Source organism: Aulostomus chinensis, chromosome 7 (genome assembly GCF_037954235.1).
Source record: "Aulostomus chinensis isolate RoL2024-O1b breed Wild chromosome 7, RoL_Achi_v1.0, whole genome shotgun sequence".
NCBI lineage: Eukaryota > Metazoa > Chordata > Actinopteri > Syngnathiformes > Aulostomidae > Aulostomus > Aulostomus chinensis.
The window spans coordinates 23,755,713-23,899,891 of record NC_141326.1 but is presented as its reverse complement, the minus strand read 5'-3'; the positions used below and the strand labels follow the sequence as shown (position 1 = coordinate 23,899,891).

Here is a 144,179-nt window from a genome sequence, read left to right as displayed (position 1 = left end):
CTCATTTACACGGACACTATGTGCAACTTACAGCACAGTAATGGATGTTTAATATCCTCCAGTAGCAGTGAAAAAAAAACGCACATTAGTAAACTGCTGTTGCATTCACGGTTAAGCAAAATGTATATTTCCGATATTGAGCAACTTCCTTAAACGTAACAGCAGTGGGTTGTCCTAGTGTCACCCTCAAGGAGGAAGTGACTGCAACCGAGAGGCGGCCCGTCCTGAGCGGCCCCTGGGTGTCGGTAAGAGCTCGTTTTCGCCTCAATACTGTTTGAGTAGACTCTTGGTTAGAGAAAGATGTGCCCCAACAGATGAAACTGCTCTGTACTGCCTGTCAGTATTATTAATGCAGTGTTACAGTGACATCCAGTGGACAGAGAATTCGCCAGTTGAGAGCAAAGGAACTTGTACTGATGAGGACAACAAACAAACAAACAAACAAAACAAACAAACGAGCAGATATTTCATTATCAGCTGTCCACAATTTTTGCTAACTACAAAACTGCATTTCAACTGCATTTGTTGCATCACATTGTGATTTTTTTTTATTGTCTTTTTTTGTACAAATGCAAGTATGCATGTTTGCGGCGGTGGAGGAAGTACATCCATGCTTCACTCAAGTAAAAGAAGGAGTAGTACCACCCAAGTAAGAGTAACACATAACTTCTGCACATTGTTCACTACTCCTGCAAATAGACAAATTTATTGACACAATGTTTTTGGACTTTTTTCAGGTTATTCTTGCAAGATAAAAGTAGAGACCATCTTGAAATAGGTTGGTAGACCTACATGGACCAATCAGGTGAGCCTACATGCTGATGTCACTCATTGAGTCAAGCCTCAGTTGGCCTGTGGTCATCTCTTACTCACCTGTCAACTTACAGGCGTGCAGAAGTTTTTACTTTGTGAACCCTGGTAGGAGCAGACATCGCCATTCAAAAAGATACTAAAATTAGAGAAGGATTTGATATTGTGTTTCCTATATTGAAAGTAAAAGACCACGTCGTGATGCCTGTGTATTCCAGAGCTTGAGTGTGTGCAAGAGCAAATCCACCGACCCCTCAATGTCATGTCAAAGTGTTGTACGATCCAGTTCCGATGCTCTGATTATGTAAAAGAACATCATCTTCATCGATTTTGGCCATGCTTTACAAGAACATTGTTGTCTACAGTCTAACTGCTGAGTTCAGATAAATGTAGCAAAGTCTACAAAGTCCTCCAAAGATGATCTATCCACACAAATATCTAATCAAAAACATACTCTGATCTTCTAGCTAAAGGCGAATGTGTGTCCCATATAATTCTTAAACATTAGCCTATAATGCCAAAGCCACAGTCATTACAGGCCTAGTAAAATCAGAGCAGCCTTCACTCCTCTAAGTGACCTCAAGCTTTTGGAATGTGGCAGCCACAAGGACATTCGTGAGATCAGGTGTTGATGGTGGTTAATAAGGAGTTGGCAGGCTGCGTTCCACTTCGGTGACACTCAGCCTCCCAACACAAACCCAGATAATCATTTATGTTGGAGCAATTATGCACAGGTTCACTTTCATATTCAAACATTCCCTTCTCTGCACGCATCTGCAAAGGAGACGACATGGATGTGGAATCTTCAGTTTGATCCAGAGTGGAAGCACTTGTAAATTCTATCGCATATCTTTCCAGCCATTTTCATGTGAGGTACGAGTTCTGCTGTTGAAAGCTGTCTTCTTGATGTCACCTGCCATCAGATCAGCCAATAGTAAAACTCAGTTGCAATAGCACGGTTTTAGCCAGTAGAGGGCAGTCAAAATGCATATTTACAACAAGTTAAATTCAAATACTCTGCACTGAGAAGTCAGGATTTTGACCTGAATCAATCAACGGTGCTACTATACACTTGGATTTTCAGCTGATACCGTGGTAGTTACTATCTAAAGAGATTAAAAACTAATTTAAAAGATGAAAATGAATTAGTTAAAGTCAGTAGAATAAAAGAGCAGTTTCTAGTGTTTGATATTACCTATGATAAATAGCACTGGATCCTCAATGGAGGTGGAGGTCAGCTCTTGCCAAATAAAAAACATATATACTGGCATTAACTGCAGCTAAAACCATCCAAAATATTCTGGAAAACTAAACTCCACTTAAAGAGAAACAGATTTTCAAAATCAGATTATAAAACCATGAAAAGATTTAATATTGTCGGTATGTGGGATTGTTTAATGGTGAGCAGAATTTAATCTGTGGAAACACTGACCCAAAGCATATGGTGATCTTGCAGCCGCAATGGACATCAGCCACAACACACACACATGCGCACGCAAGCTCACACGCACACAGACACACGCATGCTAGCTCACACACACACACACACACACACACACACACACACACACACACACACACATCTCTTTTATGTCTGTTTAGATTTTTGGGGGAAAAATTTTGATGAGTCATGATGGTGGCAAGCAATTTTTGAATGATTTATCGCAGCTGAGAATCATTTTATTTCATGTTCATGCAAACAGGTGACCTGAGGGGAGTCAACTGTCACATGCTCGCCTGTTTATTGTGTGTTTAAGTGAGACTGATGACACTACATATTATAGAACCTATGATGTGTTCGTGAGTCATGCATTAAGACGGACGTGCACTTTTTTCCTCTGATGGATCGTTTACGTCTTCTGATGCACATGGACTGAATTACTGTACATGAAAAGGAGAGATCACCATGTGTAAACAAACTGCAATTTTGTATGAATCAGCATAATTAGAGTCATTACTGCAATTATGGTGGCCTCGTGTGTGTCTCCTCTTTATTCCTGATGTTTGATACAGGCTTCATAAACACACAATCCTGAATTTATGAGCTTAATAACAGCTGGTATAGGTGCATTTGTGGGAGCATCCGTGTGACTTTGTGTGTGTGTGTGTGTGTGTGTGTGTTTGAGTACACGTGCAACATCTGGCGTAAACACTAGGTGATGAGTCGTTAGGTGTTATATTTTTAATGTAAAGATATTTGTCTTGTGACTGAACAATCTTCAAAGGAGCTCCATGCATGATGGCGACCTACAACCACAAGCTGTCTGTGTGCATGCATGCATGTGTGTGTGTGTGTGTGTGTGTGTGGGGGGGGGGGGTCATTACATCTGCTGGTGTGTGGTAGCCATCACACCTGTGCACAAGCAACTCTTTGAAGAACTTTGCCTCCTGCATGCCTTCTCTAACCAAAGTGGCAGGATCCCAACACCACTCACACACACATGCACACACGCACGTGCACTCACACAAAACACTGCGCAGTTCACACGCAGAGAGAGTTGGCAAAGCTGAACTCTGCTCTCCTGTGGTGAGTAGGGAGTTTGAGTGAGCTGATGAAGAGGAGAGGAGAGAGAGAGAGAGACAAAGGAGGGGAGTAAGAGAGAAAGAGACAATGAAGGAGCAAGGCAAACAAGTGGGAAAAAAGACATAAGTGAGGAGGGCACACATGATGTGGAATAAAAAACGTGTGACTGAGAAGGAAAAGTTGCAAGGGAGAGCAGAAAGAAAAGTCCCCCTGCCGTTTGGGAACGAGGGCAGAGGCGGGAGAAGAGCCAGACTGGCTTTAATCAGCAGGAAGAAAGTCCACAGGAGGAGGAAGTGATCACAGGAAATCATGTGAAGTCCAGGAAACCACAAAAGTGAGACAAGTCTAGATGAGAGTTGTTAATAGATGATAGAAAACCACTGAAGATCACTTAAGAGCTTTTCTTTCACTGATGATTGTAGGAGAAAAGAGGAATTACTCGTATTCCTAGAATTTTTAATTCACTGTTACTTGTCCGAATGAAATAAAAGCCAAACAATTAAGACAATTATGAAATTTGAATTATTTACAAATCAAATAACTGTATGATTATCAAATAATTTTAAGTAACTCCCATTATAAATCTCAATAGTAAATAGTTAATCTCAGGAGTAATAATAAACTTAGGCACTTTAACAGTATTATAAAGCGAAAAAATTTTAAAAAACTCACCTAACCGACTATTTTTTTATACAACGTGCAGACACGTTACGTTTAATTTTTCTGAATCCGAGCAAATATAGTAACTGAAAGTGACAACTGAAAATATTCCCTTTTTGATTGTAATGTGCTATCATATGTGATTCATTTCTTATGTGTCAAGAAGTTTCTGTGTGGCAACTGCTAAGTATTGCAGGAGACACATTTTTGGTTTTCTTTTTCATATCTTTAAAGATAAAAAAAACAACCTACTGTTATTCACGTTTATGTAATTATAGATGTATGCCTAAAATAAGTCAACAAAGCAAAAACACCTTCTGATCTATGTTTGCATGCAACGCTTTGGCTCCGGGCAGGAACATCTTAACTCTCCAGAAGAATACTGGCAGATTTATGTTCACATGTCAACACCAAAGCGGCAATGTGTACAGCTGCTGTGATTAATTAGCAGTCGCGTCGTGTCGTGTAACAGTTCACCCAGCTCATTAGAGGTCTTCCATGCTGGAATTCAGATGAGCCAAGTGAATAGGAGGACTGAGAAGAGCAACGGGGGGTATGAGCCCCGTAAATGGCTCGAATAGGGAATCGTCAGTGTTTGTCTGTACAGCCACTGTCTGTCCACACAAGGCTTTTAGCTGATGGACATTAGGAGTTCACCCCAGGGAGTCTTGCCACTTCTTGAGAGGATGACAATGCTGTAGTTGCATGTTGAGCACACAGGGGGCAGTAGTTGCCTGCACCTTCTCATGACTGACCAATATGGTCAACAGTTACACATGACTAAACATGAGGAATACTGGAAATGAAAACATGAAATTACACAAATTACACGGTGACATTTCTAGAAAAGAAATAAAATTGTGTGGAGAGCTTACAAATAACTGGGGTTCAGATAATTTGAGGCAACGCTCCAGCCAACGGAAATCAAGGACAATTTTAGGTTTTTAACGTATGAACAGTTAGTCTTAATTGTCTCCTTATTCTCTGTGGGTTGTAGCATTTCCAGAACAATATATAAAACAGCTGTTTGCTTGTCCACTCTTTTCATGAATCACACGCTCACGCAAACACACATCCACAGCTTGTCAGGAATCTGCATCTGAGGAGTGAGTGGCAGCTCGTCGGCGTGTTGCACTCGAGTGGTCACTGACACTGCCTGATTGCAGGAGGTTGCCCTCTCATATTTCCTCAAAAATCTCTGGCCACAATCCCAAATTATCTGTCCAGCCGAGCGTACCAGTTTGAGAGGGAGAAAAAAAAAAAGCCCTTCAAGGTTACTTGTTACATTCTGGGTTATCTGGCAGAATGCCACAAGCCATGCAATGCAAAGCCACGCACGCAAGCTCCTGGCTTTCACACAGCACGGCACATGGAGAAAGGATAAACACGAACCTTAAGGGTGATTCAATATGAGCATCAACTAAATGAAATCTAGGAGAAGAACCAACCAAACAGCACACAAGAAACATTACAATGAAGAAGAAGCTTTTGCATTCCAACTTGACTTGATGAAACGCGTATTACTTATTTGGAGAAAAAAAATCGAACAGAAACAAACTTGATGGTGCTTTTATCAGCACTTAGCTATAATTCCTGCTGTTTTGCTCAATGACTTCAAGGTCTTCAAAGGTGCAGCCGAGTGTTACAGGCCTCCAGTCAGCTGCCCTTCTGGCTGTGGGGAGAACTGTAAAGATGTGTATGACATCATATAAAAGTGTGATAACTTGCAGGACACCATGTAAGAAGAGTTATAGAGGACGATCTCCCAGTTTTTTTTTTAGTTTTTTTTATTAGGACAGTAAAAGATGGTGGAAACAGAGAGTTTAAAACACATACAGCCATCCAAAGGCTTTAGGGTGGCCCTTTAATCTGCACTGTGTGACGGTCCCACCGCAGAAAACTCCCTCGAAGTTTTATCCGGACGTGATTCATCCACCCAGCCTTACTTCTGCTCTCTCCTTGTTACAGACCCATTTGCTAACTCTCTGCTGTAATTCTGTGTGGAGGACGGTTGTTGGGGAGCGTCAGCGCCATTAAAGAATGCCCTTGATAAGGATGTGATGATGTTAGCAGTTGTCCTCAGCACCATTCGAGTGACTAGCTAGACTTCAGTAGCTGGAGATCTCAGTTGTTAGCACAAGACTCTTGTTTTTTATTTGACAGTCTTTGTAAGTTGATATCCCGGTACATGGGGGCAGAGTAAATCTTAGGTTTTTCTTCTTTCTGCTCCTTTTCATTCAGGATTTCAGTGTGTGGTAACTAAGTTGTGATGACTGATTCTCCATCCATCTCTGCAGAAACAAAAGAAAGGGTACATGATTTCAAGACTGTGTAAAAGATGTGGATGAACAGTGAAGCCAAGGCAGAAGTTGCTTAAATCTCTGTTCTTTCTAATGGCCAACGAGAGGTGAATCCACTGGCTGCAGGAAGAAGTCTGATTGAAAATAAGTGAAATAATTAGCTTGCTTCCTAGCTGGAGGCCCTCAACATTGCTGCCTTGGTCATTACTTGGCTTTTGGGTTTATTTACTACTGCCAAAGGACTTCTTGGTGTAAACAGAGATCTCCTGACTTATTCTCCACCCACACATTTTTCCTTCAGGTCAATAGTGACCCTAAATGGCGAAAAGGCCGTCTGATCTTCTTGAAGCACATCATTGATGGTAGGCAACCCCTGCCACTGACGCTGTGCTCCAGCGAGGGCGGAGGTGAAAAGAGCCAGCTTGGCCCTTTGACATCTCAGCAGGGACCCTGTAATCCAACGCTCATCACTGCTTATCCAGAGCTTTAACGCCACAAAGAGACCAACAACACATGCGTAGCAGTTGCTAACATTCCCGACGCCAGCCAGGGAGATGACGGAGTGTTTGTTCACATATCTTTAGCTTACTGGAGGACATCTGGAAGGTTTCCTCTGTGACACTGGCACACTTTGCCTGCCCATGCCAGCGATGAGTCAAAGGTCAGGTGTCTTCCCCTTTCATTCTTAAGCCATTATGGTTGCATGAGAAACAGCAAAACCCTTGAGATGAACTTTCGCTGAGGTGGGGGTTTTTTTGTGCGAAAACCCCAGGTGGTATTGGACGCCAACCTGCTGGTGCCTCAACATACAAAAGCAGAATTTTAATGGTTTACAAAGTCCTAATTTCTTTGAAGCATTCTGATCTCTCTTTTATAGATGTTTTTCCTCCCCTTATATTGTCGTCTTTTAATACTTTCAAAAATACCAGTCTTTAGTTGGATAAATAACCCGAGGCGGATTGGAGTGGTTGCTCTAATCTCTTACAATGAGCTTCTCTGAAACTTGAAAGCAGGTTTAGACTTCAACTTTGAGGCCTTGAGCATGTGACAAAAGACCGCCACAGGTGCTTTATTCCTCCAAATATAAAACAATGCCCCACCTTATTTGTTCCTCAGTTTGTTTCTGAAAACCTGTTGGGACATGATGATGGATGATGGGTACACAGAGAATAAAGAGTAAAAAAAGAAATAAAAAGGTTGATACACTAACATAGGTTCACTTTCATTGTAAAGTTTCTTGTGTGCTGCTTGGTTGCTTCAATACAAATATGTTTTTTGTGCACGTAGTACAGTGAAGAATTCATTCATGCTTCCCATGTGATGACCCATGAATTAGTTCAATGTAGAGTTCTTTCTATTAGATATGCAAAAATAAAATGCAGCACAAAATCACTGTAACAGGAAATAAACGATTATATTTTAGTGTTTGTCCACAATAAGTTAAGGAATCCCATTTCCAAAAATAAAGGAAAAACAAAGAAGTTATCCCTGATAATAAAAATAAAATATTGTTCCAATGGTAAGTCAAAATTATGACATGAAATAAAGTCAATTTAAAATAAAAAATAAAAATTGAGATTATATTCAATTTTTTGAGATAAGTTACAAATGTATCTAAATTCATAATTTGTAATAAAATTCTAAATATTTTTTTTTAAATTACGCAGCAAAAAAATCTCCTTAATAATTCAAGGAGTTGCGTAATATGTTATTTTTCTGATGCGTATTCTGTCTTATGTAAATGTCCAAAATCCTTTGTCAAAGTTGTGTCAATTACATGTAAACAGTAGCTTTTGAGTTGCAGCTCTAAATTGGGATTGTGTTTCCTCTGCGGCTGAGTCATACATCTCCCAAGCGCACGTCAGACTTACGAACACTGAGGTTCTATTCATTGTAGGGAAGATTATGAGAATTTGTCATGCGATTCACGCCCCCCCCCCCCCCCCATCACTAAAACTAAAGCCCTTTTTTTTTGTCTCGAGCATTGATCATTCATGAGTTTAATTCCGGACAAGCTCTTATAAACTGAACCTAGATGCTGAGTCACCTTAATCGTATGGGTTTATCCTTTCCTCCACGGAGGGGGAGGAAATGTTTAGTGTACTGTTAATAAGAGCACGGGAGGAACGAGGTGGCTGTGGATGTTATGGAGGATTGAACACATCCCAAAAACAGATTCAGTTCATGGATTAATCCGTACATCAGTGGTGGACCTTTAAAGATAGCGAGATGCGTAGTGTAGATGATGGAAGTCCGGATCTCTTAGCTAAAAATGCTCCAGAAAAAGCTACACAGAAATCCACTTCCAAGCTCTACGCGGAATGCGAACACTAAAGCAAGAACCTGACTACATCATTCACTTCCTTTCATCGTGATGAATGCAGCAGAAACGTTCTTGGTGGATTGTAAAACCAAGGCACATGCAGCGAGGGAATGTTGAGCCAAGAAGTCTTTAAATGTCCTCTGTAACTGTCTCAGTTCAGGGACTGGATCCAAAAGACACCACAAAGGTGTGTTTTGACTGAGAGGGAAAGCTGATCCTGACCTTCTGCCTGAGATAGTCCAGGTCCCACAGAGACCAGAACTCATGGTGCATTCGCTGTTAGCACATTAAGGGTGATTTAACACCTTCCTTGTTTGGTCTGAATCTTTTGATTTAACTGTTTGGTACGATTATAGTAAGAATGAAAGGTGCGTATCAGTGTGTTTCTGCTTCAACAAAGGACATCAGCTGATGTGGTGGTCCTTCATGAACCAGGACGCATTTATACATACATTACTCTAAGAATTTGGCCCAGACCACCTCTGAATGTGGTTCCAGTGACTGGTTCTCAAGATTCATTCAGACATACGACACTGTGCACACCTGGTATGAACCAATGACTGCCTGTCTTAACAGCAGGTGTGCACGGGGCTAAGACCACAGTCTAGAGACCTGTAGAGGTGGTCTCGTCCTGGAGCAATTGTTGTACTTCATTTGCAGTTTGAAAAAACTCTTCGTGATGGTTCTGACGTTCAGAGCTATTACAGGAAAGAGAGGCAGATTACCAGTTAAAAGAATCAAAACTACCTGAGGAGAGATTGAAATCAGGCGAATCTGTTCTTAAAGGTTCTGCTGAAAACACACCAACATCAGATCAACCAATCTGAGACGCAGCCGATGTTGGTGACGACGTTTTTAGGGGGGCTCGCAGAAGTGCAGTTTGAAACCAAAACCAATTGGAGTAAATGCAATAACAACAACAGAAGCCGAGGTTTGGATTTTCAAGTGTGTCTAAACATTAAAAATGGTGCCATTCTTATTTGTATGGAAATTCTCTCTACTTATGTGGGTTGAATTAATTACATTCTGCAGATCATTTTCCACTGGGTCTGATCATACTGCCTTTGCTCATGAAACGTCTGGTTCGTATCATGTGGCGAGAATCATTTCCTGACTTTATACATTTGCTGGGATTGCTTGAACGTTCAAACAACTGGACAGACCATGATGGATTACGGGATTGCAAATGATGAATTTGTTGTGGAAAAAGGAGGACAGGGGTCTCGTGAAGGAGCTTTGGCAGCTCTGTCTTGAAATGTGGGCTTCAAAGCATGGGATGAATAATGTTAACAATAATTGATTATCTTTAAAAATTGCCTCTGCTTTTACTTCCAGAAAACTGCCGCTTCGGATGATTTTGTTCTACGTGTGTTCTACCAATGGGACGTACCTGTGAGAACAGGATCTAGCTTTTTCCTTTTTCCTTTAGGGTACAATCACGCATTTCCTAATCCTCATTCAATCCCCACAAATGTGCTAATCCTGTCATTGTTTGCATGTACTGTATGTCTTTATGTTAAACCACCCTAGTGTTCCCCTCAAGAAAACTTCAGATTTTTTTTTTTTTCTTTTCGTATGCTTCAAGTCACTCATGCTTCACCTTTGCACCTTTGGGGAAAAAAAAACAAAACCTGTCACATAAAGGAAGTCTTGTGGATGTTCTGCACAGGGGCCCCTTCATCATGAACTCAAACATGCAGTGTTGTCTGTATAGCTGCTGCAGTGGCGTATAGCCAAGTGAGATTAACCGGAAAAATAAACATCCACAATTACAGATTATATTGAAGGCTGGAAGAAAAAGGTGGGCGACGTTCTTAGAATTGCGCGCTCTGAAATGTAACAGCCGAACGCAGCCGAGTGTGTGTGAAAATTATCAGCGTGAATCCTTTTAACTTCAATCACCATCTTTGGGATGTGCAGATGATTGCTACACAGTGTAATTGAAGAGTAGATCAAAAGCCGAGGCAGAAGTGCTCGCTGCGTGTCAGACCGAGTCCACGAATCGAGCTGCAAGTACAGACCATAGCTGAGTTGGGAGTCCAAGAGATTACAGGTCTGGGATTATCATTACAACAGGGATGACAGGAGCCAATGCAGCCCCAAGAGTGAAAATATTTTAACTTTTTTTTGTTTGTTTTTTTGCAACAATCTGCCTTCTGTTATTATACTTATTGAAGTAAAAAGGAACCTGGTTTGGTGAGCTGTGAAAATAATGCTCATGACTGGGATTATAATTCATGCATAATTTGACAGGGTGGGTTCCTGTGAGAATAAATCTTTCTCACTGCTGTGCTTCTTGTGTAACTTTTAGTTTCTTTAATATTTAATCTGTTATCTATTTGTCAGTTAATATGAATTATGAACAAGTCAGATTTGGAATGATAAAAAAACTACTTATGGCCTGGAGGGGAATTTTTTTTTTTTTTTTTGAGGCCGTGAGATTAAAATTGTCACCTCAATTTAGTTACGTTATATTTTTGAACAACTTTGTCTTGCAGTCATTAATTACTCAAGATATAAGTGTTACATTGTGACTTCAGAATATATTTATATATAGGTATATTTTCCCTCTATTCTCAAAAAAAGACGCAAAAAAACCCCAAAGCAAATATTTCTCAAGGGCTATGTAACACAAATTACAATGAAAATCTTTTTCGTATGGAATTACCCAGTTTGCCAGAAAGCATCACTGGTCCCATTTACAAAAACTCTTAAATATAAGCGGACGAAGGTCACGGTCGGTCGTTTCCATTCCATTCCTGACAGATAACCTTGAGTATTTGTCCAGCAGGTCAACCCTCCAGCCCAGCACCAACCCCACAAACACACACACTCACACAAATGTACACACATACATCCCAAACCTTTGAATCCACCATACCACACCCTGTCTGTCATTGATAGAGTACAGATGCTATCAGGGACACATGCCACCAGGTCTGGGGCAGGCTCAATAAGACTGTTTGCTCTCTGTAGTGCACTGATTACCTACTTTTCTTTGTGTCAATTATGGCCAGAAGAGAAGGAGGGACAGAGTCAGAAAGAGCCTCAAATAATGTAATCTTTCTCTAGCGGGACCACCAGAAGTCCCAAAGTTTTGAGAGAAGCTCCGCCATCTTTGACGGAAACTTCTGGTTTCCTTTTGAAAGTCACAGAGAAATTGATTTTATTGTTTAAATAAATTGAAATCTGGGGACAAAAGCTGCAAGTGTACCAGGTTCTGTTCTTATCTCACCACACGAGAACTTAAGGAGCACTATTAACCAAAAATAATGATGTCTGTCTTTAGAAAACTGGTTTGGCATTTTAAAGATAAAGGCTTAATTTGCCAACTAGAAAAAAAACAGCAATTCACATAAATCTCAGAACCGCACAATAAATATTCCCTCGGTTCTGCTGCGATGTTCAAGACCAATAGTGTCACTCTCACAGCTTCACGTCCCCAGACATCTGCTTCCTCGCATGCAGCTTACACGTCGCTTCATAATCTGCACTATGAAATTATTCTGACACCATCGCAAAAGCAGAAATAGCTGTCCAAGATGGCCAGTGTTCTCTTGCACATGCGGTCTCATGTGTTTGGATTGTGGAGTGACACTCAGTGCCTCTCAGATTTTCAAATATAGTGCTGCACATATCCAGTTCCACCCCACACACACACACACACACACACACACACACACACACAAATTGTTGAAAGTCTCTGATGTCACATAGTTTAAATAAAGCAGGCTTAGCTCATTTTAGTTGTTGACCAGTGATTTTGTAAGCAGCTGCAGGTTTTATCATGCCAATGACCATAAAGAGTAAATTGATACTTGACGTTAAGACAAGCTAAAGTTACACGTCCCTTGAAAATATCAGCATCCTGATGTTGTTTTACAGGATGAGGCGACTGATGTTGGTGTTTGTTCCGGTATGCGATTCTAAAATGATCCCTAAAATTTCTTTTGAGTTATATTACATTTTTGTATTTTTTGTTTTCTTTAAGGCTTTGAGAAGGACTACAAACCAAAGTCAAGTGTAAGGCTATTCTGGGTTACAGTTTGGCTGGAGAAGTTGGAGAGTAAAGTTTCAGCGAATCCAATTAGGAGCAGGACAGAGTTGTTCTAAACTCTGATATCATCCAGGATTGGCTGGTATGAGCAGATTATCCACCCAAATTATCCAGGAGTGTGTGTGAGGTTTACAGACAGTAACCTAAGGGTGCTTTCACACCTTCCGCACAGCTGAAAGGTTCACTGCTACCTAACAGGATTTGTAGTGAAACATTTTAGCTCTTCATTTTTTTTTCCTGTGTAAAAACAACAATTCCAAATACTTATGAACTGACCCAGACCAGGGCAAACCAACTGTAAGTGTGAAAGCACCCTTAATCGTCCAACTGCCTCACCTGCGCAGAGAACAGCTGCAAACAAGACCCTGGAGTTGGGTTGTGTGTTGCCAGATTGTGGTGAAAAATTGCACGTAGTGTGTTGTGTGCATCACTTTTGACAGATGATCTATTTTTGTCATGTCAGTCAAGAATACATAACCTGTAGCTCTGTGATTATTCGTACTTCAACTTGAGAGTCACGAGTTTCCTGGGAGAAACAACAAAATGGGAGAACACCTGGAGATTATCTTGAAATATGGAAGAAGCCCAGGAGTAACAGCCATGTTGGCAGTATCAATTAATAAAAACATGCCGAATGGATTTCCCGCTTTAGGATTTGGATCTTTGTCAGGAACATCCTGACATAAACGTTGTTAAGAGATTGATGTGCAACACTAATCCCTGGGAATGCCGCTGTAAAACTATAGTCTCCATAAACACTAAACCACAACACAGGTCCTCGGGGTTTAAAGAAGACAAATTGGGACGTTTCGGACAGATGCCAAAGTTATCTGATGGAGAGAGCGATACTCACCTGGGTTTTTATGGGTCATATAGTTTAAGTGTGATGGAGGGTTTTAGGGGTAGCTGATGTGTGTTTCTGGAGGTTTGAGTGTGAGGGATGTGTTTGAGGGCTGTTTGGTATGTGAAGGATGATGGCTACAGGTAACACAGCAGTGATTTTTAGTGATGCCTTGAGAGGCATCATTACCTCTACCGCTCCTTCAGACAGTAAGCACTAGGTCAAAGGGCACGGAGCTGTAAATGGCTTCCCTCAATGCCAGCTTGAAGACGATAACAATCTGGGCAGTATAAACAAAAAAAGGACAAAAATTACCTTGTAATGACCAGTAGATCAGGTCCAGGTGGAAGATTCCTGGTGGTGGGACACCAGTAGAAGAGGGTCCAGGTGTTTCATGCGATCTGTGTGACTCCACACAGATGATGGCTTGATGGAGTGTTTTTTTTTTTTTAAAGTCTAAGGTGACAATGCAGTAACAATAAATGTATTCAAAATATTTAGTTCCAACCCATCTCATTTTCATATCCAGGAGCATCCAAACAGCTTTTAAAAAGGGTAGAAATCATATCATAAATAAAATAACAAGAGAGGGGGTAGGTGTGACTGTTCTTTGAGTTTTGATTCTCCCATCAGCCTCAGATCAGTGTTTTTGGTCCATATTTGGATCAACTCACCCTCAAAGCAGATCATGCGCTCCAGCAGCTGTGTTTGTCTCATCACGTCAGCTTTCACCGATGGTTTTGCAAAATCATTCAGTGTTGTGATGATGATTATATAGTTTCTCTCTTTTCAGCTGCACCCAGTGAAATAAATGCAGTGAGTCTCTGAAAACAGCATTTAAAAACCAAGTATCTCCCAGTCTACTGGCCTTACAGTTGTTGGGAATGTTGCTCTGTTTGTGTTGCATCTGTTTGCTTACACTTCATAGGTTGATAGGCTCTTTGTTAGTGTTTGGTTTACAGCTTGTTACCCTGCAAACAAGGCACTAAAAATGAAGTATATCAGATACTGAGGTGGAAAAAGTAGTGTTGGTTAAAAATTTTAATATTTGTTGACATACTAAATCATTCTTTGCCAAATTGCAGAACAATCCTGTTGGTATTTCACAGAAATAATGCCAGTGGTGCAGAATTGTCAAAAATAAAGGTATATTTTAAGTCTAGTCTGAAGCGTGGAGACTCTGCAGACATTTATTGTATTCTACAGCCGTTATTTAGTCATATTTGTTAAAATTTGCATCTGCATGCTAAAACACAGATTTTGCTTTCATAGAATTTGTATTTGTCTCCACCTGCAACTGGAAAAAATAGACCAGCACTTTCCAGACCATGATTACATGTTACATTTCGCTGTAACATTTCTAATTAGAGAACACAGAGACGCAGCGGATGTTGAACAAGTTGAGTCACAGTTGGTTTGGTGTCAGGAGCAGAGAATATCATGGCTGTGCATTTGGTTCAATACCGAAATGTCTCAACTTACTTTTATACATTAGAACCAAATAGTTTCTTTTAGTGTATTGAACATTGTACCTAGTTAAATTTTGTTATATGTTGTGGAGGTGTTGTGCCCTGATGTTGACCCTGCAGGGAGATTGAGGCTCTCCAGCACTGCACCAACATGCATTTTTCCATTGTTCCGTGTGTGACTACCTCCATGATGTAATGTGAGTGTGCTACACCCGCCCGAGGCTACAGTGGGACTTCTGCTGTTGGTGGAATAATTTGCAATCTCCTGTTTTGTTTGTTTTACCTCTCAACGGATGGAATTCCCCTCAAATCTAAATCCAATAATTACTTAAACCTGGATGTCACAACACTTTCCATTATTACCAGAGGTCGCGTCTCCCTGTTGCCTTTTGATGCCTGAGTTTACGCTGCAGGAACACAATCCATGCAGCTTTTCTAGCTCAACTGAGGTGTCAGGATCTATAACCACAAGAGTTAAGTCTGACTGAGGTGACAGGCCGACGGTGTCTCTGATCTCTGTGTATACTTCTGACTTTGTAAACATCATGATACAGTAGTCGATGTAACTTCCATTTACAACCTAAAATCCTAAGCCAAGATAGTTTTACTATGTATTTACAGAAAACATGTCATAGTTGTGTGCAGTATTTGTTTTTTTTTTTTATATCCACCAATCAAGTGATAAATACAAGTTATTTGAGTGTCCTACAAAATACCAAGAGTGAATATCAGAGAAGTATGTGGCAGCGCAGGAAATTAAGCAACTATACAATGCTTTAGATGTTACTTTGTGTGTAAAGAGTATTTACGACACTACATACATGTCATTTAAATGCTGCAACATTTAATTAACATTTTTCTTGCTTCTTTTTATGTCAAATAAAAGCAAATTAGAATGCAGAAGGCTGAAGTACCAGTCTTTATAAACGCAACACTGGAAGGTATTTATTATAGTCGGCTAAAATGTCCCAAAAGTAAATGGATTGCTACCTAATTCAATGGCCCGTTTCACGCTCTGATCCTTTGTTAAATGTTGGAGAGTTTTTGTAGGTTTGATCTGCAGTTGATTAGGTTTCTGCTGTGCTTTCACCAAACACATTTAGTCCATTTGCTGATTACTTCACCTCTGTGCTTGTGCATTCTTGTGTCCCCTCGGTAACCTTGTTGATGGGGGGGGGGGGGGGGGGTAATTAAAAGTGGGTTTAAGCATGGCTAAAAGAAAACTCAAAGCAAAGGTTAAAGGGCATCAGTGGCTTAGCTCCAGTTTAAAAAATGGTCATTTGTAATCATTTATATTTTTGTTAGAATAAGAACAAAACACACATACTTACGTACGTACGTACTGCATCATGTTTGATGTTCTTCGTGGAATAAAAACTATTATATTAGTTCTTATTCACTGTGTTATCTTCAGAGTTTGGCCCTCGTTTCAGTTGGTTATGATAATATTGTACTCAAAATAACCAGATTTGGGAAAGCAAAAACTTGATACAATCAAGTCCACATGGGCAAAGAAAGGCAACACATTAACTAAACCACGTTATGAGAAAGTAAGACTGAGAGAGGGCGATAACCCTGTATGAAGGAGAAAAATATGTGCATGTTGAATATGGAAGGTCACAGTTGCAACTGAGAATTTCTCTCTTCCAAATTAACGCTGTTTGTGTAAAATAACTGCTAAAATATTTTCTAAAACAATAATAAATTGACTCAAGTTTAAGAAACTGATATTTCATATTCCTTCCCATTCAGATGTGGAACTCACGGAGCTGTACAGTACTGCAGAGAATTTTATAACAGCTCCACAGATGGATGTAAAGAAGAGGAGGCTGCTGCCGACTGCATTACCTCCTCCAGGGCTTGCCCTGCATGTCTCCAGCCTTTTGTGCTGCAAATGGCCTCACTAAACTCATTACTTTCTTAATTGGACCAGTCCAACATGTTTTCCCAAAGTTTTAAGTAGTTTATGAATCAAGAGACGCAAACACTAAAGGCTGTCGTTTCCCCCTGGCCTCAGGGTGACAGGCCTGCATACCATATGAGGAAGCAGTAGAACACCTGTGTCACATTTCCCATGGTCTCTGTACACAGGAGACAGCAGTGTGTCTGCGATGATGACGACATGTTGCTCCGCTTATTGTTTCCTAGGGGCCCAATCACAGATGAAAGCATAATGGACAGCCGTGTCCTTTTCGAGCCTCTCCAAAGATACCACAGGGTTAAGAAGGGCGACGGCGATGATAATTACAACGTGCACCATTGGGACACCTTGTTCACTCACAATCAGTGAAAAGAGAGTTAATTCCTCCTCACTGACTCCTAGAGAGCTCATGGGACTTGGAATTGCATGTGAATGAACAAGCTGGGCTGCAAACAGCTGGAAGTCTGTGCTTCCCTGGCATGATATTTGTGGTATATTGTAATGCAATGCGTTTGAACGTTTTTGTTTTTTTTAAAGTCACATTGAAGGAAGTTGCGAGCAAAATACAATTGAATAGAAACAGAGGTCCAGTCCAGAGATATATTTGATTGATTGAGACAAAGAATGCCATGCAATAAGAATGAAAGTCCTCACTCTTATAAATGCAATTTAATACATTGTCTTGGCAAAGATGAATGGTTTGCTGTAGTGGATTTTTAATTAAGGCTTAAATGTATCACAGCACGTGCCCGCAGACTGCTCTGATGAAATTGCATGACTTTTAAGAGTTGAGTAACAATTCTATGATTAATGTGCTGCTTTACAGCGCTGAATCCCATGGCAAAGGCACCATGTCTCCTCTTTGAGGAGTTTCTAAACTAGTCACCATTGTGCTCCTCTGTCCTCTGCGCTGGGTTTGGCTTTGTCACCTGCATTAGGCGATGAAGGAGGCAGGGGACACGTGGACAGTGCAAATGCATGATGCATTGGTGACAGCGGCAGGACCCTTCCGTGTTTCTGAGTCTTTCTTTGGCAGGACCAGGAGCCCCTGCGTGGGGGCCACCCCCTCTGACATCAGCGAGGCCCCGCAGCCCTGGGAAGTTGAGCATGTGAGCTTCCCCAGGTCATTAGGGAGAGGCTTGAAAAGACTGTCACCAGGAAGGAGATAAGCCGCGAGGGGCGCAGTAATAAGGCCCTGAATAATAGCCCCTCTGTAGAGAGCCACTGAGGACACAGACCCAGGGATTAAAGAGAGACTGAAAAGGAGAAAGTCAATGGACCCCCACAAAATATGAACCAGAGTGCTGGTGAATAGTGGGGGAGTTATCAGCATTCTGGGGGCTCCTTCTCTGGGCCCCATCAAGCTCAAGGAGAAGGGAGGTGTACTGTGTTGGGAGTCTCTTCGGGGACGAGACGTGCTATTCTTACAAAAAAAACGGTATTTCTGCTGTGTTGGCATTTAGCATGAAAGACGCCAAACAGAACCTAATTTCACACGAACTTATTGACCTGTGGTTCAGGAAAGTCAAACTCAAATCTGACTCTTGTGTTGTTTTTGCTTGCATTCTTTGCAAGTATTTATAGGTACCTGCTGTCTCCGATGAGAGGTATTACATCTTGTGGTAAATGCCAACGCTGCCTGTTAAACAAACTAATAGAATCATCTTTACCTGCACGCTGACACGAACTCAGATTTGCAAAGCACCTCTCATGAAGTAGAAACCTGCAGAAGTTAGATATTTGAAATAGCAGGACAGGTAGAAGTAAATAATTATTGACTTTCTCCTACCTTAGGACCTGTTCCTGGCAGAAGGAGGTCTTAGCTGGGTGGCCTTAACACAAACCTTCAGGGGGATTCAGATTCATGGAACCTGAAAGGAAACTAAACTAAATCAGGAACTAAAGGAAAAGAAAGCTCACAGCACTCTCCAACCTGTCAAAAGAAAGGATTATTTTTTGTGTGTGCACTTTTTATAAACATACTAATAAGAGTTGTGTGAGCTTTTGGGGACGTTGCTGCAACTGATGAATTGCCAAGTAATTAGGTCATTCCTTTCAATGCACACTATCTGAATCAATTTCCGATCTGACCACAGTGCTGTGCAGATTCTCATAATGTGAGCCACATTGTCAGATTCTGGAAACAGTAATATGAAGCAGACACGTGAGACTGAACTCAGGTGGGCCTGGTCCCATCTGCAGGAGCCACGAGGGCTCGGTCAAGTCTGCCCTTCAGTCCCGCAGCAATGACACACATTCTGTAATAGTTGACTGATATCCAAGCAGGAGACATAGACAATTTGCCTAAAAGCAGACAGGCTATCAGATTGTTGCAGCCAAAGACACACTTTTACTCCCTAAATTTCAACACTTCCCATGGTTGCCCAACTCTACACCGCAACAATCAAACTTACCCCTTTCACGTCCAACAAGTCTAGCAGAGCCCCTTAAATCTCAACCTCTCTCTTCACCCTGGTGTCACCTCCCACACAGCTGCTTGCAGCCACATTGTCCTCCCATCATTGTCAATGTCACTGTCACCACCATGCACAACATGCGCCCACCCTGCTGCTAACCTTCCCTCTGACCAAGCCTGGCCAGGGTTTTAGTATGTGATTGTTCTGGGACATGGCTGTGATGCTGATGGTGAATCAAAGCCCCACTCTCCCGCAGCAGGAGACCCCCTCAACTCTAGCTTGCTCTTGTCTGATCGGCAACCCAAGGCAACCAGACATTCCCCTAGATCTCCACTTTTAGGAGTCCTGCTACTCCCCCAGCTCCAAACCCTGGCTAGGAGTGAACTCAGCGAGCCAGGCTGAGCTGTGAATAGGTGCAGAGATTGAATGGGCATTTCTTCAGACAAGGCTAATGGGTGGTCCCCTGTACCTCCAGATTGGACCGCATGGAAGCAGCCCAGCCAAAAGAGCTCTCATGCAGTGTCACCTCGAACAATAATCTGCAAAAACGCTCCAGAGTTTAGACTTCCTGGAAAGACATTTACTTTGCCCCGTTTCTTTTTGTCAAAGGGATTTTCAAAGACAGCTCTTGCTGAGCAGGAAAGCTGTCTTGAACTCAAGTCCCCCAGCTTTTCCCTCTTTCACCCTTCCTCTCTCTTTTTTTCTCCCTGTCTTTGTTTGCCCAAGAGGTGTTGAGGATAATAGTGTCTTTAACTCACAAAGCTCTTACCTGAGAAATTGTCCATCACTCACACGCCACTTGTCCAGGTAGCTGAAGCCGACTAATGCTTACATTCACCGTCCCTATTATTGCGACATTTCTTTCAAACATCAGAATAAGACTTTTTTTAAACGCTTATTTGAGCTCATATGGTGGCCTCAATCCAGCAGAAGAGATGTTGTGTGAGACTTGGGTGCAGGTGAGCTTTCCATGGCTTGTGTTGTGCAAACAGAGTCTGCAGAAATGCAGCAGGGCCTCTGAAGGAACCACACTAGACAGATCTATGTCTGTCATCTCATTGTGGGACACACACACACACACACACACACACACACACACACATAGAAATGCACAGCGCTGACACCGGTTGCAGGTAAAGTGCCTTTGATCAGAGTTTCTCTCAGATCTTCTGCAGCTTCCCTGCCATTTAGACCTGTTTACACAACTTCAGACTCCAGCAGAGGGACAATACCTGAAACAGCCATTTAAGAAGTCGAAAAAGACGTATAGCGGTGGAGGGGATATTTGGTTAAGTATGACCTGAGTTTGTCCTGTTGTTCAGTTCTTAGTGTATTATTATCATCACTGTCATCATGATTGTAGTCATGTCATAGCCTTTTTCCCTTTTTGATCTCTCCTTTTCCTTTCCTCTTATATTTAAAGCTCCTTTTCAGCTTTATCTCTAAATAACAAGCTTAGAGTAACTGATTGCGTTATCCACCAACAAATGATGCAAGCGTTTGTTTACAAGCCAAGTGACTGTACTTGAAAGCTACAGTGTGTAAAACGAACGTTGGTGCATTGAAGCTTGTGCCAAATGAGTTATCAATGTCATGTAAATCTCTCTGCATTTCACTTTGTGTAGTTTTTAAAATTTGTGTTTGTGGCGACACTCCCTCCCGAGTGCAGCTGGAAGAATGGTGACCATGTCTCAGCCTCACAGTGTTCCGAAGATTTTGGTTTAACTTTACTTATATGATGGACCAGTAACTGTCAAAGTTTTCAGGTTTCTTAACTATTTCTTAACGCGCGCCTGCAGACTTTCCCGTGCGATGAGTGTGTAACATGGGTGAGCTAGTAAGCAAGCTAGTCAGTCAGGTGACAGTTTTACAGCTTAGTTTTGAGAAAATATGAAACTGTGACGACAAAAAAAGCCCTACACCACCGCATCAGCTATAGAAGTAAGTTTAAACTCCCTGGCATGACTTACACTGCACCGTTTCTGACCAGGTGATACTGGATTATAATAGCTACTCTTAATTCCAGGGGAAGAAGACAAAAATTATGCACCATAGCTTTAAATTTCCACCCGTTTTTTTTTTCTTCACCAGTCATTCAAACGTTTCAGTAATAATCCCACACTGCGGCTATGAAACAGGCAGCGTGATGAGAAGTGAAGTCTATCAGTGTCCTTTCAGAACTGAGCCTGGATTTTGCTGAAATTGATTTAATAAATGACCCTCCGAGGTGGATGGATTGGAGATTAGAAGCTGTGACGACCACATTGACAACCACGTACTGAGCTCTCACAGCAACTCCTGATGGGGGTAGGGTGCTAAATGAAGACCACCTGGACAGAGTCTAATCCCCCAAACACTATCCTCCTCTCCAGGGCCGTCTCATGGACTCATGCCACAGGATTTACACAGTTTGGGATTTGAAACAGGCCCCTGAGTTTTTTTTTTTGTTTTTTGTTTTGGAGAATAGATGGAGTTGGTGGAAGGGAAGGAGGTACTGAACCTTTTTTTTTCTGATGTCATGAAACTTCCAAAGATAATAGCTCATGCAGTTCAAGTGCCGAACATTGCGTCATCGCGGATGTTGTCATGAGTGATGGATTTGTCAGCATAAAATGTTTTCATATTCAAAAAAGGCACCTGCTTTGGATTAGATATTTGTGATTGGGAAAATTTGTTCAATAACAAGGACAAATGTCTCTTATTACCAAAATCTGCTCAAGTTTCATATTTGTATCATGGGACTACTTGGTGTTTACAAGGTGGTATTTAAAGAAGATAAGATTGTTGAATGCAGGATCTATGGAAGTTGAGATAGTAACCTCAAGCAATAATCAAGTGTCAAATTTGACTTTGTTCCACCAAATATGAATTTCAAACTTTTGTGCCCCCCCCCCCCCCACACACACACACATAAACACAGATAACATAATTAAATAAGCCAGAGAGACTGGCTGTCTACAAATGTCTCAAGATATCTTGCTGATTATTATGCATTTCCTCTTGGCTGCATGCTCTGTAGAAAGGCCCTGCAACAGCCTCTGATTCAAACTAGATTTTACAGATTCACTTTTTTTAATGACCTAAACAATAGCAAGTGAGGCGAAGGTTCTGGTGATATTGTAGCACTATGAGAAATGTCAACCATTACAGGAAAAGCCTATTATAAATCTATGCCAAGCGAGAACCTCTGGACAAAGCTTTGTCAAAGACTTGGCGCAGTTAAACACGGACCTCTTCAAAAACTTCTATAAAACTTGGACCATTTCTTGCAAATGGTAGAATCTTGATGAGCAGGCTTCTGTCGCTCCATGTCACCAAAACTAAGGAAGGTAGCAGAATCTAACTGACTAAAGCATACTTAGCAACTGAAGGATTTGCAAACCAGATTTTGAGTTTAAGCAATTTAATTTCTGAAATCCCAGTGACGTTTTTAAAAAATGTGTGTGTGGGGGGGGGGTGGTTAAAAAAAATATCATGTTCCGCTTACCTTTCATTATTTGCACAGCAACATCTGAGTCTGGAACCATGTTCTTTGCTGCCTCACTAATGTCATCATTGGAGGTGCAGGGGATGTAATTTGTGACTGGTCCAAGTGCCATGTAATCATTGTCCTGATTTTTAATCAGGCTCTCTGTGTGTTGACACGTTGGTGTAACCCCACCCCCCCCCTCGCTCAATGGAGAAAAAAAAAAAAAAACAATCCTGCAACATGCCCCTTTCCTTAATGCTATTCTTCAAAAGCTGTATTAATCCTTCTAGAACCTCTTTTTCTTGGCACTCCCCATTGTTTTCTTGTCTATCTTGTAAAACCATTGGGTAGCTGTATTATTGTCCAGGCAGGAAACCATGGAGTACCTATTTTTTGAGTGGGTTGAAACAGCCCCAGAAGGAAACTGGGAGCTGGCAAAGAAAACCTGAACTCTCCAGGAAAAAATCACGAGGGTTGGCAAGTAAAGAAAAAAAACACTACTAATAAAGCTGGAATGTTTGACTCTATGGAAAAAGATGCGCACACAAAGGGAAGACACTGGCTAAGTAAACTGGAGAGGAAAGGAAAACAAGACACAGGTGAAACAACAGGGTGGGGCAGGCAGACAGAAACACCTGAGCAGGGAAGAGTAAGACAGGAGGTGGAGTGAAAGATATATTTTAGTTACAGAATATGAAGACGACATGATGCTTTATTCTATCAAATCTTTCTAGCAAATTTAATCACGAAACATCCATTAATTTTTGGGCTATTCAGCTAACAACAATCATGATTTAGGAATCTGGCTAGGATGTGCAGCCAGATCAAGATAGCACATCCTGTAAAGTCCAAATTGAATTTTACTTGCAAGATTTTTGAGAGCGAAATGTTCTTTCATGCATGCTTGTTCTCGAGTGTATGTCTTGTTGACCATCTTTTTGTCCGTGCAATTCTGATTGTCTGAAAGAAAGATCCTCGATCTTTGCTCGCTCCCAGAAACACACACACTGTTCTCAAAGAGCTCGGTGGGACTTGAACAAAGTGGCGACCAGTGTGCAGTGTGAAATCTCAAGCTGTCTTATCCTGGAGCATTCTGACAACACTAATTTTAGAAGTCTAGTATCTTGCAGGCCAGGTTATCTCTGGCTGAAAGGTCCTTCAGCTCTGTGAGAGCTGCCATCTTTCACTCAGGGAGATGCAGGTCTTCTTCAAGAGACACCTCGGCACTCTGAAATCCTCCTTTGACAGCAGAGCTTTAACAGAGAGGCTTAGCGTATCTCTGTAAAGACCAAATTTACTCACATCAAAAGATAGTTTTCAGACCTGGTGAGATTTTTGTTGCCCTTAATTATATTTAGTCATTTGTCAGAGAAGTTGATTCGGAATTCAGCTTGCATGATGTACCAGAACTACAGGTCCCTTCACATTTATATCTAGTTGATGTTTTATGCTTGTGCCCCGCCCTTTAGGGTGTTTTTAAAAGCTTCTTAGTAATACTTACACCTGAAAAGGTATTTATTTATCCCCTGAAAAGAGCTTCTACTGGGGCAGAGGTGGGGACCTTGAAAACTGTCCCATGTTTATCTATTTGGCCAGCTTTTTTCCCCTACCATGTAAAAGCTGTGATAAGCGAAATCCCTCACATGGAACTTAGACTTCCATGCAGTAACATCAGCTAAAAACAGTGAAATAGAATCTGTAGAGGTTTCCTGAACGGATGTAATTATTAAAAACAAAGTATTGGGATTGTTCACAACGCTTATGCATTGTCATTTTTGCATTAATACGTTTTAGAAAGACGTGACTCCCAGACAGCCGTGCATCCAGCATCGTCTTTAGTATCTCACACACACAGATGAGCTCTGAAATGCGTGTTTTCAGAAAATGTACCAACTGAAAGGGTTTTGGGAAATCGAGGTTTGTAGTTCATTAGACCAGCTTTGAGGATTCAGTACAGATGCAGTTTGAATCTCACAAATCTCAAAAAGTCCAAAATTGGCGATGGCAAGTTGGTTGGGAGTTCAAAAACATTCATATGAGGAGATGAATGGATAAAACCTAAAGCTTCGTATCGAGCCAGGTGGTGAGCTCTTTCATGATATTGATGGTGAAGCAGGTAAAGCGAGACACAGACCTCAGGACAACAGTTTTGCTATCTTCATGTATCCAACGGATTTTTTCCTTGTGTTCTTTTGTGATAAACCACTAATCATGTTTAGAGCCTCATGCTTAGCAGCACTGCGTCTTGTCAACTGAATAAAACACAGAAAGGTAACTGACAAAGTCCAGTTTGGTGAACACATGTATCATTAATTTAAAGGGTCAGATTTGCATTGGTGCTTGAAATTCAGTGTTCACAATAAAGCAGCGAGGTTAAAAGTGCTCCAGGCTTCAAGCTCAATATACTTTTATCATGCAATGAAATGAGTCAGCGTGGAAAATGCAGATGACTCTCGAGACACTGAGATCCTGTCCCTCTTTGGAAAAATGTATGTCTGATTGCTAACAGCCACATTCCAACATGAAGCCATACTCTCCACGTGTTAGGCCATTTATTCTGAGCGTTTTTTGACTCGGGTCCAATAATCTGGAAGATGCTAATATCTACATGGATCTGAGGATCTTGTATAAACCAGAGCTTTTTTATATGGGAGTGCAACGATGTTTGTTGGAAAGGTGAATTCAAATGGGATCCAGATGCAGTCCCCAGACTCTACTGTAATAAGTCTGGCCATGTCGAGTGAAACGGCTTTGTCCTCAAGACCGTTTTCAGGGGGAAAAGCGGGAAAATACGGCATTTCACAAAATTCTATGAAATGTTCTATATTTACATTACTGTCAAGTGTAGATTATATTATATCTGACCTTTGACGTAGAAGTTGGCAGCTGTTGACCTTCATAAAGAGGCAGCTAATCAGTATGAAACACAAACCCCTCACACTTAGAGTATCCTCTTTTCTGATTGACCCAACAGACAGCATGAACAGGAAACACTGAAAACACTGCATCATTATCGTGGTATCTCTTTCACATAATCATGGAGAGGAAGAAAACGCCTTCAAACTGTTCGAGAGCATCTGAGGTGAAAAGAGCTCTCACATGTCAACAATCTTTATTAACTCTTCAAAGGAATCTTGAATTTGGAGCTTTTGTTCTTTGCTTTCTTTAATGTGAAATTTTAAGTTACACACCGTATTCCATCGTCTTACAGGTCAAACCCATTTTTTTTCCCCACCCGTTCAGTTTCATCTGTAGTATCTTATGTATCTTGCTCTTTCAGTTTGTTGCATATTTAATTCATGGACTCCTGTATTTTAGCATTTACTTTTTGTTTGTGTATAACTTCAAATTCGATGATTCAGTCCTCGCTGCTGTCAAATCTTTGGATTCGGGTCCTCCTCTCCTGTCGCTCTGACAGTTTCGCATTTGAAACTGTTGAGCCAAAGCTTTAGTACTAAGAGTGCCTTTGAAATGATTTGGAGGCTCATACATAAACAGCAGAGAGGGATTTGAAAGAAGTCTTGATTGATTTTCAAATAATCCTTAACCGTCTTAGATGAATGTTTCTTGCATATTTCTTCTTCTGCATGTTCAGTTACACCTCAGCTAACTGCTTGCTACTTGTTGTGGATAGGAACATTGTATGAGGGATGAGGTTGCGTCAGACTGAATGATGAGGAGAATTATTTGGTTTTGTAACAAAAGAGGTGAGTAGAGTGAACTCTCTCTCCAGAGATTCAACATTACATTTGCAGCGTGCTTCAGAAGTAAAACTCAATCTGTCCTGAAAACGTTGCTGCAGGTATTTCTTTGCACCCCAGTCTTTGAGTGGAGCGTTAGGATCGATTTACCCGTTGAACCCCGATCTCCATCTTCTTGTGGTTCATTTGTGATGGAAGCACAGAGCTCTCCCTCCTGACTCATTGGCTGGTGTTATCTATTTCCACCTCATGTGACCTCACCGTTATTTTGGTTACTGGTCACAAATAGTGCAACAGTTGTCCAGCCTGTTGCCTCTGGGGATGTATTACTATTTGCTATCTTAATTCTCATCTTTATTTATAATGAATGCAAATCACAGTTTGGTTTTAAATGGATTGGATGTATCTCAACACTTATATATTAAGTCTGGTAAACTGTTTATGATGAGCATTTACCTGAACTTAATTTGGTTCTAAAATACTGATGTGAGAAGTGACCCTCGCCACGGGAATACTAATGTGGCAGAGGAGATTGGAAATTTAAGTGTGTGTGTGTGTGTGTGTGTGTGTGTGTGTATGTGTGCGTGTGTATGTGTGTGTATAAACAGAATGGACAAAAAGCTATGAAGCCAGTAAAGTAAATTCCTCCAGAGCTCAGGGAAATCTAAATGTCACCTGTTGACCTAGAACTGTGAAAACCCATTGAGGCTGGTGGGATGGAATATGGAACCGAGATGTTTGTGTGTGTGTGTGTGTGCGTGTTACATACTATACTGAATGTTTGTTTGAAACAGGAAGAGAGGAAAAGGCAATCACAAGGGTAAGCTTTAGTTTGAGGAATAGTCTGTGTGTGGAGCTTTAGCAGGGAAATGATCTGATAGCTTAGCATAAATATAAGGTGGAACAGATAGGATTTTGTTTCCAAAATAAGAGTCAAAATCAAAATTGAAGGTTCCAGCTCACTCACTTTTTAAATTATTAGTAGTTATTATTCAAAGAATAGAACACATCTTCAATACTATCTACATTAATGTTCCCAAACTTCCCGCTGTTTATCCTCCCTCCCGCTACAAATGGCGCTCACATCACATGTGGCGAGGCTAGCCACACTTACATCAGTGCTCGCTCTCTCAGACTGAAGCAGATGATATAGAAATCAGGACTCTGTCTCCAGCTGATTTACTGTGTCTACTGATAGTTTCTGCTGCCTCCAGGCTTGTGGGGTGAAGTTGGTTCAAACATTTATCCATTTTTGGGCAAATAAGGCAATGTATATGGTGCTGAAGGGCCCTATTTTTTCTGACTTAGGGAATGAATTGGTCATAGGCCTACCTTGTGTACTTAACCAGAAGATCCGCCCACTGCTCTCCTCTCCCTCTGATTGCCTAGTATTTGGTACTGCTAGGTTATGTGGAGTGAAATGAATCAGGGTGGGAATTTTGAGAGGATTACAGTGTAATTTTGGCATACTCCCTGATGTGAGTGTGTACCCCTATGCTGTACATTTACCAAAGTTTGGTTATCATGGATATTCAATATTGATTATTTGCGTGCGTTTTAAAATATTTTCAACTGCAAGCATTAACATTAAAGAGAAAAACAGTAGAGAGCTCAGAGCAGAGCCACACCCTACTGGGCTGTCATCAAATCTCATGAATCTCTGCCAGTCAAAAGTTCACAGCTCTTAATATCACAAACACTAGCCAGCTGTCACTGAGATTGCCTGTGCTGCTTACCACTACCCCACTAATCCACTATAGCAAACCAGAAATAAACAAAGTGCTGCAGAGTAAAATTGCCAATATTTTGCCTTGTTGCCTCACTTTAAGTAGCATTAAATCAAGATATGGAGACCTATCAGGTGACCGATCCATGTTTGTCATGTTTCCTCTTTGGTTTGACATTCAGGTCCACGTGAACTGAAAACTGATATATTAGTTTGCCTCCATCAACTGGATGAAGAGATGATTTCCATACTGAAAAACTTACCTGCTGGAGAAGACATTTTTAGAGGAAAAAAAATCCACACTTGCAGGTGGGGAATGCGAGGGAGACGAAATCGGCACATGCTATTTCTATCATGGAGAAGAAGGATGCATGATTGCCTGCAGACAACTGCAGGAAGGGAATACATTTCTCAGTGAAACCTAATCAGTCAGAGACAGTCACATGACGTGTAGCGGGCGTCATGTTGTGAGTGAAGTTATAGCGCCTATATCCTGGGTAGAGAAATCCTGCATCACTCCTGTGTAGATCATCATCCACGCTGCATAACCTTTATGAGTGTGTGATGTCTTATTCCGGTTTATGACCTCACTCGAAGTGTCCGGTCTTTTTAAAGACAGTTTCGGCGTTAAACATGATCTCACTTCATTTGACTTTATGATTTGCCTCCCCTTTTTAGTGTCATGGATACAGTCATGTGATGCATTAACTTGGTCTTTATAGCACCACACCTTTCTGACTTAGAACCCCAAACACACACACACACTGAGCCACAGTCCCTAGTGGCCACACAAATACACATTGCTCCTGAAAAACAGAGCCGAGTTAGCGTCTGGCCGGAGAGGGAATCAGCTGTGAAGCCACAAATTACAGCTGAAGGAGTTTGAAACAGTACATGTGCGTAATCAGTCTTTTGACTCCAAGGTCAGGCATATCTGCTGGCTGAAAGAACTCACATATGGTGTAGATCTGGTAAGAAAAACAGAACTGATAGCAAAAAAGAAGGCCATTTCAAACCTCTAGTGTTTTATGTCACATTTTTAAAAACAGTAGACGGTTCCTAATCCATATGGGACCAGTTTTGTGTTACTGAAATGGAAGTTTAATGATGCAGCATAGAATATTTGAAGTTGAAAATGGAAATTGACCAATGTTTCACCGTAAGTAGCACTAGTGAGATCGTAGATAAGGTTTGCCAGAATCTCCTTCTCCTAAAAACCCACTTATAAAAATACATCACCCAAAATGTTCCTTGAACTCCCAAAGATAACAACAGCAAAACCATCCAAAATGTCAGTTTTCAAACTCCCAAAGGCATCATCAAGAGTAAGCCGTCTTTATCCAGTCATTGAAAGGCATTTTAGTCTTTAGTCAACATTCTTATTTACAAACCATGAATCAATAACTTGTGCATTATTCAAATGTTCCTGTAAATATTTACTGTCATTTCTGCATCACATATTTTTCTTATGTCTGTGGCACAGTCTGGCAGTATTTTGATGTTTGCCATGAGAGTATGAGAAATCAAATCAGCTCTCTCGTGTGCCTCAAAGTTGCAGCACATGTACTGCAAAGTGTAATTAAAAATTCGGAGGACGAAGTATATATTTATGTTACGGTGTCATGAGCTCCGTTGTTTTGTCTTCTGCAGTCTTCACAGCAGTCATCAACACAGTGTACGACTAAATACTTCAATATTCAGCTCCTTTCGGTTAATGGGAATCTCTTTGCCTTTTTTTAAAAAATTCATATGATTTTTGCCATAATGTGACAATCTTTCAGTTAGACAGTAGTCAGGGGAATGGGGAAAGACTGCTGCTTTGACATCGTCTCACAGCTGTTTGCGACTCTAAGACAGACAATGCCTCACTCAATGGGAGCAGGAAAGAGGTTGACAGACCACTGTGTTTAAAGGGCACTAGGAATTCAGCGGCTTATGAGGCTTCATTGCTGCGATTGGGGGGGGGGGGCGGAAGCATTTTTAGACGGGTGGTGGTGGGGGGCTTAATCTGTAGTGCAAGCCAACACAAGTTTCAGGTGGCCGAGCTCCTTGATCACAGCACCATGAGAACCACCTGAACGGTCAGGGACAGGGGAGGGTAGTAGTGCAGATAGGACAGCATGAGGGTGTGTGGTCAGGGTGTTGTGGTAACTCCGTCAGTGACACAGTAACCTGCTATCTGCACCTGTCCGACGCTTTCATCTGTCCTCAGTTGATTCAAACTCACGGTACCAGATTATGGTGCAGCCTTGTAGGAGACCGGTGCCTGTTACGTAGAGTAATCCCCTAAACTCTGAGATTTGTCAAGATAATGCTTTTGTCAACACAACTTCAACAATATGCCGTGATGAATTGCAGTTTTCGCTTGCCGTCCTGCAAGGAATCATTCTTCGGGGTCGTGTTACAATCCTTTGCACAGGAGACTTCTAACACGTGCAAATATGCGTTAAAGAAAGCAGAGGTTGCAACATTATAAGGATTGGCTGTTGAAGGCGAGTCCCTGATGTATATGGGGAAGTATAGATCACTGTTATGACTGGGGAGTTCATACTCATTGAACCATGAGAGGTAGAGTGGAGCTGTTTGAGCTCTCAAGTCTGTGCTTTGCAAAAGTTTGGGGTGAGGCAGAAAGGGTGGGGGGAGTCAAACCCCTGGATGATAAATCACCTGACATGTCAGTGGACGACTTTCCGCCGCTGCTGCCTTTGGTCAGAGTTTACAGTTAGAATGAGCACATACGTTGATTCTTGGAGAGCAACCACATCTCTGGTGCTTTCCTCATGTTGAGTCAATATTCACATTCTTATATTTTTATATCTTCTAAAACAGAAAGAATAGATATCACCGTAGGGGGTTTGTTTCAAGAAGAGTTCATCAGGTTGAAGGAATCCCATTTGAGACCCTATCGCCCTAGAAAATACTTTCCTGTAGCCTGTTTATGTCTGAATGTCCAGGGTACCAGAGTCAAGATGGTGGAATGCATGTAGGTAGTAGTTTGGTGCTCAGTGAAAATGTAAGTAAAAAGTAGTTTTTATGTGTGACTGAGGCAGGACCGTCCTACAGTACACTTGTTGCTGGTAGGACAATGTTTACAGGTGCACGACTTCTGTGTGTCGCTGCACCCCAGTAATGTTGCCTTTTATTCACGTACTGAATGAATCCCATTACAGAGGTTGTATGTAAAGTACTGATGACTTACAAATAGCAGGCCAATAACAGCAGTGTTGCCAGCAGGTCCAAAGATACATAAGTAAGTATGGTAATAGGTAAAAAGCAGAGAAGTTTAGATTGACAAAAGAAAAATCAAACAAGTTGACCAAGAAGGGAAATAAAATCCCATAACTCATCGTGATGTCTAATAAAAAAAGCAAACATTAGTAAATAGCACTGGCTAGACATGCCATTATATCATTTGTGGTCCGTTTCAGAAACCATCAACAAAACAACATTGCATTTGACACAGTTGATACATGATGTGGATTGATGTTTGGTTCACCACAGTCGATCAATCCCATAAGGGGACTATCAGTTTGCCACATCTGCAGCAAGCACGCATGTCTGGAACTAACTTTGGAGCTCCAGATGACTGTGGATATGAAAGCAACATCTACATACGGGTGAACTAATTTACATCCATTTTAACATACAGATGATCTTCTTCCAGCATGACTTGAAAAGAGGGTTGATTTCAACTCATGATGAGTAAACATGGAGTGCAATAGGAAGTCACAACGCTTCTTATATTCTCATGGCAAAAGAGCACGATTTCCCTTTGTTAGTCCTCTTTTCACCAAATCTCTCTCAAGCTCCCCTATCGCCTGACCCCATGGGGTCAACCACGGCCAAGGGCCAAGTATTCCAGAGGGTCAGTCCAGAGTATAACCTTGCAGATTTGAGTCAGAGATGGTTAGCATGTGAAACCTAACAAGCCCTTCTTCTGCAATTTGTTATAAGGCTATGACAGAAATGCGATCTGTGAAGGAATGACCTCAATAAGTGAGTAGTTAGAAGCATATTTCTGTTGCATTTGTATGGATAAAGTAGAAGCATCACTGACTCCATCGGAATTGATTAACATTTGCAAACTTAAAAAAAAATTATGTTTATTCTATATGAATGAGAGCGATTGGTCCTTCCGCAGCAGTTTGAGGATTTCATGATCTAAACGGTGAAGACCTCAGGCAGATTCCTGATGTGCAGAGAGCTGACTCTGTACATCTGGCAGAAATTGGGGATGATTCATCCATTATCCATGGCATCTGTGGAAAATTAATGAGTATGTGGGAAGCTACACTAATGCAAAATAAGATGCAGTCACACGGCTAACTTGAAGATGTGCTGTAGGTGATATAAGCTAGTTAGTAGATAGGAGAATGTGGAATAAAGTTGGCACCCTCAGTCTGAGCTGTCCAGGGTTAGGAAACCTCCCCGCAGTGGTTTTTACACTCTGGAAGCTGCACATCTGGAGCTTGTCATCGCTTTCATCACAAAAGGTTTACTTTAACTTCATCAGACTCGTTTTACCCAAACCACTATTCATCTGATATTGTTACCAAATCTAAGGAGGGGATTTTTTTTCAATGGTGATTTTATGTCTGTCCGTCAAACAGGATTAAGCAAAAACTATGAAGCAAATTTTCACCAACGATGGTGGAGGGATGTAGAATGGACCAAGGAGGAACTCATTTTATTTTGGGGGCGATTAGTCATTGCACCAACTGGTGGCAACAGGAAATTACTTTTTTTTTGTTGTTGTTTAACTCTTTGAAGTGGGTCAACCAGGTGCATCTCAGATTTGGTCGGAAAAATCGTAATAACTTGGTGATGAATTACTTTGAAGACGGTGAGTTTTTTTGTTACCGTGGCGAGGAGGCCAGATTTGATACATCGTCACGGCACATTCAACTATTTCTACTGCTTTCCACATTGTCGGATCTTTTTGGAACTTCAAGCGTTTGATGAGTTCGCGGCCTGAAGACACCTACGAGTCATCCATTTAAATCAGAGTGACAGCGTGTTGTCTTCATGCGATGTACAGCAACAAAATATCAATGGTGTGATCTCTAGTGGGTCTGGAAGCAATATTTACAACTCCTTCATCTGAAATCCATCTATAATCATAATCTAGTTTCCTCTCAATTCTCAAGTAACAGCCAGAGACCCACTCATCACTGTGCAAAAGTGCGGTGCAAAAAAGTTCTGAAGGCTTTCTGGTTTTGTTGTTGTTGTTTTTCTGGTCATAGAGTAAATGATGACACTGTGGAACCATCATTAAAGATTCAATGCAAATATACACAATTTTACTCAAAAAAAAAAACCTTTAATGTTTTTTAGTAATATTTTCTCAACATGACATACGATCCTTTACATGTAAACTAAAGAAACAAGCCTTTTTGTCTCAGCTGGTTTCTGTTTGTCAGATTCATTTCTTCTTGTACATTCTCACTTCATGATGAAGAACAGCAACGGCAAGGTTTAGTGGAATGAATAGCTTCACAGGGGACACGAGGACTGAATAACACCTCAGGGAGGCATCACGAGTTACAGTGAAGAGATTTTGCTGAAAACAACAATAACTTCATCTCAGGATCTCTGAAATTCAGACGCAGCTTAGCCAACCTGGCTTGAACGCTGCAGCTTGCACTGCATTCTTTTATGGACGTTATCAAAGAAAGTGGAATGTGTGAATCTTGTTTCATTAGCATGTTTGAACGGTTTCCAGATGTGCTTTTTTTTTTTTCTTTTTCTTTTGAGTTTAGTGAGAGTTCAGTTTATACAGGTTTTTAAACAGATGTTGACATCTGGATGTTAATACCTGAATCTGGATCCTCACCTCATCGTGTGAAATGAAATCTGAGGACTCTACCTGAGACATAATACGTGATGAAGCTACTAAATAAAACCATGAAATGTAAAACAAATCCAAATGTAAGACTGTCTCATGTACTGTAAGTGTATATGGACTCCCTCAGTATTGACAGGGTAACTTAATTCAGCGTTTGGTCTACCACTTATCACGTTAGCTGGAATGCTTCCAGTCGTTGTTTGTTTCTGTGAATCCGAAAGTTTCAGAGAGAAACAGCGTAAGAAGTAGAGAGACTTGAAAACTAATAGCCATGACTTTGAGACTAGATGTTTTGTGTCAAAGAAAGAGCTTAGAGGATCCAAAAGTGTTTCCGGTGAGCCCACCGAATCTAATTTCTCACAATGCTGTGACATTCGTCCTCAAAGGACATAAGAAACAAGACTCCTTTCACACGTCTATCAACTCGGTGTAAGACTTTACGTGCCCAAATGATTAACGAGAAGCTGGCCACATCGCTGCCAAGGAAGTCCTCCAAGGGATGACAGTGAAAAATTGCTATAATGCCCTCTTTTGTAATTATTTTGTGCTTGATTATTGTATATTTTCTCACGAGTTAAATATATGTCAACATCGGTCTCTTTCTCTACGAACACACATCTGCGTAGAATCTTCTCGACATGATCGAATTTCTATAGTTCAATCTTGTGTCCCAAACTGCTAACCGCACTATTACCAGAACCACAGAGGAAGTCTTGGCCCACATGTCCGCTGAACACACTGCAGTGCAGAAATTTTGGCTGTTGCCATAAGAGGCTTTTCCTAGTCAACGGGTTCCAAGATTGACATTAAGAGTTAAAAATAACCTCAATGGTCAGTGTGGATTTAATTTAGCTGAGTGGTGATATTGCTGCAGTACCATGAGGACATGTTGGTGAAGCCAGAATTTAGACTAGTACATTAATAGTATATATAATAATAGTATCAGTAACTCTCTAATATACAGTTAATTGGTACATTTATTTAAATCCATGCAGTGCAATCTGATACACAATCCCTCAAATGAACCCTATCCTGATTAAGTGCAGACACAATAGTTTCTTAATATGCTCTTATTAGGAGTTTGCTCAACTCTTCTTGTGTCTTATGACTTCAAAACCACACAAGGAACTCTGGACTTGATCCATATTCTGAGCCCGCGACATGCAGCGAGACATGTGAATGGAATTTTCATCCATTTTTTTTTTACTTTATACACACTCACTCTCTGCCCTTGGTGTGTGTGTAAGTGATATAGGCCCAACACAAAATGGAATTTAATACCAAAATCTATGAAAATGATGTCAAGATATCAAGCCCAGTGTTATTAAACTAACACAAATGGTAAAGAACCACCTGATCAGGTAGGGAGGGGGTTTGAAAAAGACCCCCATCTATAAGATTTCTAATTAAAAAAAAAAAAAGAAGCATCAGCTATAGCAGATATATATATTAGCAATTCCACCTGGGGTAGCCACTCTGGACACCTCTGTCCCCGCCCCCCCATGACAGGTTAGCCAGCTGAACTTACTGCATCAACATACATTTACTATGAATCCATCACTCTGTAAAACATACCATGTATGACAGCGCATAATGGCGATGCATTTTTGTATTTGAATCGTTCATATTATCCAAATTTCTGTTGATATCCACTGTTCAAAAATAAAAAAAAACTAAAACCGTGATTTCAAGGTGTTTTATTTATTAAATTTCCGTACCAGTACAAGAGTCAATTTCCAGTTTTCCAGCACTTCAGCGCACAACACTGCCCCAGTAGTGGCGATGGAAGCGCACTCACCATTGGCTCCGGATCTGAGAGGGGCGTTGCTTCGCAGTTGGTGAGTGCTTAGGGTGCACGGGGTGTTCCAGGGATGGCTAAGGGAAAGCATACTTGGCACTGATCCCTCCTTCCAGTATAGGCTGTAGTTTACATCAGGCAGTAATTTTTGCAAAGGGGGATGAATGTGTCATAAATAGTTGGCGTTTATAGCGGGTAGTGGATGCATGCTTAGCAATGCGATGAGGCCAGTGCACTTTGCAAGATTTGCGCTGCAGAGAGCCTCCGCAGATCCCACGACCTGTTGCTGCTGACAAGCCGGGGAGAAGGAGAGGGAGAGGGGGAGCCGCTCGGGAGAGACAGAGGGTACTGCCTTGGAGACTACGGGCTTGGGCTTCTTCGCGGAGGAAATCATGCAGTTTGCAATCTGGCTGGTTGGACTAATGTGTCATCTGTCAGCACTTGTCCGGGACACTTTGCAAGACCGATTGCATCCGAAACAAGGTACGTTGAGAGGTGTTTGAGGAGTAGTTAGTGTTGTTTGAGATGGATGTCTGACTGCCGGTCTGCAGCTGCATTCATACATTGGCTGATTGAGCCGCTACTTTGCCGCTAGAGTCACAACTTTCCCTGACTTTCTTTGCAGAAGCCTTCATCAAGCAGCTGTCATCGTATGAAATCATCCGCCCGCTCCGAGTGAATGACTTCGGAGAATCATTTCCACATAAATTGCACTACAGAAGGAGACGGAGAAGTTTAAATGATAACCTGTCGGGCTTACGGGTTCACTACAGGATTGATGCGTTTGGGGAACGATTCCATCTCAATCTGACCGCAGACTCCGGCTTCATCGCCCCCTCTTACACAGTGACACACTTGGGAGTGGAGCAGAGCAACGCCACGGACTCCCACTTCCATGACCCGAGCGATATGCGCCACTGCTTTTTCCGCGGACACGTCAACGCCAAGAGCGAGTACCCCGCCGTCTTCAGTCTGTGCACTGGTCTGGTGAGTATTCACTGTCTTGAAACTTCTCAGCCCCAAACGCTTTCTCTCATTTCAGCGGGTTTCATCCATGCCCGTAACGCGCAGCTTTAGTGGAGGGTGTAAGAGTGTAACAGCAGCAAGTGTTGCTGGACAAATGTCAGTGGGGAGGGCAGCCTGCAGCCCTGCATCCTAGTGTCTGAGGGCTATCTGGGATTGCACAGATCAGTCTGGGCATCGGAATTGGGGGGGGGGGGGGTGCTGCTGCTGAGTTGATGTGACAATCAAAGCTGCTGAAGGGCTCTTGAGCATGTCAAGTCCTGATCAGCTCCAGGGTTGCTGCTGTAGGAGAGAGCATCTGAAAAGACAAAATGCTCCCTTCAATCAGAGGAACATGATTCAAAGCGTTTGTGTCTATTTCCTGCAAGAAACCTCTAATTGTTGCTGAGTGTCAAAACAGGTTGTCAAATGGTTGATCAGTCCACACATGAACTGAAACATCTGATCTGAATCCCTAAAGCACCCGGACACGCAAACATCCTCCAAGGTGGCTGTGTTGATACAGAATATGAGCCTTGTATCATCACAATTCCACAACATAGTCATAGTTGTCCTGCTAGTTAAAATACATGGTTTTAATGAATTTCATTAAACTTTGCTTCAAATTTTGAGAGATATCAACCAACATACTGAAAATATGTTGGAATATGTCCTCTGATCACAGATCCCCAGTATGATCCCTATGATTTTCAGAATCCAAAATCTTCCAACCGTTTCTCACAGACTCAAGGAATTTTTATCGAAATGCGTGTTTTATATGACCAGAGAAATCCTGCTAATGGGTTTGAAGATCCAGGATTTCCAATTTGATCCAGATCATCACCAGAAGTGAATCACGTGTCCCTTGTAGTATTTTACCCACCTTTCCATCAAATGTCATCAGAACCTTTGTTTTTAAAGATATGCTGCTAATAATCAAACGTGCTGGTGGAGGTAATAATTTAGTGTTTCGATCATCAAACGGGTTCCATCTGCTAAAAAAAACTCAGTTTACCAGTTTTCTCAGTTTCTCACTTGTGATTCGGACTTCTATGCGGCTTGTGGGAACTTGTTGTTAGTGTTTAATATGTTAACTTAAACACAAATCACAGCCTCAAATTCAGTCAAAATCAAGGATTCTGATGCGTTGTTCTCACGTGTCTGGGATCTTGCAGGCTTGAAATGGGTAATAATGAGTTTACTGCCCTAATATTTGGGATAACGATGCCCAAGTCTATTGGTATGCTGACTCCTGTATGAGAGAATCTGTTAAGTTCTGAAGGGGATGACTTCATGGGTCACCTAAGGTTACTGGTCCAAAGGCAGGGGGTTGACCTCAGTCGCGCCAGTCTGATTCTGGTGTGTGTGTGTGTGTGTGTGTGTGTGGGGGGGGGGGGGGGCTTTAGACTGGCCACAGCAAAATAGACAGGAAGACTCACAGGCTTAGAGTCTCCCTGCCTGTCATAACCCCTATCAGTGACATAATCCTTATTTTAGATAGGTGCACAGTGTGCGATACCAGCACAGCATGTTACAGAATAGACATCAGTTGGACTGTGGCTTCTCTAACAGCACATTCACCGTGCATGTGGCGATTGTACTCTACTGTTGTGGTTGGAAATCAGAGTGTATAATCAAGTCGTGGATGTTGATTCCAGGGATTTTTCATCTTTTTTAATCGCAATATAAGACATGAGGTGTGCTGGATTTATCAGGGTAATAAGCCTTTTAATTGCCCCTCTGCCCAACTTTGATGAATGACTCGCTTATCCAAACATGTTTGCATCCTTTTTCAAGCAATCTTTGTTGCTTATCCGCATCATCACTCATTGAGAATGACAGGACAATAGAGACAGCACCAGAGGCTATTGGGTCATAAATGTGTCCGTATCTGATCATTGGGGCTTAATGGCCAGGCACATTTTGTTGGGGTGAGGTCATTAAGGAATAATTAAGCCCTAAAACAAAGGGGGTCATTCTAGAAAAAGCAGGTTCCGTCTTTGGTCCAGAGTTGCTCAAAGCTGTCCCCAGGGGAGAATTGGAGGGGTTGGGTGGGTGGTGATGGTGGTGGGGTGGGTTGAAGAGCTTTTGGCCTTTTCAAAGTGAGCTGTGACGGGCAGAAAAGAGGGGAAAGGCTGTGAAGAGGAGACAACTGCCAATAAAGGTTGTGAGGAACTTAAGGATCGCCGCTCACACCGTGGGAAACGTTAGGTCCTGGAGGAGCTCGCTCTCTCAGTTCGCTCACATAATAGAAGTGTGTGGTGAGTCAGCCCGTCCTGAGTAATGAGGCTGTCTTCATTCCAGCTCGGAGCGATGCACCTCTGTGTAAAGATCAGCCTCGTGACACCTTTATGTGCTGTTTAACTTTAAAGATTGACTATCTGCTGTATGCCACTGTAGCATGACTCAGCACCAACAGGATTTTTATTGTGGGGTCCGATGTGTTCTGTCATTCCATCCATGTCATTAGTGGGACCTGGCCTCCAATAGGAACCCCTCAGTGGTAGGGTCCAGTTCAGCACCCACTACTGAACAGCAACCATTGTGTCAGTCTAAACTTTTGCCAGATTTGCTGCTGAGCTAATGCTGGGAAACCTTGAAACTCTGCCCCTTCCACTGACTAAACAAAGCATTTTTCTGTTCAGCCTTTAGTTAACACCACATGAGCACTCGAGAAAGACTCCGCCATAATCATCCAATTAAAGTTAACTCGGCGTAGATAGTGATTTACAAGATACAGGTGAACATCCACTAGCGCTTACTCTGTATAAATCATTTATTATGGAAAGACTAAAGTTAGACATTTCACAGACTATAATATATATTTTTTTTAATTTAGATCCTTGGTCACATTCTTCATACTGAATATTCAACAATATATGAAAAACTAGCTGTTTGTCACCACAGTTTGACTTTTCTTTCCTCAATGACACACGCTGGATCCGCCCACTTTTCAACTTTCCAATCAAATACCTCAAAATTTTATGTGGCCTCTTTAAAACCTGTGACACCCAGAAAAACTCCATGACACAGCTCTTAGAAACCTGACGGATGCTGTTTTAGCGCAGCTTGAAGTAAACAAAACCAACCAAACTGCCGGTGATGTTCTCGTGAAATGATGACTGAAAGCTCCGGAACATTGAGGATGTCAGCAAAGTTCAACTGCTGATCCCGTAGCATAAATTTGTGTCCTCTCCGCTATTTGAGCCGATAGAAAGTCAGTGTCAGCCGCCCACTGGAATACGCCAAAGCCGCTTGCCTGTCTTCCTCTTCAGCGCAGTGCTACGATTGGCCCCACTAGTGACGAGTGAAATTGATGATTTATTTTCTGCAGAGATTCAAAGAGGTGGCAAATTCAAAGGAAAAACCTGAATAAAAATGAGTTGAGACACTAAAAGCCATCATCCTTTAGGAAGCGAGGGGTCACTGGATGGTGTGTGAAATAATGATGTGGCCCTCACAGTCACCAAACCACAGCCATGTCCATTTTTCCTGTAGAGTTTCATAAACGTGGAAAAAAGATACAGTGAAGTTGCCATTGTGATTTGTGGTGAACTGCAGTCAGACTGTACACCTCAACTTGTTTAATTTTTCCTTAAACGTTCAGATAATTGTTGGAAGTCCATTATCTCTACACCGTATGGTCCATTTGTCTTTGCTAGCTCAGCATGTGTCCTCATGCCTCACCACTGAAACGAATTCTGCGAATATTGTCAATTCCTGCACCTCAGTGACCGTTTGATTGATCCTCCTGAGTGGCTTGTCAGGAGTCAGGAGCTGAATACTGCAGGCATCATCATGTGCAACAACGAGTGTCTATTTCCAGTGGTGAGGGTTGTTTCCATTCTGTCTCATTGTTTTCACAAGCCAGTCACTTACACTCCAGCGGTGAACACATGTAGCACTCAAGGCCTGTAGCACTTTCGAGGATATATGTCGCAATATGTGAGAGCCTACTAATCCCTCACTCTTTGAAAGATACAGGGAAAAGGTACACATGCAGTTTGCACACGTTTTCCATTTCCGATCTGTATGTTTTCCATCGTCAAACGTCCATCACTTGAGGGGACGGTTATGGAATAATGTGTTAAAGAAACATTCCAGTGTCCAATATCCTGTTTAAGTGTGCGCATGAAATTACCATACAAACACCATTGTGCCTCATGGCTGAGTGAGCTAAGAAGCTTTGTGAATGACTGAGCTGCCAAATCAATATTAGCATTCCTCTATGCAGCTCTGTCCATGTGTGATGATGTCGCTCATCTCGCTGTCAGGCTGTGAGGAGCAATACATTTTTAAAGTCCGAAAAATGGAATTAAATGCCTGCACATTAAGGTGGGAATTTTTTTTTCACTTTTGCACAAGTGTATAAAAGGTCCCAAAAAAAGTCTTCTTCTTTTTGCCTGAATCTGCATGTTATTTTTATGTGCACCTCTCCAAAAAATGCCTCAAAACGAGAGTAATGATTTCACGGATATGCACTTACAGTCTCCGTCATATCAAACCCACCGCTGACATCTCTGTTTTTCTGCTCCAGATCGGAACTTTTACAACGCAACATGGCGAATACTTCTTGGAGCCTCTTCTGACTGCTGCAGGAGAGGAATATGATGATGAGCACAACAAACCTCATCTTGTCTATCGACATGAGAGGAAGAAGAAGAACATCACTAACCCAGAGCCGTGTGCTGCCTCAGGTAACAGACTGCCTAAATATACTGCCTGTAACCACTGTCTGCCTGACTTTCGCCCACAAACACTTAACTCCTGATGACCCGCATGCAATCTCTGAGTCATGGCAATAAAATGCTTATTATAATCAGTCAGATTTGGGTTTGGGGTTTTTTTGTTTTTTTTTGGCTTGCAGGTTATCCAAAAGGTTTCAGCCCTGATTAGGGGGTGTTACGGAAACCCACTCAACTTAATTAAGCAAAATACGCTCCAGCACTGCTTAACTGTTGAAGCACTCAATACTAGGTCTGTGGTAGGAGCCCATAGAAAGGAATAATGACTTTTTAGTTTGCAGTTGTGATGAAAAGAACTGGAGTGTTTTTCACGCATGAGGTGCTGCTTGAATGTTCCCTCAATTTCATTAGAATTTTTTATGATTGGGGCCTTTTTCGGGTGGGGAGGAGGCCTTCAAGAGAGGGTGACCGAGTAGAGTTCACCACCGCGGAGGCCCTAAGTGTCATTCTGGTTAGGAGCTCAGTGGGCGGCCTTTGTGGTGCGATGCAATAAATCTTTTATGTGCAGGCCTCTTGATTTGCTTGTTGTCTGAACTCTGCCATTGTCGCTTGGTGGTGGCCATTGTGTGCGGGGGCGATTTAAAGAAGTTGGACTGACCTGTTGGGCCAGGCCAGTATACCTCCTTCATATGCTTTGTTCTTTCATTCATTGAGTCTGTGTGTGGTAAACAGACACTGAGAAACCTGGAGGGTCTCTCAGCCATCACTCAATGGTAAACTTTATATATATTCATTAGAGCTTTGAGTGTAGGCTCAGTGAATGACTTGTGATCTTTTCCACTGCCCGAACCCAAAAAAAAAAGCCGCTAACATCTGTCTTTTGCTTGCTGTGGGAATGGATGTAATTGCTATTGAATGCTGCGGGTCAAACCACCCTGCAGGAATTATTATCGGCTCTGCCCCACATTGGTATCGATGTAAACACAATGAACATGGTGTGATGCTGTTATGGGTTCCACTTATGCCACTTTTTGTCATTTCAGCCATAAATTCAGCCCATCGTTCAGTCTGCTCTGAATTGGAAAGAGAGGACTGGAACAGAAATATCAAATAGTAACTAAACTGCCCCCCATGCTGCTTTCTACTATATCCTTTGTTTACTGTTGTTTACCAAAAGCGACGCTCCATCAGAGCCGACTATACTACTTGGAAATGAGAAAGGGGTGTTTCTTTTTTTTGCCGGGTTTAAAAATATGTCTGATTCATCGTCATCAGTTATTGCTGATCTCTCAACAAGTAATCCTCTCTAAAAACAGATTTTCTGTCTTGTCACTTCACTTTTAAACCAATGTACAGCTTGCAGAAATGGAAATCAGAGCAGGTTATGGTTTGGAGGAGGATGCGATGAGACACCTGTAGGTCTTCATCAAAGGGCAGCAGGTAAACAATGAGCAGGAGGATTAAAGAACCAGTTGAGCTGGGTCAGGACTGTGAAGTGTCCCAAGATGGGACTCCTCAGCCTTATCAGATAGGCTCCATTCCAGATGTGGTGATAAATGGGCTCTTTGAAGGCCTCAACTTAGCTAAGACTAACAGGACTCCTGTCTTTTTATGGAAAGGAGTGCAGTACACGCCACTTCTAGCAGGTTACGCCAGCTGTAAACATTGGCTTGGTGTGTGTTGCTGTGCTTACACAACTCTTGTAGTTGTTGCATCTGGTCTTTGGATTTGGCAATTTTGACCTGTTTGTTGATGATCTAAAGTCTTGGCGATTTCGGTTAAAATCCTAAAGGTTAAAATGTCACTCTTTGTGCTAGTTTTGTGTTCCTCCCTCTGCTCCATGCCTGTACAATATGTGTCCGTAGACTCATTGAGTCTTCCTTTTGTTCCTCTGTAGAATAAATGAGTCTAAAAATAGAGCTCCTAACCACAGCCTAATTGGAAGAAGAAGAAGACAAAAAAAAAGGGTCAACAATCAAGGACAGAGCATGGCGAGACCCTCCGTGGAGTTGAAGCCTGGCAGCGTCGTGGGGAACCTCTTCAATCTAAAACCACTGAGAAATGAGAAAGTAACCAAATCAATCAGTGCCGCTTATATGCCCCCTTCAACAGTAATGTAGCTCCTGATTGGTTTATGTAGCTGATGGCAAAACTGAGTGGTAGAAGGTGGTCTGTCTCATAGCAACACGCGTTAAACACACATACAGTTACAGCAGAAAAAGACGCAATAACAGCAATGAAACAAGCAGGAAGATGCAAAAGAGGAGCGTCTCCGAAGAAAAAAGTTTTACAGTTATTTCAAATGTATAATCCATGCCATGGCATCATTTTCTCTTAGACTGATTGGCTGAAGGAGCTTGTCCATCAAGGCAAGAATTATGCCCTGTTATACAGTAGTTGTTCTGCATACTGTGGGAGGGGATCCAGATTCAACAGCAGAGCTCAACTTGGAATTAAGAGCTATATCTCTCAGGCAGAGTCTCTAGAGAAACTAAACTTCATAAAAATATGATTTATTATGATCTATTGCATTGGAGTAGTTTCAAGTTAGCAAGGTGTACCTAATAAATGAGATGGTCTTGAACAGATTGTTTCATTTGAATGCATTTCTGCCTTCAGCAGAGGAGAGTGAACACCCACAGACCCTTATCCATTGCAAGATGAGAAACAAAAGTATCTGATTTATCTCATCTCATAAATGATAGACCAAAGAACCAGTAGTGTTACCGGGGGGGGGGGGGGGGGGGGGCTAGATTCCTTTCCCAGTATCTCTTCTTTTTGAGAAGCTATAAAAGCACTCTTTGTTAGGGATCAGACCCACTCTCTTTTTCTCTTTCTTTCTTCACTTTGTTTCTGTGAAGAGGACCCTTGTCTTAAATCAAAATTGGTGGCTATAGTGAAAATACTGAAGGATTTGGCAGGTGTGGAACTCGGAGGTATAGAGATTTGAACAGCTTTTCACTTTGGAAGCACACCAACTACTGTATCTCAGTTGGCCCAAACACATTAATATATAAAATGGATAAAAATGCATTCAATATGCTAGCCAGGCCAGGCAGCCTTCTCCCACTGCCAACATCACTCTGCAAGGCCCATTTACTCCTCTGATTATTTTCCTTTATACACCTTTCTGCTTACTGTTCTCCCAGGAAATGTCTTTTTTGAATAAGACAAAGATGAATTAAGTTGCCGACTCCAGGAAACAATGTTTATCAGCAGAAAGATAGCACTGGTCAGATAAGCTTTTTCCTCAGATATGACGTCTTTCAGTAGTGTGCCTGAACAACAACTGGGACCTCTGTATCTCAAGGCTGTAGTTTCCAAAGTTTGTACAGTCTCTACACACCTTAGCAAAAATGTGTTGAAAGCAGAGGAAGGCAATGTTACCACATAGATGAAGTGTTTTCAACTCTGGGCTTGTCATTTCCGACACAAATACTTGACTTTTTCGTACAGTCGCTACCTATGAAGTGTCAAAAACAGAGGAACAGCCATAAGAGCTTTTAAAGTGTTACCTTGATGGAAACTGATGGTTTGTTATTTCAGCAGTCATGACAAGGCCATATATACCTGTCTTCAGTTGCTTTTCTTCATCGTGTGTGTTCATGCGCTGTTGAGATAGCACCATGTGTCTGTTGAATGTCTTTTAGACTATATTTGAATGCAGATTTACAACCACAATAGACAAAAACTGTAAGTAAGAATGACAATCAAGGTCTCATTGACTCCCTCAGCCAACCTGGGTGGCTTCCTTCCTGCTCGGAGAATGTCTGAAGTATATTTTGGATGATTAACTTTTTAAAGTCCTTATTGTGCCTGTTTCCGAGTTTTAAAAAAGGCCTGTGGAGAAGCAGGTACAATGCTAAAATCACAACGCTCTCCAACCTTTAATGACACATTCTATCGGCTATCTGTCTTTAAGTTAGCTTGTGAAACCCTGCAGCGTCCTCAGATAGAGATAGCCACAGGCATGAGGGTGGCCACAGATAGGGGCAGATTCTTCTCTCACGAAAAATCCACGTGAAGAAGAATCAGCAGGCAGAGAGAAAAGACAGGATCTCTCTCACAAGTTTTCTGGCTGCGAGTCTAAAGCTCAACAGTGTCATATTTTGTATGAATTACAAACAGTAAATTGAATATGGACAGTTTGACAGCAAACATTAGCAGCTGAATAGCCAAACACCAACGTTCCTGTGTTAGCGGCGGGGTCTTTGACCTGATTTGTTGTTTTGATGGCTAACAGAGGGCATTTGGGACAGCTAAGTGACTGGCTTTCATGCGGCAACTTGGCACACATAGCATCTGTGTCCCCTGACCCTCAGCATAATCAGTGTATAGGATTCCCCCCTGTGTGCCCACTGTGTATACATTGTAGTTCAAATGCTAGCATCAGGTTTTTGGTCAATGGGTTCATTTACATGGAAAAATGCCCTCCCTCGCCTGAGGTTTGAAGTAGCCGACTTGAATCGATGCCCGCTCTCCTTTGCGCTTTCATGTATGTGAATGGAAGCACTTGTTGTTTGTAACTTCACTTCCCTCTTTGTTTGTCACTTGCTGGATGGCTTGATGCGACCTTGAGTTTTCCCCCCTGATGGATGTGCGTGGCTACTGAGCTTTCTGGGCCTCAGTCAGAACTATGTATGCAGTAAGCTCTTTGTTTTCCCTGGTCGAGGTCAGGGAAGGTGGTTCATCAGGGTGTGATGGACGGATGCTCACAACACTTACAACCTCTCTCAACTTTTAGGTTCTGGCTTTAGGTGGTGTGGAGCCTCTTAATGTCAGACGGCTCCTAAAGGTTTAGATTTGTGCCCAAACGCCCCCTGGACACACTGAACCCTCCTAATTCCAGGAAGCACCTATTGTTCCTGGTCCAAAGTGTTTGTTTTGGGGATTTTGTGTGTGCATGCAAAGATGTGGTTAGCTTGTTTGTTTGTGACAACACGAGCGTCCGTCAGGAGTGCATGTCATCTCTCAGCGGACAAAGAGTCCTGCAGAAGTGCTGATCAAGCAGTGCAGAGGAATGGAGAAGGGAGCTTCATGTGTTTGAGCGGTCCTGGCCTGCGCTCCATGTGCCTGTCGGTCTTGTGCCAGAGCTTGGCAGAGACCCCAGCATTTTCCCTGAGAGCAGCTTTCTTCTTTTACACCTGCTGCTATAAAGTAGCCCTCTTATCCACTACCTTGATATGGACCTACATAAAAATCCAATGCAAAAGCAGGTTGTGTACAAAGTTTAACAATCATGCAATCACTGCAATTCCTCAGCCAACTTTTACATTAGTAGGGATGGGTTCGTCCACTTTGGCTCTGGTCCCAGGTCAGCAAAATACCTGAATTCATTAAGCTGAAATGCTAGCAAATCTCTTAATCAACCCTTCTCTAAAGTTATTTCAATTTCAAGCTGATCAATTTAATCAGCCGTCCGACTTTTTATTGTTTGTGAATGGGAAAAGATAAAGTAATCAAGTGTAAACATAAGTTCAGGGAGGCCAAAGCGAATCACCTCCTATCAGCATTATGCGCCAACAGCCACAGCTCCGTGTGAACAATATGAAGAGGTATTTAAATCGTTCCTACATATCGTTCATTCTGTTTACTAAACTCACACTAACAACACCACTTTCCTCCCCAGTTCCTGCTGCAATCCTAGATTAAAACAGATGTCAGCTAAAGGCATGTACCTATTTATTTATTCCCTAACATAATTTTCCCTCGTGTAAATGAGGATGGTGCATGTACGTATTATTTCTGGCTTGTGTGTCAGGCAGATTTTGCTCATGTTGTTGTTGTTAACATAGGGTGTGTTACTAGCTTATTCGGGGGTCAAAGCCACTGTTTGGTATGCTCATTCTTACTGGTATGATGTGGAAACTAAACCTAAACCTAAACTAGCCATCCTGATGAAGTAACTTATTCGTTGGCTCACTGAGACTCTACACTTTGAAGTTTTGGGGTGCAAGAATGGTTCAGGATGGAATAACATTCAATAAAGAATCAAAAGGATTCAGAAAGATGATTCAATGCTGGATTCCTGTTCTATTTAGTTCCGTCTAATTTGTTCTCCCCTGACAGCGTGCAGCTAATAATATGATCCACAGCACTCATTGTCATCTGATTCTAAGGTAACAGATATTCTGGACAGGTCCGAACAGGGCTGGACGGCTATAGACAGTCTATAACTTTCATAGCTGCCATATGTCTGGCTGCCCCGAGGCCGCAGCCCTGTTGAACTCAAACGTGTTGTGTTGTCTCGGGAGTTCCCGTGACAGATTCCAGCTTGGTCTATTTTCTGCCACTGTCTACTGTCTGGCCATTCTTAACAGATGGAGGCTGATGGGAATGGTTGGAGTGACAGTGACTGACTGTATGGTGGCGTGGGTGTCAGTCAAAGGTGGTGGCGGTTGGGGGGGGGGTGACAGGTGAGCGACAGTTTCCTACAGAGGTGGACGGGTTGAGAGGCAGAGCTGATGCCTGGCCAGTGAAACGTTGCCGTCATCGCCTGCAGATCAGCTTGTTTATCATCTGAGAGGCTGTCTGCTTTGTGAATGTCAGGAAAAAATATATTTGGGTCGGAATCAAATATGTGAAATCAAAATAGTGTTGGAGGAACATTACTAACATGATAACAGCCCAACCTTCAAATTCATTTTTAGATCATTTGTGACACTGAAGTGTCTTTCAGCTTTTATTTAAATCTTGGATCATGGCTTTTTTATCTAGGAAAAATGTGAGTTATTTCAATAATGTCACAGTCGGCAACAAATGCCGTGTTTCCAACAAAGGGATGACCACACAATAGATTGACAGTAGTTGATTCATGATTGAATTAGATTGTGAACAGATTTGGTTTTTTTTTTTTACCTTCAACTTTTATCCAGTGTTCACCAAATGTACTACATGACATGTTTTGAACACCTTTCAAAAATGGGACATTTATATCTCTAATAACCGTAAAGTATATTCTTGTTGCCACGGCCTCTCCAGCATAAACTCTTTAATCAAGTGTGCAGATGCAGCAAAATGTCCGTGGCACTAAATCTGAACCATCCTGTAGAATTCAATGACATGTTGTCCTTGTCCTCTACCTCATAGCTGTCATCAGCCACTCAGAGGGCTTGTCTAATAGCAGCCTGCAGGTACACATATACATACGCTAGCACTATGTATAGAATGGGTACATTTTTATTAAAATCTGAATGTCAGAAGTCTCCCGGGTTGAACCTGACAAAAGAAAATACCCTGGGCCCCTGGCCAGATCCATCAGTAGTATTTTGTCTCCTCAGAGGAGGTCTGCTACTCTAAACACATTCTTCAACAGACCACCATGCTGTCTGTAGCATGTCTGTGGACTGAAAATAACAACTGAACTCAGAGAACTGTAAGTGTACGAAGCCTAATGTCTTCTAAAGAGGTCAAAAGGCACGCCACTTCATTTTTTAAAAGCCTTCTTCAGCAGCAACAATTAGCCGCCTCTGTGTCTCTCCGTCTAGCCACAGAATTGCACTTAATTGTGCTACCGTCTGTAGGAGAAAGAAGAGTTCGACTCAGTTCAGCTGCAGCAACCAGCGTGCCTCGCCTCATATAAAGCCAATGCACTGCCTTTGCTCAATGTAAAGTACACTGTCTACTTAATTGGCACCCGGGGAAAAGGGCGCTTCAACTCTCAGCGGGCCTTTGTAAAAGAATGTTAATTAGTTCAACAATGAAATGTGTGTTGGCCATTGTTGGACTCCTTGCATTGATACTTCTGACAGAGAAGCAAAGGAGAGTCAAAGAGCAGCTCTTTGATCTTGCTAGAAATCTCAGGATGTGATTCCATAGAAAAGGCGTAATCTCCACGATGACATATACAAGCGCCAAATGTTTCTGTAGGTTTATCTCGGGGTGAATGCAAATAACTGCATAATTGTAAGCAAATGTGTGTTTTCCAGACAAGATCTAAGGAAAGGGTTATGTCATAGTTAATTAAAAAATGTTATTGAGTGAATAGATAAATATTGTTTATAATACTTGTCGCGTGTGATTATCTTTTGGCGCGCCAATGAAAAGATTTTGCAAGTTTACAAGTCAAGTAGGCATCAGAGCAGAAAAGTGTGGGTCTGTTTTATTTTGGTGCATGCTGGAGCCAGTGAAATTATAACATTTATTGATGCTTACGCTCTCGCTGTGCAGGGCGCATTTTATTGTTCTCTGTTATGGAAAACTGCTGGTGCTCAGTTTTATTGGCTCATCCTCATTATGGGTTTGATCGAAGTGGAATGTATCACATTTTTTGATGTCAAGTCATGAATTTCCAGCATGTAATAATCCAGAGAGGTGACGCGGATTGGTTGCACGTTGGGTGATGTCCTGTGTGGGTGTGTCCGCTGGGTCAGGCCAGTCACCCCTGTCTTGTCATGGTGTAAGTAGCAGCTCAGTACCTAGTGAGAGGGGGATTTGAACCTAATGCGATTTTGGAAAGGTTGTGTGTGGCTAATCTGCACTGATTCCGATGCTATTATAACGTTGACCATATTTTCACCTCCCTCCTCTTCTTTTTCATCTCTCACTTGCTTGCTCGGAGACTTTAAACCAATTTCTGTAGATGTAGGTACTCTTATGTGCTTTGATAATCCCTTTGATGTCAGTGATGAGTCTGTTTAAGGGGTTTAGTGGAGGGGCTTGGCCTTGGAGAGATTTTTCCTGGAAAATACAAAGCTCTGTTCTGGCCCAGCTGCACAGGCAGTGTGCAAAGGCACAAACGGGCTTGGCGCTGACTTGGAAACTGGCGCTGGCATGGGGCTGGGCCTCATGGCGGTGAGAGCTGTGTGCCATTGTGCCAGGGAGTCACGCTCTGCCTCGTGTGCCTGCTGGGGGCATCGCTTGAATAATCTCTGAGTGCTCAACAAGTTGTGTTTTTTGTGTGTGTGTGTGTGTGTGTGTGTGTGTGTGTGTATACGGTGTGTGTATTGCTTTTCACTGACCTAACAGTTACACACAATCACTCTGTCTGACTGTGTGGAAAGAGTGAATGCTGAGAAGACAAAGGAACACTTATGATCGGGTTATCCAAAGTTGAGGAGGTTGTTTAGGATGACGGACTCCAAACTATGCGCGTCTCATAAACAATGAAAGAAGTCATATAACACTCATGAATGCCATTTCATGTTTAATTTATAAAGTTGCTCATGTATTAATGTGTGATCAAAAGCCGCAGAAAACACTTCATAATGTGTTTATACATAAAAATGCCATTCTTACCTTAGAGATTGACTTTTTATTGAAGCAATATGTCCCGTGAGAATGTATATTTTGCACCAATTAAAGATGTAAATAATTTGCTTTTATTTTTCATATTTGTAAACCCTAGAGTCTGTGTTGCATCCGCCCCTAGCAGAGAACTACTGCAAGCGACGCAGGAGTTTTGGTTATGAGTCTCTGCAGATCTGGACAGTATTATGTCCTGTATGTATATTCTTTGTCCTTAAATGGCCTGTTTGAACACAGAAACCATCCAGTGCCAATATTTTTTTCTTCTAGGTGTTAACATTTAGATTTTTAATAAGAAACAGATTTTTTGGTTTGTTTTGCTTAACATGCACAATCTCCAGTCGTGTCTCTCAAACAGAGTTATCGTTTATGTGACGTTAGTCTGTTTTTCCCTCCTGCACCACCCCTGGGTCCCTCTCCAAACTCTGTCAGGCGTTGTTGGACATGTTCCCGTGTACATTATATGACCTTAACATTTACCTATTTCTTTTTTCCCTTTCCTTCAACCTTTCACGCTTTTGTTGACTGCCTTCCTCTTTTAACTTCAGTCTGTCATGGTGAAGGAATCACTCACAGCAAGGTCAACACGTGCGGTGCAGCTGAATCGATGCCAGGATGCAGAGTATACTGAATGGCTGTCATCCTAATTCTGTTTTTCTCCACGTCTGAAGCTGTTGTTGAAGGCGCTCACCTCTAGCCTGCTCAGTGAATCACTGCCATCTGCCATCATCAACCTTAAATGTATTTGATGAGTTGTTTTTTGATGATATACAGGCCAGGGTCACGGAGGGAGGAACATTTCAAGGTGTTGTAGATCTCTTTGTGGGGTACACTCTGAGGCTAGTGCCTGTGCGAGTTGATAGAAAGTCAATGGACTTTGTCTTTGTGTGTCTTTCACTCGGGAAAGCAGATCGTCTGACCTGAAACTCTTAACCTCAAAGCTTACCACTGACCTTGTGTCTCCTGGTGCAACTGTTCCTAAGCCTTGGAATGACACAATAATTTATGGCGGGTTTTTGCTGTAGAAGTCCAGCTTTCTTGTGTTATGTCATTGGAATTCAGATAATCCAAACTCTTGGCTTGCACTCTAATGAAATGCCTTCATAATATGAGGTTGATCCAGTGTGATAGTCCAGTTGTCCCCTATGATCAAGATTTAATGTCTAAACATTTATTTTCACTTTTCTGTCTTGTAACAGAGACCTCCGAGAGGCCAGTGTCCTTCAAGAGCAGAGGAAGTATGGGAGAGGAGTTGGACTCTCTCCGAGCCACAATAGATGATCAACACATTTATGACAGTAACTCCACCGACACACATCCCAGATCCCAGCGCCGACGCAAGCGATTCCTCTCTTACCCTCGCTACGTTGAGCTTATGGTTACAGCGGACGCCAAAATGGTCCGCCACCACGGACGCAACCTAGAGCACTACATCCTAACAATCATGTCAGTAGTAAGTAAAATAATGTTTCTAAAAATTACTTTTTCACAGTGTTTGAGATTAATTCTTGTACATTATTCTGCGTGTTTCCAAACCTGCATGTGCATATAGTTTGTATTTTTTTTTAAAGGGTTCATTTGCCTGAAGTTGAAACAAGCTTGCTTGGTTGCTAATGGGACAACACAGTAACTCCTGTCTTGTAACTGTCTGACAAAAAAAAGGTTCTAACAGTGCTCTAAAGGTCAACATTGCTTGGTAAATCTCTGCATCCCACATTATGTGGATTTTGCAAGCTCTCTGCTACCTTTATTGTGGAAAACTAATTTAATCCTGCAGCTATTCTGCACTGAATCCACTCTTTAGCTGCCAAAAACCTGAAATGGTGACATAGTGGGCCACGGCGGAGGCTACCACGTTCGTTTGGTGACGTTTATTTGTTGTGCAATACCTGTCACTGCCAGAAGATGGAGACTAAAATCCTGTAGGTTATCACAGCTCCAGGTGGATATAGAGTTATAACAAAAATACAAAAAGTCCACCATATTCCACATGCAAGCTGCGGTCAAGTGAGTGTGTGTTTCTGCCTTAAGGTTTAACCGTTCGGCTGTAAACGCTGGCGTGAACCTCACTCACTGCTGCTTCAACCAGAGTAGCCCAACAGCTCCTGACTCAGCACCTTGACCTCTTGATGAGTTATCCAATATCTGAGTGGTTGAGCCGGCTGCTAATCAAGCATAGTAGCATTGTGATTGACGTTTAAGTGCTGGCAAGGCTTTGTCAGAGCAGGATATAGGTTATCAGTTGTACTGAACTACACGTACCCGCCACTGTCTCTCAACACTACCACAGACTAAACAACACAACACTCATTAACTTATAAAGGAGTAATGATTGTCAGTGTAGTGTTATCCTTCAGGAGGGTTGATACGGCACAGTGAATGTTGAAAAGCAATGTGTGAAGTCACAACATTGTTGGATTATACAACAGTATTGTTTATGTCTGCAGTGTAGATACAGATGTTTTCTTTTTTTTTCATTCTGTTTCACAGCCGTGAGAGCACAACCAACAGAAATCCTACAGGAACATTTATTTAACAATGAGAGCAGAGCAATCGCTGCTGATCATTTTAGCTTGTAGCGCCTGTGTTGCCTGCTTGATTTGGATCACATCGTTTGTCATATAGTAAACAGTGCACATTATTGCTAAAGAATGCAACAGGCTTTGATGCCAAAAGTTTTTTTTTCTCATTAATTTGTCTCTGTTAGTGATTGAAAAAAGTTTTAAGCCTGGAACCAAAGCCAACCAACCACTAAATGAATCATGGCCAAAAATGAATGGATTCAGACCAACAGGAAAAAAAAGCCAAATGCACAAGAATGAGTGTGCACCATAGTTATCTTAAGAGTAGAAGAACTATTCAATGCAAATGCTATTTCCAGCCTGAAGTATCTATTTATAGTTGTGAAATGTGAGCCTCCCTTCATGTAGCCTAATTGAACTCCAGATATTCCCTTAATTAGCACTGCAGCTATAACAGCGTCTCTCATCTTAACATTTATTTGTACTTTCAGAGCTTCTCTGTTGGCTAACTGGCTGTGTTACATGACGGCCCATTGCAGGCAACTGTATTTTTGTTTTTTCTGGAATCATCTAAAAATAATCGATGTCCAGTGTCAAAGCTGGCCCAAGAGCATGCAAAGACAGGCTTTCATTGCCAACTCTGAGCCGGCCTGGACCACGTTTGCCTCCCCCCAGGCTGAGACAAGCTAAATGTTTATAGTGTACTAATGAGTTCCTGTCAGGAGGCTGCACACGGCCTCAGGAGACCGCTGGCCGACCGTGACAGGGCTGCAGTAGAAAAGCAAGAGGAGTTCTGGGGGAAAACAGAGAGAATGTTTTCGTTGTCTTCTCAGAGGGGCTCTGAGGTCCAGCAAGTTTCACGTTTGTTCCAGGTTTTGTTACTGAGGTCTGGAGGGGAAACGTAATTACTAATACTAATACTCTGTTGGTGAAACTTACCTTGAAGGAGACGTGTGTCCTTTCTTTTGCCATCAATTAGCTATTTTGATTGGACCCATGGAGACAATAAGAAAATTCTCACCAGTAAACGTGCTTTGAAACTGTTGCTATCTGGTTCGGGTTAGTGGAGGTTTGCATTTTTTTGTCTGTGTTTTGTCTTTGTTACAGGTAGCAGCAGTGTACAGGGACCCCAGTGTAGGAAACCTCATCAATATCATGATTGTCAAGCTAGTCATCATCCACAACGAACAGGTGAGTGCAGGGTCTCGAGTTCTACCTGAACCCCTGGCTGATGCAGTCTCAAGTCTCAGGAGAGAAACTCTTGTCCTAAAACAAATGATGCCATAGTGAAGCACTTCACCACCTGCAAGTGAGATGCTTGAAAAAGGCTCACTGGCAATGATTCTGTTGAAGTGTGACATATTGAATTAGAACAAGTTGCTAGAGATGGCAAAATTTGGAGAATTTTTTTTCTCTTTTTAATGAAAAAAACTTTCTATGAAGCTCTGACGTAGCGTATCTTTAACTCATGTGAGTGACGTGCTGCTTCCTCTGCAGGCCTCGTCCCAGATATTTATAAAAGTCTCGTCTCCAATTGGTTGACCAACATGGACGGTACGAGCTGAAACACATTCCCCAAGTGAAAGTGATTCCTCAAGACCTCCGAGGCTCTAGATGGCCAGGAGGACTAACTTTGCTCCTGTGACCTCTGGTACAGCCCTGCGTACCATTTCCTACTCCTCCATCTTCTGATGAAAATATGCATTGAAAGCCGGTTTTATTAGCTCCAAACCTGCTGATAGAAAGAAACCTCATTTACATATCCTTTTTTTTTTTTTTTTAGGAAATTCCCAAAGTTAGCTTGACAGTTAAATGGAAATAACTGTTCGGGTTACTTTGGTCGTGACCGGTCATGATTTTTCCATGATGACATCATGAAATTTCGATCAACACCTCGGTCCTAGAATGCATTCAGGAAAAAATATGATATACTGTGTATGGCAGCTACTAGTAAACATTGCTATGTATGTCTAGTTTCTTGTTCACATACCCAGTGGTGTTTCACCCTAAATAGGAAGGTCCAACAGTGAGTTTCAATGCCGCCACGACTCTCCACAACTTCTGCGTGTGGCAGCAGAGCCAAAACGTGCAGGATGACAGTCATCCCTCTCACCATGACACTGCACTTCTCATCACCAGGTATATACTCTCAAAGCAAAAGTATGACTTAATCATGTAAATTATCCCAATTGTGAAACTTTTTTTTTCCTCCCAGGGAAGATATCTGCCGTGCAAAAGATAAATGTGACACATTAGGTAAACCGTTTTCCTTTCTCTTTGCACAAATATCCCCAAGTCCTTTTCAATTAACTTTCCACTCTGTTAACCACAGCTCATAAACTGTGCAGTAATGAGTTTATGGCAAGCTGTCAGCTAATAATATTATAGTGACAGAACTGAGTGGTAGAAAGAGGAGGAGGGATGGAGGGAATCTGTGTGTTAATCTCTCTTATGGAACAGAAGTTTTGATGGTTTAATCGCCTTTAACACTCAAGCAGCACACTTTTTTCCTTCAAATAGCTGTGTGTGTATGTATGTGTGTGTGTGTGTGTGTGCATCTACATGTTTGTATGTGTGTGTACGTGACCCTCCAGGGCTTGCAGAGCTGGGCACGATGTGTGACCAGTACCGCAGCTGTTCCATCAGTGAAGAAAACGGAATTAGTGCCTCCTTCACCATTGCGCATGAACTGGGCCATGTGTAAGTTACACTCCAACCAACACACACACACACACACACACACACACACACACACACACTGCTCTTGACCAACAAAAGCTCTCTTATCAAGAGTCGTGGAGCTCAGCAGACGCAGGTGCAAGACATAATAAAGTGGAAAAACTTGACTTTTAATTACTTGCCAACCTATAAGTCCTTTCTATACAGCTCCAAAAAGTTAACCCGTAGGTTCTTAGGCTGACTTTCAGAATGCATCAAATCCGAAGTCATTGCAGGGAGCTACATGGAGGTTCATCATGTTAAACAGTTTTTTTTAGAATGTTTTTATGTGTTTTGGAAAGTTTTGAGTTGCATCCAGTTACATTGCTAATCATTTGTCGAAACTGAGCTTTATATGTAAGTGCAACCAAAACTGTGTTTAATGTGTGATGGAATGCTGATTATAATAAATCCTATTTTAAAATCCAACATCAAGCTGATGTAAAAATTGCATACCCAGTGGCTGGAGTTCTTAATTTGCAGCTTTATGGAAAAACAAAAACAAAAACCAAAACAAACCTGTTGTTATTGCCATGTTTCCAGTAATGTCTTAAGGCCTGTATAGACCGGGGGATTTTATAAATGCTGTCCCAGTCTAAATGGGACAGCATTTATAAATGCAATGTGATTGATTGAAACATGAGTCCATATCTGTGGTTGTGGCAGTTAAACCATGTTTGTGCATCACACTCTGAGAGCGAGGCACCAATACGCTTGACGACACAAGCGTGAAACTTCACTGGCGGTAAAAAAAGACCTTTTCTAGTCGTGCATATATGAAATCCATTAGCGTTGCGCTGTTCCTTTACTTTTTCCAAATGAACTCAAAAGTTAGGTCACTTTTTTCTCTATTGGGCTGTGATAACTCTGTCTGGCCAACAAGCTCAAATGAAATCCATTACAGATTTCAAAAAACTCAGCAGTGGGTTCAAAATTAATGGATGTTTTCTAAAATCCAGTGCATCCAAAGATTTCTCAAATATGGCTCAGACACTCTGACCCGTATCATCCCTCTAAGAATGATAAAACAACCCAAAAATGTCACAGTGCCGTCAACTGTAACTATTAGCCAGTAAAACATTGTTATCATAATACGTCTGACTGCCAGAGAATGTTTTCACAACAAGCAAAAACTGGCAGATACGTGAAATGGAAATACAAATTTTTGTATGTGTAATCTTTATCCCAACGTTAAAAACATGATGAAATCTTTCATAAGAGGCTCTGGTCATTCCAAACAGCCATCGCATAGCTTGTGTTTCAGTTCATTGAAATTCAGTGCAAGTCACATTGACGACTCTGGGATGACACAAGAAGATTTTGGTGGTCAAAGGTCAAGGTCACTGTGACCTTTCATCTATCAGATCCACATGAATGCCTTTTCTCAGGGATGCCTGGAAATAAATCTAATTACATCCGTCACACCTTTTTATTTCGTATTTTAATGCTGTTGTACCAAACTTTATGTTGTTTTGGCCTTTTTCTATTTAAATACGTGTCTGCCTTTCAAGCAACAAACACCAGGATCTATGAAAACGGTATTTTGCTCCCTTTATGCTGAGTGTATATGAAGGCGGTGACATTAAAACTGATTCTGATTCTCTGGAAGGAGCCAATTAATAGACTAATATGAGAACGAATAATAACTTAACAAATTAAAAACTTGTTAAGTCAAATCTAACACATATTTTAGTACATTTGAATTACAGCAAGGCGCACCTCTGAGTATTTCTGTGTTTCTAGTATATCTCTTTGCTGTCATCCCTTCTTTCTTCCTTCCTTCTCACCTGTCTTGCAGACTAAATCATGAACATCTGCCCGTCCTTTAGTGTGAGAATGAGCTCTGCTCCACTTTTGGTAACATCTAACCAAAGCGGAGTGAATCTTGTTCTGTTGCATCTCACGTGGTGGTGTTTATGCTAAAGTTCAAGCAGCTGGCGGGACAGTTGGTGTGGTTAGTGACTGCATTCACAGGCATGAGTGTTTAGAGGCTTGGGAAAGCCAGTGTTAGGTAGTGGGAGCCACTTGAGAGCACTACAGATTAGAGAAAGATTTAGTCTAATGGACAGGAGGCTGCTCTCAGATGACTGTAAGTACGTGAGATTACTAATAGCCATCCTGGGGATTTTCGGTCAGGATCACTTGATGTCTGTTTGGTCAAGTTAATTGGGTTTGTCAATATATGATGTCAGGTCTTCAAATGTCTTGGATCATAAATAATAATTCTTGACATTTTCTTATGTTATTACAGTCTTTAGTTGCAAGCAGATTTTCCTCTCTAACTTCAAGGCTACTCCACGGGACATCACAGGCATTACCCTGAACACACGTAACCTCAGCAGGCCGGCTAAGTGGATGCAATTACTCCGATGGTTAAAGATAGTTGCTTTTGTGCAGCAGTTAATTTAGAGGAGCCAAGATGTGTGTCCACTAACAATGTAATCAATCAAGTTTGTCCAGCGTTTGGAGCTGTCTGATGTCTCTGCCTGTCTCTGGAGTGCTGACAAAGACTGTTCATGCTCCTGCAAGCCGGGACTTTTATTTAAGTGCAGCCGGTCTGCAGACCTTTCAGGTCGTCATTGCCTCAGAAGTATGTCTCATGCTCACTGCTACTGGTAGGCAATTCAGCAAAGAAATCATTTGTTTTGGACTTTGTGGCATGGAATAAAGAATGATTAGCACTCAGAGTAAAGAGAAGGGACATTTGGGTTGCCTGTGTTAGTATCCTCCAAGTGGAATTGACGCCCCCCCCCCCCCCAGGATGCTCAACAGAGCCACAGAACTGCCTGATTTATAACCTCATTACACTAAAAGGCTCCCATCCCAGGAATTCAAGCATGTTTTCTAATTAGTATTATCAATCTGGATCAAATAAAGCACACACATAAGCACGCATAAACACACACATATACTTTGTCTGATCATCCATAGATCATGATAATAAGTCTTCTTAGACACAGCAACATATAAAGGTCTTGTTTTTTCCTTTTTCTGTATTTGTGTGTTGTTGTATTTCTACCTCCCACTATCTTCACCTGTGCACAAGCATATCCAGAGAGTAAATACATTTTACAAATGTTATTTGAACCAGATTTGATGTTGTAAGTATGATTCAAAAGCTTCCTTTGTGTGTGTGTGTGTGGAGCTCATTACTGTGCCAGAGGCTTAATTATTCCCCGGGTGTTTGTCTTCAGGACCTCAGCCCCTGCAGGGTAGGCCTCGTGCCAGCCATGCTAGGTCTTGTTTGTGTGCTGCTGGTATGATTTGACCCTCAGTCACAGTCCAGAGCCAGCACTGACCCACATCCTGTTGTAAACATCTCAGACATCATACAGCTGCGTGGGTTCCTGTGTGTATGCACACACGTGTGCACACACGTGTTCACACACCCGCCGTACTTTTGGGTATAGGCCAAATGGCAACACAGAACAGGACATCTGTACCGGACAACTCGATTCTGGACATCATCAAGAAAATGGGCTGTATGAGTTTGCCAGCTGGAGACAAGCTGGAGGGATTCTTCAATTTGCAGATGTAATGCTTCCTGTTATACATCTGTTCATCAGTGAAGTATCTTGTTTATTTGTTTACTAGTAGGGATACCCGGCAGTTCAGGGGTACAAGTAATTGTTGGTGTCTGTTCCTGGATCTTTGATTACGTGTCAAAAAACAAGAGACAGGGATTTCAGCGACTCATTTTACACTCATATGTGGCACATCCGCTACAGAGAGAGAATGTTACCTTGGAGGCCATGCCTGCACAGCCTGAGGTGGAAGTGAAGGTGATATGAGTGTTCATGCCAAAATTCTCATCCCTCTGTCTGTTTGTCTGCACATGATCGAGGAACATACACACAGATGGACGTCTCTTATACCAACATTTAATTCATACTGTGAATTAAATATAGAAAATGTGGTTTTCTTTGACAACGATTTTGCAACATTTACATCAAAAACGTAATTGATTAATTCATTAGTGATGGAAATAATCATGAGTTACAACTTTTTACAGTGAAGCAACACACGTGTGTTGATGTGTGTGGTGTTAGTTACCCTACCTTTCCCTCAGCATTAAGCCTTTTGAGAATGTGAGATGCTGACCTTTGCCCTTTTAGGGCTGAGCTGGAGGAGGTGGCTCTCACCAGCATGTTGGTCATGATGGGAAAGGCTGATGGAGAATGACTTAAAAATGTTGCTCTGCCAGTTTTTTCAGTGTTTTAGCAAAGCTTTTCAATGACTTCATGGTGTAAATATTTGGGGGGCGACAAATAGGGCAGTGTGCGAATGTAGGAGTGGAAAAGAGATGCACACAGACACAATCAAATGGAAAGAAAGGAGTTTGTGGCCTTCCTCACGTGTCTATTGCTGTGTGTGTGAGTGTGTGTGTGTGGGGTTGGGATGATGTGGAGTGATCCCCTGTTTAAAAAAGGCTGAATGCAAATCTTGTGACATTTATCCTTCTTGCTATGACTGAGCTATTAAGCAGCTGATAATCACTTAGTGGGTGTTCCTTGTATCCCTTTCTCCACCCCCCCCCCCCCCCCCAACCAGGTTCAACATGCCTCATGATGACAACCCCAAATGTCGGGAGGCAGGCTTGAAGCACCAGTATCATGTCATGGCTCCCACCCTCAACCATGACACCAATCCCTGGTCGTGGTCCAAGTGTAGCCGCAAGTACATCACTGAGTTTCTAGAGTAGGTACCTCCAGCTTTCCTTTTTTAAACTTATTATCCCAAAAAAAAGATGGATTATGTGCTCATGGAAGAGAAAGTTATGCCTCTCCTTTTCCTTTCCAAACTGATATTATCACATCCACATTTTTAAAAGTGCATTAACTTTTACTTGTGACACGGCCGGCTAAACAAACCTCTTATATATCCCTTGCAGTGCTCTGCAGACAGGTCAGTCTAACATAAACTGTGTGGAGTTGTTATTGCCTTGTGCTGAAAGACTATTTCCTGTTTGAATCTGGGGGTCTTTTCTTGACTGACCCGAGCGATGGATCTTCTGCAGCCCCTCTGCTGTCTCTCATGATTCAAGGGAAAGAGAAATTTAGTTGCTAACCTGCTTTTCATTCCAAAACCCGTAGCCTGGGTTAGTGGCTGATTTAGCAACTTCTAACCCACGCCATGGTGACTGAGCATGGTGAAGGGCACCCTTCTAAGATTGGAAATGTCAGTTATAATCAGATCTTTCCTGAACATGACATTTTAATCTTTGGCCCTTTTTACTCTGTTAATTGTGGCGACCTTCACAAAGAGCGGCCTTGTTGACCAGATGCATCTCTAGAACACACTGTTCTGCAATTCTTCATTTGCAGTTTAAGGTTGCGCTTCGCATAGTTTCCAGCTTGCAATGACATTAACATTGAGTGGTCGGAACATTCAGGAAAAGATGAGGAGGATCCTCATGAATCTCTTCATTATTTGGACTGGACCATGTCAGCTGTGTTGCATTTCTATGTCGTCGCTGCAGAAAAGCCAGTTTGAGCATAACATGTCAAATACATTTATAAACTTAAACATTTAGCATACAAACTTAACATTTGTTAAAAATGCAGGGCAGGTATGGAGAGAGTAAAGCAGCACTTAGTTCAGTGTGGGAGCTACAACAGTGGGAAAGGCTCCTGAGAGTATAGTCAAAGTAGTTTTGAAGTCCAGCTTCAGCCAACAATGAGGGGTATTGATTCAAACTAGCCCCTCTGCACTGCCACTCCTGCTCAGTGGGCTGACCTGGTCAAGTACGTCAGTGTGTTGACAGCTCATTCTCCCTGAAGAGCAAATTCAATCTGCACACCTATTCTATCAGTGCAGGAAACAAAAAGGGCTGCACCACCTCTCAGACATTCCTTTACAAAAGGCAAATTGAAAGATTTCCTCGCCTCACCCACCTTTATCACTGTTGGCGTAGTAATGCGCACTAAACACCTACACTTGATAAAAATGTATCCTTCTGTTGTGTAACATCATGATGGGATTCCATAAAGGAACCCTTTATTCCCTCTCTGGCTCTGCGCCTTTTGATTTAAGCCCCCAAATACACCATTTAAAAGAAATCCTTAAATGCTGTCTCCCACTGTTTTGACATCAGTAGACTTCAGTAGAGAGTTGTTCTTGTTGCTGTCAGGCTCTGCAGTTTTCTGCACGGAGGCAGAAATCAGAACAACACGTGTGTTATTCACATGTTCTCCGTTTCGCTTTCACGTTAGCGGCAACGATTTGATTCTGCAGGTTTCCATTTATTTGAGTAGTCCAGTGAGTAAGACAATGATAAAATATTCCCGACTGTAATTTTGTCACACTGTGATGATTGCAGAGAGAAAAAAAAAGACGACTGAAAATTACAAATGAGCATTTTTAGTCAGATGCTGCTTTCTGCCTTTATTGCTCATAAACCTTAAGACTTTTTCCAAAACGTATCATCATTTTCAGATGTGAATGTCCAGGAACTCATTCCACTGCAAGAACTATCAGTTAGGAATATGGGTAGACTTCTTGCGCTGTCTGCGGGGTAAACACAGTTACATGGGAACTATTATTGTTTAATCTGACATGACATGCACAGTCAACTATAACTCATCTACATAAACCAACATTCATGTTTTCCAATGACTGCCAGGTGCAGATTCTCTTGCGGTGCCAGAGAGGAATGGCCTCGCCCTCTCAAATTTACACAGCAGATATTCTTAAGAAAGGTTTAATTTATGAAATGACCCCCACTGACCCCGTCCCCCTCTCTTTGTCTGTTGTGGTCTTAATAATCATTCCATTTGCTTCCAGGGCTCTGGTTAGACAGATGACCAACTGCTGAAAGATGGAATAATACGGGACTGTCTGTATGAATCCTTGACAGGCTGCGTAATAGTTCTCATTCAGAGTATCTTCTCCCCCTGCTTTATCCGTCTTACTTTCTCCTGCCACCTGATTCTGTTCAATGTAGTTTTGAAATGAAAGCCGACAGAAACAAAGTGATGCTAACTTGAGCTAATCCTGTGTAATTATTGGCCTGTCACACTAACCGTTGCTTTATGGAACAGGCGTTATAGCAGTGTAATCCTGCATTACATTTGTCAGAGCGGTGCAGACACATTGTGTAATAATGATTCATATATAAATGTTGCAACCACCGGTTTCCTTTTTTAAAAAGTAAACAGCACAAAGAAGAGATCCTTTGAGCCTCTGCTTACATGTTTGATTTGGAGCTTTTCACTGTTGATGATTTTGCTGCGTACATGCAGCCCAGCTGTGTTTGTTGACTCTTGTTACTGTGTCGTGGTTTGGGGCGTGGCTCATCTACAGCACAATCTGTCATTACGCTGTAATCCCGCTCTGCTAGCATTGATTTATGAAACACAATCAAGGTGCTTTATGATTCCAAATTCTCTTGTTTGCCTTCAGCACAGCAAAATACACGTCTGATAAATTTGCGGTTAGTGCTCGGGAAGGTTTTTAGTCTGTGTCAAAATGTTTTATTCCGTCTGCGGCGCCTGACTTCAGTTTCATAGTGACAGCATTTACTAACAGGCTATTGAGGGGAAGTGGTATCTGCTCAGTGACTTTATAGACCACCCACGTGGGAAAACACATCTGAGGACGATCACAGACAATAACATTGATATGTTTGTGTATTAACAAAGAGATGAAAAAAGCAAGTTTTTTTCTCGGTCAGATTTATTTTGAAAATTTTGTGGACGTGTGCACACACTTGTACCTACTTGTTTTATGATTTGCTTTTCATTTTATTCACATCAACTCTTACTTTTTACATAGCACTGGTTACGGAGAGTGCCTGCTGGATGAGCCCGTAGGGAGGACGTACGAGCTGCCCACCCTCCTGCCTGGTCAGATCTACAATGCCAACAGACAGTGTGAACTCATGTTTGGACCTGGCTCGCAAATCTGCCCTTACATGGTAAGTCGGCGTGCTGACAATGCAAAAATAAAAAAAAATGATAATAATAACATGGAAAAAGTAAATAATCAAGTTGATCTGAGATCCACCCAGTTGTTGAACAGAACCATCTATGAACTTTCAACATCTGAGTATTGTAATTATTCGTACAGGCCAACACATATGAAACTGTGTTCAGGTACTTGTGTGTATGTAGTTGTTATGGCACTACATTTAATGTACAGTGAACGTGTACATTCCCATCGTCTCATGTCATACATACATTTCAACGAGGATATAAAGAGACGGATTTACTAAGCAGGTTGTTGAATGAACGACTGCTAATTATAATCGGATGCTGGACCATTTAGATTGCTTCTCTTGTCTGGAAGCAATAAAGCGCCAAAGAAAATAGGGTCTGAGTCATCAATCAGCCCGTATTAATCTACCTCAGAAACATCAGTATCGGCTGGTAATCGGCCCGCTGATATTAGCTGATAGAAGCCAAAATGAACACTTATAAGTGCAGGCAGTAGTATTGAACAATAATTTGCATTTCTGGTTAAACAGTGAACTGTTTTGTGTCTAATACATACCTTTGGTCGAAGGTTTTGAACCATATTTGAAGGATCATTGCCAAAATTATGCTTTCATAAATGTATATTTTCTCTCTCTCTTTTCTAAACCCTAATATTGACAGTAGCCCCTAAAAACACAAACTAAATACCAGCTATATACCAACTACTAGAACTGATATATCACGTGAATGAACCCGTAAACATGTTTAGGAGCTAGAACCGCTCACTATGAAGTGGTGTATGGGAGGAAACAGCTTCTGTAACGTTGATTAAAATAAGGTAGAACGGTGTTTTGATTCTGACATTGTCATTAATTGCTTGTGCTCTTTTTAAAACAACAACAACAACAACAACAACGACCTCAGAAACAGTGCAAAAGGCTGTGGTGCACAAGTGCAGAGGGGGACCATAAAGGATGTCGGACACAGCACATGCCACTGGCTGATGGAACGGACTGTGGACATGGAATGGTGAGTGTGAACACTAAAAGCAGTGGTCTCATCCTCATGTAAATTGGATTTAATTATACGCAGCTACCATGAAACCAGTTTAGTTGAAAAAAAAATATAAGTTTGATTGTTTTAGATTGCCATGTTGCACTGAATGTGTCTCCCAAAGCTTTGTTGTTAAAACTGGCCTCATCGCAGCTTAGAAAAAACAGGGAGACAAGCCAAACCTCCCATGCAGCGCCGCATTGAACCCTGATGCCCTTATTTTCCTGTTCACTTCCTCCAGCAAGAAAAGGAATAGTTTAGCATGCATTACTCTCGCGGCTACATTCGGGTTGTAGAAACCCATGTAAATGTGGTCAGGTGATGGCCTTAGTTAGAAACTTGAAGCTTTACCCTCCGTGTTGTTAGGGGGCCCCAACCCCCATTAGCCTTCATGTTCTCCTCGCTCTGGGATGCTATGCTAATTAGGGCTGAGACGGCGGGTCAGTCGCTGAGGATACATGGAAAGAAGGGTTGCAGGGGAGGGCGGAAGAAAGAGAAAGATAGAAAGAGGACTGAAAAGAGAGAGAAGAGAGGGGGTGAAAAAGGAGAGAGTCTTGAGAGGGAAAGGTGAAGACGTGGGCCCTTTGAAAGAGGATGCCGCCCGCCGTTCACAGTTGAGTCACCTTGTTGTGAACCCATGACCCTAAAACCTCTTTAAAAGGCGGGTGAGTGGGTCAGTGGTCAGGCCGTAACAGAGCCAGGCGGAGGCCAGCCTGCACTCTCACAAAAGACCTCACATCAGTGATTCTGCAGAGCAGGAGGTGGGAGGAGATGTGGGAGGAGGAGAGCTAGGAGGAGGTGCAGGGGGATGAGGATGTGGTGTTTAGCATTCAGAACATGCGTGAAAGGGAGAGAAGGAGGGTTCTCTCCTATCCTTAACCTTGTGCCCTCCAGGAGTCTGTTTGCAATGTGGGCCCATGTAAGTCTCATATCCCTGATATCCTTTCATCTGGCTCCATCTTCCCCCTCACCATGTTAGGTCGTGGATCAGGCCCTGTCAGGTGAGGAAAGGTTAACAGGGGATAGCTAACATCTTAATCCAACTGCATCAACTGGAGCAATGGTCCTGGGAGCACATCTCCATTACTGGTCTCAGCCTTCATGTGGGAGGAAAGTTTGAGGAGACACAGTTGAATAACATACTGTTTAATGCTGAGGGAACTGATTTAAATAGTTACTCTGTTGTGGCTTCTACCAAATTTGTGTGGCACAAAGACACTTGGAGCTAAATGCTAATGTGAACACTCACAACCAGAGCAAGCTGATATTCAGCAGGCATGTTTACCTTTTTAATTTTGTGTGTTCCGCATGCCAACAAAAATGATGGTTGGAATATCATTAATTTTGCAGGCAACAAAGTAGTGGGCAATTAAATATTTTGTCTCAGTGGTGGATTAATTTTTTATTGAAACGCCAAAGCCTACAGCAACGTTGTCGTATACTTAGCTGGTGGGTTTCTTTGGTTTGTAGATGTGTGATTTTTCCAAGGCCAAAAACACTACCAATATGTTTTTCAGAGGTCAAGGTCACTGTGACCTCATGTCCGTCCTGTTCTGGCAGCATCCCAGGAATCCCTGAAGGAATTCACATCTGGTACAAATGTCCACTATTTCATGCTGCATTAAAATGTAAGATACTGTGTTTCCAAATGTTGTGCTTCAAAGAAGAGTCACTTGATGAAAAAAACAGATTCACAGACTAAATGTAATTACGGAAGGCACATATTGTGGAAGCATATATCCGTGATGTGGTATTTCTAGTTTGGCTGCAATTCAAGAATTCAAATCCTGATTATAACTAAACACAAACATTGTATAGGATGAAATAATAAAGTGATGACAGTTCAAAAAGGTCAAAGGCCAGCTTCACTGTCATTTTTTTGCAAATACGCCTCTAGCCATTTTTTCAGTAATTCTGGTTTCTTAGTTTCTTTGCATGTTCAAGTCGTGGTACCACCTTTGTTTGCGGTGCCTATAGGACCCAGTTTCATCTTCATGCTGGGGGGTTGTTTGAAGTAGCGTGCAAGGGTGCTTTTATGTGGTATGTCTTTGTGTTGTGTGAGTGTGCACAAGTATTCATCCAAAGTCCAACCTCCAATGTCTCGTAATCTGCAAAACAAGAAGATTCTCCCTGATTGTCTTTTGTGTTTTGGTGTTTTTCATTCTTAACATTTCCTGTCCCTCTTCGCCTTCTGGTTTTCATTCTGCCCGGGTCATCTAGCATCTGTCTCCTTCCTGTTTCGGAGATATGCACAATGTATTTTAACTCTCGCACCTATTCACCTCTGTGTTTCTTCTTGTTTATAACCATGTCTTCCTACAAGAAGTCACGAGGTTCAAGTCTTAAACTTTACAGGGTTTTGGGTTAAGCTTTTGGCTCTGAGGTGTCTGCAGGGCGTTGAAGGGGAGGCTGTTGGGGGGACGTCAGATCTGGAGGATTACAGATTACAGATATGGCCGCCATGGGGGGGGCAGGTGTTGTCTGAGTAAGCACAGCGTCCCTTTAAAGATGCCCTCCTTAGCTATTATTTGACCATCATTTTAAGCTGTTACATGCTGGGACGTCATGTCATAAAACTGTTTTCTCAGAGGCTAGCTCTCGCCTCCTGCGCCTGTGTTGCGTGGGGGGCAGTTTTTTGTTATGTCTGGTTACGAAACAAAGTTGTAATGGCATTGGGTAATTGAGGTCAGTGCCCCAAAAAGTGGGTGACAGGCACGTCCCCCTAAATGAAAATTGGAAAGAAAGATTGTTTGTATACAGCTTAGTTGAAATAGGGCAATGGGCACTCCAGCAGGGTTCATGGGTAGTTTTCTACCCCACGCCTCCCCTCCGCTGATGCTGGGCTTCATCTACTTCTGCCTCTCTCTTCCTCCCTCCCTCCCCTTGCGCCCTCTGTGTTGCTCAACAGGCCCTCTCACAGGGCGCCGGAGTGAGTAATGCAGTCACATGACCTCTTGGCGGCGCGTCTGTCATCTGGCTCAGTGGGCCGTGCAATAACGAGGGCATCCCATCACTTGTTGTCTATAAATACCGCCACCACCCATTTTCTCCTCTCCTCCTCTTTACCCCCCCTTTTTTTCGGTCCCTCTCACTCTTCAAAAAGATTCTGTGTGTGTGTGTGTGTGTGTGTGTGTGTGTGTGTGTGCGTGTGTGTGACATAGGAGCCAGCAAGCATCTTCCAAGCCATAGCTTTGGTACATTTTCGCCATTTAAAGATGAATTGCACTTTTACACTTAGGCTTATTTATCCTGAGGTTTAGATTATGAATCCTGTGAAGTACTGAAGTTTTGATTTTTAAATCCAATTACATTTTTTAGCCAAATGTATTATTAATGTTTCCTCAGTACCTGAGTTCTTCTGTTTTGATGACAATTAATCAATCTATCAAATCTTCTCTGGATGCACGCGTGGACCTATGAAGCTCCTTCTGCTGCTTCTTACCTTGTTGACAGTCAGGCAGGAAAAGGTGGCGACTGAGCTTAAAATAAACTGCAATGGCTGAGTTGCAGCGTGGTTAGACTGAAACGATCGAACGTGTTAAATTCAATGACGATTGCTCACAGAGCTTTCCTTTAGTCAGGGGTAAAAACCCAACAGCATCCCCAGAACACGCTTGATAGATGCCTAATTGAGTGGTTAGTGTAAGTGAATAAACGGGAAGTTGTTTTTATTCCCAGAACATTCCTCGAAAAAGAATGAAAACCTACTTTTGTTTCAGCCAATTAGAGTGAGATAGTGAGGCCTTGCAAAGTGAAGCCAGGGCAGAATGAAGTCTGTTGGCGGAGGCGGTGAGTGTTGGCTGCAGCCTCCTGGCAGCCTGACAGACTTGTCGTACGATGCTGGGACGGGGTGTGTAAGTGTGTGTTTGTGTGTTAGTGCGTGTGCCTGTACTGTAACTTGCGATTGTGTGAGTAGTATCAGTGCCACTCTGGGCTAATCTCTGGATATTTGGAGGATGTTGCCACTTTGATTTGCCATCATCAAAGACACATCAGTGGATTCAGGCTAACAAGAGGATTGTTGTTGTAGCCTTCACATAGTTTGCCAAAGGAATTACTGTGTTTGGTAGCCAGTGAGTGGAGTTTTCAGTACTAGCTCTCTGTTAGAGAGAGAAGAATGTGTTTGCATGACTCCAGGTGTGATATTGTGAAATTCTGAGGATAAATGTATGTCCTATTTGTAAGCTACCCAACTGTTTAATTGTATTCAATAGGCGGAATACATCAATTTTAAAAATTAGGATCTCCAATGGATGCTAAATAGACAGCTTACAAAAAATAAATAATTTTTGGGGGGATTGTCATTGAAAATATTTTTAAAGATTAACAGGAACACATTTGCCTCACACCAAATTGAGAGGGGTAAAGTTAGCAGCTGGCTTTAAAGAAAGTTGAGTGCTTAGCAGATTGGGTGCATTTCTGAAAACCAAGTGATCAGTTGTTGAAAAGTTGCAGCTCGCCAGGTTGTGAGCTGCAGAGTTTTACAGAGGCGATAAGTGAAAAAAGACGAATGGTTGAAGTAGAGCTGCATGGTTGAAGTGATTGGAACTACTGAGGGGGCCAACCTACTCATTGACTCTAATGACAACCTTCAACACTCCTTGGAAAGATGATGGAAAGAGAGAGAAAGAAAGACAGAAAGAAAGAATGGAAAAAGATAGGAAACAAATGAAAGCGATTGAGTGAGAGGAGAGGTCGGCTGGGGTCACGGTTGCATCATGTTGACTCTCTCGCTTGCATTCCCCTCCCTCCTGTCATTCCTCTTCCGCCTGTCTTTGCACCCTCTCAACACAGCGGAAAGAGGAAATACGGAACTAATGAGGAAAAATGCATGACCTGGCTGAAAAACCAGTCGGTGTAACTACAGTAACTCCACGCTCTCTTTATTGTGCCTCACCTTCAGGTTCAACTATTTGACACGTAATAAAGTAGAAAGCCACGTTTTGCTACAGTCTCAAGTGACCCCAGATGTTCCCAGATTTTTTTTTAGAATCGGAACCTGTTTTAAATGTGCTTGAGGGTGTCAATGACACCAGCAGGCCAAAGGGAACTCGGACACCCAGGTCCATGGGAGCGGCACCGCAACATGAAAGGTGATGCCTTTTGGAAATGGTCAGGTTGAAATGAAAGAGTGGAGGGCTTTTTAAATCAGTCCCCTGCCTTCTCATTCCTGCAGTGATGTATGGCTTGGGTTCAGAAATGAGGTGCTCTCTGCAACAGTTTCCTGGCAATTACAGGGCGCTAACCTCCAAACCAGCCAGCCGAAGAGCTCCGAGCAGATGCTGCTGTCCTGAGATATTATTCCCATTGCTGGGGTTAGCATGCTGCTAATTCTCTCTGTCTGCATTGGTGAACATTTAGCAAGGATACTGTGCCATTTTGAGGACAATGTAGGAAAGGTTTTGTGAAATTTTACCTCTGTAAGTTGTATCTTCATACAGAAGGTGTAAAATGCATATCTATGCATGCACATATGCTTGTTTCTTGATATGAGTTGGTAAGTCAGCATGTGCCTTTGTGAGATTCCTAATTTGAAACACATGCTAGTCACAGCTGGACAGCTTTCTCTCACAAGACCTTCAAATGTCTCACCACATTCACAACTGAGGGCAAATTTTGACAATCTTGGTAGGAGAGGGGGCTGCCACTGTCCTTAAGGCTTGTTTGAGCTTTGCCAATACACTGCCTTTCACCTCAGTGTTTTCTAAGAACTAATTGGAATTGAGCGTGGCCCCTAGATGCCACGCCAGAGTCAGAGCAATCACTTTCACACTCCACGCACTTTCACACACACATTTGTGTGCACACACACATACATCATCTCGCACAGATGTTTTTTTTTTTCCCTTCCACTCCCTCCTCTTTCTCACTCTTTCTTCTTTTCACCCACATCACCTTTTCAAGCCAAACAAAACGGTTGTAAACACAGGGTGCCAGTGGAGGGAGTGGAATGCCTTAGAGGGTTACACAGGCTTTGGTCCTCTCTGACAGACAGTCCGCCTTGTGTTTGACAGTTCTTTGGGTCTTGCTGCCTGGTTGCACTGTGGTGGTCCCAGCGTGTTCCTTGCTTTTTCCCATAGGGTGATAAGGGGGCTGGGGAACAGAGCTATAGAAGGCATGCTCGGGTCTAAACTGACAGTCCCTATGCTGGGGGGGGGCCCTCTTAATTATGATGGAAAACTCTGGACTTACTTTAAAAGTTTGGTTTTGAGATTTCTTAATTCATAAGGAGAGAAATAAACGTTTTTATGATGTTCCATTTCTTTTGTTCTCTAAATTTGTGGTTAGCACTCTTACAGAACGATCTCAATATCTACAGTTGACCCAAGCCATAACTCAAACCATGTCTGGATTATGGAAATGTCTGTGGCTTGTTTGGTACATACCCTGCAGCTGTTAACACCTGTCTGTCATTGTGCACAGACTTTACACTCCATCATTAGACCTGCGAGTGCTGAAAACACACACATGTAAGCTAGGCCGGGACAGTAGAGGCAGCAGTGCCAGATTCTGTGTGTGTTTACACTTGTTTGTGTGTGTAGAACTTAGTGGATTTGCAGGTGTGCACCCTCAGTAATGGCTGCGGGCTCTGAGATTGTATTAAAGCAGCGAGTGGTCAAATTAGTTGTTACCCAGGAGATTACTTTGATTGATATCCTCTGTGTTTTTTAGCATAATCATGAAAATTCACTTGAGAACATTTCATGAGGTTTTGTTTTCAGATGTATGTCTCGTAAGAGGATGGGAGTGCAGCCAGTTCAAATGATAACAGTTGCATTTTCCCATCCCGAAGGATCTTGCGGTGATTTTTACTATGTAACTGCAGCTTAAAACACAAAGTCATGCAGTTCAACAGAAGAAGAGAATTGCTGATCAAGCCAGTAAGAAACTTTGTTTCTCTTGTTATCACAACTCTAGAGTTTCCTTATCAAGGTGCCACTGCTCCCTGCGCCTGTGTGCCCGGACGGCGGCTACGTACGCAGACAGACGCCGTCTTGTCCTGCATTCTTTCACTGAGCAGGACCCTCTGATATCTTAGTCAGCGAGACGGGGATTGAGTTACACACAAAGGGAAATGGGTTTGTGGTGCTTTGCTTATGAAAGCGTTGTTAGCACTTCTTGGCAAAGGTAGGTTAGTGGATACACACAGATTGATACCTGGCACCGTATTTTCAAAGTCATTTTGGGTCCACTGAAACATCTCGAACATGTAACCCTGTATTTACGTTTCATGATAGAGATTGTTTAACAAAGTTTGAGTCTGGCTTGAGCCTTGAGTTGAGATTTCTCTTTCTGTAGCTGAGCTGAACATTTTCACTGAAATGTATGGTGCCCTTGCTTGAATGTAAAAACAGCAGTGTTTTCAATTTAAACTCAATTGCGTTACAATTAATTATACACTGTATATTCAATAGTGAAGGTTGAAGAATAAAGCTGGACTGAACAGTTGACTTCGCTCTCCTCTGCTTGATAAAAACAGAGGATTAAGAAGTCAGAGCAGAACCCCTTTTCCTGGTGTACATACACTAAATTGCTCAGAAGCTTTGCTCCACAGTCTTCACAGCTACTAAGTTGCGGTCTAGACTTACAGTTTGTTCATGTTTGTGACTGTTTTCTTGCAGTATTGCAGACATGGGATGTGTGTAAACAAAGAGTTGTACATGCAGCCCATCCACGGGGAGTGGGGTCCCTGGGGGCCCTACAGCGTTTGCTCCAGGTCCTGTGGTGGAGGAACACGGAGCACCATGAGAGACTGCAACAAGCCTGAGTAAGAAAGAACTACTCAGCATGAATTTAAACAGAGACGATGTTGGTTTGAATCAATCAAACTTGAGCAAAAATAAGCAAATGATTTAAATAACAATTACTGGCAGTGCTTCAGATGTAAATCGGTCGTATTCCTTCTGTGATCCATCTGCTTTTGCCTCCAGGCCTAGAAATGGCGGCAACTTCTGTGTGGGACGCAGGATGAAGTTCCGCTCTTGCAATACTGAGCCTTGTCCGCGAGGACGGAAAGATTTCCGTGAAGAGCAGTGCTCTCAGTTTGACGGCAAGCACTTCAACATCAACGGTCTACCTCCCACCGTCCGCTGGGTCCCTAAGTACAGTGGCAGTGAGTAGAACAATGTTGTGAACGACTTGTGGTCAAACCTCATAGGTTGCAACTTTTTACATCCAGCATGATAACGCTTCAACGCTGCAAATGGCCAGACTTTATTTGAATAGATATTTTTGTTTACCCAGTCTGCTTATTTTGGTTTGTGTTAACTGGTTCAATATCACAGTAAATCCACAAAGTGTGTAGGGGTGTGTGAAGGCTGAGATGTGCACTGTTTTGACGTCAATATAAATAAATGACAAGATATACAAACTTAATAACATCAAGATGTGAAAACGTATTGTGTTGCTGAGATTTCAAAATGGCAGGACATTCCACTGAAAGGGACAAAAATCCTATCTGTCCTTTGCAAACATTCCTCACCTCCGACAAGTTTCACCAAAAATCACTTGAAAGGTTTTTTTTGCATCATTCATGCACTTACCTCTAATACACAACATGAGTGGCGAGAAAAGCTTTGGGGAGACATATAAGCTTGCCTCCACATTTGTGTGTGTGTGTGTGTGTGTGTGTGTGTGTGTGTGTGTGTGTGTGTCTGTTGCTCCTTCTTCATGCGTTGCCCACTCTTGATAAGAGATGCACTGAGGTAAACAAACCTTTAGCTGACACCAAACAAGACCAACATAAAAGCAACACGCAAGCCTTCTGCATGAACTGCCTGGCAGCTTTCCCTCTTCCATCAGTATCTGATTCCTTGAAGACATGGCCTGCCCAGCCACACCAGTTTCCATCTGGCAAAGACCACCAAGTCTCAGTTACTGCAAGTGATTCATTCCTCTAATTGATGCTCCACAGGCCAACAAGCCCTGGAGCCAGTACACACTCAGATGCAAAGTGATTATTCCAAACAATGAATATGATTTTGGCAGTTCTAGCCAGAGTATCCTGAATTAATATATTATTTGAAAAACCTGAGCTGTTATGGTTTGTATTAATTCATCAGCACAAACTTGCTATTTTTTAATTTAATAATCCCATTCATTTAATCAGCAATGACCCAGTTTGTCCGTACTGTGTTTTCTGTCTCCATCCAGTTCTAATGAAGGATCGGTGTAAGCTCTTCTGCCGGGTTGCCGGGACGATGGCCTACTATCAGCTGAAAGACCGCGTCATTGACGGCACGCCGTGTGGGCCAGACACTTTTGACATATGCGTCCAAGGCCTCTGCAGGGTATATCTGTCTGTTTCTACTTGTGTAATGAATACACGCACGCACAGACAATCTTAGCTCCCTCTCATCGCATCATGACGTTATTAGAGTTAGATATGTATTTGTGGATTAGTCTCATCTGTGTCATTTTTACAACCTCGGTAAATTTTAGCTGTCACTTTATTCATGTTGTCTAATTCATGCAAAAGTGGAGGTTTGAGCATTGTCATGTCAAAGTATGTATCGGTGTCATTAAATCCAATTGCACGTAGGTAGTAAAGACCTAGTGAAAACATTTATTCTTTTGTATCTTTCTTTTGAGGAGTGTGCCAACATTTTCAGACTCCCCCGACCCAGACAAGATGTTGGATACCCTGGGTTTGAGCTGAGACCCACAGTTTACTGCTAGTTAGCTTAGCGCAGCATTCCCTAATATAATCTCCTAATGAGCTCACAAAGGAGAGAAGGGTATCTATCATCTTGTCTGGCTTGTGGGGATGAAACCCATAAAATCGGCATGTTCCTTCAAGAACCGCATGTAATAGAACATCCCACTGAATCACAAATCTTCTGTGACTCTTCAGCAAGCTGGCTGTGATCATGTGCTCAACTCAAAGGCCAGGAATGACAAGTGCGGAGTGTGTGGAGGGGACAACTCATCATGTAAAACCCTGGCAGGCACCTTCAATGATGCTCAGTATGGTGAGTCCTCACATTACACAAAGGATACGCTAATAATTTACTTTTATTATACACACTGTACGCCAGCAGCTTCTGCAGATGAGTTATAATACATCTGATAAGCTGTAAACTTAGATTCCCCTTCCTCGTGGCTACAGATCTGACATGCTCTATTCTAATATTATACACTGATGTCATGTCTAAACCCATTTAGCTTGATTTTCAGCAACCACTGCCACATGAGGGGGATGCAGAATCTTCTCTGAAGGTTCAGACTGTGATTAACGCAGTGATTTCTGCTGTACGAAGTCTTTTGATAGCAAACACAAACCTGACATCACCTCTTTGAAGTGTCCTGCTTCATATGGTGCCTCAGTGAGGTCCAACAGTTGATTGCATCCAATCCTTGTTATAGTCGGAGCAACTAAACAGCGGGAGAATTAGCATAAAAGCTCAGGGCGTGGCCTATGTCATGTTTCATCCATATTCGTTTGAGGTGGGGGGGGGGTGCTGTGCGTTCGCATCACTATCCATCTGCTTTCCTTCTTTAAACCCTTGTTCAGTGAGTGCAAAGAGTTTGAGGACTGTATTGAACTAAACCAGGCTCTGACCTCAGCCCTGGAAATCGCAAGAAAGAGAACATGAGTGGGAGTGCAGCCCAGCCAGGATATCCCTCCGCTCTCTCACCCCTTTATCCCTTTTCTGTTGATATCTGTCTTCTGTCTGGTTTTATATCCTTTCCCTTTCTCACTCTGTTTTCTGCATCGGCATAGACAATCTGAATTCAGCAGATTAGACCAATGAGCATTGACTGAGGTGTAGTTGTAATGTCTCACATCTCCAGAAGAGTGCTGCAACTAAAGATGCACATCTCTCAGTTCCTGGGTATCCAAGTCTGACTGCCTGAACTGCTTCATAAATGTAGAGTATTAAAATTATTTCTTATTGTTATTCAATAGTCCATTTCAACACCTAAAGGGTAGATCTCCAAATTGATGTACAGCCGTTTTTAGTGGGAAAAATAGCAACATGTTGAATCATAAAAGTAAAAAGATGAAACAAACAAATGAGGTTAAAACACATTTTGGTAAATTTGTTTATATCTGCATATTGTAAGACTTTGATTGATTGAAAATGATAAGATTTGTAGTGAGATATGTAATTTGATTTTCACTTTGTTTGGGTTAGTATTGCAAAAGGTACCAGTATCAAAAATTGTAAACTGATACCCAGCTATCTGTGAATTACACCGCAGTAATCAACTAATCCATGTTTTTTAAACGCCCCGATCCATTTATTATATATATGCCTCATAATCAAATATTAAACTTCTCCAGCTATTAAAGGATACAGGATTTTGTAAAAATTTCTGACATTACCGATGGCAAAAAAACAAAACAAAAAAACTTCCAAAATCTGAGACTTTTCTGATACACTTGAAAGAATTGTGTCGTAATCGAACAATGCGTTCATCACTGTAACGAGCTGAAAGATTAAACCTAAACCAAAAAAAAAAGCTTAGATCTTTAGTTTTCTGTAAATTGCTGAACTCCTGACCTGTTGTTTGCTGCTGTAAACTTTTTTTTTAATGGAAATCCATGAACAAGTCCAAAAAAAGCCAGCAGTTATGTCACATCAGATGTTCACATTTCCTGTATGCTGTACTTTTTTGAAATGAAAGTGGATAGAAATATCCACCAATTCCAACTGAGTCATAATGGAAAAAAAAAAGAAGAAATAATACAATCTCCAACTAGAACACAGATGTTCTCCTTGTTCCGAGTCAGATTCTCTGACAGCTTGCATGTGGGTGAGCTTGCGACACTTTTGAACTTTCCACTGCGAGCTCTTGATACTGCATCATCTTCTGTCTCGCTGGTGGCAGTGAGATGCATGTTTGAGGTAAACCCCAAACATTCTCCAAGAGCAGCACGGCTGTGTTCTTTTCCCCCCTCTGGGTGGTGTGTTTACTGTTCGTTCCCAGGTCACTCTGTGGTGGTTGCGGATTGTGTGTGTGGTCATTTTGCTAAGCTGGGGGATCTCAGTGGCCTCTGATGGCTTGTCAATACCATGTTTCCACAGAGGGGGGGGCTGAGTTAGCGGTTTTATGTGCTTATCCTGTCCCTAGTAGTTAGAGAGGGAATTTGACATGACACTCAAAAGCAAAAAAGGAAAATAGGTTTTATTATGAACGGGTGGAGCAAAAGTGTCTTCTTTTCATAGATTTGTGTGTGTGTGTGTGTGTGTGTGTGCGCGCGCGCGTGCGCATGTGTGTGTGAAAAAACCTACATGGCTGATGAGGAAGATATGCAATCCAAGTGCTGCCCCCGAGTGGCTCAAGGTGTTCGGCTATCCATCATATCACACACCAGCCCCACACCTCTTCTCTCTCATTCCATTGATTTCTAGTTTTCCTCATTTTTTAAAAAAAGGAGAAAATAGTAAATTAGTGGCCAAAATCAATTACATTTCAATCAAGCTTTGACCGTCCTGTGTTTTTTTTTTTTGTGGTCTCCTTCAGGTGTCTGTTTAAATGTTGATATATTCTTTCACAAGTATAAAAGCTATTGTTACAGAACCAATAATACACTCCAGCTTCAGAAAAGTTCTAATTGTAATTCATTATATTAGAGAGCAGGAATCTGAGGTAGCACCTCATCCCGGCCTCATGTTTTCACTACTTGCTAGAACAGACGCCTTTTGACTGATAACAAACTTTTTTCAGGTTTGATTCTCAATGTTTCTCACATATTTTCTTCCTGTCTCGCTCACGTGTTTTTGCTCAGTGCTCAATCGCTTCATTTTTTCCTCATTGTCTATTTGCTTTCAAGTGTTTCCTGGACTTTTGCTCTCTTTCTTTCTCACTTCTTTCCTATGTTAGTTTATCATGGGACAACAGGCCTGGTGTAGTGATTACAGGCCAAAGGTAGGTCCAGGGAATAATTACATATCATTTCACGGTCAGGCCTCTGAGACTAAAACAAGGTTATTTGAGAGGACCAGACCTTTTTTTTTTTTGTTGTTGTAGTATTTTTCCAAGTGTGACATTTCAATCCCCCTGTGGTAGGAACAGGACTTCCCCGACTGGGGTTTGATGCAGCAGGATGAAACTATTGCACTATGTGTTATTGTTGCTACTTTGTCTCTTTTTGAGACTTTTCATGCCTTTTAGCTCATTTTATTATCCTCCCTCTTCTTTAGGTTACAACACAGTTGTCCGGATCCCAGCTGGAGCTACCAACATCGATATCAAACAGGTCAGCTACTCCGGAAAGCCAGAAGATGACAACTACCTCGGTGAGTAAACTGTGCGTGTGTGCATATGTGTCTGTGTGTGTGTCAGTAGGATGTGGTTTGAAGCAATGTTGTATCAAATTGCAGTTGGTTTTTTTTTTTGGGGGGGGGGGGGGGGGGGGGTCAGTCCCAAATGGAAGTAGTCCAACCTCATAAACGAATGAATATATTGGAAGTGGTCCAACGTCATAAATTATGACGATATAGCCTTCCTTGTCAGTTTATTGGGTGCATCTAGATAAGAACAATGTAGTATTAATGCAACAATAACAGAACAGTTCTTTTTCTGGTTTTATTCAGAAGTGTTTTCAAGGTCTTTTGGGGAACTCTTGTTGGCTTATACTGATAGATTTTCTTAATATTGTGTATTTTTCACATAGAATAGTAGCGCAACTCTTCATTTCTGTTTGATTATTCTTTGTCAGTTGTACCCAGTTAAATGACAAGAGAGTGTATATTACAGCTCCCATCACATAGGTTATATACCATTATCCCCTCACATATACCATCCAAACCTGGTGACCCAGAATTGTAGAGGACAGCTCCAGGTGATTCAGGGTAAGGAGCCTGTTGACTAACCATGAATGAAGGGAAGCTGTCATTTGTGCTGATTTGTACTGAGTTTCTTTGGAGGAAACGTAGAGGGGTGTTGGAGAGAGAAGGTTGGGAAAGCAAATGGAGTGTCAGCCCAAGAGAAAGATAAATGAGGCAGCAATAGATGCTAATTAGAGGCATGTGGAGTCCAGGATGAAAGTTGATATGGCAGTGTTGGTTGAGATAGACCTACCAGGTGTGTGTGTGTGTGTGTGTGTGTGTGTGTGTGTGTGTGTGTGTGTGTGTGTGTGTATTTGAGACAGTTCAAGCCAGGTTCAAGGTTTTCTCAAGTCAAATTGTCAGAAAAAAAAAAATTTGTCAGACTCTCGTTGTGTCGTGAAAAGTGGAGCGCCACAACCGCAGTGAGTGAACATTACACTTGGTTAATATTTGCAGTGTTGTGCCATTTTTGAATCTTCAACTGATTCATTTTGTAGAATGTGAGAACATCAGCTTAGCCAACAGCAACACAGTCAAATACAAGTCTTGCAAAGATTTGGCAAAGTGGAATTTGAGCTTTGTCATTTCTAATAAACACAAGTAATGTAGTTGTTAATTGTGGAGCATTAACAATGTGTGTTAAAAGGTGAGGACAAAGTAGCAGTAGGAATCCCAGAGAGCCATCTGTGGAGGTAGAGGGGGTGCACTGGAGGACATTGAAGGTTTCAGAGTGTGTAGGACTTTAAAAAGGGAGGAGGCAGCCTCCCTTGTGTAACTTTGTGTGTTTGTACATTGCTTTTGTACATTTCTGCAAAGTGTCAGTGATGATTGTTATTGTCAAATACGCCACAGACCCCCACAGTCGTCCTTGGGCTTAAACTGACGTCCAACAATGGGCTGGCTTGTATGAAAGCAAAGTTGCGTCTAATCACCCACGCACTTGTGGATTGTGATTAACTGTGGGTTTTCTTCTTGGAATCATAGTTCTTACATAGAGAAGGAGGAGGCCGGTGTTCAGTTTGTCTTGATGTGTGAGTGTTGACCATGTGTTAAATGTGTCTGCATGTTTATGTGCTTGTTTGTGTTTGCAGTCAGCAGGGATCCTTTGTTTGTGTTGCAATGTCGGTGACTGAAGTCGGAGAGTCACGCAGTCTAAATCGAAATGACTACTATTTAGGGCCTCCAGTGTCTCTCCATACATACCCTGCAACTATGGTTTTTCAGAACAATAGGTTGGGAACACACAGACTGTTGACTTAACATATAGCCTGAAATGATAAACGCCACATCACGTGTAAACATTCCCATAACTTCTGTTCCTCAAGAGGCAAACTTATTTTAGCAATGAAGCATTCCTCGGTTTCCCTAGAATTCTTCCATGTGTCATGTTTTTTTTAGTTTTGTGGTGAAAAAAATGTGAAATCAATCTGTTTTCTTTCTTGATTCCAGCATTATCTGATAGCCAGTCCAACTTCCTTTTGAATGGGAACTTTGTGGTGGCCATGTTCAAAAGGGAAATTACCTTCAAGGGAACAGTTATAGAGTATAGCGGCTCGGACACTAAAGTGGAACGCATCAACTGCACTGAACGCATTGAGGAGGAGCTCGTTCTGCAGGTTAGCAGGAGAAAGCGTTCGTCTCGCTGTCTTGATGTCCTATATTTCCTCCATCACACTGTAGTGCACTGCTTTGGTTTTGTTTCTGCAACTCTTTTCTCCTTTTCTGTTGACACCTTGAGCTTAATCTCTGTCTGAAAGTGTGATATCTGTGTGGAAATAGACACAATGAGACATTACCATCTTTTTTAACCTTGACTTTCCCAACATTTCCGCAGGTCTTGTGTGTGGGAAATCTCTACAACCCAGATGTCCGTTACTCCTTCAACATACCTATCGAGGAACACAGGGAACAGTTCGTGTGGGATCCCTCGGGCTCCTGGCTCGAGTGCAACCGCATCTGTCAGGGTAAGATCCCTCTGTCTGGGCATCCGAACGTCCGTGTATGAAGAATATGATCATATTTTAGGCGGTTGGGTGAACCTTAAAAAGCTGATCAACTGTGCAAATGAAAAATAAATTTTAGGCCAATTTTCATGGTGCATACAGTAAGGTGCCCCCTTCCACCTCCTGACACGACTTGTGGTTTTGTTCCTGGATGCCTATGTTGGAGCATTGTTATGTCATTTGATTCCCTAGGCTGACCAATGTTTAGCCAAGCAAGCCCTATACAACTTTAGAGGACACCAAATACATGACAACAGTCTGTCCTGAGTCATGAATTAGCTTCTCACTCTTTGAAAGCAAGGAAAACATTCATATTACTCACAAACTATTGCATTTTCTTGCCATCTCAAACCAAATCCATTTAGCCTGTTCTACATGATGCCCTTAATACCTAATCTTCTTCACCTGAAGCCCCCCCATCACGTTCTGAATCCCTCTAATGTAGAAAATAGAAATTTACCCCAAGTGCGAACTTAATAGGACTATAAAAAGTCTTATGAGAGCGAGTCATATTACAGGGGCATAGATCCAAGTGTCAGTACACATTAGCATCAGCAAACTTTTGCATCACTTACACACACTTCTGGATTCACTCATTCCCTCCTTCCATAAATCCCCCTCCCGGCAACCCCAACGTGACCCTGGGTGCTCACATCAGCCGACACCTTCCCCTTATCTTGGCCCTTAACCCTCACATTTCCCTTTCAGAGGTGAGCTAGTCAGGCTCCCGGTGTAATTGTGGGTTTTGTGAGTGACACAGAGCCCTCAGGCTGTAGGATGTAGGACTACATGTCAGAAAGATGGTGAGAAAAGGTGATGAAATGTGACATTTTGGCTAGTGAACTGTCTTCCAGATGTTGTCTGACTTAAACCTTACTTTTCTATGCATATCTATCTGTACGTGTTTCTATGTAGGTGAGCGGAGACGAAAAGCGGTGTGTGTACGTAAAAGCGATCACCTTGAGGTATCGGACCAACGCTGTGAACACTTACCTCGTCCTGTTGCTGTTACTGAGCCCTGCAACACCGACTGTGAAGTCAGGTGTGCATTTATTGCACAAATATAAACACATGCAGCCATAAAAACAAATTCCTCCACACCAACATTTTTATATTTCTTCTCACACAGGTGGCATGTTGCTGGAAAGAGTGAATGCTCAGCTAAATGTGGTCCAGGCTACCGCAGTCTGGACGTCCAGTGTATGAAGTACAGTCTGATGAAGAGACAGAGTGACAGAGTGGAGGCCAGCACCTGTGGAGATGTTGCCAAACCCCAAACTAGAGAACCCTGCCATGGGGACTGCCTTCTCAAGAGCTGGCAGTACAGCGCCTGGTCACAGGTACAGAGGGAAGATCTACAGAGTTCTGGACAAGCAGACTAGTTACAGTTGAAAAGCAATGCTAGTGAAAGTGATGCATTTTCAAGACTCAGATATGATTTATGTGGAAAGGCGTATTAGAAATGTTTCTCTGCTGTACACTCATAACATCTAGACATCTGATTTCCCTTGTGCACAAACCATTGAGCCAATATTAATGGCAGAAGTGGCAAAAGAACACATTCATTACAAATGCAGAGGTACGGATACTCCCGTAAAAAAGAAAGATTCATACAAAGGTAAAATTACCGATTCAACCTATTTTTTCAAGTAAAAGAAGAAAAGAGGCGTGGATACAGACGTAAAGTACTCCTCATTGTACTTAGAATTATGAAGTACAAGTCTGTTTTCACTTTCTCTAATGCTCTTCAAAAATCTGAATGCAAACAGGCAAAAACAATCAAATGTAATATTACACATAGAGTATGAATGTGAAATGTATCTTTTAATCAAAAACAACTAGAACACAGTGTGTTACTGGCTATTACTTTGTTTTTGTCTGTTGTGCATCAAAACTTAAGTAACAGGCCCATTTTTAAAATGCAAGGAGTAGAAAGTACAGATATTTGTGTTAAAATGTAGAGTAAAATGAAAAAGTTGCCAGAAAAATAGACAGTCAAGTAGAGTACAGATACCTACTTACGTCAAGTCAAGACTAAGTTAGTAGAACCTGAAACACTATTAGTCTGATACAGTGTGATGTAGTTAAAATTAGATTTCAGGTGGATATGATCCTGAAGCGTTGTATATCATGCACTGTGTTCTTCCTCAGTGCTCTAAGACATGTGGACGTGGGAGTCGGAGCAGAGAATCTTACTGCATGAACAATTTGGGCCGGCGGCTGGTGGACAGAGAGTGCAGCGAATACCAGAGGGTGGTTACTGAAACCTGCAATGACCAGCCGTGTCCTAAGTGGACTGTCAGCGAGTGGAGTGAGGTGGGAACCTGTCACACACTGAAAGACGAATGGATACACACAGACTCACTAACAGTCACAGTAAAAATGGATGAATGGTAGTTTTTTTTAAAGCTCTTAAAGGGGACACAGCAGACCTCTGTGCACCCAACAAACCAGTGTGCGGGGAGACGGGTGACTCATCAGAGAAAGAATAGATAACCAGAAATGATGTGCTGAAATGGTTTGATTCCACTCGAATGTTTAGCGTAAATGATTTTGGTGCCGTGTGGATTTGATTGTTTCTTCCTTGATTTTTTCAGTGTTGCTATCGCGGATAAGATGTGGTTGGTTTGATGGTCTCATATTTGTCCGTTTTAATCACTGCAGTTTTTGTTGTCCTTGTTGGACCGTTTATACAGTCAAGTCTAGTTAACCTTGTGTTTTTGACTTCTAAAATGAACCTCAGTCGATTAAAAGAGTCTGCCAGGGTTATTATGAATTATTGTGGAAAAAGTTAACTGGATCTGCTCAAAATACACCAAATATGTTGTAGAGAAATGTAGTTCCATCCCTCGTAGTGAGTTGCATAGACAACAATATATGCCACAACACAATGAAGCTGTTCAATGAACAATGTACTATGGTGTCCTGCATTGTGTTTTAATTTGTCATGCATCAATATATTATGTCACGAACTTTCACAGCAGTCTGATATAACGGTCCTTCCACTGCAGAGACAAACTTTATGTTCTTATTTGTCTTCCCCCATCATCATATGAAACTTCCACACTTCCTCAGCTGTCTCTCTCTCTCCTATCCCCCCAGTGCCTGGTGACCTGTGGGAAAGGGGTGAGGCACAGACAAGTGTCCTGCACCAATGGAGAGGAAAAGCTGAGTGAGCATTTGTGCGAGCCGTCCAGCAAACCTGCTGCTGTGGGGAGCTGTGAACTGCCTGAGTGTGCGTCCTGGCAAGTTGGTGTATGGGGAGCGGTGAGTCCTGCGCGCGCACACACACACACACACACACACACACACACACACACACACACACACACACACACACACACACATGTAGATAAGACACAGACACATTGGGTGAGGTGACATGCAGTATTTGACTGAGGAAATAGGTTTCATGTGTGGCTGGCAGTTGAGGAGTTTGAGTCCTATCAGTTACTGTGTGTTTGTGTGTGTGTGTGTGTGTGTGTGTGTGTGTGTGTGGTCAAAGAGAACAAGAGAGAGAATGTGGTGGGTATGGGAGTGACAGTGTATATTTCAAGCGTGTGTGTGTGTGAGTGTAACTTGATATATGAATGAGTTACGGAGTGTGGTCTGACTCCAGCTGCCATTTCCTCTAAGTTTCACTTGCCCTCATATCCTGTCAGACTAAACCTGACCCACAGTGCACACACACACACACACACACACACACACACTCACTCAGACACACACATACACACATACATTCCGTTTTTGTATAGCATAGCAAGTTAAGCAAAACCTGAATTCAACCTGAGCTGAATAGGAATCTTAAGTCGTTCCTTGTCTTGTAGACCTATAATTGATTCCCTCACGTGTGTGTATGAAGTCAGAGATAGTATTGTTTACAGAGCTGGAATATATTGACCTCTTAATACCTGTGTAATTATAATTTGCTGCTCAAATAAACCCATCCTGTGGCACTTCCTCTGCTCCCGTGTTGTACCTAAACACCGTCGTATCGCCTTGAATGTGAGTTAAGAATTGGGTAAAGGGTCAAGATAGTGGGTGTGTGTATATGAATGAATGTATCACTATATGTTTGTGTGTCTGAACCAGTTCACACCTTGACTGCATTCAGCTGCATGTCTTACTGTATATATGTGTGTGACTCTGTCTTTCAGTGTGCAGTGACCTGTGGCCATGGCTACCAGATGAGAGCTGTGAGGTGTGTGTTGGGTGACTACGGTAACACAGTAGACGACCGAGAGTGTAACGCTGCATCGAGGCCCAGGGACAGTCAGGTAAAGAAGAAAAATAATCATAAATGTGAATCCATTCATGCAGCAAAAGGCTCTGTTAAACTATATGTCCACATTTTTGTCATTGCCTTGATTTATGAAGCTTATATTTGATACAACATTCACTATACATTTGTCCTGTGCCATTTTGTTCCATCTTATGTTCACCTAGAAAAAAGTGCATCAAAATAATATCAGCATACAGAAACTGCACACTTCAGGCTGAATGTGTCTCCTGTTTCGAACCTTGAATGAACTTTACTCATTGCAGCTCTCAGTTAACCTGCTAAAATATTACAGTTTCATTTGCTGTTGAAAGTAATTTTAGCACATCACAAATTAACAAAAAAGAAATAATAAAAAAAGTTTCCATTAAAAACAAGAACAAACTGTCAATTTTGACTTGGGCGGATGAAATAAGCTGTCAGTCAAATTAAAGAACTGCTGGTCGGTACTTTAACCTGACGTGCCGTACTCACATTCGTGCTGAGCCAAAGCGTTTAGGCCTCTTATTTTAAACTTTAAATCAATCCTACATTATTGCATTAAAGCCAACATCAGGCAGCGGCACTCAGTGATGTAGGCTTTTGGGTACAGCAGTAAACAAAACACTGGCATGTTATCGCCTATTAAGTTGTAGCTCATGTGTTTCCAAACACCTCTGGTAGACACAGAGCTGCATTAGCAGTGAAAATGATACACTGACTAGAAGTTACTCTCTTTTTTGCAGTGTTTTATATCAGTTGTGTGTTTGTGTTTGAAGGACTGCGAGACGCCACCGTGTCCTTGGGCTTCTCCAGCTCAGAGCACACCTCGTCCTGACAACTCTGCTCAGCTCCTGACTCAGTGGAGATATGGTTCCTGGACTGCGGTAAGGAAATAAATCTAGGTTATTGGTTCTGTTGGAGCTCATTATAGCCTGGAGGTTTATCTTAAATAATCCAAACACTATATAAAAGCAATGTGGTTTGGGGTTTTTGTTAAATTGTAGACTCAATTCTTGGATTATTATTTTTTTCTTTTAGACACAAGAATTTTCAAGAGAAAATAATCTGCTGGGCTCTTGATTCAGATGTCCTCTGACAAAGAAATATGAGTAAATGGAACAGATTTCATATGTGTGTGTTTCTGTTAGGTTGATAGATGAGAACCACAGTCAGAGATGATGGATTTCCTGTTATTACATTTTACTTTATGTATTAATATTTGTTCAGATTGCACAGGACAATGATCCTCTTTGGTATTGTCCTTTTTTCCTGTGCTGCATCTATACGATACCCCCCACACACACACACATGCACACACACATACAGGCTCCTCTGTCTGGGTAGAGAGGCCCCTCTGTCTGTCTCTCCGATACTTTGCATTGTTTCTCGTTGCAAATGAAAACCAGATTTCATCCAAACACGAGTCTTCGGTTTCTACGATTGAAGCCCGTCTGTCAATCTGTAAAACGGTGTGAGCTCACATGTCAAAGAGGCCAGAGTTGGTGTGGTTTTACAGATATGCACACATACACTTGCATGCATTCTCCCAAATAGCGGAATTAGAATGTCACTGATACGAGTGGGATATTAATGGGAGTATTTGAGCTGGAGCCATTTGATTGCATTAGGTATTCGTCCACATCAGAGGTGTGGACTGCGATGTCCTGCTGAGATGGCAGACGCTCAGGTGCGTAAGCAGGCAAATGTTAATTGTTCATGGACATCGTTCATTATTGAGAAAATCCTAAAGTCCTTAAATGTTGCCTTGTCTTGAAAAAGTCTAATTATTGTAAGAAATGGTGGGTTTTGTCTCAGTATATTAACCCATCTGAGGTATAATTTGATCTTGTATCTTGAAAGAGTGAAACTTAAAATAAGTTAAATTCAATTTTTACCCCCAGTTGTGGTACTTTTTGTCTCATGTGAGATGGAAACACAGTTGATGACTGATCAAGTGAGCGTTTGCAAGGACATGCATGGACTTTAGTCAGAGCTGCAGCCAACTTGAATCTGTTTAATATTTGAATGAGAGGGAGGAGAGATTAAGAAACTTAGGGTTGTCCTGATGGATAAACTCCCAATATTTGCATCAAAGTAATGAATGAAAACAAGCCTAAGTATGCATTTCCTTGTCCCAGTCTTGACACATTTGAGTGGAGCTAAACTGGAAAACAGATTTAATATTGGAAAAATCTGGTCACTCGTCACAGTGAATCGAGCTTGACAATCAAACGCAATGGTGCGTGTCACTGTTTTTCATCTCGGACATGGAAAAATGTACTGTACATCATATTAATCATCCTGAAGCAAGAAAGAATTGTGGGAAACATTCTCAGCTCACAAATTATGTCTTGGACCATGTCAGAGTCTCTTTCATTGGCATGAAACAAGGCATCATGTTAGGAACTTGAAACTTGCATCATACTTGCTGCTCCTCTTTAAACAGTATTTGTGTCTTCCTGCCATCATTTAGATCTTTTTATAAATACTGTATACAGTACAGTATTCTGTCATTCCGATTGGAAGCTACCAGTTTGCAAAGATTATGTTGCACGTTATGGCACAGAAAACCGGCCACGCTCATTTTTTGACGCACTCTCACTGTACTTCATGATCATTTTGTGTTGGGAGGAGCAGCGTGCTGTCAGTAATAATGTTCTTTTTGGAGGCTGTGGTTAAATGCACCAACATTTCATAGGCAGATTCTTTGGTTCTTACAGCAGTTTGTTTTTCTTTTTTTCCCCACAGTAGAAATCCTCCCTAATCCCAATCTGTTGGGACTTGTGTTGTTTGGGTTTAAACAAGGCATTTGACAAAAGTAGGGTCATCTCCATCTTCCGGAAAATGGGACAGTCACGACTTCAATATCTACATTTTGACTTGAAACAAGTTCAGATAAACATAAAAAGATAATTGTTAACTGAATTTAAAAAACAAAACAATTTACAAACTTTATAACAAATACATAATCCTGCCCTCCAGTGCTCAGTGTCCTGTGGCAAAGGGAAGCAAGCGCGCTATGTCAGCTGTAGAGACGCTCAGGGAGGAGTGGCCGACGAATCATACTGCGCCCACCTGCCCCGCCCCCCAGAGACCTCCTCCTGCTTCAGCCCTTGTGGCCAGTGGCGTGCTGGGGAGTGGTCCTCTGTAAGTAAAACTTTGGACACTGTGTCCAATCCATACAGATGTTTTTCACAATGCCGTTATCACTCAGAGCCGAGATGCTGTGATCTTGGACAGCTGAGTGTTGATTTGTGAATGTCAGCCAGAGTCTTGATGTCATTGCTTGACTGGGATGATTTTACAGTTCTGTCATTATCATGTCTTCCTATGCTCCCATTTTAGAAAGTTCCTTTTTGTTCCGATTGAATTGTTAGTTATAGACTCATGATGCTTCAAAACATAAAGCAATGGATGAAAACTTCACCTCCTAAACCCGAGCTCGATTTAGACCAGTTTTAGAACATGGAATATCTCCTACAAATACCTATGATCAGAGAGAAAGTGACTGGATGTGTGTCCTTTGTGTCAGTGTTCAGTGACGTGCGGCGTTGGAAGAACCACCAGACAAGTCGTCTGCTCTAACTATCACCAGCCGGTCGACCAGTCTTTCTGTGACCCTGATGAGAGACCTGCAACAGAACAAGAGTGTACCGCTGCACCCTGCTCCTCTATCTACCACCGTCAGCGCATCAATGACCAACCGTACGGATATCCTCAGGACCCAGGACGCCATCCCGGCCACAGCAGCTGGAATGTGCCATCAGCAGACAACCAATGGAGAACTGGACCCTGGGGCGCAGTATGTACAGCCTGTGAATTTTGGGAGGGTGAATTATGCAATAGTGTTAGAATGATGTCATAGCCTTTGCATGGTGATTTAGTTTCGGAGACCAAAATCATCATAAGAAAGCCATTAATGAATTAAACGTTATTATGTGTTGCAACCGTAGCACACAGCGTTCGTGGTGTTGTCATGAAGGCCGGTACAGCATTTGTGCGTCACTCTGTAAACACATTCATATGAGCGCAGATGGCGGCTGAGCTAACAGATGTTTTCATTTCCCAGAGAAGAGGTGCCGAACATGGCGAGGGACTCGCGGGCAGTGTGTAGTGTTGTGTGTTGATGTGAAGTGTTCTGTAGGCGTGTGGTCCATAAAAGATGTAGGTATTCTGAAAATAGATTTAGCCAGACCGATCAATGATTTGGGCTTTGAATCGTTTTTTTTTAAGAAATGTTGAAATTGTTGTCGTACACTTCGACCTGTCAAGTTTGTTGAGATTTGCACAAAATTTCCTTCTGCCAAAGCAGGAGGATTTGAACAGTCGGAGGCTTTAATTGGTTATCAACATTCCACAAACCTCAGTGTTTAAGTTATTCATTCTTGGCAAAGTAGAAATGATTGACACACACACCCACACCCACACACACACCGCCGCTTCATCTCTGATTGACAGTTGGTGCTTTTCTGAATGTGAATTGGAAGTGTTGTTTGCATATATTTGCTCAGTATATTTTTGGCTGGGATTTGTTCTCACCAAGGAGTCTTCAGTGCTGCTTGTATTGCTGTCAATACAAAAGAAACCCAAAAAACTATGACACACATTTTCTTTGAACATGGTGGAGAGTTGTAGCATGGACCAGGACAGAACCCATTCAACTTTGGAGCAGATCCATTTAATATTGTGAACAAGGTCTTTTTTCTTTTTTTTAACGTATGATTTAGTTATTATGTAGTTTAGTAAGGATTTGAGCGTTTTGGTTTTCACCCAGTGGGTGTGAAATCAGTGAGCAGTTGGCTGTTACTCCACCAAAATCATTCCAGATAAAATATTCCCATTGCAAGATCCTCTTAGCTGAGACAGGCGTTCCCAGGTTATTATACTGTCTATTTTCATGTTTGTGGCTTGCACATAAATGTTTTTTATCTTATCTGAAAGCCGCAAGAAGAACATTGCTCCATTTATTCTTTTCACTTTCGAGCAAAAATACAGTGTTTTCCATTTTAGAAAGACAATTTAGAAATGTACAGCTGGGTTTGGTCTTGATTAAACTCAGGGATGTATACATGGCGTAATGCCTTGTGTTTTCTTTATTATATATTTGCCTGTGCTGCTTTGGTTTTGTAAATGGTCAAAAAAGGATTTTAGATTAGTATAATCTGGAAAATCCCTGCAGCAATCCACGCAGCAGCAGTGATGTATAATAATTTAAGCGTGATGGCTTCAGGAACAGATATTTGTGGTGAAACACTAAATTAAGGTTCTGCAAGCTTTCCATGACCTTCCTCAGTGGATAGAACATGTTTAGATGTATGGAACTTCAGTTACTAGATGAGCTGGTCATGTAGAAGGACTTTTTCACAACTATTTACAGACCTTACCTCATCTTAATTTACATAATACATATTTACATACCTTACATTATTTACAAGTAAGTCCAGACCACACATTCTGGTCATCCACCATGATAAAGAATAGGCATACTGGGTTATTTATCTGAAACAGAGTTTACCAGGACCTTCTGTCCAGGTCCTACAGGTTGAACTGTGAGTGTATGTGCCTGACACGCTGTGTGCTCCTCAGTGTTCCAGTACCTGTGCAGGAGGCTTCCAGAGGCGAGTGGTGGTCTGTCAGGATGCTGACGGACGCAGCAACAGCTACTGTGATGAGAGGGTCAAGCCTGCTGAGTCCAAGAGCTGCAACTCTGGACCCTGTCCTCAGTGGAACTACGGTGTCTGGGGAGAGGTGAGGTTTCAGTTCTAGTAGTTACATTTCCCACACAGCTCTTGAGTTTCATCCTAACCATCTGTAATGTTTTCTCTGTCTGATCTGCTAGTTAGACAGGACATTAATACCTGATCTTTTTTATTTGACACCCTCAGTGCACGCAGACCTGTGGAGGAGGACGGAGGACTCGCCTGGTGGTCTGTCAAAGACCCAACGGTCAGAGGCTCAATGACTACAACTGTGACATCCTGGACAAACCGCTGGACATGGAGCAGTGCAACCTGCAGCCCTGCCCAGGCTCGGCCTCCTGGAACCGCCGACCGTGGAAGCCGGTACGATAGTACTACCTTGTTCTCCTCCAACCCTAAATCTTCCTCACTGATGGTACGTCACTGTGAGTAGACGTGGTGTGTGCCAGAATGACATCAGGCTTGTGTATTGAGTGTGTTTGCAGTCTAGAGCTGTAGGAGTTTCAACTGAGTGCTGGGTATCTGGATCTGCTGTTGGCGATCCAACTCCAGCCCACCCAGATGGGCCCTGCAGTGGCATGGTGCTGATTAAAATCAAGAAAAAAAAAATACACAAAAACTCAATGCTGCTTCACTTAGGGGATCATTAAAAACACATGGATCCCAATCCGAGCACAGGCTCCTAATTAAACCCTATAAATCAGGACAGTGTCCAATAATGCCATGTATGTGTAGAGGCATAACACTAGAAAATATTTATTGCATATATGAGGCGTGAAGTAAATGTTTTTTTGTTGTTTTGCTGTCTTCACCCTGTATCTGAAGTACACAAGTGTATATTTGTGTATAAGAGTTTATATTATGATCTTAATTGAACAGCAACAATTGACTGTTACTGTATTTTGTATATGTATCTTTTGTACAGTATGATTTTATTTTTCAAGTAGTTGGTTTCTTCTATTTAATATTTTTGCTGGTGCTCTTGGTCAGACCTCTTTGAGTAAAAACAGTTTGTACAGAGGAAAATATTTTCAAAACCACATTTCATTCATGTTTTGTTTTTTTAATATATATTTTTTGTACCTAATTTGAAATGCGATTCAGAATGGCTTCATCTCGTTAAGATAGGTTAAAATATCTGATATCATCTGATCTTGTCACAGTAGATAACAAGTCTACAAAAGAGTCACACAAATCTCTGAAGCAAAAACTAATTCACAATTAAAAAGAAGAAGAATTGAGACATTCATACTATAGGGATGAATCTATGTTAATTCTAAGTATAAGTATTATCAGTTTTAAGTAAAGATTGCTAGTCTGACAGATATATGTTTTATATCAAATAGGAAAATGGGTATACATGCTCAGTCAAGTATTTGATTATATGGTTAATATGCACTCACCTACCGGGCCCTTGTTAGGTGATATGTTTGTGCTAAGGTGGCAGTTTTACATGAAGATACGTGAAGTTAGTTTTCCCACCTTAGAATGAATTGATTCATTCTTGTACAAGTGTGCAGCGTCAGTGCAGTTCAACAGATGGAAAACTGTCAGTGCAGTACATGGAGTTTCTCAGCTTTCACCATCATCTGTAAAAACAAACTAAAGCACGCAGATACCTCCTACTTTTGAAAATATAGCGATACGTGCTGTGTCTTTATTCCTTTGGCCAGTTCTTGTATTTCTGAAGGATTTTTTTTTTTGAGTGAAATTTATTTATTTGTTTACAATAGGTATTAAGTGTTGCAGCTTTAATGTTTTGTCCCACCTTTGACTGATGTAACACTTCACTTGAAATATAGTTTTTGGGCTGTCATTTGTCTTCATTAGTGAGGCAAGTTTTACACTTAAATGCAACAAAACCCTGTGAGCGGCATCCTTGTTATGTTTACTCTGAGATATCTATTAGAAACTAGCCTTGCACACACACACACACACACACACACAAACACACACACACACACACACACACACACGCGCGCACACACACACATATGCTATGTCAGGTAAAACTGTAGTAGAAAGACCGTCACTGTCTGGATCATTTAAATCAGTCCTGCAGGAAATTGCAATGAATTTGTTTTAGGTGAATTTTTGCAATATTTGTGTGAATGAAATTTCCAAATTCAGAACCGCAGCATTTATAGCGATCCTCCTGGAGAGGTCAGGCAAGATAGACTTGCTAGCATTACATGTCAAGCATCATAGCGTAGCGTGATTTTCCTCATTAGGTGGTCGTTTGTAAGTTCTGCTAATTCGTGCAATTTTATTGCCAAAAAAAAAACAAAAAAATCTCCGAAAACCTTGCAGATTGCATCACAATTTGGGATAAAATCCCACTGCAAAATCAGCAAAGCATTTGTGTTTGCAACAATCACAAAAAAAATCTCTTAGTGGGATGGAAAAATCAGTGAGCAGTCTGAGAGCATATCGTCACTTGAGCTGACAAATATACACAAGAAGCTGCTCTCATTGCTTTGATCTATAAATGTCATGTTTACTGTGATGTCAACAACAAGGAGAGGTGCCACATCCACTGTACTTGAACCAGCATGTGTTGGGTTCCAACACTGTCTGCACCCAGACACTTTCCAGCTCGTGAGCAGCTTTGCACATTTAATTCAAACAACTGGTGAGCATATTTCAGGTAAAGTGTTACAGTCGGTTTGTATTTATGTTAATATCCTCCCCAGCGAGGGCGTCTGCCGTCTTCTTCATTTGCTTCCCTCACTGTTGTGTCATTCCGAGACCTCCAACCAAGACTCCTCAACCACGCCGGTTTCTGTACTTCACCGCTACTTCGCTCTCTTTTCATTCTCATGGTGCGCAGTTGCCAGATTCCTGAGGGCAACTTTGTGTGATTTTGCATATTTTGGTTTGATGTTCTACGATATGCTATTTATTTCATTCACATGCCAAAAAAAGAGAAAAAAACAACGAAACAAAAACATGTTGAATTAGTTTATTCCCACTGTAAAGTTTATTAAAGAAACATAACTGTGATATTTGTGTTGTTTCTCAGTGCAGTACTTCACAGGCAGACAAAGCATCATCAAGAGCTAATGTTGTCTCCAAAAGAAGGGCACGTTTATGATTTATGTTTAAGTACATACAACTCGTAAAAATAGAGTTCCACAGGTAGAACCAGAAGGTTCCTTTGGCCAGATGCCAGGGAAACATTTACAGTGGATTTTTGATAGGTGACAGAAAACAAGCTCTAAGACTTGCAAGTTTTTCCAACTATCCATAAATCAACTCCACTTTTACAATTTCTGAATGAATGCAAGGGTTCGAAGCACAAAGCTATTGTTATGCTATGCACTGCAGACACGTGACTTCTGTGTCACAAAAGCAGCCCGGTGCATTTTCTGTTTACAGTGTGATGAGACAACCTCTGTAGCTTTGTGTGTAGACTATTGTAGGTCACATAAAGGCTTTGAAGTTGATGAGAGCGTATTTATTTAGGTACTGTGTACCATAGAACCTCAGACCATACTTCATACAAATAAACAGCAGCGAGGAAACGCAACACTCAATTTTAATCTCACGCCTGGTTTTCTGACAAATGTTGTCCCACTTTATAAAACAAACCAACACGCAAGATGTGTCAGAATCACAGTGCTTTGTATCTTTATGCAGTTTAATCAGTAATGTCCCTGATCTGTTTATTACAAATCCTCCCTGTCAGAAGCGTCTTTCATACCCGTCGCATCGGTGTTTACGTATCTGCACATTCAGGATGTTAACCTAAGTGAGTTGCTTTATTTATGCTTAAGTTCGATTACAAATGGAGAATTTGTTTTATTTGTGAATCAGAGGGTCTTCATCTTGTGTTACACATAGATCAGGTTTGAGGTGGTGCCACTTACCTGCAGTGATCAGACACTGATGAACCAGGTGCCCGAAGTGTTTATGTGCTGCACTGACAGACTTCAGGTGATGTGCTGTAAACAGCTGCCACAGAAGATTCAGCTCAGGTCATTGTGGAGTATTTTAGTATTTTACCTTCAGATGACTTTCTTTCTTTTAGTATTTTAATAATTTTAGAAATATTCTGTCTTGAGGGCATATTTGCATGTCTGATATTGCATTCCTCTGCATATTTGACTATGAAATCGCTGCCTTTTCTCTTTCAAGTGTTTTGGCATTTTATTTTGTAATCTCTCAAGGGAAAACATCCACGGTCCAAATCAAACTTCAACTTTGGGTGGCACATCTGTTTACCATTGTATTAATGGAGCTCTCTGTACTGCGTTTGGCAGGAGCCCCGCGGAGTACTAGTTTTACTACAATAATAAGTGATACTGGCAAACGTTGTTTTGCATTGTGGACTGAAGCATGAAAATCTAGCATTTATAGGGTAGTACTAAAATAAAGTATGTGACATTATATGTCTCTCTTTGAGGAAAACCACACGAGAGCTTTTGAAACGCACATGTAGAAGTAACATGAGTTGGTAGACACCAATACAAATCAGAAAACGCAATATTACTAGATTTGTCTGTTACCAAATGTATCTTTTATTTACCAATGGCAGAGAAAATTTAACATGACACCGTATCAATTGAAATATAAATCTACACCTTTAATTTACTGTAATTTGACTGCGATGCCGATGTTCACTTTGACTTGGAACATGATTCCTGTAGTAATCTTAATGATTGAAGTCTAATATTAGAGAAAATATACTATTTAGAGGACAAGCTTTAGGAGCTTTGGAAGCAGACAGAAGGAAAAAACATGGTTTTATATTACATAACATTTTTAACATACTTCTCATGGCTTTAGAGAATATCTTACCGGATGTCTTTTGCTTTTGCAAAAATGTTTATTCTATAAGAATAAACACACGTGTATGTACACGTACCGTGTGATACCAGTCAAGCCAGTATACAGCTATGAGTCATGGATTCAAAATGAAATATGTCGCCCTTTGTATTCTCTTGTAAAATCCCGTCTCGTTATTTCTAAATCGCCTGTTGGAATTTTTTTTCCACAAATAAATTTGTATTGGAATGTTTATTCAACTGACTTATTAAGTGTCAAATGGGCAAATGGCTGTAATAACCTGAATATTGTACACTCTTGCCTTTGGCAGTATTTTCAAATGTTTGTTGCCTCCAAATTTATATGTGATCATAGAAGAGTTAATAGAATAGCTTTTCCTCCAAACAATATGTTATCTTAATCATTGTATAATGAATTGAAGCAACGCATAAATAACAAATGTAATGTGCGTTTCAGTTTTGCAATATCCCAAGAGGCCTGTGGACTTGTTTCCCTTCTGTGGCCTTCAGTTTAATCACCCAGCGACAGGCTCAGACGCTCTCCATGAAGCAACAGTCCTTCTTAAAGTGCAGCTCATCAACACACATTTGTCAAAAGAAAAGACACAAAACAATTATCGCATTTATTTGCACAAAATTAGAATAGCAGGCACATACATTTGTAGGGTCATTGACTAATGATAATTACCTTGTCGTTGTCAAACGTGTGCAACTCTGTGTGTGTGTGTGTGTGTGTGTGTGTGTGTGTGTGTGTGTGTGTGTGCGTGCGCGTGTGCCATTTTGGTAATTTATGCCTGTTTGTTTCTAATAAAAACATACCGTTTCCTGATGAGAGTGGCTTTCCCATGGAGGGCTTTCATTTGATCGTCTGTGAACTAATTATGCTGTTTCAAATGAAATCCACATGCACAACACTGACATGCTTGACTTAGGCCTGAGGGTACAACGGACAGGAACACTCTCCAAACCTGTCACCCTGGGGTCAGACGGTCGTGACATCATTGGGCTCGTGTTTCCTGATCCTGCCCATATGCCACTTGACTGTGAGCAGCAGTGGCTGGAAGGTCCCCGGCGGTGGTCGTCACAAGCATGCTTCTTGTCATGGCCTTAATTTAAATCTGAGCAGGGAGATAATGTTTCATTTTGGCCTTTAAGAGAAAGCAAAATAATTCAGTTGATGATTTGCTGGTTAAAAGTCAATCACTATGACCTGCAGATTTTGGCAAACTCGTGAAGACATGGGAGGTGGAACACCAGATGCTGTAAGATGTTATCTGAAAATCCAAAATATTTGGATCTCACTGCAGCTTTCACATCAGGTATGGAAGTTTGTTAGGTCAAGCAGTTGGATAGCATGAAGAAACAGCAGATTGCACGCTTCATGTTTTTCTTTGCCAGCATGATCATTCTAACAGTTTATTGTAGTTTAAGAGTGATCAAAATGAAAGACACGTAGTCTGTGTTGGAGCCCAGACCCACCTGAAGGACTAAGACCACAAAAAGTTCTTGCAGGGCATCGGAAGAGGAAGGTTTGATGTTGTTTTGTGGGTGATCCAGGCTAGGAGCAGATGCAGCGAGACCAAATGAGAGGAGACAGGGCGTGAAAGTCTGGAAGCATTTAGGGTGCTTCACCCCAGGCCCATCGAATGGTAGGGTACATGGCCCCTCTTTGACACAGGTAGAGGACGTCTGCTTTTCCTCAACTTGTTGGTGCAGGATTATAAAGTGGTTTTAAACCTGCAGGAGTCGCTCCTCGGACTCCATTTAAACGTAAATGCTTGTCACATGAGGCCACAACCTCAGACTGGAAGGGGCCTGGTCCTGTTTGGGCCTGTCAGTGCTAAAAGTTGATGGAGTGAAATGAATTTTGTGGGATTTGCCATCACTGAGTGTTTTCCAGTGATATTTGAGAAACTGATCCAGTTTACATCTCCTTTGCTAACATGGAAGCATTAAGCTGCCAGAGACTGTCTGTGTGCCCCGTGCTTAATTCACTTGAGCTAGCTACCTGTTACGTCTGTTTCTACTTGTCCATCATCTGATAGCCGGACCACTGGTCCACAGATGTGAGGACATTCCTCTCTGTCAATAACTGAGTCACTCTTCAGAGTGTCTGATTTTTCAAGTGCCTTCAGCTTTTAATCGAAGGATAAATTCAGTTGAAAAATATACCCTGGGATCTTTGCACATCAAGTAGACTTTGATTTGTTCAATGGGCACAAAGATGTGTAATGCAGAGTTTGGCCTCCTAGGTCTCTCAGTTTCTCTGTTTTATATCACTGACTGCTGCATTATGCATTAACCGTCTTAAGCCAACTCCCAACCCTTGTTCTCCTCCATCAGGGAACAGGTTCTTGAACCAGTTCCATTCAGTGTTTTTTGGACCTCAGTGCCTTTGTGTACAAGCAAACCAGCCTGCAACCTGCATTTGCAATCAGTTTTTTAGTGGAAGCGTTTTAATTAAAAATGGCGGGTGTTACTCAACAGAACCATAGAATGAAACACCTCATGGTTCACTCTGGGAAAACTGTCAAGTTCTCCTGGAAAACACATTTTCAGGATCCAGGGATTTTATGTTTGTTGTAAATGTTTCAAATGGTTCTGGTATGTGAACCACAACAGAAACTATTTCCTGCTGCTGGAAAGCGGATGTCAGTAGGACACTTTTTGACTTTCCTGTACCACGTCATTCTCTACGTTTAAAGGTTGATAAAAGATGTTGATTCTTCTTGAAGATCTTCCTCGTTGAGTTCTGGGGGTGCAGCAACTACACATGCTGTACACCTGCTATTCCTCGCTAACCCACCTACCAGGCTGGGTGCATCAGGAAAAGCTTTTTAAATGAATTTATTTTATTTTAGGTTGTTTTTTTGACTCTGATGGAGGCATATTTATTGACTCTTGTCCATGATCTCTGCTAAGACCAAGCTTAAGATTAGCAGAACCTCTAAATGAATCTCTGTAGGACAAGCAGTTGCATTAATTTTGCATTTAAAATAAAAAAAAGTTCAATATTACCTCACTTGTACTACCATCAAAGGAAAATACTGCGTGCTTGAGGATACGTGGTAACAAGAACTTCTTACAAAACGCATCATCTCCTTCTCTTGCTGTTTCTCCGTCTTTCTTGGAAATGCAGTGTCAAGATCTTCCACTCCTCTTACTTCTTACATATTTCCATGCATGCAAGCTGTGACAAGCCGTTGGGAGGTGACAGACTGGAAAAGCAGCTGGCTAACATTTAGCAGGAAGAGGGACTTAGAATCGGATGTCCTACATCTGTGTCAAAGGTCACTACTTTATAACTTCACGCCTGGCCAGCTGGTGTTTTTTCTTCAAGAGTTTTCTGTTGTCGACAGTGTGATTCCTCTCCCATCTGGAGGCTAGCACTGGATGTTTCTCTAGAACACAGTAATGGAAAAAGCTCTCGGTGGAATATTTAGACAGGAACTCTGCTGTTTTGTCATTTTGTTTTGACTTATGATTGCTTGGTATATCTTTTCAGAGTGGTGTTGACTTAAAAAGGAAACCATGTCAAAGAAACTGTATATGCCTACTCAAACTGGTGTTTATTTAACTCTTTCGAGATGGCAAAAATCAGACTTTGGCATTCAGCGTGGCAGAGAATGCTGTTTAGTTTTACCATTCACCTCCAATCAGAAACCCGCTGCAGTTGACAGCCTGTCAAGAGCTGCACTGACAGCAGCAGGAACATATCTCCACGTCAAGCTGTCAACTGTATCCTCAGCTGAATAATATGGCAAAAATCAACTTGTCACAACTGAAACACATCAGTTGCTGTGTCTTTACTGTAAAAAAAATCATATCTTTTGTATTCTGATATTCTCGCTTACCTGTTTTAATCAAATTATTCTTGATGGGTATAATTAAAAACGTCTTGCAGGAATGCTCATTGATGGTGAGATGAATTTAGTACACACACTTGAGGTTTTCACACTGCTTAGTTTCAAACAAGTCTGGGTGGCTGGATGGATAAAAGATCAATGACTCCTGACATTCCTCTGCCCCATGACGCCGCTCTTACCAGCTGTTCCCATGTCGACAACATGTGTTGTTTTGACTTCTGTCTCTGAAAACTCCCTGCAAAACAAGACCATGCACAGAGAGGCAGCCTGCTGGATCTTCTTGACTCTTTATCTCAGTCATTCTTGTCTCCTCCGTTCTCTGATCTGAAGTTTAATCTCTGAGCCAGAGAACATGCTGATATAGCTGTAGTACGAGGCATGACACCATCTTAGGATGTGTTTATTATCACTCTGTGTGGTTTGAGTACTTTTGGCATCATTCTTTGAGATTTTGCATGCCTTTGGGAAACTGTAGTGCCATAATATCTCACAACCTTGAGGTGCGCAGGGTGTAATCCTCGACTCCCAACTCACAGTCTAAACATGCAGGTTTGTTCTTGCTCGAGGTCAAAACTGAGCGCCTTTGAAGAGTCAGTGTAACTACAGTTAGCATATGCTTGGTATTACCATCCTCCTGCAATGCAAGCGTGCTGCAATGTGATTGGAATTCAACCTTGGCGCTCACATTTTAAGATATGGTCTCACTTATAACCAACACATATTTAAAAAGTGTCATTTGTGAGCTAAAATGGCCTTTTTACCAGCCTTTCTTTCACACTTAATAATGCATATTTCTTGCCACTATGTCAATACTTTGGCATTTTCCGATGACAAAAGATTGTTTCCTCATAATAGAGTGTAAAACAAACAGAAATGGATGAATTAACCAGCATTTTAGTGTAAAAAATTGTTACCTTCATCAGCAGTCTGCCAAAATCTAGTAAAGAGCTTTTTATTGTCTGTATTTTTCTGCTTTTTCAAAACATTGAAATCTGCTTTTATCAAACAAGAAACACGTCCATGTGGGTAATTATAGTTGTCACTGTAATTAATGTTTTCCTGCACTGCTCGAGGCAAATAAATTCACATTTACACACGCACACACAGGCGTGCGCGCGCACACACACACACAGACACACACACGCATGCGCGTAGCAGTTTTGATCTAAGACCAACCTCCTCTCCTCTGTGAGATATTATAGTGTTAACTGATTGTCATATTGGCTCAGTGACAGATATTTCAACTCCAGTCAAGTTTCTTTTGCATGTGTAACAGTTTCCATGTGTCCTATTGGCTTACCTGTTCACAGCGAAGGAGTGGGTGGGGTCATCCTGAGGTTGCCCCCTGCCAGTCCTAAACAAAGACATCCGTGCTCAAAAGACTATCTAATATCAGAGTGTCCAGTTTGAAATCTTTCTGCAGGAAATCATGTTTAATTCACTTGATCAAAATCAGACGTGTTTAAAACTCTCCAGGCTGTTTTTTTTTTAGGCTTTTATTGCACACAGAAAGAAAAAATAAAAGGGCATGAATTTAACTTGGTCTGGTTTAGCACTCAATTATGTGATATGTTCCAGAACTGTGAAATTCTGTCAAGTTGAGATTGCTGCTCTGGAGCTACTTAGCTGAATTATTCTTGTTCATTATGTTTTAAGGTTTTAAAAATCAGTTATGTCTTTTGAGCTTCTTTGATAAACTTAAAGCTGTTTGACTTGGCTGGTTTTCAACTTTGTGTCAGATTAAAAGTAGTCGAGTCATTTCATTGTAAAGTAGTCCACATTATGCCTTGGTCAAGCCTCGGATTATACTAGATTTAACCTTCCTGATCATGTGAAATCAATTGCCGGTACAAAGTGGGAGGGCAAGTCTGTCTCAAGAACCCTTTGATATAAATTTTTAATTCTTATTGAAACATTCTCACTCATTAGAATATAAGAATATCATTGGATCGTCATCAAAACCTATTTAAATTGAAGATTAAGTACATACACTGTCCATGGAACATCGAGGAAAAGCATCCTGAAAGTATATATCCACTCCCAAATTCTCTAAACGCAGGCACCGAGACAGACAGTAAGTCGTCAGCTTGCAGCAGCTGAAAGTGATAAGTTGGCTCATCTTACCTGAGCGCTGGTGAATCAAACAGGCTCAGCTGTCGAGCGGGGAAGCCGAGGTCTGCGAGTCTTTGCCCTCCTCTTGCTCTCAGAGGTGAAATTGTCCTCTGGTCCCACGCACTGTGCCAGCTCTCTGCTCTGTGTTACCAGCCCTGATTAACTAATGGCTGACAGATGAGGTTGGTAGAGGGAGGAGCACATCGCTATATAGTGTCTCTTCTCCCACTGTTCAAATGTAGAGACAGTTCAGCTGGAGGACCATCGCCCGTATGGCTGTGATTTCCTTTCTTCTTCTCTTTTTTTTTCCTCCAGCCTCTTTTACAACAGTAAGGAGGGGCTAGTTCCTCTTAACATTCCCCCCCTTTAACATGTCTCTGCTCTTGTCTGTGGTAGAGGGAGTCGTGTTGTCCTTTTTTTGAGTGAGTGTGCAGCGGGTATGTGAATCTGCCATGCTCCGGACCAGTCACTCAGACTTTGATGTTCTCCGTCAGCTGAGGCAGGCCTGTGTTTAAAATGCCTCGGTAATTACAATGTGTATGATGCATGTGAGCGCAGTGTCAACCAGCCCGCTATCCACCGTAGAGAGAAAAAAACCTCCAGGTTGAAGGGCTCAAATGGATACCGAGGAGTACGCAGCTCAGATCTTCATCTGTATAATAATTTATTAGAAAGGACAAATATAGGTTCCCCTGTCGTCATCGGTAGTATGATCAGCCATATAAGCACTCTGTAAAAAATCATGTGTGGTGTTATGCAACCTTCTGAGATCATAATTAGAGGACAATGCAATATTATGTTTATTATCTGGACTGGAAAATACGCTAAGACAAAATGTAGTTCTCCACGTCTTGTGTATTAGATTCCAGCACCCCATTTTGGAGTGGCTTTGTAAAGGGGCGCTCACTCATCAAGCAGAAATAGCGGGCACCCTAATTGCTGTCTGGCCTCATGGGGACCGAGGACTCATCTAGCATCTCAGGCAAAAGGCTTTCATCAGGGTGTCTGTCTTTTTATGTTTTCTTTTTTTTTCTTCCTTTTTCTTCATTGTCATTTCTCGAGTTTTCCTGAAGTACTTCTAGGTTCATTATTGGTACCAGATGATTGTCTCGCCGCGTGCATACATCCACTCTCAATCTTTTCATCTGCTTGCCCTGGTCTTTGCAGTTCACAGCAGCTCTTAAAGTAATTCCTCTGTTTACAGGTTAAATAGTTGGCTGCATTCCATCAGCTTGAATGTTTGACAAAAGGTTTTTGCTGAAATCCGTTTGGCGTGTTTAGCTGAAATGTGTTTGCAGTATGTTCACTTGGCCATGAAATGTGGCGAGGAAAGCCGCGTGGACCGAGTGTTCCTGTCTTGAACTCTAAATCTTGTATATTGTAGTGAGAGAAAGTTCGTTATGTTCCCACATATACAAGCATGACGTAGATGTTCTCTGTGTTTACAGCTAAGTGATGAGTGGACCAGTTTACAGAAATCAAAATGGTGATGTTTGGTATCCAATCACGGTCTTTCACGTCTTTGACTCCTCTGCTTCTGCTGTATGCACTGGAGCTGATTGGGAAACTATTGTGAACATTCTACGGCGATCTTTCCAAACCTTGTTATACAGCTCGATTTACAAGATCCCTGTCACAAGATCATGTGAGAAACCAGTTAGGACCGAACCAGTTTAAACTTATCGGTGCCCTTGAGGAGATATGGGTGTGGTTTAGGTGTGATGACAGCAAGATTGTCCAAAACAACAATGGAGGTTCCTGAAGAGATTGGCGTAGCTGCTATAGCATCATTTATATCAGAACTGGAGAGTATTTCCTCTTTGAAATGAAGGACAAGATGTTTTCTCTCTTCTCCTGACTGGCTTTGGCTTCTACATCTGTTAGTTGAATTTTATTGGTTGAAGTCAGCCGTGATAGACAAATGGTTCACCCAATCAGCTGACTAGCACTTTTTTTTCCGAAAGCATCCACTCTTTCCCTTTGGCAACATCTCAGATGGTTGTGTGAAACGAACATCTGACGGGCGGGGTGACATCCTTCCAGGAACAGTAGATCAAATAGCTCTCTATCCACTGTATCTGTTGAACCACTTTGTTTTGAATGGGTTTATGTCTGTTTCCAGTTCACGAAATGTTTTGTAAGAATTCCCCTGCAGTTTAAAATCCTCTACATATTTTATGAGTGCACTGTAACTGCGCAGCATTCCTTCCCTTCCCTTTGTAGCAATATAAAACTTTTGATTCAGCAGGACCTTTGCTGACATGCCCTGTCTTCTCTTCTCAACACCTTCATCCCTTCTCTTCCCCTCTCTTTAGTGCTCGGTGAGTTGTGGTCGGGGTACCAAGCAGCGGGATATTGAATGTGTTTATCAGAACCAAACCAAAATAGAGGAGGAGCACTGCAGTCACCTTCCTCGCCCGCGGACACAGAAGGCCTGTCGGGCCAGGGGATGCCCCAGTTGGAAGACCAACAAGTGGAGTGAGGTATGTGTGTTCTTGACTCTGTCTCCTCTGGCCTGTCAGGGCCATGCTTACTCTAACAGCTGCTAGCCTCTGAAACACAAACACAGAAGGAAGCGTCCCACAGGCTGCAGATGTAGTACATGTACACAGAGAGCACCTGTCCAATCACCACTCAGTTTATTCTTCTCCAAGAGCAGAGCACCATTTCCTCAAGTGTGAATTACGTGCCTCAGGCTTTAGTTTTATAACTGTTTATGTAGCAGCTGACTGCGCACTGACGAGCGTGTTTCGAAAAATATTTCTGCGGCACTTTAGCACGACGCACAAAAGCTTGTTTGTGCAAATAACATTCCACACTAAAAGATGGTTCTTTTTTAGAGCTCAAATATGTAAGAATACCACAGGGTCAAACTGGTGCCAATGCACAGCAGGTTTCTGTATCACTGAGGTGCCTTACAGGGCGGAGGCAGCACGTAGAGGGGTTTACCTGCTACCAAGGGGTCTTGAATGCAGTTACGGTTCAAAGTCGTGTTGAGCCTGCCTCTGCGATGAGGAAAATGTGCAAACTCTTATGTATATGACATGTCATAAAAAGAGGAATGCTTAGTCATCCTCTTTAAGGAGCTAATAGCGTATGTTCAGACCCAGATAACATGCAGAAAAAGTTTCTTTTTTCTTAAATTTACTGCAGCTTGTCATCAATGAATTTGCTTAAACAAAGTCTTTTCCACACCTCTTCATGCATGTCTTTCCACCAGCCCATAAAAGAAGCTCAAAAGATCTCTCCATCTCTTAAATGACCTCCATCCCTCGTCTCAAGTAACTGTAAAATCCCCCAAATGTCCAAGTCAGCCTGCGTCCGCTGAACTCCTGCCTCCTCCCCTCCTCTCGCTCTCTCCCCTCCTTCTCCCTGATTTCTGGAAGCAATCATCTTCCTCTACATACCACCAGCAACCATGAAATCCTCAACTAGAGCATAACGACATGTTTTATATCTTAATTTCCATGCATGTGACAAGTTTGAAACCTCTGCACCCAGAATTTGAGTTATTCCACAGCTACCCAGCCCTCGCCATCACCTCTGGCTACCCGTCGCTTACCTGTTCTGTACTTTGCTGATCACACATATTGATTTGAACATTCGTTTCAAGAAGAACATTTAGTAAACTATTGATTAACTCTTCCTTAACAGTGAATGCCCATCCTTACCCTCGACATATATGAAATCATGACGTAGCATTTTTGTCACATCTCTGTTGTGATGACATAACAATACCACATATTCTGCAGCGATAACACACAGTGAGAACTAAATGACACAAGTACACGTTGGAAGTTTTCAGATGTTTGATGGTCACTGTAGAATACGCATGTTTGGTGGGTGTGTGAAATGGCCGAGGCAGGGCTCCGATCTCGAAGAAATCAGCCTGATCAGCTCAAGCCGTGCGGAGGGCTTCCTCAGTATGCAGGTATGCTTCTCAAAGCACATCAAAGAGATGCTTGAGATAGACCTTTGGGTGACCCCGGCCATACGCCTCTCAAAGAAGCAACTAACTAGATGGATGTATTTATGGAAGTGCATTGTTCTGGAGTATCAAAGTTGCAGCACTGCAGAACAAACAATATATAAATATCCAAACAAACTATATTAAATATTGCCCATAAACCAATTAATATGATTTTAAATTGCTTAGTATACAATGCTTATCTCTCTAAATAAGATACATGGCTTCAATAAGTGTCATCAAATTTAGCTCAATATTTTGAAGACGTTGACCATATAAAATATGGATGATCTGGATTACAAAACCCAAATATGATTAATAGGAGCTCTGGAGGCCAAAATGTTCTTTTAATTATGGATTCATGGAATTTGATTGAAATTAGTCTAAAAAATACCAGCTACTGTACATCCTGTCCTCAGTATCCAGATCTACAGTTTGATCATTATTCACTTCTTCTGTGTAATGATACTCATTTCCCCACCAGATTAATCAAAATTTGTGTATTGGTGGTTGAGATAACCTGCTGATAATGTATTTGTAGTTTGTGTTGCACTGGTAATGTTTTCCGGATATTTTGGGATGGATACAATATTACTAACAGACACAATGGGAAACACAACAAAGTGCCACATATTGAATTCGTTTTTCTGGTGTGTGTGTGTGTGTGTGTGTGTGTGTGTGTGTGTGTGTGTGTGTGTGTGTGTGTGTCTCTGTGTGTTTCAGTGTTCCGTCACATGTGGAGTAGGAGTTCAGAACCGAGATGTCTACTGCAGGCTTAAAGGCACCGGAAAGGTCAGAGACGATCTGTGTGGGGCTCACACACGTCCCGCTGTCGTCCAGCTTTGCCAAACAGCAGAATGCACCCATTACACTTGGGTCACTGCTGAATGGAAGGAAGTAAGTCCCAAATTAATTTTTTTGTATCTGTTTAGCCGACTTCCTTGTTCTCAGGCTCTCTGTGTGAGGCAGATGTACAGATGTTAAAACACCCCATTAAGGTTTTTACAGGCTGACATCTCCGCTCCCTCTCTCCCTCTCTCCCTCCCTCCCTCTCTCTCTTTCTCTGTATATTTAAATGTACGACCTGAAGGTGCTCATGCGCTCCTCCATCAGGCATGGGGGCTTTGATGATAACAATCATTCTGTAACCTATCAGAGAATTGAAGGCCATCATCCCTTTTATTCAGCTTAATATCACCATTCTGTGTCTCGCTATAGCAGACATTTTTTATCTTTCTTTAGTGTCCTGGGCTTTGTCCTCGAAAGCATAAAAGAGGGGCACCATGTGGGGACGTAGCACAGGATCCTCCTGCTGCAGGAATGTTTGCAGAGTTCAGATTCCTGCCTGTGTTGCCTTGAGAACTCGCAGCCTCTTTTCTTTCTCAGTTTGGCCTTGAAATCTTTAGAGACACAATAAAATAATGAAAATCACACATTTTTACGCTAATTTATGAAGTTTTGAATCCGGTCTGTAAATTTCTTTTAAATGCTTCTTTTCTTAATTTTGTATACTAACATGTGAAGCATAGTGCGTGTGGTATACCTGAAAGCTAGTCAGGTCACAGAAAAGAGTTTGACCTCAGGTCAAGAGTTTTCTGTAACTGTGCAACACCAGGAGTTTCCTTTTGCAGCCATCTGGAGAGCCACAGAAGCAGCAAGCAGCGGTTTGTAAAGTCAGTAAGGCTGCTGGAAGTACAACACTGCCCCCCCTCTGCCAACTTGTCTTCACTCCTACTGACGTCTTCCTGTGTTTGGCTTCTTTGCAGTGTAATGCAACCTGCGGAGAAGGCACGAGGAGCCGGGAGGTGGGGTGTATAGGCCCGAGGAGGACACCCGTCCAGACAGATTACTGTGAGCCGTCATCCCGGCCTCTGTCACACCAGCCTTGCAAAGTAGCACCCTGCCACTACTTGTGGATCACAGGGGAGTGGTCACGGGTAGGACGATAGCAGTGTTGGTTATTTCTACGCTCTGGGCTCATGCAACTGTTATTAATTGTCACTGTGTGTGTGTGTGTGCGTGCGTGCGTGCGTGTGCGTCTCTCAGTGCTCTGCCAGCTGTGGTGTGGGCTACCAGCAGAGGTTTGTCTCCTGCTCAGCCTCCTCTCAGGCTCCACACCTTTATGCTGCCCAGTCCTCCTCTACCAGCACCCACTGTTTGGAGCCACGCCCTCCTAGCACCCGCCCATGCCTCCTGAAGGACTGCCCGCACCCGTCCTATTGGAAAGTTGGCCCGTGGAGCAAGGTGGAACACCAACCCATCCCTCTTAAATCATTTTTACAACGTGTGCGCTACACTGTTCATGATATAATGCTGATAAATCTCATTTGTGGATTTATTTGCTTCCTGACGTTATATTGCCAGTGTTCACAGACTTGTGGGGCAGGTGTGATGGAGCGCCGAGTGGAGTGTGTGACCTCCAAAGGCCAACTGTCCAAACACTGTCGTCCCTCAGAAAGACCCGAGTCTCAAGCGTCATGTCAAGAGAGAGAATGTGAGTAAAGCCTCCTCTGCTCTGCTTCGTCCTCCTCTACTACCAAACAGACTGTGTCATATATAGCAGCCAACACCGTGTCTGTGTTTATAGAAACTCAACTTTTTGCTTTGTTTAAATACATTAAACAGAACGGCGACCTCGGCTTGAAGCCTTTTGGTGTGATTACTTCATTGAACAGTACATAGACAGTCAGCGGTTTTCTACCTGCTCTAATATGGAGAGCCTGTCGAAATGCATCTGGACTGTGTGCTCTAGCTGAAGCTGCCTTCATTGTGAACTTGCAGGCCCTCTAAAAACCGGCAGCGGGCCAGACTTTGCAGGTTCGCTCCCCACATGTCAGATGTATCAGTACTCGGCTGGCTTCTGCCAAGTCAGGCACTGCTGAAATTAAAATGATATGCTCGGATGACAGCCAGTTCTGTGGTCAAGTTTTAATGCTAATCAGCTAATTAGCATGAAATGGCCACTGTAGTACTCTGGGAAAATAGAGGAGGCAACACAAATAATGAGATATTTACAGCAGCTTTTATTTAAGAAGAACAGAGCCAAGTTACAATTGTGTCTCATAGCGGTGTTTATTTCAGTCACATGTGTGATGGCGACACAGTCCGAGCTCACAGGAGAGAACAACAGCAGTCATTGTTGTTTGCAGATTGAATGACACGAGCTCAGCAGTGTCTGCCCACCTTTAGAACAGCTCTGGGATAATACATTTTCCATTCAATCTTCCATGGATATTTAGCAAAGAGTTTTATGACCCAGTGCTGTTCAAAATAACTGCATTTCATATCCAACTGACTATCTTAACTAAATTGTCACTCATGTTGTGAATATATGTAACCATCCAAATATTCACCTTTTGTCATCAGACAGACAAATCATGTTTCTGCAGCCGGTTTCCTCTCAAATGATGGTGGGAAATTGAAAATTCAAAATGACCATCAGTGACCAGTTCAGTAAATATTTAGTAGGTAACAACATGTTCCACCAATCAGAGATGATGTTGATACTTAGTAGGGTTGTGGGAAGTGTAGTCATTGTCTGCAACTGCTGATAAAAATTGTTTCCTCAGACCATCTGTTGAGAGAGTCCGGATGTCATTCGTTATCATAAAAATAAAAATACCTCTGTGTCGGCTCCATGTCTGATCCACCACAAGGCTTTTAGATATATCTGGTATTTGTTGGCGACAGATTTATGACACAAGTTGAAAAGTTAAACAACATGACTTTCAAAAGAATTGTGTCAAAAGATTTGTTGCTCTAAAACTACAACCTTCACCCCCCTTCAGGCCAGTTGTTCGCGTCCTGCCGTGAGGTCCAGATGAGACAGGGTGTGAGGATAGATGGGGAATACTACCTCAAGGTCAAGTCCCGGATCTTACAGGTGTGTCTCCTCAGAGTTCTGCTGCTTTCTTCGTGACTCAACCTCTGCTTCCCGGCTCGCGCTCATCTATTATCTCAATGTGTCGGCCTTAGATTTACTGTGCTGAGATGCAGACTGATTTCCCCAAGGAGTACGTGACCTTGCGCAGCGGTCAGACAGACAACTTCTCAGAGGTGTATGGGCACAGGTGCGTATAATCCAATGATGACGAATAGCCACTTGGGCTGTGGCTCAGTGTGTCTGGATTGGAGAGAATTATTGTGCTGCCTGTAATGTATAAAATATGGAGTTTTGTAAGATTGTTCAGATTCCTGTGTCCTATGACCTGAAATAAATCTTAAAACTCAATTTTTCTTGACAACAAAGGTTGCTGAACCCCTTTGAATGCCCCTATAACGGCAGCCGAAGACAAGATTGCAACTGCAGGAACGACTACTCAGCAGCAGGATACACGCTCTTCCACAAAGTTCGTCTGGACTTGAACTCCTTGAGGATAATGAGTGCGTAATTGCTTTGTCATTGCCCGTCACCGTCTGCTGTCACGAGCCCACCCATCAGTGTTTTATTCTTACTAACACCTCGTTCTGAAGCCTCCGCTCTCCCCTGAAATTGAAGTAATGACCTCTCAACATGTTCATATCATGCAGCGACTTGAAACTGGGTCTCTCATTGCGAAGACGTGAGCAAGGGAATAATGGAACGCACTCACACACGCACACACAGACATGCATGCCTGTTCTCAAACACATACAGAGACAATTTTGTAATGTTGCCAAATACACGAGCACACACACACACACACACACACACACACACATAGCCACACATGCGGTCACATTGGTATCACACGAGCATGCGTGAAATCAAATATTAAGGGACACACACACACATTATTACACATATATCCTTTGGCTATATTCCCCTGTTCATTATTACAGTCAGCTCCATATTCCCTGTTGTGTCCAAGTATGCCTTTGATTAGTGTGTGTGTGTGTGTGTGTGTGTGTGTGTGTGTGTGTGTGCGTGCGTGCGTGCGTGCGTGCGTGCGTGCGTGCGTGCATGTGCACTTAAAGTGGAAGTTGCAAAACCAACGTAGTCATCTTCCCATCCTCTTCGTCTGGTCTCGGTCCTGACAGCACAGATTCCCTCCCTCCCTCCCTCTGCATGGTACTCATTTGGCTTTCAGGCATCTTGAAAAGGAGGTGGGGTGGGGGGGATAATGAGTTCAAGATGGCGGGTTAGGGTTAGGGTGATGGAGAAGCACTGCTTTGGTACGCCTTACGCATCCCGTGAAACTTATCATCATTCGATTTATACAACATGAACAGAGGGCAGAGAAAGGTGCTGGTAATGGTTATCACATGTCGCCATGTTGGCTGGATGGAAAGATGACAAAAAGAATATTTCAGCAGAAGATTCATGGTTACTATTTATTTGCTGAATTCAACATGTTAAACAGATTTAATTAACATGACCAGGTTATTTGAGACAGGACATTGAACAGGACACATTCAGGATTTGGTTCTAATAAAAGGTTAATAGATTCCAAGTGTGAGAAATCTTGTTTATCTCACGAGGTTAAACAGCACCGACACACAACTTTGAATTTCAGTTATTTAAATGCAATAATGTGAGTCTCAATTCTTAAAAACTGTTGCATATTTCTTGTACAAAATTGTTGATCCTGAATAGAATTAGGGCCTAAAAGAATTTCGATTGATTAACATTTGTTTCTCTTGTACTTTTGAGTCCCTACTTTAACTGTGAGAATGTGGAAAAGTGAGCTGCTGCACATTGTGAGTCTGAACTTGAATCTTTGCTCTTCCACAGTCACGGACCTCCAGTTTTCCCATACTCCCGTTGGTCGACCTGTGCCCTTTGCTACAGCCGGAGACTGTTATAGTGCAGCCAAGTGTCCACAGGTTGCTGAAATACTGTACATTCTGGCCTCTAAGCCATGTTTCATGTGTGTCCCTCTGTTTCATATGTTTGTGGGGTCTGGAGGTCAAATAAGTGATACTGTGTCCTCTACCATTTCTTGAACCTGTTGTAAATATTCCTGCTTCTAAAAAAGTACCACAATTCTGATGTGTGTTTTCAGGGCCAGTTTAGCATTAATCTGATCGGCACTGGCCTCAAAGTGGCTGAGGCCACCAAATGGACATCTCAGGGCAACTATGTTTCGGTTAAAGTTCACCGATCTGAGGTAAGAACCTGTTGATATCATTTTGGAAAAGGTTAATGATGCGTTTTTACTTCAAGTGAATTTCGGGGCCGTTTCTGTCACGGCTCATTTGTTTTTTTCTTAGTTTAACATAGAACTGGCACGGTAGAATGAGCTAAATAACGTTTACAGGCTTTTCATGGATTAAAGTGTTTTCCTTTTGTGGAGTTTTTTTTTTATTAATTGTCCATTTACAACAGTGATTTTTGCTTTGTTTTTAGTTTTATCATCCGAATTGCAAAGCCGTGTCTCTCTCTGATTCACTGAGGAGGAATCCCCAGTGACATTTATGAATTATCCATGATGCCCACTCTCATCTGTTCTGATCTGTAGGATGGAATAAGAATCTACGGCCGCTGTGGCGGGTTCTGTGGGAAGTGCATTCCCCAGGCTCACAATGGGCTACTCCTTCAAGTCCAGTGAGCGCCGCACACAGGCCAAATTCCCCTAATCTCTCCTGCAGACAGTCGACCAGAAACATGCAATAACCCTGATTTTTTGGACCCATCATTTGTGAGTGTGGTGGAGAAACTTCACCAGCTCCCTCATGGCACCTACAGAAGACACAGCAGTACTACAGGCTGTTCGGACTCTCGAGCGCGACATTTGCTTGCTTCCAGTATTGCGATGGCTACGCTGTGGCTGACGTCTCTGCATTGGAATCAAAAACTGTTCACGCATTTTGAGCATCATAAAGGGATACTAAGCTTCAAACCACTGGAAATGCAACCAAAATACACCATTTTCCCATCAAATGAGATATTCTCATCATTAGAAATATGATTATGGTGTTCTGTCAAGTGCAAAATAATCCAGCATTTCATCGTGAAGTGTCTGGAATGAATGGTGTATGTTTGTTTATAGAGTATATACACATTTATATTTACAGAAACACTGTAAACATTTAGGTGCTTATTCTACTGACTTGCAATCAGTCACACCCTATAAATATGTATAAATAATCAATGCAATCCTCAAGTGACAAAGACGTGCTAGAGACAGACTTCTGAATAACGTAAGGAATGATTGTGTTGCAGTCATGTATGTAGAAACAGAATAACAGAGGAAGAAAAAGAAATAGCTAAGCATTTTCTGACATGCACTTATTAGTGTGTCACGTCTGACTAATCTTAGCTTTGAACAAAAAACAGAAACATATAGCCTGGCTCTGTTTAACTGTAAAAAAAAATAATGTTACCAGAACTCAAATTCTCACAAATTAAAATGTTAGGCCTTGTTTTTTTTTTGTTTTTTGTTTTGTTTTTTAATTTGCACAGCAACTATAGTATAAAAACAATTCATTTTATGTCATTTAATGCACTCAACTATTAGCCACATCATCTAGGGAGCAAAACATGTTATTACCCCAAAAGTTGAAACTATTTTTCATGCTCCAGATGTTTATAAAGCGCAAGCTTGCGACCAGCTGTCCAGACCTGCCTTGTTTAAAGGTCAAACAATATTTTAGAGTCAGATTATTTCAGCTTCCTTTATTTCTAGAGTCTGTTTGCTGTCACCTGTCGGGAAGTATTTAAAAAAAATTACCGAATACGACGTAGAAAGACCGCTGACTGACACAACTGTCAGGTAGGGACAGATAAAAACTAGCACTGTGGGGAAGACATTCTTCAGTTTAGCTATTTTGTGTGACGTTTCAAACCACAAGAATTGTTTTTATTTGCATTCTCTCCCTCTCTCTCCCTCTCTCTCTCTCTCTCACACACGTTGTTACACCGTGACACAGTATGAGGTGTCTCTTTGCACCCTTCTACTGTAGGTACCAGCAATCCCTACCTCTCACATACATCTGTGCTCTACCGAGACATGTGTTGTATTATGTATTTATGTTTGACCATATTTATTCTGTAGGACTTTTAGAGATGTTCTGTATATTACGGTACAATGACTACTACCAACAGTAAAGCCATTTGACTGCTTTGCTATGACACAAAAAAAAAATGTAATTGCCTGCTACTATTTGTAGTACAACCAGTAACCTTAAACGATGATCTTTCGAATGGTGCTTTTGAATTACCTCTGACCTTGAGAAGGAAAACACTGGCTTATAGGGGACGAATAGTGGCTGCGGCGGAACAGCAGTTCTCTCTAGTTTTGAGGGTTTCGGTTTAGAAACGTCTTCGGCGGATGTAGGATTTCTAAAGAACATCCCACACAGTCCTCTTAATAACATAGCTGAAAATCTGCAAGGATGTGGGGTATTGGATATTGTCAGATAAACCACTACAAAAGGAAATCTGCCCCTGACTAATGCTCACTCATTATGACTGTCTTTCACCATGACCACCGCAATAACTCATGCAACCTAACTGGCCGCTACTTTGATGTTACGCTTTAACCAAAGTTAGAAAAATAGATGCAGATTCAACTTTTTTTTTTTTTTTTTTTTGGTGTTTTGTCTTCTCAAACAAAGCAGCTTCTTTTGATTTAATGAATGGCTGAAAAAATACGTTTTTTTATTAAAAAAAAAAAAGTCAATGAGCAGCTAGAAAACCTTTGGCTATCATTCATATTTGTATGATGGTCAACTGTGCTATGAGGTCTGTATCAGAAATTTAAAGAATACTTGATGCACTATGTGCCAAAAATTTTTTTTTGTAGAAATGTAATCCTATTGGTTTTTGGTTTTTTTGTTGTTGTTGTTTTTGTAATAACCGTGAAGAGTTGTAACTTATATATGTGTATTTTTAATATTCATACTTGAATTGTAAACAGTGTGCTAAATATCGAACGGGCATTGGTACTGAACAGAGAAACGGCGTGCTTGTTTGCTTTGCTTTATCCAAAGATGTTTTTAAGAATCATGTGTACATACAGTACGTATGTAGCCTGTATTAAAAAAAAAAAAAACATGAATGACTGATTCTGGTGCTATGGTTACTAATTGATAATACTGTATGTCTTGATACTACTAACGCTGTGGAATCATATAAATAAAAAAAGCCTTCCAGCTGACTCAAGAGATGAAGATTTTATTTTCCTCTCACAATTTATGAAAACAGACCTGTCATATAATATGGGACAGTACCTGCATAAAGTTATTTAAGATTCCCATACATTGGGCGTATGAAACTTTATCTCAGGCTTTCAAAAAATCACTCGACGCTTTTTTTGGTTTAAAACCTCTGTATAAACGACTGTAAACCCAGTTAACTCATTTAGTTTCAGTGTACCTGCTTCTACTTTACCTTTCCTTGCTTTTTTTTTTTTTTTTTTTACAGGGGATGCATTCTCAATAACAAGTAAAAACAAATAATTTCGAGTGAAAGTTAAACATAAAGCTAAAGAAATAGAAGGACAAGCGATCGCCTTTATTTTGTCCATTCTGGGCTACTGTAGGTGCAACATGGCTGTCCCTGAGGAAGAGAATGAAGGGCCCGCTCTTAGCAAATGAATACGTGACACTTTTTCATTTTCAAGTGATTATACAACATCATTCTAAATATTGCATTCCGTTTGAGTCAAAAGCCTATCCTAAACTGTACATACTGTACCTTTAACAACTGCAAACGCTACTCCCAGTGCCCAGGGGCGGTCGAAGCACACCGATGGATGGACATCCAAATTCATTGTGATATCACAAGTAAGTGTGTGTCACACATACAACTCTCTGCATGGTGATCATCAAATGTCAATGTTAAGTATTTTTTATCAGCGTCGTTACCCGAACATCTCCATCGGAGAGAGGCAGACGTCTTAGGGGCATCAGGTTAGTGCAGGCGTGGATACTTGTGCTTGCCAGATTGTGACTCCATGTGGATCCACTCAGCCGAGCAGGTTGGTTTTCCACAACATGACTTTCAAGAGTTCAGTTCCACTTAAGAGACATATAAACAGAGCAAATGCCTTTTAATCCATTTCTCAGCAGGGTACACGAATACTTGAGTCCTGGAAACAGATGAAGTTGTCAACTTCCCAATGACTCATCAAATTGTTATGTCAAATCAAAGAGTGAGGTAAGTTCCCTCTAAGCTTTGAAAACTTCCCCAAGAAATGGAAAGTACTGTTTTCAAGGAATTATGTCACCAAAATGACTTTGGTAATGAAGGTGCGGCTATTTCAGCAAAAGGCAAACTGTTTATATTCAGCCTACTTTTATAGAGCCATTGCACCGAGATAGCTTTGTGCATTAAATGAAAACAGATACAGTGGTCCCTCAAGAGTTGCTTTGATTCCTTGCCAGAAGCCTGCCTTGGTTCCGAAAATCTAATCTCAGGATTTGGACGAGACTTGAAGCACAACAACCACTCCCCTCAAAGGCAGTTTTCCAGAGAAACCAAGCTGTGCCGGGGTCCTTCAAAACTCTCCAGACAAGTTAGGGAAACACTTCTCTGCTTTGGTTTGCTGTAAGCATAAACCAAGACAGCTTTAATGACTTAAGTCAGAAAGACAAACCTGCGCTTAGAATCCTCATAAAAGCGACTAACGTTTGATGTTTACCATGCAACACAGTCTGCTTTGAGGTAACAACACAGACATTCCGGTGCAATCTGCAGCTGCAACCTGCTCTGGAGAGCCTGTATCAGACCAGCATCCCTCAGACACAGTGACACTCTGAAATTTCACACACAGGTGGAGTTAACTGCTGAAAGGTTTTTTTTTTTCTATTATTGTGAAAATGTTTCATATTTGGAATTCAAATCTACAATAAAACTTTTTTTTATTCTACTACTGCGATAAGATTACAAGTCTGCCCCTTAAATGCAGCTAACAAACGAAGCTACGTGATATATTGTGTTGTCTTTATGTGAGCGCTGCTGCCCCACACCACTACACATCTAATATTTCTATGTTTCTGATGAAGGGCTAGTCAGTGAGAAGACCATAGGTCCTGAGTAAACAGTGACCCCTAGTGTATCAAATAAGGTGTTACATCCAATATCCCTGCTGGACACATAGTCATGTTTTTTGTTGTGGAATCCAAGTTTAATAAGTTTCATATTTCTTAATGATTAGTTGTTATATATATTTATATTCTCCATCCATTCATTAATTTTCTACCACTTATCCTGTTAAGGGGCGCATGGTGGGGGCTGGAGCCCATCCCAGCAGTCTTTGGGTGAGAGGTGGGGTTCACCCTGGACAGGTTGCCAGTCCATCACAGGGCCAACACATATAGACAGACAACCATTCACACTCACAGTCACACCTACGGTCAGTTTAGAGTTTGCGATTAACCGCCCCACATTAGAGAACCCACGCAGACACAGGGAGAACATGCAGACTCCACACAGAAAGACCCCGTGCTCCATCCGGGGCTCGAATCCAGAACCTTCTTGCTGTGAGGCAACAGTGCTGACCACTGCAACTAGAAAAATTAATAAGTTTATTCTCAAGTGTTATCAGTTTAGCAATTCAAAAACTTAAAGCATATTCTTTCCATGTAGTTCGCATGAACTCATTAGATGTACCGAGCAAAATTATGAATAAGTACATGGAAAAGCCTGAATATATTAGGTTTATTCTTGTGCTTAATCTTAGAAGGAAAGTTATAAACTAATAGAACATCTCCAAGCTCACTTGTATTATGCGGGACATAACAATTGTGGGACAAAGTAAAATACCCTATTAGCGGAGATGATTGAAGCTTGGCTAACTTGATCATTTGCTGCGTGTCATATCGCTTCTTTCTTTGCCTGCATTTCCATTCTATGTCTCCTCTATTTCTGTCAGATTAAAAAAAAAACTAACATAAAATACACGCCCACTAATAAATAAACATATGAATGAATAAATATTAAAAAACAGAAAAACAAAAAATAGCATTAAGATGTAGATCAGTTGTTCTCCACAAAAAAATACATTTTAAACTACGCCTTCATGAATTTAAAAATTTAGAGAATATTTCATAACTTTCAGTAGAACATATACAAGTATACTACACATAGCCTTAACTGACATATCAGTTTATATAGAAAAATGCTTCATGAAGAACAGTATGGAGTCATACTCTTTATTTGGGGAGAACAGAAAAGGTGCAGTGGTACAAATTTAAAAAATTTGACAAAAAACATGATATAGATCTCATTTCCCCTAATATTATATCTACATTACCTACAGCTAAAATGTATATAGATATATAAGTATTGTATTTAGTCCCAAGAAAGACGATAAAAATTAAACAGGGTCTCAGCACGTCTGTCAGTTTACGGTTGACCACTAGATGGCGCTAGAGCACTAAACAACCGCTTGAGCTGTTTTCAGAAATCCTCACAAGCGTCTATATGATGTACTTTGTGAGGTCCAGGTTTTTTTCATCAGCTCTGACTGGCCGAACTGGTGTGAACTGATAATTGAATATTGGTCATTTGGGGAGAATCTGATCCTCTGTTTTCATCCTTTTCAGACCTTTTTCATGTCTCTTTCCTGGAGTTCTGCATGTTCCGCGGTGAACGGATGCACCCAGCATCATCTCTCTAAATGAGGACCTCAAGAGAGACGGAGCAGTACGGAAAGGTCGTCTGAGCAGGCTCAGATCATAACATACCTCATATGAATATAATCTTCCCCCAAACTCACTCGCATACAAACACACACACTCACACAAATAAACACACATGCACACATCCTATAGTGGAAAAGTTTGACCTTGAACAGTATCGGTTTCTTCTTTTGATGTACCACAATTACTTCCATGAAAATTACCTTCAATGCCGAAAGGGCTATCAGTAGTTTGGCAGGAGAAGCTGTTGGCACTTACAGGCTTTGTTGACTGTATTGACACTTTGACTGCCAGCTTTTTTGAAGGAAATCATATCAGCCTTGACTTTAACTGGCTGAGATGGAATGAGGTCAATTTAGGTTTTGTGTTACAAGTCTAGAGTATCTATTTGTAACAGCTGCATGCAATGTGTGTGTGTGTGTGGGGGGGGGGGGGGGGGGGACTAGACAGCCTTGGTCCAAAGTTGACCATCTCCTCAGTGCATATGGCTGGCTGGTATGCTGTCAGAGACGGGCATGGTCCAACTGGAGGAGGTATGGGGGCGCTCAGTCCCCAGGGGTCGGTGTTAGACCCCTGGGGACTGCAAGTATGTGCCAATAGCTCATGTGCACATGTGGTGTGGTGAAAAATGGGCTCGAATTGTTTTCACGCATGAACACGAGACTCTGGTGTGAATGACACGTTACACAGGTGATAGAATACAATCTCTGAGGGTTACTTTCCAAGTAACTTTTTTTAACGATGTTTTGGACAAGTAATAATTTTTACACAGCCAAAGCCAGATATTAACAGTAAAGAAGCGATAATAAAAACCTGCTGAAAGTTATTGAGGAAATGCACACAATCATGACCAGTGGCAGTGTTTTCGTTGCACCACATACTTTCCCATTGTAAAATGTGAAGCTGTTAAGCAGCCTGGAAAATGTTGCCCCATGTCAGCATAGCTAGAATGAATGAGGCAAAGGCCAGACGCGACTATAGACATGAGCTGTGGCCAGGCTTTTGTGTGTGAAACGACCAGGCAAGACACTCGATAACAAGGGGGGGGGGGGGGGTGTAAAAAAGCTAATTATTTTTAACAGCTTAACACTGTGGAGATTTGACACACGGCTGTGGCTCACGTCACCAGGGTATATTAAACGTCTTAACAGAATGTCACCTTTGTTCTCCAGCATTTCACACTGACTAGAAGCCCATGGGACATCGACCACAACACGGTTACTCACAGTCATCCTGTATCAGACGCAGAGACAAACAACACATTATATGACAAAAATGGTTTTAATGTGCAAAGAGCAAGTGAGGGGCTCCGTTTGCTCGTGAAAAAGACATTAGCAATCAAGCTTTGCTTTGGTTGAGGGCATTCAGTCAATCTGATAATTCTGGACATTCATAACAGCAGCAGAGAGCGAAGAGTCTAACAGACTGATCTACAGTGGCTGGTAAGAGCATTTGGAAGTGATTTATGTCTTGTTTTGCGCTGATCCGTAACCTTTCCTTTGACAGGGTTAACTCACATCAATCACTTCTCACAGATGTAATTCTTTTTCTGCACATGACTAAAATAATAGGTTCTGGTTTCTTGTACCTAAGGGACATTTGGTCTCTCCCCCTGTCAAACGAAGATACCATCTCTGGACGAGAGAAAAATGGGGAAATTCTTAAACATCATAAGTGTGTTGGTTGCACACTCACTATTACCGACTTCTTCTGCGTGAGGGGAGGATTTTGTGTCATTGTCCAGCTATACGTGCCTCGAATGCTCTGATACTCTCCCCCAAATATCTCCACCCCTCTATCTATCAATTAAGAGAGCCTGTCTGTGAGACACAAGTGGACTGTTAATGTGGTGGGAACGGTACTCGTGCCTGTCTGTCTGTCTCTTTGTGGTGCTACTCAAACACAGACAAAGACTCTTCACTGGGATGGAACTGTAGTCAAAGCTTGAATCAACTCACTGAAAGTCTTTTTTTCATAGAAGAGGATGCTTATCAAATGTTGAAGCACAACTGGAGTTCAGGGGTCATAACCAGTGAGGGCGGGCGGGGGGGGGGGGGGGGGGGGGGGGCTCTTTACTGACATCTACCACACCTCTCCACTCTGTTTGAGGTTGATTCTCAAGTGTAATCAAGCGGATGTTTCTCAAGAATGTACAGTAGCTGACATGAAATAGTCAACTAAAGCCACTCAGCTTCTTTTTTCATTTGTAGTCCATAAAAAAAAACAGAAAAAAGAAATTTAAAAAAAATTGGAAACATTCACAAAGGTGGAAGCACAACTGCCAAGGAAAATGCACATAAAACCCAAAGTTTTAGAGCATAGGCTTTGCAAATGATCTTATAATATAGTGATATGCTGTTGTTTGATATGACATCATATGTGGTGTCACTGCAGGGCCATAGTGCAGGCCCCGCCCCTTTTTTTAAACCTTCAGGGGCACACCCTGTTGAGAAACTTCTAGCATATAAAAATGAAAACTGCTCATCCGATCTATTTCAAACTCAGCACTGCGCTTCCTTTAGACACAAGCAATATGAACGGCAAGGTTGAAGTCAATCAGATGAACAGGTGTTGAGATAATCGAGGGAATGTCATGCAGATATATAGACAGACACAAACTGAGTTGCAGATGTCAAAAAATGACAACTTGATGCGCCAGATGGTTTGATGACGTTGTCTCTTGAGAGTCTAGCTGCCTCAAGGTAAATAAAATCTGTACTTCAGTTCCTGGCAGCTCATTTGTGTAAATGGTGAGAGGATGATGTGCTCTGTTAATATGATTGACACTACCGCCTGAAAATGCTAATGTTGTTCACTAACAGGAATAGATGTGTAATATATTTTGAGAAACAGAAGAAGCATCTTAAGGTCACAGACTCTGTGATGTGAGATGTGAGGCGCTCTGTTGCCTTGGAGTAAAACAAAAATAAGCAACATGCATTCTTAGTCTCTCTGCCGGGACAAAAATATGTATCCACCTTCTGCTCCCAGTGCTATTGTTCCCATTACTCACATGGACAATTCTGGATTAAACATAAAGTGTCCTGTAAGAAATATTCATGCTTTTTTTCCTCGTCACAATGGTAGCAGGATTTCGGATTGGGTTTTAACACTCCATATGGCCCTGCAGCTCAGTGATCCCCAGCTGCTCGTGACACGTTTATTGGCACAAAGAGCAGCATCAGTGGCCACTTTGATCAGGCTGTCTATCAGTTGCCATACGGACAATATTTAACTGGGGTTAATTGGCTCCGAAGACTTGTTGGACACGCGATTAGATGTATTCTAATTAGACAGGATTAGTAGCGCCATACTGAAGAGAGAGTGGTGCTTTTTCTCTGTCAGTCATCTAAAAGTGAATGTATCCTGCAGAGTCTTATCATCCGTGTTTGTTTTTCTAAACCTGACAACCAAGAATACACTTTAAAGATAATGACGTGTTATAAATGGAACATATTGTTGCTACTTTTACAGCGAAGATGGAATACACCTCATATATTATCTTTTGTGTCCTCTTTTGACCTTGCCCAACTTTAATTTGCGTTTCTAACTGTTTCTGAGCAATTTGTCTCCAAGGCAGCAATAAACAGCCTGTCAATACACATTCACCCCCCCCCCCCCCCCCCTCAAGCGCTTATCTCTTTTGGTGAAGTACTTTTCAAGGCATTTTTCTTCTATGCAAAAAAAAAAAGTGGATTACCTTTCAGGGATGTTTGAAAAAAAAAAAAGGAGGCCACACAGAGAGGCCGTCGGAGTGTTCCTCTGATGCTTTCATAGATAGACACGGCATAGCCAAAGCAAAAGCTGGCGTTATAAGCCCCTCTGTCGCACCTTTACACCTCTCTCATCTTGAACTATTGTTGCAGGGCCGTTTACTGTCATGCTGTTGTGCCAGCATGAATCCACACGCACTATATGGTTTACGGGATCCTTTTCTCTGCGACGAGATAGGGCTGTAGACCAAGACAAAAGCTTCAAACTATCCAAATTATCTCTTCTGGGTGTTCCTCACAAAAGGTTTCACATCTATCTGGGAAAATCATCTTAAATGTTTTTGCTCAGCATGTCAAAGCAATAAGTCTTATTGTAGAAAATGCACATCATAAGCGTTTTTTGTTTTGTTTTGTTTTGCTTTGTTTGTCTTTTGTCAGGTTGTAATTTAATGCTGGCACAAATGCACTATCCAAGAATGTTATAGAAATGTTTGATCTTCGTATGAATGTTGAGTCTGCACACACAAGATGCTTATTAGACCTGGAGGTGGAATTTTTTTCCATCTGATTTATATCAGGTGCAAGACCAAGGATGGGTAATTTGCCCGATAGAAGCATTTTTATTACAGAGCTCTGGTTGTAGTGGAAATGACAGGCCTGCTTTACCGCATATGGACTGGGGTTAACACCATTTTTTTGTCCACAGCTGATTTTCCTGGTATTTGCTTAGGTTCATCCTTACAGCTGACACCTGGCGAAGAGGAACAAACAGACCATACAAGATCCTGGAGGGGAATGGCTCCCAAACTCTTTAAAGTCCTTTATCCTCATGGAGCATTCAACCTCCTGCCGGGTGCCTCTGCTACATCCACAGAGGGTGCTAGCAGAACCCCCTGGCTAGGCCAGCACTGCTAATATTAATGTTAGCTCTGTCAGACATGGTACTGCAAGTCATGGAACTGTTGGTTGAGATGGCCTTCAGCTGATGGGCTGCACCCACTGACAGTCTCTCCTGTTTCAACAAAAGTGGGGCAAAGTTGTTTCAACCATTTATCTATATTCAAGCAAACTAGGCAACACAATGGGCGTCAATGGACTTAATTTTTCCAACCAAGGAAATGGACATATGTGAACTGTTCATCCCCAGAGAACCTGCCCCCTACTCTGCTTCTGACTGGTTAGTCCTTGGGCCTTTAGGTGTTTGGCAGGAGTGGATCAGGATCAGAACCACTCAGAGGAGTCGGCCTTTGCAGATTATAGTTTATATTTGATTCAAGATTTTGGAAGTGTAACACAGATGGTTTTTCGGTGTACCACTGCTGTATATATAGCTTAAGAATTTAGAGTTATATCCTCCCATAGGATTAGCACCTGTTAAAAGTGTGTTATTAAAAATGACGAATCATTTTGTTGTTAAGAGGAATTTTAAAACAAAATAAAAGATAGGGTTTTTTTTTTTGAAAGATCTAAATTTCATTCTGAAAACAGAAATCAGAAAACATTTCTGAGTGTAAATCCCATCTCCCCCCAAATATCTGATATCTAAAATCTGGACGCTGCACCTAAAGCAGATTGTTGAACTCCCGCATCTCCACGTTTGACATCTTGATACAATTATATTGGGTAAATCAATAATGATAGCATGGGACTAGTAGAACACTAAAATGAAAGATAGAAGTTCAATTTTAAAACCAGTCCAGTATCTGGGGACGTAATTTCTGCTAAATTGGTCGCGTCGACCCGTTGAAATATGCGTCACAGCATCGGAGGGCGATGTTTTTTTGTTTTTTTTTTGCTGTTGTTGTTGCATGCACATTAAACAAAAAAAGAATAAAATCATAGAAGACCAGAAAATGGGATTTTATATGTCTCAACCTCATTATTCACTTGAGGAGAGTAACACAACCAATATATGACATTTTTACCTAAATTGCTTGATCTTTGCTTCAGTTGATCTAGGTGTGTCCCTCTAGTAAGATTTCTTACTATAGACAGTGAGCGGTTTGCTTTTCTCTTCCCTAAAAATAAGTGTCATGTAATATACTTGTCATCTGAAGATATTCAAAATTCTGATGAGTAAAAAAATTTTCTGGGCGGGGAGTCTTTGAGGGATCGAGTTGTTGGAACTACTAATAAAGTTACAGTATCTGGACGCTTCATACTGGCATGTGTGAAGACGACAGAGGAGGCACGCAGCTTTCTATTCATCCCCGGGCCAAGTTAGCAACGTGGGAAGAGCATATATAGCACCTCTTCCATATTCATCCATATGCCATCTTCGAATCAGTTATTTATATTGCACATACTGTATATGGGTTATTTTTAAGCAGTGAGCATGATGCATTACATTACAGCAGTTCTTTGCAACATTGGACTATTTTAAAAATATCTGCAGAGAGCTGAGATGAAATTGCAGCAGTCTCGGTCTGACAAAGGCCTGTTGTTTTCTCAGGTCTCTTTTCACACGCCAGCCTCTTTGGCTCTCCGCAGCTGCTGAGGCATTAGAATGAAATTATGTGAATATTTGCTCTTTACACTGTTGATATGGTCTGAACATTGATTCTGTCCATCTCTTCTTCCTGCTTGACCTCTCGAGTCTCATTTCCTTGAAACACGAGATGGTATCAAAGTATTTATACATGCATTCCCAGCCACAGCTGATGCCAAGTTTAAGACTCAACCAGCAATTTCTCATAAGGCTCCTACAGAGCTGGGTTTAGGGTTTAGATCGTGATTTTTATATTTTCCCCCTCTCCAAAAACAGAGGTCACCTAATAATCGTATGTCGATATGTTTAAGACCTCAGTCACCTCAACTCAATTTGAACGAACTGTTGTATTAGAAAGACAAAAGGAAATTCTTCCTATTTTCTTTATTTCTTGAAGGGAAACTTGTATCTATGCAAATGTGAGTCATCAGAGATGTGCTGGAGGCCTCTGTAGAAACCTATTAAAGACGACAACGATGAAAGATTTGGCAAAGGTGCGAGCAACAGTGCGAGAAAAGCCTCTGCTGGTCAAATCAGGGATCTCGACATGCCATTCTTTTGTCACCATGAGAAAAAGAAAAAGAAAAAAAAGATCCCGAAACAGTCAAACTTTTAAGACTGAAGACTTGGAAGCTTTTATCAGCCTCATTTCCCAGAGGCTGACTCCAAGTGTCTTCTTGAAAATGAGGACTAACTCAAGCACACCTTCTAGGTGCTTCAGAAAGTTTATATGGAGTTAGAAGGTGCTCGCAAGGAATCCCAGATCAGTCGGACTTTAGTTGTAAACATGTCACGTTTTGGAGTGAGCAGCGCCGACAACAGACAGGAAACTTTCAGTCTGGTCAATCTACATTTGCCTTGTTCCTATCCCACATCAGCCACATGTGTCAGTAGTGTCATTGTGTCTCTGCCTCCTAGTCCTTTGTGCCAGCAGTAGTCATCCGGGGACAGGCGGATGCTCCAAGAGAGGCGGTGTATTTGACCAAACACTCTCGGCCTCAGCGGGAGGCCAAAGGGTACAATAATTCTGAGCTCTGTAGTCTCCTGAAAGGCATTTACTGAACGCTTCCTTCCCCTCGACGTCTCTGTGATGCTGAGAACACAAATTAAGAAGCATTGTCTGCTATTCATCTGTTTTTGTAGCATTCATATTCTTTAGAATAGGTATACCAATAAACAGAATGAGAAATTGAGTACTTCATCATATTTTATTAGTCCCTTCTGAGCGCTTAAAAGTACTTGTGCGTGCTAAAACTTTGCATTAAAGGCTAAAGCACATTTATGTTGCATTTGCCTCAAGAGTCTGTGTGGTGATAAACCTCACTGAGGTCTGGAAGGTTCTCTGCATTCATTAACTGAAAAAACAACAAAACAATAGTGCAGCTTGATTTCTTGGCTAATTTGCGAAATTTATTCGGTGTGTTGAAGACAGCTGCAGAGTGCGTTTGGCGGGTCCATGATTTACATGTGTTATGTGTGGGGGAAAAAAGTGTAAGTGTGATGTACACAGATGGAGGAGAAAAAAACTAATAAGACTGGCAGATCTTGTTAATTAAGAGGATTCATCTGTTTTGTTACAATCCTTTCATTTGTCCAGCAAGACCACACGGTAACCATGACTGTTCTACTCATTTATTACAATTGAGTTGATGCTCAAGATATAATCCTGAACACCTCTGTCCTGAGTTTACACCCGTGCTAGTGTAGCAAGTGTACTACCGTTTCCAAGCAGGAAAAAAAACCCTCAAAACAAGCCGCTGTTGAAATTATTAGAAAAAAAATCAGACCGGCAACTGTGATAGTCACTTGCAGCTCATCTTCTCACTTATTCCTGGATGATCTTCTCAACAACAAACAATGTTTTGACAGCTACACTTTTGGACGTGAAGCTGTAACAAGTAGGAAATGTCGGTTTGCTTCGTACAGCAACTTTCTGGCGAAGCAGCCACAGAAACAAAAACACATTCAAGCTCTAATGATGCGTGAGCTTTCATCACTGGGCTCGGGGATAGATAGTGAACTAAAATAAATGTATTTATATGAAAACCTTTGAGATTGTAGCTTCAACATCTTGGAAAGTAAAAACAAAATAACTTCTGAACTGATTTGTAGATTGTGGCTTCAACTAAACAAAATACATTTCAGGAAAAGACGTGAGGTCAGGGAGTGCTAAGTTAGCTCAAGAATGCTAATTGCTTACATCCTCTTGGTATTTTCAGACAAATCTGATGAAAAAGGCCACAGCCCAGCTAACCTGACTATAAAAGTGACCAACATGAACAGAAATACATTCTGCGGGTAATTGACCCTTATCATGGTCACACACATGATCCAACATCAAAAGGGTGTATGGCCGACACTCCAAGAGTCACTGATTAAACACATTTCCAGGCGGCTCTGGCAAAGACATAGGGGATGTGTTTTATTAAGATGAACAATATAGTCCCTTAGGTGCCTGTGTACTGTATGCGAAAACACGTATGTCTAATATGTACTGCATGAGCGCGCGTGTGGGTATGTGTTACTCTATCTTTCTACGTATATCGTGCTCACTTTTAGCCGGTCAGGGAAGTGACGTGGCGTGTTGCCAGCCAAGTTTTAGTGTTTCTCAAGAAAGACAAATGGCATTGTTCCAGGAGCAGATACCAGCTTTACTGCCAAATCCCTGCCGGCTGGACTGAAATTTCAGCCATGTAAAGAGAGCAGGAGAGGAGCAGGGTTCTGACAAAAGATGACATTGGCTTGTTCGTTTTAGGCGATGACGCTCAGGGGGATTCTATTATCTGGCTGTCACACAGCATTAGGCGATACAGCAAACACTTTCATGTGTGGATTACCATTTACCCATTGGAGATAATAGATATTTGCCTTAGCTAATCCATTCCTCTATTGATTTTTTTCCCTCCCTTTAATAACTTCTTGCAAGCAAGCAAATTTTAATAAGAGCAAGAATGCTGACATGTAAGAAGCTGGGACAAAGGACTGTTTGACACAGATAAGCAGCTTATTATAGTTTTTCAAAGAAATATGAGATGACAACTTTATTTATTCCAAACATATATAATTATACTGTATGATTGTAACACATAAAATGAAAAACATCAGTCTTGCATCCAACAAAATAAACAAATCGGAGTTGTGACAGTTGTCTTATATGCCCCATACCCAGCAGTTATCAGAATATAACATTCACTTTATTTGCCCTAACATTTTATTGTACAAAACATTCCATTTTTATTAAAAGAATAAAAAAAAGAAACGATAAGGTAATCGTTCGGCAAAATAAAGTAGAAGCATTTGTCAGAAACTGAATGCACTAAGACTTCTTTATCATAAAATGTCGCACAGATCAAACAACCCATCATCCATCAAAACTGCTTCAACAAGGTCATATTTACAGTCATTTACAGCTGGTGCGAAAGAGCTTTTGATGCCTCACGTTCTACCCCGCCGCCAAACTCGCTAATCGTCCCCGAAAGTAACTCTGTCATCAATATACTGCATCTGTAAATGTAATTGGTATGTGTAAAATGACACGAATGCCTTTCAGTTCATCAAACAGGAAAACAGGGAAAAAAAACGTTTGCTTTTTTAAAATGATGGTTTATAGATATAATATATTTTACAGACTTCAGCGCGATATCATATCAGGAAGTAAGGCCTCCAACTTCACATGGACTCAGACATTTTGTATCTGGGGGTTCTTCGTCCTCGGCTTTGGTATCGGAGAGGGTTTTTGTCCTTCAGCGGCTGCGGATAGCTGTGGAGGCGTGATGTCAGTCAGAATTTCAGGCTGAGAAATGTTCTGGTAACTGACTCTGGGCGAAGGCCTGGGGCTCGGGGGTGGAGAGTCCTCCGCCGGGTGCATAGTCTCGTACTCTGGACTGATGGCATCGCATTCCTGCTTTTTTAACGAAAGCATCCGGAGCTCACCTTGATCCCTGAGTCTCACTCTGGTGGTGCTGCGTCTGTGGCAGCAACATAATATGATGACGATGATGAGCAAAAGCAGGAGTAGACCTGCTCCTCCTGCCAGAGCTGCTATAATAGTTTTAGATGTAAAACAAAGCATTTTTGGTGGTGCTGGTGATGGGCTTACACAGGAGGGACGAACGCTGTCACTCCTCTCTTTGCTGACTTTGTTTGACACACTACATGTAAAACTCCTTTCCCCTTTCAACTGAGTCAGAGATATGCTCAGAGTTTGTTTGGTTTCGCTTGTTAAGGTCTTTTCATCAAGAGTCCATGAAAACGTCAAGCCTTGAGGTTTGGCTACAAAGCAGTTTAGATTAACAGCATTAGACTTAAAGTCACAGGAATAACTGAGTTGAGGTTTTTGTACCTTGTCCATCATGCAGAGACGTCCACGCCACGATTTAATCAATGTACCATTTGGACTGAGTGCGTGAGCCTCGTAAATCCCTGCACTTGAATGTTTGAGGTTCCTCTGCAAAAGAGATCCGGACGCAGAAATGTCCTCTGACCTGCCAACAGACACTCTTCCTCGCTCTCTGTAGAAGATGATTGTACTATTGTGAGTCCATCTCAGCACATCTGTAGAAGCCAGTCTCTCAACAAAAGACTGCAGAGTCAGACTCTCACCGACCGCAGCATAGAGGTCACAGGTGTCTTTGTTTGCTGCTGAGAGGTTGATGAATCCTGACACAACGATAACTCCAAGTGTGAAAGTATAACAGGCCATGTCTGAGTGTCTTCCCCGTATCCCCAGAAACAAATAAAAAAGAACAACTTTCAAGCCTGACAAAGATGCTGCCCGATCAGGTGGAGCTGGTACTTTAGTAACCAGCTCTGGCACATCAATGCACAACACTGCGCTCTTCAGAACATGTGAATCTTCTGCTGGGTTCAAATCCTGTTTTTAGTCTTGTTTCAGTTCCCTAAAGATGTTGGTCATATGATTTCATTATGTGGCAACTGATAGTTCTGCCCACATGAATAAGTAACAAGTATATATATATATATATATATGTATATATATAGAAAGCCATGTGATCTGTGTCACTCATTATGACAATTTTTACCCAAGTTAATCATCAAGTTGCACTTTAGATTCATAAAAAAACAAGTTAAAATAACAATAAAAAGTATTCTATTGCGTGTAGAAGTAGTTTTTTAGATATTCATGATATAACCTTTTTTTTATTTTTAAATATTGAAATCGGAACAAAGAAACGTACTTTTAGCTTTCATAAAACTGAAGGGATCAACAACAGAGTTTAGTCAGAGCTGACTTGATATGCCTTCCACAAGCAGCATACAACCAACCATATAGAGTATATTAAGTTGCTGAAATAATATGAAGGGAGTTCCAAGATTTATTATCAATCATTTATTTCCCTGCTGGCATTCACATTATTTTCTGTGGTTATTGGTTTGTGCCAAAGGAAACAAATGACTTTTATTTGTCTTCCCTCAATTGGTTTAGTCACGGCTGCCTTTCCTGATAAAGCAGCTGGATGATGACAGGCCGCAGATTCATGTACATTTATCTGCTGCAAATTCTTTACTGCTCGTAGTTGTGCAGCGAAAGGAAGGTCTGTTTGATAAATTCAATGATCTTACATTAGGATTACCGATGTATAAAAATTTGTGGTATATTACAAGCTTTTAACAATAGCTGAGGCTCCAGTCCTACCCAGTAATAGCAGGCTCTGCTGAATGAATCCATCCACGTCTTCAAGTGACACATAACTTCGGTTAATTTTCAGTTTGCGTTGGCTTTTTTTTTATTTGGTGAATAGCTGAGATGGCATTTTTTCATGTCAATTATAAACAATTTGCCATTGAAATGCACCCCAGTCATCATAATCAAGTGAGCTTTCTGTAAATCCCCTGTAGCATTTCCAGCAAACCAGAGTCATTGTTCCGTAAACCTCGAGAAATACCCTCGTCATTCCATCATTCGTGGCATCTCCGCAACCTTCCAAAGTACTAACGGCGTTGGCTCAAACTACACTTGAATGACTTAATTATTGCATCCCACAACTATAATTTCATACAATTAGCAGTGATACACAATCTTTCTGTAACCCTCAGCACTCTCAAAGATACCCAGAGCGAGAACACCTGTTTCTTTTAGTTTCACCGTCATTACACTTTTTCCTACCCAGAGGGAAGAGATTGATGTAAAATGTTAGCTATTCGGAGGGGGCGTATTGAGAGTTGAGTGCAATGAATTCCTAGTTACAAATGTTGTAAAGATTATATCTTCAAGAATTTTCCCTGCCAACTCACAAATAGGAACACGTGTGTGCGTGCGTGCGTGCATGTGTGTGGGTCGGAGAGAAAGAGAATGTGTGTGTACCGAGTAGGTTAACAGATAATGGCGGAAACAAACCCAGCAGATATGTGTTTTATATTATAACTGACATGAGTGTAAGAGGATGCCTTCTCTCAACTTTCCACCTTCTATATGATAAATGCCTGCTGCAATACAATACCTGAAGACAAAACCAGAAATGCGATGAAAGTTGCTGGGTAAGTTTATGATGCCTTTTTATTTTAAGTCACGTTTCAGAACCAATTGCACCACCTGTTCACATCAGCATCAACACTTCAGTTAAGTCGAAAAAAATATATGTGCAAAGGTTCAACAGGCTTCATGAGAAACAATAGGACTCTCAGCTAACGTTACCAGAAACAGAGACAATGTGCTGCAAACCCCTGACTGCAGTAAAGCTGGGGGATGCTTGCAGCCAATTAAATAATTCACATCACAAAACTTAGATTTTGCAGGAAAACTGATGTAAACTGGGATCGTTGACCAGCCAACACACCAACACAACAACTGATGCAAGGCAACCTGCTACTGAGAGGGTTTCATTCAGTATTAATGAGTACTAATACAAACACCCTTTAAGCTGAATGTCAGGACTTCATCCTCATCGAGTGGGTTTACTGGCATCAAAGTGCACGAGAGCGGAGCCAAACATTGAGAAACATCTCTCTGTTCTCGTAGCCTGCAAAGTATTACGCTAAATCACGGCACCGGTCCAAGAGAGCTGCATCAACTACACAGTGCATCCTGTTATGATACACAGGTACTTTCCCTCTGTAGTCAGAAGCCCTATGATCTGACCTCTTGCTCTTCTAAAAAAAAAAAAAAAAAGGAAAAAAAGTATCATTAATCAGGGATATTACCGTGATTATTTTCTCAACTGCGAGTGCAATAAGGCACGATTTGCTCAATAGTTCCCTTTTATTGTGCAACGCAACCATGCACTTAGCTGTTGGACTGGAATTTTGTGATTGAGCCACGTCTGTGATCACCTCCATCTGTCACAATGCTTTCCTTTTCTTATCTCATCTGCAGAAGTATTTCCTCATTCCAGGCGTCTGTCAGGGATGTGGAAGAGGAACCGAGCTGTACTAGGATGTACATGTCTGATGATGCTGCAGTGAAACCACAATGTGTCACAGGTCTGATGTGGAGGTTTAAGTGTAATCGATACGTGCGGCAGCTTAACAGAAAGAGCTCAGGTGTTTTTAAACGACTGGAAGCAAATATTGTTGGTGCTTTTAGGAGCTTTGAGTAGATCCAGTAATTACCGATAACTGTCCAGGGTATTCCTAATGTGCTTACTTAGCTTCTGCTAAGTAAATGAAACACATTAAAGTGTTCCCCTTTAATCAATAGGATTATTAAAGGATACTAGGATTCCAAACAGTACTCTCTTTACCGGATATCAGTCCAAAACCAACCACTGTTGACCCCCTCCCACTAATATGCCCTCTTAATTGGCAACAGAGTAAGGTCTGAATGGAACGGGCATGGGTTAATTGGCTTCAATTCTTGGTCCCTCAAGCTTTCAGGCAGGGAGCCCGTCTGCCTAGCTGATGTTTAATTCAAGGGCCCAGATGGACACATAACAGCCTGGCAGTGAGATCCTTGAGTCGCATTTTCACCAGACGTGGCCGTAGAGCTGGATGGCCCCGGGGGAGGGGGGGGGGGGGGGGTCTGGGTGGCCCCTCCTTCTCCCCAAAGTCAATGTAATCTGGTATGCAGTGGATGCAATGAAACAGCCCCAAACAAAAGGATTCACTCATGGAGGCTACAACAATCTGCTCAGACTTTTCATGTGGAGTCAAGAGCGCTGATTTAAAAAAACCCTCTTCACTGAGTTGACATTTGAACAGAAAGGATTCTAAAGAGGAGGCTATTATGTGCATGGCTACTATTTCTTGTTTTCTTTATAATTAATAAAGGACCCTCTCTCAGTTTAGAGTTTCACACATGGTTTGTTTGACTGTCCCACGTTCTACAAGGTACGTGCACCATAGTCAGTTATTTGATAATTATGGATGAAATGCACTTCTTGATTGATTATTAATTCAGACAGTTCAGGTTTAAACACAGGTCACAAAGTAACAGAATTACATTCAAGAGGAAAGTCATCAGCCTACAGAGTAGACGATAATTATATTAGCCCCTTTATTTAGGTAAGACTGAATAATCGCAATGATGTAACCCTTTAACCTTATAATTGTGTTTAGATTACATGAGAAACTGAACGCTGACACCACAGCTGAAAAGTCGTTGACGTTCATTCTTGTTTGTACTGGCCAAACTAAAGGATAATCAGGCTGATTCTGGGTCAGATACGCCCTCTCCAGACAATCTGGACCAAAAATTCCACAAAATGATCCTGTAGTGTGATAGATACAAAATAAATGTCACAGACTTGATCAGAGTCTCCCTGATTTTGATTCATGAATCGAAGTTTGATATGTTGAGGAAACTGTTGAGCTAAAAACTGAGCAGAGTAAGCAGAGAGGGAAGCGTCACAGGGCCGATACCAGCCAGTAGCAGAAGCTCACTCGTTTGAGACTTACAGTGAAACTTCTGCTCTCCTGCAGCTTGTGCAGCAACCTTGTTCCGTCCTTCCAATCCTTGATTTCATTCAGTTAGATTTTTGGTGCAAACAAAATAAGTGCAAGTAGCTGATGACGAGAGTTAGCTTCCATGTTTGTTTAGCTCTGAAGTCATTTTTGATCATGAAAAATTCTTTGAGAACCCAAGTTGAAGGAGATGTCACTCTGAAATCATTCAGTATCAACCTGAACACATCTAGAGTGATGCCTGTGTGTGTGTGTGTGTGTGTGTGTGTGTGTGTGTGTGTGTGTTAAACATTGGTTATGGTGGTTTCTTCCACTGTGAGGTTTTGAATATTTTTGAAAACTTCTGCCAGCTTGGGATCCTTCGTGTTGACAAAACGTCAGGAAGGAACAACAAAGACATGAACTTATTCTATCTTCCTTATCCAGCGCCTCATCTTTACCTCTAAATTGCAGAGGATTGGCCCCAGGATGTCCACAAGAGAGGAAATATGAGATGAATTTCTTTTTTTGTGAGCAGTATTTGGTAAAATGGAGATATTTTTTCAAAAACTTCATAGATTGACTTTCTTTTTCTCTCCACACGCCAGGTGTTCCTTTGCTGTGGCCTGCCTGTGGAAGCCACTGGTTTCCGTGGCATGTTTCCAGTCAGGGAAGCCTTTTGTGGTGTAGGCTGAGACGAAACGACTCCCCTGTCCTAGACCAACAGTTTGGCTGTTAAACTTGCAGCAGACGTAGCAAGCCACATGCGCCTTCTCTGGGTGCTCCAGCGGGTCTATCCTCTTGTACGAGCCAGCAAATGAGGCTCAGGGGGTAGCCGAGGAGGCCAACCTGCAGGCCCATCATCTCCAGAATCATTCACTGTGGTTTTGGGTTCAAGACCACAGTCAGTGCGGCAGGATGTAGCTTTAAGACTTTGTAGCAGCTACTAAAAAAAGTCTATCAACCCTTGGCTGTGAGCTTAGCCAGTCAACCACGCTCTCAAATCCACGTCTGGGATGAAAACCTTCAGCTAGCCAACTTCAACTAGGCTTCCCACAATAATACTTTTAGTGGGCAAGTGATCAGGAAGAGGGCTAAATGCACTTTCTCTAGACACTGGCTGGTGGTCAGGCATCTCTCCCGAGAGAGTTCTGGCCTTCTGTAGAGTTTTTAAAAGTAATCGCTGGACTTACACTGATTACAGAGAAAACATTGACATGCTTTTAAACTAGTGAGGGGCCACTGCCCCCTGGTGCTCCCTCATGGAGCCGACTTTGATTAGACAGTCATACAATTACCATACATCCCTGCCAACCAAAATATCGTTTCATCTGAGTAAATAGGAATCTAGATCCTTGCCTCTCCCTGTATCATTCAGGCCTGGAGCACTCTAGCAGCTAAATCCAAGGGGAAATTGTGCATCCCACAAAAATGTTTACCTCCAACTTGGGTACAATCCAGGAAAATATCCTCCTTTAAAATAGGATTCTTGATCCATTTGTTGGGTCTGCAGTCACTGTTCAGCCTGTCCTGTTTCGTTTCACATGAGTCATTTGAGAGGCATCTTTATTTGGCTGTCGTGTCTGTCAGCAGGCTGTGTCTCGTTTTCAGTGCTGTCAAATGCATCCTATATAAGCTTTTACTCTTAGATAGTATGTGTGTGTGTGTGTTTGTGTTTTAATGACCCACATAAGTCTGTATCTCATCAGCAGGTATGGCAAAGTAACACAGAGAATGTTGAGAGTTTTGGTTGTCCTTTTTGTTTCAGGGAGCGAATGAGTGCTCTGTAAGGGACTGTTAATGTCCTGGCTGAGTAAAAACCAGCTCTCCATATTGTCGCATATGCAACAATTTGTGACATTTTCAACTCCAGAGAGGAATCTCTTCATCAGAACATTATTTATACCTACAGTAATATCCTGTGCAGCTATGTTATACCTCCTGATTTCTCCCTTGCTGACACAGAAACATGTCTGAATACTTTTACAGATCACAGTCTCTGAAACTCAAAGTCACTCCCACAACTTCCCTTAAATGGCTGTAGAGACAAAAGCCAGACCTTTTTTGACAGAGTTCAAGAGATCACAGTTTGTATTTCCTCTTGCATTACATGGGTCTCTAAATTGTCTGGTTTGGGTGGTAGCTGTGGCAGGGTGGGGGTTGGTGGGGGTGCTTCGCTTCAAACGCTATATGGGCTGGGGCTTATCATTGTTGACTGCTCTGGTGCCGCCACTGAGGAGGAAGCCACTTATATCATCTTTGTTTTGCTCAGGCCCAGCTGTTTTCGCTCACTGGGTTGAATGGATATCTACTGATGCTGAGTATCTTTGAAGTACTCAGGGAGGTGCTGCTTAGAGGGGAATCACTCTGGCACAGGTGACCCCAAAACTACCTCCCCTTTAGAGTTCAAGTTTAAACAACTGGGATGAATTGTTTTTCTTCTCTTTTTTTCTTTTTTTATGGCTACTGAGGCAGTTTTGTTGTTAGCTCTTACAAGCAACTTCCATGATCCCAGACTTTCTGTTATGACCTCCACCGAGGAAGTAATCCTTCCTCGGCGGAGATAATGATTTCACTGCTGTTGTTTGTCTTTTAGCAGGATAACACAAAAACAATCAGACCGATTTCCAGAAATCATTTCAGGCCTTCTTTACTATTAAATGAGCCATTTTGTGGCTGACTAAAATAAGAGTCTAACCCAAAGGTTTTTGGAAGATCCTTAGGTAGAACAAAGCCAACTCTAGAAATTCTGTTTCGAGGTCTGAAGTTTGTTCGACAGCTGGAGAGAATGAACAAACACTTCTTTCCAGAGATTTCACAACACATTATGTCATTTGTACTTGCCTGAAGGCTATCCTGTTCTGTACTTATGCATAGTTAATCATCCACAGATGAAGCACATATCCCATTTGTCCAGAGCTTTTTCTTTTAGTTTTCTGTGAGCGAACAACTGTACAAAGACTGGATTTAAAAATAAAAACACCAAAAAACAAGGTGATTTTTCTTGATAAAAGCCTTTTGAAAAAGGATTTGCTTTTTCTGCTCAATTTACTCTTTTATTTGTCAGTTTATATGCGACTTATCACAAGAGGCCACAGCCGATTAACCATCTAGATAATTAATTGCACGCAAAATAATTCAAACAACTGTTGAAAACTCTTCCTATCAGTGATGCATGAGAGAGGGAGGTTTGGGATTAAAGGTTTGGTGGTAAATCAGTGATTAAATACTTGCATGTCCGCCTAAACTGAACGATCTAAAATAGAGGATGTAACAGGCTGATCCAAACAGACAAAGTACTGAGCCACAAATCTCCACACAGCTGGAGGTGAGACATAGCCGCCTGACTAAGTGCAATGAAAAATACACAATTTCATCGTGCTGACAACCCACAAGAGCACATTGTCACTTTAATTTATTGTTGACATCTATTGTGCTCAACGCTCGGCTGAAATATCCCAAACATATGTAACTTTAGTGGTAGTTCATGTTTAAATTTGGTCACACATATTGCTGCTGATATTTCTATGAAGGGTGTTCTGTGCTGGAAATCTTTAAAAGATTAAGTGTGCGATGTCACAGCTTGATGATTTTATTTCATGTTGTCATAAATATGTTATCCACTTTCAGGTGACATTTATCTAAGTTTTCCTCCCGTTTTTCCTATGATTTCAGCTGCTGAATGTTTGATTTGTAGACGCTGGTGTAGGGAGTCACACCTGGTGACTGATCTCAAACACCTGCCTACTACCTGGGAGCGAGTTCATAAAAAGGCCGTGTTGCCTTTTGAGCTCTTTTCTTTACGGGGAGAGAGAGAGAGGCCAGAGATGATGATAATGAGTTTATTGAGAAAAGGGGTGTTTTTTTCTTTGTTTGAATTTTGAACTACATCTTTGAGCAATATACAGTACTCACAGATGGGCTGTGGACAAACATCTACTGAACCTGCTTAAAACTCAACATAGCAGATTTCCAATGGCCAACAATGACTGTGGCTGAAATTAAACTCTTGTTAATGTTTCCTTCTGTAGTGAGCAGTAAATCAAAGCTTCTGATGTTGATGAATTGTCCGATTTTTGCGTCATCACTTTGAAATTGTAGAGGCACGCAATGGGAGATTCTATAAACTGCATTTCATTCTGCAGTTGTCAGCAGAAGGATGGTAAATGTATGTTTTGTTCTATTACAACCATTTTTAAGGGCCACGTAGGCTTTTATCATAAATTTCACAGAATGCAGACACTTAAAGTGAGAAGAAATGGAGTATTATTTATCATTGTGGCACGTGGGAGTACTCAGGAAATGGCGTGTTGTTCTATAGGCTAACACTTGCAGTTATAGAAGCAACTTACAGCCTGCAGCATTTCATCAATTACAGCCAACAAAGGCTATTGTTCATTTTCCACCAGCAACAAAATGAGTCTTGCTACTTTGCAATACATTAGAGGTCAGAAATGCATGCTGAAACAAAAACAGACCCAGAAATTGCCTCCTCAGAACTGAGCTGCCTCCATGTGATATTGTGAAAGAGGGAGCCTTAGACATGGTGCACCCTGAGCTAGTCAGGGCCTGATCAGTGCGGTTTTCCCATTCATGTAGCTCTGTTGAATCCAGCACAAGGAAGACAACTTGGACTACTCCTCTTAATTGTAACAACTGCTCATCAATTTCTGCAGCTGCTAACGTTAGCATGCTAATCTGCTGTCATCAGTCTCTTAAGTGGTAGTTGCCCAGCAAATTCCTGAGCTGCGGCAGTTGTTTGCACTGTCTGATCACAGCTGGATCTTTTCAGATATTACACATAATGTTAGACAGATCCAGGAACTGCAGTAATAGAACACAATCTGTCCTGGACATGATTGCCTGTATAAAAAGTGGATCCAGACCCAAAGGTCAAGTCTCAGGTCCTGCGGATCAGCTGGATCTGTGAAAACCTCGACAACACACTTAGTGTTTGTGTTTCCTGTCCTGTTCAAAGGTAATGAGCCATTAAGACCCATTTTAGAATATGTGTGAACAAAACAGAAGTTTCAGATGTCCCGAAATCAAAGGACAAACTTACATTTTGCTTTGACTGAGCACGATGGCAGACTCTTAAACAATTCAATGCTGGGACCTCACAGTCCTGCAGGTCTGGCATCACCTCTCCCTATATCTGCATTCACAAGCCATTCAGCAATCTTCAGTCCACTGTTGTGTTTCCGCCTGGGTTAGGCTAGCTCACATCAAGACAGGGTGCCATACTCTCTGCCCTCTTTGAGTCCTCTAAAAGCTTTTTGATGTGGGCTCAATGTGAGAAAAGATCAAGACATCAAAAACCAACTCACATCCATGAGATAAAGGTGTTTCTCATGTCTGTCACTTGGCCGGATCTGTCAGAGCATGGATTTACACTCTTGGTTTGGTGATAAGGCTGCAGGGATTTGATGAGTGAGACGAGACAGTTTGGCTTGAGTCATGCCTGGGTGTGGTCTCAACTGATCGAATCCGCAAAAAAAATGGCCATTTACATCCAAGAAATTCCTCAGTAAAGGGGATAAGCTAAAAGGAAACCAGTAATTTTGTAAGTGATTGTTCTCTCTTTTCTTTGAAGTGTTTTACCAAAATATTCAATGGGAGGATGATGAAGATAGAGCCGTCTCCAACTTTACAACATCCAGCATCACCCAACAATATCAAGGCTCTATTGAAAGCCATTCACTACGTATCTGAGGGGCAAACACAATGTTTGTCCCCCCAAATAAATGAAAAATATCAGCCCTTGCCATCAAACAAAAGATTTTCAGAGGCCATAGGAGGCCTTCGAATGGCCCCCTGTTGAGTATATCTTATCTTTGCCAACCAGAAATTCATTTAACATAAAGATTAACTTCAAATGATGGATGGTTTTTTTTTGAGAGAGAGAGAGAGATTTGTGAAAGTTCATCCTCCATATTCTTAAGAGGCGTTCCGCTATGGTGCCCTGCCCCTCACTGCAGTGATTTGCCTGCAGACAAAGACGAGACAGAGAGGGTTTAAATTGAATGGGGAAACAATGGGATGCTGTCAGCTCCTCATAAGTGTCATGCTCCCAACCATGGTTGTAATTAGGTTGCAGCTTCAACCTCGTCAAGCATTCTCTGAATACTCAAGCTTCAGTGTTTGGGTGGTGGATGAAGTTGAAAGACAAAGATGGAGACATTTGGCTACAAAACATAGCTTGAAAGATAAATAGTTTGACCCAACAAAAAAAGTACTGTATGGTTTAACTATAACCATTCATGAACTCTGGATTTGAAGGAGGAATCCGCTCCTAACATTACCCAAGGTTGGTCTGAGTTTTCCTCTCAGATGTGAAACTAACAGCCGGAGTTTTCTTACTAACAGGAAATACTCCGCTTAACTTAGGTGAAGGATAGTATGTTCAAGAGTTGAGACTTGAGTCAAAATAGAGGAAAACATTGTGTTTAAAATTGGGTCATAAACAACTTTAGCCATTTTATGATGACATCCCTCCAGTTTGACATTTTCAGTTCCTCCTTTGTGTAAATGACTCTCCGTCATGTCCTGGGATGAGTGTATTACTACTGTTTTCCTCTCGTTGATTTGTCAACAACTTGGTCACCTTGATGAGTCTGAATCTGAATTCATCACTGATATCATTTGGGCCCTTAAAGTCACAGTGAGCTCAACAGATGCAGCTACTTTATGGGTCATAGAGCTGCACTGAGCCCACGCAGCTTCCATTCATAAACACAACGCAGCTAGGACTGTGATGCAGCGATGCAGCTTCCACACATGGCCACTTTGCAGCACTATTGTATGTGACTGCTTTGCATTAATATTGAACACCATCAACCCCCCTTTTGACACCCCTCGGTGGCTCTCTGTACTCTTCATAGTCACGTCAAAAAAGTAGATACAAAAAACTGGGCCTGCATTAACAAAAAACTGGATCTTCCGCTGATAAATGGAAATGAATCAAGCCTCGGGGTTAGAGAGTAAATTAGTGAAAATGTGTTTAAAATTCTACTAATTGGTTGAAGACGGCAGTCATGGAGGACATCTTGAAGGCTTTTGTAGTGACTTAATAAACAGTTCGTTTCAATCTATGTTCTCAAATGCTTGCTGCTGTTGAAAGATGAATTCAAATAGAATATGTGCTAATGTTTCATTTCCATTAGACTACAATTTATTTTATAAAACAACACAGTCATCATACAAATCTGTTTCATAATCAGCAAACTCTTTTTTTTGAAGGTTGCAGAATACTGTTTTTCCTGAGAGTGAAAGTGGACATGAAGCAACACATTCAGTTGGCTGTCGTGCCAGAAGGAGCAGAGCCTCATGTGAGGATTTAAATGGGTTGTACCAACAAGTCAGAGATAGTGGGCGCAATTGTAGCCTAAATCTTGCCGATGGAGACTTGGAAACTGAGACTCCATCTGCCCTGAAGTGGAATGCAGTGTTGTCTACGATAAGAGTGAGATGTTGCTGTAAAGCCTGCACATGCCATGGGAGCTGAGGCCTTGGAACCTCTGCTGATCTAATGATACGCTACATTTTTACCTTGCATGTAAAGTAAGGGGGTGTGATGAGGAGATAACACTCATTTAGAAAACCTTTACTTGCAAACATCATTGCAGTGACACATTGAGGAATTTGCAGAATTGTATTGTTGTAGCAGCAGACTTTTCCCAGAAGATCCTCAGTAGTTTTGGGATTCAGCTCAGAACTAATTTCAAATGCAACTAAGAATGGAAACATTACCTGCCATTTATAGTCAAAACTAATGAGTAACTAAAAATGAGTGAAATCCTCCTAATCTGGAATAATAATAAAATAGGGGCCAACAATGTGTCATATAACCCATCTCAGTGTCAACCATGGCGAGCCAAGTGTGGCTTACCAAGCACAGGTAACATAGAGTTCAAGGATAATCTGGGGATAGCAGTGGTCTTACAAACTCGCAGGGTGCTGTGTTTGTGATAACATTCCCAAAAGCCTTGACAAAATATTGCCAATGGTTCCAAAATCAGCCCTAGAGCAACTGAAAATAAATTGGTGTTTTTCTTTGCACAGCGCAAAAGGCTGCAGTTCTCAGAATGCTCCAAGCGCAATCAAGTTCAGCATGTTTGCAAGAAGCTTGCCAGCTGATGTACTATCGTTCCCTGCGAGCAAATGGTGTGGTCAGAACAACTCGTGGTGTGTTCGCCTAGAGAGACACTGGATTAGGAATTCAGTATCGGTAAAACATGATAGTACATAGATCAAAACCACAAAATGCAGCAAAATGTGTAATGTTGCTTTTGTGTCAAGTTCTGCTGATTAACCTCTGATAGCGTTTACAGTAATGGTCAGAATGCTAAATGTGATCTACAATTGCAGTAATAGCGTGTATATGTATTGTTTTTTTTCAATGTCAGCAGGTCCAGTGCTGTCCACTGAGTTAACCTTTTTACTTAACATCTCATCTGGTACTGGACTGTGTTTGATACACAAACAAGATGTAGGTTGATAATAATATTTGATGCAAGTTATGAAAATGGCATCTGTTTGCTTGATTGTCAACAGGATTATGCCAAAGACTTGTGATGCCGATGTTTATCCATCTTGGTGGATGGTTGCAATGTGGGCCAAGAAAAAACCCAGTAAATCTTTAGCGCAGCCAAAAATGTATGTATGTATGGATATATGTGTCTGTATATATGTGTGTGTGTGTGTGTGTATATACATATATGCTGACAGCAATAATATATATATATAAACACACACACACACACATATATATATATACACACACACACACACACACACACACACACACACACACATATATATTAGTACTGTCAGCCGTTTAAAAAAATTCATCTAATTTATTACAGGATTTGTAAGCAATTAATTTTTTATCGCATTTCAATCTCATATCTGCTTAATGTCCCCAAAAAATAATTCTAATTCTATGCATGACTAATCAAATGAATACGCTCAGAAGAGAAGATTTGAAATACACATTTTTATTGGTGATTGAATAAAACTAAGTCAGGGCATCTTGAGGCTGAGTCTCTAATAGGCACTTGGACTAGCGACGCATATGTGAAGTGACTTGCCACTGCCTAGTACGGGTCCCTCAATGGGCCAAGTTTAAAATGCTCTTGTCTGGGTAAAATTCGCATTGAATTGCCACTCAAGTGTGCTATAATTAATCCTGCATTAATTTTTATAATGCATTAATTTGCGTACTAATTAATTAATCTAATTAATGCATTAAAGTGACCTAATATGTATGTGTATATATATATATATATATATATGTATAATCTATCCTCCATCTTCTCCTAGACATGACAAATACGACAGAACTGTTTATGCTGTTGTCATTGTCTTGTTCAGTTGCTGATGATGTGTTGTCTGAGTGCACTTCATTTACCTCTGTCAGCATTTGTGGCTGTTGTGGGAGAGAGTTAAAATAGTTATTTCCATATTTCCTGCCAGTCATCTTAGTCTTTGAGTTTAAACAAATTACTGTGAATCTGTTTACTGCTGATTACTTTCCTGCTGTTATGCACAATATAGGAGCTTAGAATAGAGATCAATGGTGCTCGGCCAGCTGAAAGCAATAACTGTAGAGAGAAGGGAAAACATTTTAGGGACTGAATAATGATGTGGTATAATCAGACCCAAAGGGAGTGTTGTTGATTATGTCAATGCTGCTTAATATTCACTGACAAATACTGCTGAGTTGGAATTTTGCTGGACGACTCAAAGATTTATGAGAAACTTCAGATCTTACAAAAGCATATTTAATTGAAGCTAGCTCTGGTTGATTAGCCAACAAAATTGGCAGGATGTCTTGAACTCGACACAGCTGGTGGTAGTTTAAGATCCAGTCCACTCAGATTTGCACATGCTAATCTTAAAGCTCAAAGCATTAAAACAGTTTTTCCTCCTTTTGCCCTTCAAGACAGCATTGTCCAGACCCATTAAATAGAGCTGGAGGGCCAGTGTAACAGTTACCTGACCATCATCCCCCCCCCTGCCCCCCCACAACAAAAGCCACACGATGTCAGGTTTTGAAAAACAGCATGGGCCTTCGATTCTCTCCGCGACCCTGTTTACAGGTACACCGACCCTGCTCTGACCTTGCACACATTTGGTAAGAAACTCTACCTCGGGGTCGAGGGGGCACAGTGAACCAGAAAGGTCAAAGGTCAGCCTGTTGATTTCACGCTCCAATTTAGATTGTCACACACAGATTACAACTGTAGACAAACAGAAAGAGAAGCTGAGTTGCCTTTGTTGTTTTCTTTTCCTGAATATATCCTGTGACCCTTCGTAAGGTCATCATGCGTGTAACTGTAGCTTTCAACTATGCAAAACAATTCTTCAAAGATTTTGGAGAGACTGGTATAACATGTGTTCTGAGTGTGAATGCATTGGGATCTCAACTGAAGACCGTAATCAGAGGTCACACAGGGGTGTGTGTGTGTGTGTGTGTGTGTGTGTGTGTGTGTGTGTGTGTGTGTCACAATGGTGGAGGCAGGCAAAAAATAATGCAGAAACAGGCAGGAACTGAATAAATGAATATTTAGTATATCAAACCATACGAACAGAGTCAAAACTTAATTAAACAACTGACTGTACACATATTAAGAGAAGTAAATAAGGGGTCTGACAACTGTAATCAGAACTATAATACTGACAGCAAGACAGAGATAAGGGCTAGTAAGGAGCTCATTGACGGAGAGACTAATTAACCAGTGAGATCCAGGTAGGAGGTAAAAATCACAAAAGAAAACCTGAAATAAATAGAAAATTAACAAAACCCCATTTCCAAACCAATTTATGACTCTGAAGCATTAAAAAAAGGTCTGTGAGACTTTGAATGCAGCTGTCATGGCCACATTGAAGAAGCACGAATGAACTGAAGTCCTCTTTAAGTGGAAGTATTATTCATGCATCAACTGTAGAATATTATTGTTACAAAACGCTTGAAGATGTCAAAGCCCACAGAGAATCAAAAATCTTGGGTGACTTGGTTTGTGCGGAACAAGCCAACCATACTGGTTCCATCTTGTTTTCATTTCTTCTCTTTTCTGACAAACTAAGCCCAGGAAA

The 144,179-nt window shown here is 41.7% G+C and overlaps 3 protein-coding genes and 1 long non-coding RNA gene across 7 annotated transcripts in view; 2 read left to right on the top strand and 2 right to left on the bottom strand.

The window, feature by feature from the left end:
- The window catches only part of irak4 (interleukin-1 receptor-associated kinase 4), a 7,671-nt gene extending 7,528 nt beyond the window's left edge, over positions 1-143 (bottom strand). For both annotated transcript variants that reach the window (XR_015117180.1, XM_086209460.1), the window contains exon 1: positions 1-143. This exon is cut by the window's left edge and continues 189 nt beyond it. Coding sequence is in view for 1 of the 2 variants with exons in the window: in XM_086209460.1 (XP_086065586.1) it covers positions 1-5 (5 nt within the window). In the remaining variant the exon portion in view is untranslated.
- Positions 144-207: 64 nt separating this feature from the next.
- Positions 208-10,690, top strand: LOC147259168 (uncharacterized). 2 transcript variants are annotated; one of them, XR_015116836.1, is made up of 4 exons: positions 208-245; positions 577-649; positions 738-805; positions 9,953-10,690. It is a non-coding gene; the product is annotated as an uncharacterized LOC147259168 (long non-coding RNA). The 2 variants fall into 2 exon arrangements; XR_015116838.1 differs by lacking the exon at positions 9,953-10,690 and adding an exon at positions 1,593-1,784.
- A 22,934-nt stretch (positions 10,691-33,624) lies between these two features.
- On the top strand, positions 33,625-114,534 carry LOC147259167 (A disintegrin and metalloproteinase with thrombospondin motifs 20). Of its 2 annotated transcripts, XM_086209459.1 has the most exons (39): positions 33,626-36,344; positions 36,487-36,848; positions 41,401-41,560; positions 51,994-52,247; positions 54,424-54,507; positions 55,331-55,455; positions 55,532-55,572; positions 55,911-56,016; positions 60,586-60,732; positions 63,808-63,949; positions 64,872-64,976; positions 72,623-72,768; positions 72,932-73,113; positions 74,154-74,290; positions 74,854-74,971; positions 78,152-78,247; positions 80,228-80,394; positions 80,613-80,742; positions 81,697-81,823; positions 81,911-82,121; positions 82,933-83,097; positions 83,884-84,048; positions 84,942-85,061; positions 85,822-85,929; positions 88,028-88,192; positions 88,578-88,847; positions 90,632-90,793; positions 90,931-91,107; positions 103,825-103,992; positions 106,200-106,373; positions 107,243-107,413; positions 107,523-107,720; positions 107,841-107,970; positions 109,265-109,359; positions 109,452-109,546; positions 109,726-109,859; positions 111,190-111,281; positions 111,461-111,565; positions 111,917-114,534. In XM_086209459.1, exons 1-39 carry the CDS (start codon positions 36,254-36,256, stop codon positions 112,004-112,006), a joined length of 5,715 nt encoding a protein of 1,904 aa, XP_086065585.1. In that variant the 5' UTR covers positions 33,626-36,253; the 3' UTR covers positions 112,007-114,534. The 2 variants fall into 2 exon arrangements, with proteins under 2 accessions (XP_086065584.1, XP_086065585.1); XM_086209458.1 differs by having other exon boundaries at positions 33,625-36,344; positions 107,523-107,970.
- Positions 114,535-127,286: 12,752 nt separating this feature from the next.
- Positions 127,287-129,079, bottom strand: LOC147259166 (uncharacterized). Its single transcript, XM_086207857.1, has one exon. It carries the CDS (start codon positions 128,944-128,946, stop codon positions 127,924-127,926), a length of 1,023 nt encoding a protein of 340 aa, XP_086063983.1. The 5' UTR covers positions 128,947-129,079; the 3' UTR covers positions 127,287-127,923.
- Between the last annotated feature and the right edge of the window lie 15,100 nt (positions 129,080-144,179).

Bases quoted from the DNA above. Each gene is read 5' to 3' on its own strand.
- LOC147259167 (XM_086209458.1), top strand. From the start codon at position 36,254: ATGCAGTTTGCAATCTGGCTGGTTGGACTAATGTGTCATCTGTCAGCA. The intron at 83,098-83,883 runs GTGGGAACCTGT...CTATCCCCCCAG, and splicing joins CTGTCAGCGAGTGGAGTGAG to TGCCTGGTGACCTGTGGGAA. The intron at 88,193-88,577 runs GTAAGTAAAACT...CCTTTGTGTCAG, and splicing joins GTGCTGGGGAGTGGTCCTCT to TGTTCAGTGACGTGCGGCGT.
- LOC147259166 (XM_086207857.1), bottom strand. From the start codon at position 128,946: ATGGCCTGTTATACTTTCACACTTGGAGTTATCGTTGTGTCAGGATTC.